The sequence below is a fragment of the Lytechinus pictus genome, chromosome 6, assembly GCF_037042905.1.
Source record: "Lytechinus pictus isolate F3 Inbred chromosome 6, Lp3.0, whole genome shotgun sequence".
Classification (NCBI taxonomy): Eukaryota; Metazoa; Echinodermata; class Echinoidea; order Temnopleuroida; family Toxopneustidae; genus Lytechinus; species Lytechinus pictus.
In genome coordinates, this window is record NC_087250.1 from 13,776,611 (window position 1) to 13,897,457 (window position 120,847).

Here is a 120,847-nt window from a genome sequence, read left to right on the forward strand (position 1 = left end):
TAATTTAATATACAGTGCGTACAAAAACCGGGACAGTTTTGAAAAGTCTATAAAAAATGTTTCAAATTATGATATCTTTATTTTGACGTTAATAGATGCTCTAAAATATTATCTTTGAAATGCCATTTAAGAAAATAAATTTTGTTCATGCTTGAGTGAACACGGGACGTTTTTGTCGGGGGTTCAAAAAGAGGCTTGCGCCAAAATGGCAGAAATTATAAATTTGACGATCAGACTTCTTCCTAATCAGCAGACTTCATTTTAACCTTTTCATTTTCTTTGCCATGATTTTCGAATTATGCTGTCAAATTTCATGTACAAATTTATTTATTTACTTGAATTTTTTTTTTCAATTTAAACTTCTTTTACCTTTTAATTTTCCTTCATAAGTTTAAGAAAAGAAGACTATTTGTCAACCCAGTTAGATTTGCATTATTAATTGGGAGAACTTGAAATTATTCAAATCCTTTTATTATGTAAAAGGAATTATGTTATGGTACCTTTAAAAACATGAATCCTATTTTGAAGGGGGTATTGTTTCCTTGACCAACACAGTAAAAAAATTATACAACGCTGTTTACTATAAATATAAACCTTACAGTAATTGTTTAAACAGTTTAAACAAGTGTTTAAATCTTAAGCAACAGATCAAACAGGAAAGGATTCATGTCTTTCAATGGCAATGGTGTACTGGGTCAATATTGAAGGAGCTAGATATGGCAGATCAGATAAAATGTATTAAAAAGTTGTGAGCGAGCGAAGCGAGCAAGCAAAAATTTCAAAATTTTGATTTAAATATCAATTTTGTCATAGATTTTGACATAATATTCAGAAAATAAATCATATTTCACTTTCTATCTTTCCTTTTAATTCCTTTCCACTTTTTCCTTTCTACTTTTTTTCTCGCCCATCTGTATATGCCACTGTTCAAGGCAGTAACTTTTGTAGCACACAATGAAAGGATCGGTTGAAATTATTTTGTTTTTGCTCAAAGAAGGAATATTCAAAAAGAGAATAAAAAGAAACAACAGAACAATTCAAGAAAATAAACAGATTTGAAAAATGAATTATTTTGACCGCATAATTCGAAAATTATGGCAAAGATGATGATGTAAAGTCCGATTATCATCATTCTATGCCATTTTGGTGCAAGCCTCCTTTTTAACCCCTGACAAAAACATTTAATTCGTGTTCGCTCAAGCATGAACGAAACTGAAAATTTTTAATGGCATTTGAAAGATAAAACTTCAGAGCATCTATATTAACACCAAAATATAGACATCATAATTTGAAACAAAAATTGTATAGACTTTAAATCTGTCTCTTTTTTATAGGGGAAGGCGGGGTAAGTTGAGCCATTTTTGTTTCATGTTAGAACTTATATGATTCGTAATCTTGTAGAAATAAGTACCTTGTCTTAAAATTTAATTCTTGGGAAACATTTTTACCTATATATATATATATATATATATATATATATATATATATATATATATATATATATATACCATTCTACCCCCATACTGAAATTCATTGTCATCTTTGAAAAAAATATGTCAGATATATATGGATCAACTTGCCCCACACATGGGGTAAGTTGAGTCACCTTCTAGGATAATTGAGCCACCGTACAAAATGTATGGGACAAGAACAAGCATGACAATTTTCCCGGGGGGTCACTCTCCACATAGCTTCTACACCCGTGTCCGACAACCTCAGTGCACCCTAAACGGCGTAACTACATTAACTAAATTTGCAACCCTAAATGGCGTAACCCATGAGAAAAGCCACCCATAGTGCGTTATAACTGGGAAAAGCCCCTAATTCGATACCCTAAGTGGCGAAAACATATCGAAATCAAATTGATACCATATACTGATTACTGATGTTAAATTTATGTTACATATAAATTCCCGGCATTTTTTTTTATCATTGCAAGTATATAAGGCCAGCATAATTTAATCTCAATGACACCTCTCTTAGCCACTTTGTATAGCCATCTTTTAGCCTAAATTAATGAATGAAAGTGAAAAATGTTGCTTGCCTTGACTGACTGATGCTTCACTTACCATTCGTTCTACCAATCTCATCAAAACTTGAAGAAAAAAAATGGAATCCATACCATTAATGTGTTGAAAAATACATACATTATAATTAAACCTCTATATATTTTCTTTTTTGTTGTTTTAATAATAATTAAAAAACAAATCATAGGAATCCCCGGTATGAATCAAACAAAATGGTATATAGACTAATTAGCCTAAAACCTAGGCGTGCTGCCTATATAGTATAGAGCCGGGGGTAAGACTAGAGACTATACTGTATACGGGCCGGGGTATTTCTCTCATGAGTGGCCGGCGTGTGCGAGGATTATTTTGTATATCCCTGAAACCACTCCCTTCATGGTGTTTGCTAATTAGGTCTGCTCTCGAATCTTCTCAAATTTGCAACCCTAAACGGCGTAGATCTATACATATCTTAATTATTGTGTTGTTGTTTGGGGCAATTGCAGTCGAACGAAATTTAGAAAAATTATTTCAATTGCAGAAAAAAGCCCTAATTCGCATATGAATGTATGGGATGTCATTATCAAGCCCATTCTGCCCCACTGTTTCGAAAAATAAAGTCTCTTAATATTTATGATTTGTATTATTTTTCTATTGCATTAATTGGTTTCTTTTATTTCCAGAATAAACTACGTACCTCTTAATATCCATAAAATGTTTACCCTTAATCACCGGATACATAATCACAATACTCGTTTTAAAGATTCACCTATGGCCAGTTAAAACTAATGACGTAATGAAATGTGTAAGACATAATTTCCCTGTAATTTGGAACTCCACCCTTGGAGATGTAATTGAAAGCAAGTCTGTTATAGGTCATTCAAAAAAAGATTGAAGCAGTTCCTTTATCTTAAATATATGTATAGTTATTTTTTTTCTTGTAGATCGATTGACACCTTTTTCTGTTGTTTTTTCTTGTTTATAATCATGTTTAATTCTTTATCTTATTGTTTCTCTATACCATGTCATGTTATTAATGTTTTGGGAACTGCGCTTCCACAAGCTAGGCCACTTAATTGGCTTTATTTATGCAGTTCCCGGCCCATTTCATTTTCATTTTTACTCTTACTTGTAAATATATTGTTTTTCATACCTTGCTTTATAATTGTTTTTATCGAGAATGAAATAAATGCAAATTGAATTGAATTGAATATTTGCATCCCTCAATGGCGTCATCTTCATAACCAAATTAGCAACCCTAAATGGCGTGTAGAGAGAGAGAGAAAAGGCTACCCTAAACGGCGATTTACCAGCTAGCGTATGGTGCTGAAATGCAACACTCTTTGCCAAAGACGCCCGGGGGGGCCACTTACATTGATGAGTGGATACCATGCGCGACCAAAAAAACACGTAAAAAGGATGTCTTTTTCAAGATAGGGCACGTTACGTACGTAACGTAATAAGGGTGTCAAAAACACTAAAATAATGAAAAAAGGGTATCTATTTCGCTAGGAAAGCTACGTGTTTAGGGTCGAATTTGCGAGGGTATAAAAATCAAGACTAAAATATTTATAAAGGATGTACTTTTTGCTCCAAGAGTCAACACTACGTGTTTAGAGTATGATTGGCGCGAGTTGGGCTGTTAAACCCATGTAATGATGTAGGTAAAGGTAAAACCGACGACCGACGTCCGTGACATACCGCTGTACTTGTTTAGGGGTTCAATTCAGGGAATACTTGCAATTAGTATCGTTTTGTTTCCAATACTTGTTAAGGGTAGGGTTTCACACGCCAATACGTATTAAGGGGTGCAATTTTAGAATATGGAAAATACGTGTTTAGGGTGCTTTTTGAGATCTCATGGTCGCGCATGGTATCCACTCGTGAATGGAAGTGGCCCGGCCCTTACAAAAAATTCCTGCAGTACTTTAGTGGTACTCTGTTGTACCTGTGTGATACTTCTGTCATACACGACGGTACCTCAGAATTACCACAGGACTTCTGTGGTATCACTCTGTGATAGTTCTGTCATACTTCTGTGGTACAGGAAAATATGAAAATTTCCTGCAATACCTTAATGGTACTCTGTCGTACCTGTGTGATACTTCTGTTGTACAAAACTGTATATAGAATTACAACAGGACTTCTGTGGTATCACTCTGTGATAGTTCTGTCATACTTCTGTGGTACAGGAAAATATGAAAATTTCATGCAATACCTTAATGGTACTCTGTCGTACCTGTGTGATACTGCTGTTGTACAAAACTGTATATAGAATTACAACAGGACTTCTGTGGTATCACTCTGTGATAATTCTGTCATACTTCTGTGGTACATAAAAATATGAAAATTTCATGCAATACCTTAATGGTACTCTGTCGTACCTGTGTGATACTTCTGTTGTACAAAACTGTATAAGGAATTACTACAGGACTCCTGTGGTATCACTCTGTGATAGTTCTACTTCTGTGGTACATACAAATATGAAAATTTCATGCAATACCTTAATGGTACTCTGTCGTACCTGTGTAATACTTCTGTTGTACATAACTGTATACAATATCACTCTGTGATAGTTATGTCGTACTTCTGTTGTACATGAAAATTCTAAAATATCCTGCAGTACTTCTATGACAACCCTGCGATACTTCTGTTGTATATGAAAATTTTTTTAATTTCCTGCAGTACTCCTATTACTAAGCACTTCTATGGAAACCCCCATACTTCTGTGGTACATGAACATTTTGAAATTTCCTGCAGTACTCGATCCTATTGAAGACACTTCTATGAAAACCCTGTGATACTTCTGTGGTAAATGAAAATTTTGAAATTTCCTGCAGGACTCAATATAGGCACTTCTAAAATTCTATGGCAACCCCAGTGCTATACTTTCAAAATTTCCTGCGGTACTTCTCATGCAGCCACCCCAGAAATATGACTGAAACTGTATCACAGACGCTACTGGTGTATTTTCTGTGGTACAGTACATGAAAAAATTAGTTTCCTTCAGTACTTGTATGGAAGCCCTGTTTGTACCACAGACTATTTTTTTTATTTCCAGTGAGGGATTTATCTTTTTTTTCAGTTTCGGGAGCGGTCAGTAGCGTATTGAGTCTTATATTTTTAGAAGGCCATATGGCTTAAAAGGGCACCATTCATTTTAAAAAGTACAATTTTTTATATGAAAATTTAATTTTGTGATAGCTAGATTGTGACATATAGGCCCTATTTCAAAATTATATTTCACCCTGTCCCATTGTGTAGGTCTATATCAGCGAGGGGGGGGGGTTATGCCTACTGAGACTCAGAGGTTTTAAGTTTGATAGCTTCTATTTCTACGAGAAAGGGTACTATACGTACTAGATCAAAACTAGGAGCAAAGCGCGAACTGAAAAATGCGAAAAATTATCGACCCCAAAATGGGCAACTTATATTTTGAGGACTATTGTTCGTTTTCAGGTTTATTTCTTTTTCATGCGCTCTTTTAAATTTCAATTATCATTTTTGTTTTGTTTGTTCGCCACTTATTTTTCATAAAAAACAGGATGAATAATAAAAAAATGACTATATTTAAAAGGGTACGTGTTGAAATATACAGGACACACCTAACACTCTTAGAGCTTAATGGTTGTGAGGAAGCCGGGTTGAATTTCAAAGAGATATTGTAATGAATAAAAATATAAGCATGAACGTATTATTCTACTTCATCCATCTCTTTCTAACAATACAAGAAAATAATTGAAGGGGAGGTCAACGCTAGAGATAATCAATAAATAGAGTAAAATTCACAAAACAAAATGCTTAAAATTTATTCAAAATCGGATGACAAATAACGAAGTTAAGTTGAATTTTAAGGATTTGCAATATTCCCATGAAACAGTTTTATTTAGGCATGTCTCATGAATATTCATTAGGTGGGCTGATGATGTCATATCCCATGTTCTTTTGTACAATATATGAAATTAGATTTATTCAACATATTTCTACCAAGAACTTAAACAATTGGAATGACGACTAATTAACCGCGTTAGTTATTTAATGCAGCAACTTTACAATGGGGACACATTATTTACACATGTATTGAAAAAATAGATAATCATAATTTCATATCTAACATTAAAAAAGAAAAATGGGAATGTCACATCATCAGCCCACCAAATGAATATTCATGACGATGTGCACACTATCTGTTTTCACAAAATATTGATAAACAATTAACATAAGAAAGTTCAGCGTTGAATGTTGATTAAAAAATAAATCTCAGTTAAAATGCTATCTAAGATTTTGTTTTACACGTTTCATAACCAAGTTTTAATGCGATTCTGGCCCCTTAAAGTTTTTATTGCGAGAAAATACATTTTTCCAAGTTTCCCATCTATTTTTTTATTTATTTTTTTTTAGTAAAAAGGACCTATTTTCTTACAAATATATTATTATAAATAAAATTACTTCAATATTTGTTCTCCTATTCACAATATTTTTTACAGGTGGAATAGGATAAACTAAAAATAGGATATTTAATTTCCATTTTAAGGCCTATTTTTTGCTTTATATCCCCGGTTTATATCTTTGCCACCTTGCAATATGTTAGCCAGGCTGGTTTATATCTATTTCTTTTTAAATCAAATAAATTTGGATATTTTCAATCTTTTTTTATGATGCGAAGCTATATATAGTTTGTAAATATGTTTTTTAATTGCAAGAACAATCTTGTATCTCTGTTCACATATGATGGCAGTTTATTTTGCTTCTTTTTTTCTTATTTGTATGAAGTTTGTATCTATATATTTTCAAACTATTTTCCATCCTTAAAGTGTCACAACCGATATCATATTATTTTTTACCTCGTTGGCAAAGTTATTATCTTTTCTTATGTTTCGCTTCAAAATGGTATCTTTATATTTGCTTGTCTTGCTCCTCCACCCCTTATCAAAATACCCTGCCGGCACTTGATCTAAGATTATTTTCTTTTACTACTTGAACCTTATAAAGGGATCTTTCCTTCGATCGCAAGAAAGGATAAAATGTGTGTTTTTGAAAAGAAATAAAATTAAAAATACATAGGATTGGAGCTGTGATTTTCCTCATTGCTTTCTTTGTCATCCTACTTGCATACTAGTAGGCCTATATAACATATTTTCAGTAAAATTGTGAGACATGTTTTTAAATCCTATCCTTATATTAAAAAAAAGAATAAAGAGAAAGAAAAAAATTAAAAGACATAGAAAAGAAAAAGAAAGGAAGAAGAAATAAATATTTGAATTTTACTTTATTCAATTCCTTTACGTTAATAATATGATATATAAATGATGGCGAAAATAGTCAAATTGTCTGGTTGCCAAGTAAAAAGTAAGACCCCCCCCCCCCCCCCTCCGAGCTCCCCGTACAAACGCACGGACTGCATGTACCGTATACGTGTTTCCGGTTCCGCCATTTGAAAAAAAACGTTCGTAACTGCTCAGCTGAACCCGAAGCTTGATGAAGAAGGCCGTCAATATTTCAACAAAAACTAACAGAATATGGATCAGATTCGGACAACGACTTCTTAAGACATTCACACAACAGGCTAAACAGTAAGTTAGATCAATTTTTCGTAGTTTGGCGCGGCATGCACTTAAATTTCTTCGACTTTTTAATCATTACCGTACGGCCACTGCACTGCCGTTGTTCCCGATCGCTTATCGGGTGGGGGCTGATCTGCGGTGTGCGCGGCCGGGGACGGCCAACGGCTGGCTAAGTTAGTAGTATATTGATGGCGGCGGTGAGGATGTTTGTATTGTCATGATTGTAGCCAGGTCAGGGGTGGGCGCTAATGCAGTTTCGCACCGGCCGATTAATACCAGCATACCTCATCACCAATATTTGTTCCCAAATGTCATGACAAGTCTCTCAGTCACATTTGAAGTCAATATATCCACCACTTTTCAAAATATCGTGATCGGGAATGGCTGTAGGCCTAGCCAGGCGGCTTCTAGAGAGTGAAAATCATTTACTAACGTAACTTCGTAAGGTCACTCTCATATGAAGCCAGGGATCCTTTCTCATATACCCACACAGAGGAAGCCAAAACTTGAAACTTTCACCCCCGGCCCCGAGATTTCTACTTTCCTTCTAAAAGATCTAGCCTAACGTTAGACCTAAATCATGTACATGGGATAAAACTTAATTTCCAACATTTCTACGCTCTCGTCGTTATTTTTGAAGAAGAAATTCATTCCAAAAAATGCGAAAAATATCATGATTAGACGGAAGAGACTTGCCCGATGTTTACGCCGCCATCTTGTTTTCTATTGTTCTTCGCCAACGTTACAGACGCGAACTTCGAGACCATGAACTCGATCTGATATTCTGAGTGACAGAGGTGGGATTTTATGGGGGTGGGGAATATAAAATTCATGCAACATCTTGATTTTTAAAAAGAATTAAAACTAATATTCTTACTTTACACAAAGTTTCATTTAGTTCCATGCTTTTATCAGTCTCAAAATTGGTGATTTAGAGCCAACATGAAGTTCCTCACACATATTTATAATTCGCTGCCGATTTCAAAACATTGCATGCGGATGCAATATTCGCGAGATACCGGGCCTGGTCTGACCCGACCGACCTCACACGCATGCGATGTATTGAATATTGATACGTGTGAGAAACTTCATGTTGGCTCTAAATCATCAATTTTGAGACGGATAGAGGCATGGAGAAGAACTGAAACTTTGTGTGCAGGAAGAATATTAGTTTTAATTTTTTTAAAGAGCGTGATGTTGCATGAATTTGATATCCCCCCCCCCATAAGATCCCACTTTTTGTCACTCGGAATATCAGATCGGCAGATCCAGTTCACGGTCTCAAAGTTTGGGTAGGTGGAGCGTAGTGTAGCAATAGTGAAGTGGAGTGGAGCCTGCACAAACTTCACTCGAGGTAGGCAATCCCACAAATTTAAAAGAGGTTTCTATAAAATCAAGTCCGGCCTTCTATGAACATGACAAACTTACGAAAAGATGTGAAGTCAATTCACCCTAAATATCATCAATATCCCTCAAATAGCTTCATTTAAGCACTAATTTCTCTTCCGGTTGATAAAATATGGATCCGTCTTTAATTTCCAAAATTGTTCGTCTAACTAGCTAAAGGACGCATGTTTTATCTACATATTAAAGACACTACATAGAAAAGACTAGGCACAAAGACTATTATACATGTAAATCGATGCAAAGCATTACGCGATGTCGGCAAAGTGCCCAATCTTCTTATTGTAAAGACTTTAGCGACAATAACAGACTGTGAGTAAGGTTAAAATGCTCCTCTACTTTTAATGTTTTCATTAGTGCTGTTGTCGGGAACAAAAATCCATGTCGACATGTCGCTTAAAAATTAATCCCGACATCGACAATGTCGACATGAAAAAGGGACCGTAATTTAGCCTGGGCTCCCTAACATAAAAAAAACGCATTCGATCGTGGAACAACACTCTCAATCAAATATATTCACCTTGACACGAGTGATATCCCCACACTAGATCTATATAATACAGGCTCACTTCGGGAATTGAGCTTCCAAAATCACCGATTTAATCCACATTTTTTTTCTGGAGAATCAAGTTTTTGTACCAGGATCCGGTTTCGAAAGCATTGCTCAATAACACTCGTAGCCAATTTGAGAATCACCAATTACAACAGTGATCATTGCTGCAAACGCAAGCTCCTCAATTTGACAATGAAAAGTAATGAAAATCGACCGATAATTTCAGTATCACTTCCGCGGCGATCCGTGCAACGATCTCCAAACGAATGAAGGGAAGTTTTCTGTGACTTCGTGATATGAAGTAAGCGCTCAATTGCGGCAGTCACAACTTTGACAAAAACACGTGTTCGCTGCTGCTCACGTTTATGTGAAAAGTAATGCATTGAGGAGCAACGTATTATCAAGCACGGTGAATAGCGCGCGATGGGTACATATTTCCGTGGATGGGTACGGTGAATGCTACTCTCGCTATAACGGGATATCGAGGGCGGCTCGATCGGGCAGGCCGGCCCTGCACTGACGTATTTCTACTGCCGCACAGCTCGCAGATATTCTTTTTTCATTTAATGCGCTGCTAAGCTGAATAAACCTTTTAATCGCGCCAATTACTGTGTATAAATGCTTCTAACTTTTCAGCTAATCTTTACACTCGTGATTGTAGGCTAGACCCCTTTTTATTTTATGTTTACATGTCGATGTGGGTGCGTGCATGTCGACATGTCGGAATTTTGAAAATCCTTCGTATGTCGACATCAATGTCGATATGAGGCCTATCGACAACAGCACTAGTTTTCATTGATTTTATGTTGAATATTATTAAAGAATATGACTCTTTGCACCTGAATTGTAACACTGAAATATGGAAATGAAGAAGTTTTATCATGTACTTTTATTACATCATGTATTTGTATTAACCTGCAAATAAAATTTTACTATGTCACTCAAATTCATTTCATTTCATTAAAGATTCAAAGAGGGATCTCTGGATGATCGAGCAGCAAGTCCAGCATTATGTGGGAAAGATACTACAGGTGTACACAGAAAAGGCCATGTTCTTGTACAAGACACGGTTGGAGTTCATAAAAGGTGATTATATAGGCATTCACTTCAGTAGATATTATAATTACAAAATTAAGCAGATTGTATTCATGCAGTGGCATACAGTGTAATCCTTGTTAGAAGATGTAGATTTATTCTTCATTGTTTTATTAAAGAGTTTCAATATGTGCTTATGACAATTTGTTTGCATTATAAATTGTTTGTCACTCTTCGGCTTAGTTTGCTTTTATAAGCAAGAATATGCTAAGAGAGATAGCCGCAAGGACCTCATTATCCGATAGATATGTACTTGTGAAAAGAGATCTAGATGGGGGCAAAACACCTTATTTCTTGTATTTTTATGTTGTTCATGTTATCGTAATGGTATGTGTTTTTTTTTCTACAGATTAAGCTGCCTCGTGCTATACAGACTTGGATAAAAACAAGCTGTCCAATGAATGGTGACTACTCAAGAGGAGCCAGAAAGTCAACTAAAGCCAGGGTATTTTGGGAGTTGATATGGCCGGGGAAGGGGGGAGGGGGGGTTTCCAGGGCCCCCCCCCTTCCTTGAGATCTTGACCGCACAATCGCGTCTAACATTGGCACATGGGTTGTCTAGGGCATAATTTACAAAATTAAATTGTAAATTATTTCACGCAAATTGTTAGTAAGTGATAATACTAATTTATGCGTAATTAGAATACAAAATCATACTTTTTCCTCTATTGCATTGACTTTGTACACAAAATCACGTTTTTGAGCAATTTTTGGTATGACATGTACTTACATAATGTCACGTTATTACAGAACCACGTACCGGGTGACACAAGATTGGTCTCAAAAGATGCACAAGACTAGAAAGAGGCATGTTTTAAAAAAATTGTGCGACAGCATGGTCGCAAAATTTTTGGAAGGGGGGGGGGTCAAATTGGTCCAATTTAACTAAGGGTTAATAACTGGGAGGCTGTTAGCTGCCTTTTTACTTTCAAGTCTTGCACATCTTTTGAGACCAAATTTGTGATGCCTGGGTACGCTGTTCCGAAATTTCGCAACATTTTTATGTATTAATCCAACACAAATACTGTTTCTTGCTAAAAATTCACAATTAGTATACCAGTAATATACATTTATCAAGTCAAATTATTTAATTACATTTATAATCATAAAAGCTTTGATAAAGTATAAAAAAAAACAAAGAGTTGTATGTAGGCCTGGGACTTTCGGGTTTTTTCTCTTCGGGTACCCGTGGTAATTTTCGGGTGGGTACCTGAAAATCATGTCACTTGAAATATGACTGGTGGAAACACCCCATAGGTGACGTCATCAAGCCAATGCGATGCAAGCCAATTTATGAATGAAAATATAGTAAGCATGCGCATTGCAAGCCTCCCGTGCCCCACGCAGTATTCCATCGAAACAAGTTTCAATACTCTGTCACCTCGTACCAAAATCGACCTAGAATTCCACTTTCCTATATATCATATGAATTATAAAAGGTTTTCTCACCGATACTGCACAGGTAAGCAAATTTTTATTCTTGCTTTTCCGTCAAAATCTTACGAAGTAGCATCGATATTACATCGTGTTCGTGAGTTTGTATCGCTACGTGAACAAAGTCAATTGATTTCCGGGTTTCGGAGCGTCAAATGCGCCAGCCAATCACGATCGTGTTCCCATTTTCGGTTTATGATGAACTAAAAATGGTAACAAGAACGTGATTGGCTGGTGCTTCGTAGGTCGATTTTGGTATGAGGTGACAGAGTATTGCAGACTTGTTTTGACGTAATACTGCGTGGGGCTGAGGCTTGCAATGCGCATGCTTACTATATTTTCATTCATAAATTGGTTTGCGTCGCAGTGGCTGGATGACGTCACTGCGCTGCAAAAGAAACATGGCGATGATTGAACGATCTCGGTCACATCATCATCACTTGAAAACTTGTATATTTATGGATATTTAGAGGGTAATTGGTGAAATTCAAAATGAGGCTTGTGTACTTTTGTAATGAGTTACAATCATGTCTTACACTACGCAATACAAATCAAATACATGTACATTATACTGGTGAGCAATTTTCGGGTATCGGGTATTGATTTTTCTACTCGGGTACCCGGGTTTTAGTCCCAGCCCTAGTTGTATGAAAATTTTCAAAAATAATGAAAGGTAAAAGAAAACAAGATTACAATGTCCATTGCAAGGGGGCTAGTCTAGCTATTCAGGATAATTGGGATTTTATTCAGTTTTTAATTGACATAACATTATGACAAGATCCCTCCAGTTAGTGTATAAACAGCACATGGCCATGATTGAAATTCATATAACATTAAAGTATGCAAACCAGGCAGCTACATGTACATGTAGGACTCACTGCTTGTCAATTCTATTGTCTGCCAGGGTCAAGTGACATACAGTGCACATGTATAACATGTGTGAAAGTACATAAGAAAATCAGCTTTTTATTTTTGTACTGTAACATTGGGTGAACTGGTGATCACTTTGGATATGATGCTCTTCATATTGGTTTATTTTATGTATATGAATTTTTGGATAATCATTAAGAATTAAAGCCATTTACTTAATATATGGAAGCATAAGCCCATCAAAGAACAGAATTATGTCATGTACAGCTAATTCATTTTGCGTGATATTACAATTGTAATTGTTTACTTGAGCAAGTAATTTGAATTGCTGCATGACCTAAACAATGACATGTTCCAATTCGAATAGTAACATGACCTAAAGAAGAGTTACTCCACCTCGATTGAGAGTGCTTATGTTAAATAATTGATGTTGCTACTTCAAATAATTGAGGTCAATCAAATTGGTCATAATTATTCAAGTCAATTTTGAGCTATATGTCATAATTAATTAGGTCATATACTAATTGAAATTACTAAATGACTCGAGTAGGTATGAATTCACATTGCCACATGACCTTAATTATTTTATGTAGCAACATCAAGTATTGAACGTCATTTAGTTATCAATTATGACATGTAGCAAATCAAATTACATCCCGCAATTTCGTGTTTATGATGGGCTCATGCTTACATTCATATATAACCCTTCAATACGTAGTTGGAGCAATTCTTAGACAAGAAGACTGTGTAAAATGATATGCCTATTCAATGTCAAAAAGGTTAATGTCTCAATAGATTTGATCTACGTTTTGGCAAAGTAATCTTATGTAAATATTTTTTCTAACCTATGGTGAACGTTCTAAATCATGTGAAATTCATTCAAAAATATCTTTCAGTATTTATGGACTTAAGTGAATTCTGAGCAAAATGAAGTGATTATGATTACGTTCATGTACTTTAAGTTTATACTGGTGATCAACACATCATAATTTCATCCCTTACTGTATGTGCACCATGCATTATCTGTACATGCAGAAGTGGTTATCCATTGTTTCATAACATGGTTGAGTAAAGGATGTTCTGCTTTTAGTATTAAGCCAATCGGGTGTTGACAAGAAGGGGAAAATGCAATTGCTCAGCTATTACAGTTTTTTTTGCAACCATAATACTGGTTAAGCCTTGGTTACATTCGCCGGCTCGTGGCCTTACGTCGAGTCAAAATTAACAGTCTTAATCATCCTTGTACCAGCTACTACCAGCTACACGTGGGTGGTTTGTACAGGAATACCTAAAACTGCTGATTTTGTCTCGCCGTAAGGCAACCGGTCAAGGAATGTGACCAAGGTATTAATAATAATCGCTTATTGTTGTGTTAGAGGGAAGGATTCTGGGTCGAATCTAGCTTTCTTTATGTGATCTCAAAATGGCAGCAATGTATGAATAGTGAAAGTAGTTCATGTGGCATCTCAATGTTCATGGATATAAATCTTTGTACATGTCTTATCCTAAAGATGAAATGTTACTGCATTATTCTAGCAGTCATTTATGATATCAAAGATGTTCTATACTGTGCATAGTACAGCTCATACATAATAAAGGTATGTGAATATGCTTTTAACGTCTTTGCAAATTTGTGGGTTTTTTCACGCCTCTTTTCATTAGTCAAGATGTCAAAGTTGTTGTGCTGGATCACAGGAAATTCTTACAAACTACTACGCCTAACAAACCAGTGCAGGACGGTGTCGTGAGAAAATCGCACAGACTACTACAGGACAATACCATAGGATTGTCACAGGAAATCAACAAGAATACCCCTGCAGGATTACCACAGTAAAGTATCACAAGAAGGCTGCAGGATGAGACCAATAATGCCACAGAAGATATCAAAGATCAGTATCACAGGAATACCACAGGACAGTACTGCAGGAATTGTCCTGCGGTAAGGTCTCTTGGTATTCCTGCAGTACTGTCCTGTAGTACTGTTCTGTAGTACTTTCCTGTGATACTGGTCTGCGGAATTCCTAAAGTACTGTCCTGTCATACTGTCCTGTGATACTATTTATCACCACAGGATAGTATCACAGGACAGTACTACAGGAATACCAGACCAGTATCACAGGACAGTACTACAGGAATACCAGACCAGTATCACAGGACAGTACTACAGGAATACCAGACCAGTATCACAGGACAGTACTACAGGAATACCAGACCAGTATCACAGGACAGTACTACAGGAATACCAGACCAGTATCACAGGACAGTACTACAGGACACAGTACCAGAAGCCTGCGGTACTCCTGTAGTACTGTCCTGCGATACTGTTCTGTAGTACTTCCCTGTGATACTGGTCTGCGGTATTCCTGTAGTACTGTCCTGTCATACTGTCCTGTCATACTATCCTGTCATACTGTCCTGTCATACTATCATGTGATACTATCCTGTGATACTATCCTGTGATACTGTCCTGTAGTACTAATAGTAGTGTGGTAGTGGTTGTAGCGGTTGTAGCGGTTGTGGTGATCGTGTCCTGTCATACTTCCTGCCATACTTATGCGGTTATTACCACAGGAAGTATCACAGGACACGGACCTGTTGTACTCCTGTTGTACATTTCTGTAGTACCGTCCCAAATTACGTGCACGTAATTCCTGCAGTACTTTCCTGCGATACTTCCTGCAGTACATATCACAGAGTACTACAGGAATTTTTTGTAAGGGGCCCCCCGGGCAAAGACGTCGACGACGCCAGAGTGCCTGAAACGGGACCCTTTTCGACGCTTTTCTGGACGCGGGAGCGTAGCAGACCATGTGGGTGACCCCCCGGGACAATTTTCGTTTAAAAGTCTTTTTCACTTGCTAATTCTCTATAAATCATCTAAAAGTATAAAGCAACTGTCTTCTGAATATGGTCCTCCCTGCCTGCATAGCAATGGCCTTTCAAGTATAATCACTAGCGTACCTACGGGGGGGGGGGCAGGGGGGGCACTCTGCCCCCCCTGACGAGCCACAACCCATACAAAAGTCATATACCTGCCCCCCCTGACGAGCTTTTTATTGAAGACCTTTTTTTTTTTTTTTTTTTTTTTTTGCTTGTCAATTTTTTTGGCGACCGATTTTGCCCCCCCCTGTGGAAAATCCTAGGTACGCCACTGAGTATATTATATATATATATATATATATATATAATAAACACAAGTTCACACTGGTTGACTGGAGGTTCATCAAATTTAATTATATATATATATATAGTATATATAAAGATATATGTTAGGAGCTAACTTAACAAAATACATGAAAATAGTAAAATTATATTTCATGCATCAAAATTTGCCCAGATGGTTTGAACTCACAACATGTACAAATAGTTGAATGCATATTCATGTAAAGTAGCCCAGTAAAACTAACCAATTTTAAATGACCCGGTACTGGATTTAGCTCCTTTTGAAATTAAACTCAAATTTGCAATCAATTTTTACAAATCTTCCCAATTCAAATGCGATATGGTGCATTTGATATTCGGAATGTCTAAAATACATATATTTGTATCAAAAATTCAATTTTTGTCAAAACTGGATTTAGTCCCCTTTTGAATCTTCACATTGATAGTGGTCTAATTTTTAAACAGAATCCGATTATTTCAAACTGATGCGAATTGCATTTCCCCTTTTGTACCCCGGCGCGGCCCTCGCGCCTCTGCATGCTCTTATCTATAGCTAGCTCTCTGCAATTTAATCCCTCTACGTTTTCTTCCCGTCAATTGTATTGTGGAGACCGTATACCTAGCGTTGGCCCAAGCCTGCCAAAATGGTAGGCACTTATGAACCAAGTTTGAAAGGAGACTCGTAAAATTACGTCACTCTCGCCGATGAATATTCATTAGATCGTGGTCGTGCGTGTTCAATACACACTGCGTGCAGGCATGCAGATAGTTATATGCGAGGAACTTTGGCTCCAGAGACAAGTTGTCAAATTACGTGGGTGTGTGTGCGTGATGTGTGTACCATCGGCTGGTAGTATTCCATGCTGTCTTAGGCTTCAAACGCGTCGGAGAGAGTGCATGGCAATTCGGTAAAACGAAGTTTCCTATATAAAGAGATAATAAAATAACGCTATGTACAGTACGTTATAAAGAGATAATAAAATAACACTATATGTACAGTACGTTGAGAGGCAAATGTCAGATCAGGGGAGGCAGGAGTACAATCAGGTTTTTTTTTTAAGGGAAGAATAGTGTAGAATAAAAGGTATTATATATATATAGCCAAATGATCTAGGTGAGGGAAGTGAACAATGATGTTTTAAAAAAAAGAATGAATATACCGGCCTTACCTGAATATTATGGTGAAGCCAATTTAAAAGGAGGTGAGGCAAGTTTTAATGGAGGTTTTTAAAAAGAATAAACTGTATTATGGTGAAGCCAATTTAAAAGGAGGCGACGCAAGTTTCAATAGAGGTTTTTAAAAAGAATAAACTGTACTACAAATTATGGTGAAGCCAATTTAAAAGGAGGTGAGGCAAGTTTCAATGGAGGTTTTTAAAAAGAATAAACTGTACTACAAATTATGGTGAAGCCAATTTAAAAGGAGGTGAGGCAAGTTTTAATGGAGGTTTTTAAAAAGAATAAACTGTATTATGGTGAAGCCAAATTAAAAGGAGGTGAGGCAAGTTTCAATGGAGGTTTTTAAAAAGAATAAACTGTACTACAAATTATGGTGAAGCCAATTTAAAAGGAGGTGAGGCAAGTTTCAATGGAGGTTTTTAAAAAGAATAAACTGTATTATGGTGAAGCCAATTTAAAAGGAGGTGAGGCAAGTTTCAATGGAGGTTTTTAAAAAGAATAAACTGTATATGGTGAAGCCAATTTAAAAGGAGGTGAGGCAAGTTTCAATGGAGGTTTATAAAAAGAATAAACTGTACTACAAATTATGGTGAAGCCAATTTAAAAGGAGGTGAGGCAAGCCTCGATCAATGGAGGTTTTTAAAAAGAATAAACTGTATTATGGTGAAGCCAATTTAAAAGGAGGCGAGGCAAGTTTCAATGGAGGTTTTTAAAAAGAATAAACTGTACTACAAATTATGAAGCCAATTTAAAAGGAGGTGAGACAAGTTTCAATGGAGGTTTTTAAAAAGAACTATTTTATGCAAGATTATATGACCTTTGTGTTTTATTCAGTATTTTTAGACTGTCTCATATCATTTTGAACATAATTTGCGACCATTTTTGCTGCCCACTCAACATTCTTTGTAGATGTTTGTGCAAAAACTTGATTAGAATGCATGCCGTTATCACACAGTACTTGCTAACTTTTATTATCTTTTATCATGATCCTAGGCCTGCCAGTACTGAAAATAAACGTATTTTAAACTGTATTATAGCGTATATTTTTATTTACTCAAGCTGCAGTTGCTTTCCATGATCATGAATTGGTTTTATAATACTTGCTGTTAACTAATGTAATTGTCACTTGTTTTTTCTAACAGCGAGAATATATTGCTATATGTGTCCAGCCACCCCAATACCAACAATAAATACATTGATTTAAAGATTCTCATTGATCTTGAGCGATCACATCCTAAGCTGTAAAATGATTTATCTTGTTAATATTGATCAATAATGTCCCTCGCTAGTACTTCATTGAATGCAGAAGAAGTTTGGTGAGGGCTTCAACAAATAAGAGAACAAGATTTGGGGTTCACTTAAGCATGCGATGTGTAATATGTAGTTCAACTACTTAGCAGTGAGCAAAACACGGATATCAAAGTTTTGTATTTTGTCTTGAACTTTTACAACCTCACATTTTGACAGTATGAAGAATTTTTTTTTTTTTCGGATAAACCAATATTCTAAATATGCGTTTGGAAAACTGAATTACTATTTTGGTTATTTTCTACGAACCTTCCCTGGCAACTTATTGTTGATATTTGGGTGGCTGGCCACATTTGTTTTGAGAAAAAATATCAAAGAGTATATGAAAAAAATATTTATGTAAAAAAGCTTGCCTATATAGCTGTTGGTATTTTCTTCTATTGTACTTTGTCATGTAACTCTGGTAGATTTCATTTCGTTACACAAAATGGGGTTCAGTATTCAGAAAAACCATTAACCTTGCCTCAACCACAACAGTACTTGCCAAACTGGATAAATCAACATTATATCAAGCTGTGTAGAAGAACTTAATGATCATGTAGATACCATTAAGTGCATACATATGTAATGTCTTTCAAGCTGTATGACAAAAATATTCTTTTCCATCCAACATCAGCTTCTACTATTTTTTAAGGTTAGTTTTTATTGTCATGTTGGCAAATTGTGAAATAGTTCATGTTGAAATATGTTGTATTACCTGTCATGCATTTGTAATGTTATTTTTTTTAAATATATTCTGTCATCATTTTCAGTACATAAAAGTTTATTCAATGTATGACTTTACCAAAGTTGGCTATAAGCACAGTGGGTACCAACTATCACTGAAGACAACACAACAATTACTCAAAATATATGCATAGCCTTATGAATGTACAAGTCAATAAAATCTACTATGACTACATAGCTTTTTTTTGTGCAACACAGTCATATTTCATTTGGATCAATTCAAAATTGAGTGGTGTTTTGGGGGTAATGCTATGGTAACTGCAGTTCTGTTGTCCTCTGACAGTTGGTGTTGTAAGGATGTGATTGGCAGTGTGTGGACGTCATGTTATAAGAGAAAAAAGAAAGTTAAAGTGAGAGTGTTGGCTTTGAAATGGACTCAACCTATGAAAGTTAAAGTTTGTGCTGCAGAAACTGGTGTGGTAGTGGGATGATAATGATGATGAGGAACAGGGCCGGTATTCAATGCTACTCTTAAAGCCACAATTTCAAGTATATTTTACTCAGTATTTTGCAAAAGTAAAATACTTATCCATCTTTGGTATTCAATTGCATTTTTTTTTTGGCTAAATATTTTGCTTAAATGTAAGTCAGCCATCTACTAGACTTAAGTCTACATATACAAAAATGATACGCACAGAAATACATTCACACATTTGGCACTATTTGGCTCAAAATTTATAACATCACAATGGGTATTAGTATTTAGTTCAATTTGGATAAGGTAAATTCTGAGATCTGATCTGCATACAAGTTTAAGCATTTTGATAAGCCAGCCAAATTGCTAAGTAAAATACTTACAAAATCAAAACTTAGAATTTAATAGGCGGCCGAGGTATTATTTTCTTCCAGAGGACATGTACAGATTTCTTGTTGACGAAGGATGACATTCTGATGATTATTTTGCAAAACATGGCTTATTAAAAAATATATTATGTATATTCCATTTCAGTGACAATTGCATTTTTGGGGAGGGGATATTACGTATTTGGGAATGGAAAAGTTCAAAATTAATGCAAACTTAACCTATTTACGCAGGGGGGGGGGGGCTCTGAGCTCTGCGATTTAAATAAAAAAGTCTTTTGCATGTTTTGAGACCAGTTTTGCGAAGCCCGGGTACTGGGTTCTGAAAATTACCAAACAATTTGTAAGTGCATATCAGACAAAAATGGCTCAAAATTGTGATATTTGTGTACCACGTCAATGGAATATGCGTTTTCAACCAAAATTCATGAATGCCTAATTGTTTTTAGTTTTGTTGAACTAAACTGATTTATTTTATGCTGTTACGAGAGTCCGAGCATCGTTGAAAAAAAACAATGCAATACAAAGGTAAAAACACAAGAAATACATTATCGAAGAACACCACAAAGAGTTTCTAAACCAAAAATTAGAACATTTGGAGCTTTATTTAGGGAGTTAGAGGAATAGGTATAGTATATTAATTATGCACAAATGAGCATAATCAATTAATAGCAATTTGCATGAAATAAATAACTACACAATTTTGTGGATTATTAAAAGCAATTGCGATCTTTTTCTTCACTATTCATTGTTTTTAGAAACCTCATTGTAGACTTGCCTCATGCACCTCTCAAGATGGCTTCATCATTTGAATTATATTCTTTTAAACTGGCTTCACCATAATACAGTTTATTCTTTTTTAAAACCTCCATTGAAACTTGCCTCACCTCCTTTTAAATTGGCTTCACCATAATTTGTGGTACAGTTTATTATTTTAAAAACCTCCATTGAAACTTGCCTCGCCTCCTTTTAAATTGCCTTCACCATAACTTGTAATACAGTTTATTCTTTTCAAAAACCTCCATTGAAACTTGCCTCACCTCCTTTTAAATTGGCTTCACCATTTGTAGTACAGGTTATTCTATTTATAAACCTCCATTGAAACTTGCCTCACCTCCTTTTAAATTTGTAGTACAGTTTTTTTTTTAAAACCTCCATTGAAACTTGCCTCACCTCCTTTTGAATTGGCTTCACCAAAACAGTTTATTCTTTTCAAAAACCTCCATTGAGGCTTGCCTCACCTCCTTTTAAATTGGCTTCACCATAACTTGTAATACAGTTTATTCTTTTTAAAAACCTCCATTGAAACTTGCCTCACCTCCTTTCAAATTTGTAGTACAGTTTATTCTTTTTAAAAACCTCTATTGAAACTTGCGTCGCCTCCTTTTAAATTGGCTTCACCATAATACAGTTTATTATTTTTAAAAACCTCCATTAAAACTTGCCTCACCTCCTTTTAAATTGGCTTCACCATAATTTGTAGTACAGTTTATTCTTTTTAAAAACCTCCATTGAAACTTGCCTCACCTCCTTTTAAATTGGCTTCACCATAATTCTTATTCTTTTTAAAAACCTCCATTGAAACTTGATCACCTCCTTTTAAATTGGCTTCACCATAATACAGTTTATTCTTTTTTAAAACCTCCATTGAAACTTGCCTCACCTCCTTTTAAATTGGCTATTTGTGGTACAGTTTATTCTTTTAAAAACCTCCATTGAAACTTGCCTCGCCTCCTTTTAAATTGCCTTCACCATAACTTGTAATACAGTTTATTCTTTTCAAAAACCTCCATTGAAACTTGCCTCACCTCCTTTTAAATTGGCTTCACCAATTGTAGTACTAGTACAGGTTATTCTATTTATAAACCTCCATTGAAACTTGCCTCACCTCCTTTTAAATTTGTAGTACAGTTTTTTTTTTTAAAACCTCCATTGAAACTTGCCTCACCTCCTTTTGAATTGGCTTCACCAAAACAGTTTATTCTTTTCAAAAACCTCCATTGAGGCTTGCCTCACCTCCTTTTAAATTGGCTTCACCATAACTTGTAATACAGTTTATTCTTTTTAAAAACCTCCATTGAAACTTGCCTCACCTCCTTTCAAATTTGTAGTACAGTTTATTCTTTTTAAAAACCTCCATTGAAACTTGCCTCACCTCCTTTTAAATTGGCTTCACCATAATACAGTTTATTCTTTTTAAAAACCTCCATTAAAACTTGCCTCACCTCCTTTTAAATTGGCTTCACCATAATACAGTTTATTCTTTTTTAAAACCTCCATTGAAACTTGTCTCACGTCCTCCTAATTAAATTGGCTTCACCATAATATTCAGGTAAGGTATTCATTCTTTTTTAAAAAAACATCATTATATTGTTCACTTCCCTCACCTAGATCATGGCTATATATAATACCGTTTATTCTACACTATTCTTCCCTTTAAAAAAACCTGATTGTACTCCTGCCTCCCCTGATCTGACATTTGCCTCTCAACGTACTGTACATAGTGTTATTTTATTATCTCTTTATATCGGAAACTTCGTTTTACCGAATTGCCATGCACTCTCTCCGACGCGTTTGAAGTCTTAGACAGCATGGAATACTACCAGCCGATGGTACACACACGCACACACACACACGTTATTTGACAACTTGTCTCTGGAGCCAAAGTTCCTCGCATATAACTATCTGCATGCCTGCACGCAGTGTGTATTGAACACGCACGACCACGATCTAATGAATATTCATCGGCGAGAGTGACGTCATTTTACGAGTCTCCTTTCAAACTTGGATCATAAGTGCCTACCTGCCAAAATAGACGACAGCCTTGTCCTTGATAATATTCAGAATTTCACCTTGGGCTTGGTTGAGAATCGTAAAAGTGAGTTGCAGAATCATTCAAACCCCCTTTCACAACTGTGTTACTTTTGACCCTTTTTTTACGATACCGGTAAAATTACTTCAGTAGAGATCGGCCTTACAACAAGTTACACTTACTCAAGTTACTGACTTAGCCTGGAGTAACCCAGAGAGCTCCCGCCCGCCCGCGCAGCGGGCGGGAGCTCTCTGGGTTAAGCCTGGAGCAGTGGAGGCTTCTGCCAGTTCTGGGGAGCACTTTGCCCCGGGGACCAGTCCGCGACACGACGTCTTTAGACAGTGTTCGGGCTGCCGCAGTAAGGGAGCACTCATCCTACGAACGAGGAGTAAAGTCATCTACTCTACGTAGGCTTACTCCCCATGAAGCCTGGGACACTAAGGCCCTTACTTAGGGCCAAGGCATAACTTGTAATGTTACTAAAAGTCTAAATACTAGTCATGCACGTACGGCCACAAAACCTGAAACTTTCGGCTTTCGCCCCCGAGATTTCTACTTTCCCTCTAAAAAAGATCTAAGTTAGGCCTAGCCCTAATTTCCTAAATCATGTATCATGTACGGTACATGGCCATGGGGTTCAACTTCATTTCCGAAATTTCTGCGATATCGATTTCATTTTTAAAGAAGAATTCATTAAATAATAAAAAAACGATAAAAATGTTATGAAAAGATGGGAAGAGCTTACGTTACGGCTGTGTTTACGTCACCATCTTGATTTCTTTGTCTTCCGCTTGGCGACAGCACGCAAACCGCGCCGTTTGCATGCAAAATATGTTTTTTCGATTTAGAATTTTAATTAGATGCGCCACTTTTTTCCCCAAAAAGTAATAAGATGTTAGGTGGTCCATGTCCCACCTATGACTAAATCTCAGAAGTTTTGTTATTATTTTCTATGAGTTTGTAATTGCCCCATTTTACCAATTATGCAAATTAGGTGCCCCAAATTAGCATAAATATGCATATCATTTAAGTATAAAGTTAAAGAAAGTCTATAATTAGCCCTCTGCCACATGAATAAAAAGGGCCTTTTATTTACTTTCATAAAGATCTAAATCAAGACAGTTGAACTTAGTCACCTCTACTCTAGCTCTCTAAGTCTCTTATCGTATGTGTTGGTGTGTGTGCACTCATTGTGAACAATTATAATGGGAGTTGATGAAATAAACGGCAGTGAATGGACTGGTGACTTAACCAGGATAATGCGACATAAAAAGTATGAGAATCAGAATGCCCATAAGTTTTTGCTGTGAAAACTGAAAGACAGGAAAAAAAACAGAATCCATTCCAGTCACCAGTCTGCATTCGTTAAATCTAACATTAGATCTTTAAGTATAACGTTATTCAAACGTGATTAATGTTAGACTTTAGAGTCGAGAACTTGTGTTTCCCGTTAGATAATTTGTGTCTTTTTAAAAAATTCTTTTCCTCATCCTCAGGAGCCTGAAAATAGTAGAGTCACCATGAGTCTGCCAAAGGCAAAGGTGGATAGTTATTCAGATATCCAGGTTCATTTCACAGCCAAGGATTGGGCAAAGATCAGCAATTATGAAAGAATTTGTATCAAGAACATCAAAGAAAACTATGAGATGATGAGAGAAGTTGGTAAGTACATTTATCCAGGGCCCCATAACACACAAAGATTAGCATTTAATCGCTAAATGAAATGGTCTATCAGGACCATAGTTCCATGTGCCTTTTGCTCGGTAGACTGACTTGGCACCAATCGGAATTGTTCTTAGCAATTAATCGCTAACTTTTGTGTTACGGGGCATAGACTGTTTATGCTCTTAATGTACATGATGGGGTGACCATAATTTGCGCACATTTTAAAAATTATCATGAAGTTGACTTTCAATAAAAAATTCTCACAGCTCACACAAAATTAATCAAAATCATGAATACCAAACGGAAGGCAAGATCCCGAAGTCAAATTCGCTTGATGGAATTATAAAGTAGGTCAAGGCTTTTGCTGGTATCGCCATCTCAAAATTCCATGGCAATCGACTAGTGCGCACTCGGCTGAAAAAGTGTGACCTTAATTTGTGCACGATCGTTTTGCAAGGCTTTAGAAAAGAAATCAAGCAAAATAAGATAATTATATCAGATGGAGGTTAAAATGCCATAAATTCGGTTGGTACCATATTTTACTTAACGGTACATATTTGGAGACCTCTGCTTGCCAACTGGCGATTTCTTAATGCTGGTCAAGAAGATTAGATTTTCTCGGAGCTGACGCAAAAGGTAACAAAATTTGCAGATGTTTCGCCAAGAGACCTTACCTTAAAAAATAATTACCATGCTGAGTAATTTTAAGTCACTCTTTCTGTTTTTCAAGATATTGAGATATTTGACCGTGCACAAAATTAGTTAACACGCGAATTAAGGTTACACTACCATACCTGTTATCCAATCCATGAAGTTAAAAGGCATTGATTGCCTAAAACAGTCCTTCACGTTTATAATTTCGTGGAGCTCAATAAATCGCTCTCTTTATTTAAACTCGGTAAATATTGTAGTCCCATATGTAGATTTTCATGGCAACACCATGGAAGTCTACATGTGGGACTATAATATTTACCGAGTGTAAGTTCAAATCAGAGTTGGGAAAGAGGTGAATATTCTTCATTTTTGTGATAGTTTTCAACTAAATCAAAATAATTTCAAGGAATTATGGAAAAAAGATGGCCATTTCATGGATTTAAAGATTAAAAAAATTATTTTTAGGAGCGCGGTAGGAGCGCCGGCGCGATCGCGCTCCTCAAAAATGAAGGCCTGCTAAAATCAAATTTTTCAAGTTCATTGCTCCAGAAAAGTACTGATCTGAAATGGGTTTGAACAGAATCTGATAACGTGAGTGTTCGTATGTAAAAAAAATATGTAGAAAATGTGTAATTGCTGACAAATGTACAAAACAGGGATAGCATTCCAGCCAGGTATCGGATGATTGTCGAAGCAATAAAAATACACTTTAATAATAATAATAACGGTTATTTATATGCGCTATACACAAAAAGTATCACAGCGCTTACAATTGTCAGAAGTAAAAAATAAATATAAATCTTAAGTAAAAAAAAAGTATAGAATTGTATACATTAAATTGCATCAACTATTGGTGTTCTAAACTGCGCCAGATGAGGCCTTGTGGCACTTTCCCACTTGTTCCTATCTGTGTTGGTAATCCTAAGTGTATTCATTTAAGCTTGGATATATTTCATTATTTGTAACATTCGAATCAGATCTCTATCTATGATTGTTTGATGATAACCTTGATTTTAAACATGCTGGAGAAATAAGCTCACATATTGTTATTTATAAAAAATCCTTCATCTTGTTTTTGTTTGAATTTTGGGACTTCATTTAGTGACAGATGAACTTAAGGGTTGTTGACTATCAGAGTACCAAATAGGTGTTTCATATGGGCTCCAATTTTGTTCATTTATTGAAGGAAACTTGAGGAGATTTTACCCAGGCATGAGGACCATTTCATAAAACTTGTTATAATAACAAATTTGCAGTTAAAAGCTGCTGAAATCCTTCATTCTGATTGGTTGATAGTAAATTTGTTATAGAAATTCAAAATTAAATAGTATAACAGGTCTGTATGAAACGGGACCCAAAGCACAACAATCTAGTGCCCATTGACAGCGTTCAACAGATTCGGCAATTTGGATTGTGAGACTGCTGATTGGTTCATCGCGCAGACAACCTCATTGTCATGTGATCACCAAAATAAACTGTTTGAAAGGTAAACAAATCTATCGATATCGACAACGGTACCTGGCCAACTTTTTTACTACGAAATGGTCTTGGCTCGTGATCAGATTGACCAAGTATCATCGAAAATTATCAGATTCTGCAATTTCATGCATATGAATGTGTCGCTCCAAAATTCCATTCTGAATTGACTGTGTACATGTTGCGATAGATTCAAACAATACTAATCAAGACAGTGGGACATTGGCGCTATTTTATGTGATTTTGACAGAAAAGCAAGAAGTAACTAGATTTTAATTCGTCATGCGGACGAATTAGGTGGTCTGTCATGATTTTTCATTCATTGTCGGCTAATGTTGTATAAAATGAATCCCGGGAATGAATCATTCAGATATGATTGATAATCTTGATCATAGACATCAAAGGAATAAATTTTGACCATTGCTAAATGTGATTATAAATGTAGTGATGACAATCGTGATGATAATGCAATATGTTAAATACGAAATAAAGTTAGGAGCACGTAAAATGCCGGCTTAAAAACTCTCCAAAAATCTCAGACGATTTTACCGAAATTGGCTTTCCAAAATTGCGCAATGAAAGGCGCCTTAATTTTCACAGCAGCTAATTTTTAATCGACAGTTTGATGTTTTTTATGCAAATTCTTGTTAAAAATTCTTTGTACTTTGAGCATTTTTTTTTTAATTTCACCCACTGACATTTCACAATGTCAGTGGGTATTAATTTCACAGAATACTTGAAAATTCATAGGTGATACTTTTTAAAAGCTAAAATATCTTAAATATTTTTGTTCAAATTTTCTGCTACATTTCAATAGATTTTAATGAGAAGTTTCATAATGCTATAATTTCACAGCATTCACCTCAAAACTCATGAGTGATGTATTTGATAAAAGAACCAGATTTTTTTGTAAATGTTTGCCAAATTTCTGAAAATTTTTAAACATTTCAAATAATATTTTCCGTCAAAAATTTTCAATATCCATTTATTAATTGTGTATGACTTTGACATTTACTTGAAAATTCTTTCTTGATGATTTTTACTGAAAAAAAGTCAGGTAAAAGATTCAAATACTGGCAATTTTCCCGCAAAATTTCGGGAACATGTGTAATTAACTAAATTGCACAATTTTTTCATTTCACAGAAGGTACCTGAAAATTTGTTATATGTTATATTAAGTAAAAATGAACAAACAGAAAAAAATCCAGGAATTTCCGCAAAATGTCCGGAATGAAAATTTTCAACCCAATAGCGTTTAAATATTGCAGCGTTTACTAAAAAATACATAAATGATGTTTTACAATGTTAAAATTGCCCCTTAAAAAGTTCCGGCAAAATTACAAAAATTGTCCTACATAAAAAAATGCAAGGCAAGTGGGCTTGAAATTTTCAGGAAGACTGTACAATTGGTTAATAAAACATTTCTCTAAAGAATTTCTCAAAAATTACGTCCAGAAAAAATTTGCAAAAATTTAAACACATCATAACACATTGATGCTGTGGTCAAAAGTCAAAATTATTCCACGTTATTTGTAGAGAATTGTCTTCACTATACGATATCAAAATTTGGAAGAAAACTGACCAGTAAAAACGAAGATACGGTCAAGTCATTGACGTTTGTTGCGGAAATATGTAATTTTCACTAATAACTTAAAATTGACGTAATTACAAAATCTCCAAATGAAATATTGAATATATAAAAGAGTGAGAAAAAATTTGGGGTCAACGGACTCCCTGAAGAGCTACAGTGAATTTTATATAGGCATATTTTAGCCCATTTACGCGCGCGTAATGCAAATTTGAATGGACGCGCATTCCCGTATTATTGGTCGTAAGAGGCTGAATGAGGTATCAAATTAATCAGAAGATAATGAACAATGGAAAGACATGAAAGAAATGATGACTCGAAGATGCATAACGATGGTAGGTGCAAGAACGCGCACGCATACCTGTGCGCGCGCAAATTCTTGACATGCTCAAAATGACCAGAAACGTACCCAAACTTGACCACGGTCGATTTGGGGAAATTTAAAATTTTGACGCGCGCGTACGTGCGCGTCGTGACCTTTGCATGACCTCTGATGATATGTCCTGATGACCTGTCACCTGAACTTGATATGATGCAAATATGGATGATTTTTGATGATTAGTTGCGATGATATGATCAATCATTTAATTTTACAAAATGGCGCCTAGATGACGTCATCATGATTTGATAACCTTGAAAAGTTTCCATTCCCATGTCCATAATGATGCCCATACATGACATGAAAATCAAGGAAATTGACATGCCCGATTTTGAGATAGAGGTGGACAAAGATTTGGCAATAAAAATAAAGAAAATTCTGACGAATATAATAGGTGATCTGTCATCTTAATGACAGACCACCTAAAAAGGACCAAAAAAAAAAAAAAAAAAAAGGGGGGTCCAGCGAGGTTTGAACCACCGAACCCTGGTATACCAGTCAGGTGTGTTATCCAGTCGGCCACAGTGTGTTCGACAAGCACAGAGAGCAAAATAGGAAACATATTGTCAACTTGACATTGAATGTACATTCTTGCAATTCCAAATTGGCATGATGACAAAACTCTACAAATTCTAGTTTTGAGAATAGTACAAGCTTTAAAATGAAACAGTGGAGATATTGTCTAAAGGATACATTCTAAGCTAAAACATATTGAAAATTTGGCGAGAACAGACCAAGATTTACGGAATTAAAATCAATTTAAATGACTGTGGTGACATCATGAAACAGAAAACACTTGTTCTTAGTTCCGACGCCATTTTGATGACGTCACGATGTAATTAAGAGTCAAATGTGGCATGAAATCATATCTCCTATTCATACTCTATTCGAATATGAAAAGAAAAATTGGGGTCAACGGACTCCCTGAAGAGCTACAGTGAATTTTATGTAGGCATATTTTAGCCCATTTACGCGCGCGTAATGCAAATTTGAATGGACGCGCATTCCCGTATTATTGGTCGTAAGAGGCTGAATGAGGTATCAAATTAATCAGAAGATAATGAACAATGGAAAGACATGAAAGAAATGATGACTCGAAGATGCATAACGATGGTAGGTGCAAGAACGCGCACGCATACCTGTGCGCGCGCAAATTCTTGACATGCTCAAAATGACCAGAAACGTACCCAAACTTGACCACGGTCGATTTGGGGAAATTTAAAATTTTGACGCGCGCGTACGTGCGCGTCGTGACCTTTGCATGACCTCTGATGATATGTCCTGATGACCTGTCACCTGAACTTGATATGATGCAAATATGGATGATTTTTGATGATTAGTTGCGATGATATGATCAATCATTTAATTTTACAAAATGGCGCCTAGATGACGTCATCATGATTTGATAACCTTGAAAAGTTTCCATTCCCATGTCCATAATGATGCCCATACATGACATGAAAATCAAGGAAATTGACATGCCCGATTTTGAGATAGAGGTGGACAAAGATTTGGCAATAAAAATAAAGAAAATTCTGACGAATATAATAGGTGATCTGTCATCTTAATGACAGACCACCTAAAAAGGACCAAAAAAAAAAAAAAAAAAAAAAAGGGGGTCCAGCGAGGTTTGAACCATCGAACCCTGGTATACCAGTCAGGTGTGTTATCCAGTCGGCCACAGTGTGTTCGACAAGCACAGAGAGCAAAATAGGAAACATATTGTCAACTTGACATTGAATGTACATTCTTGCAATTCCAAATTGGCATGATGACAAAACTCTACAAATTCTAGTTTTGAGAATAGTACAAGCTTTAAAATGAAACAGTGGAGATATTGTCTAAAGGATACATTCTAAGCTAAAACATATTGAAAATTTGGCGAGAACAGACCAAGATTTACGGAATTAAAATCAATTTAAATGACTGTGGTGACATCATGAAACAGAAAACACTTGTTCTTAGTTCCGACGCCATTTTGATGACGTCACGATGTAATTAAGAGTCAAATGTGGCATGAAATCATATCTCCTATTCATACTCTATTCGAATATGAAAAGAAAAATTGGGGTCAACGGACTCCCTGAAGAGCTACAGTGAATTTTATATAGGCATATTTTAGCCCATTTACGCGCGCGTAATGCAAATTTGAATGGACGCGCATTCCCGTATTATTGGTCGTAAGAGGCTGAATGAGGTATCAAATTAATCAGAAGATAATGAACAATGGAAAGACATGAAAGAAATGATGACTCGAAGATGCATAACGATGGTAGGTGCAAGAACGCGCACGCATACCTGTGCGCGCGCAAATTCTTGACATGCTCAAAATGACCAGAAACGTACCCAAACTTGACCACGGTCGATTTGGGGAAATTTAAAATTTTGACGCGCGCGTACGTGCGCGTCGTGACCTTTGCATGACCTCTGATGATATGTCCTGATGACCTGTCACCTGAACTTGATATGATGCAAATATGGATGATTTTTGATGATTAGTTGCGATGATATTAGGAGTGGGCTATAAATGGGTGATTTTTGGTTTTACTGTGGGAACAGTTTTTTTGTGTTCCTTTTACCTTATCTCAACATGAATTAACAATATTTTTTGTCTCGGGTCCGAGAAAAAAGTGTGCCGGGCCAAAATCCAAAATGGCCGCCAAAACCCCCCAAAATCACAGTTTTGGCCACAACTTTTTTATTTGGTGGTCAATTTCTCTGGTTTTGGTGTCTATTCATATGTTTTGGGGGGCAGGCAATTTGTTTTTCCTATAATTAGTACTTTTAAACCATTATTTGTAAAGTTAAAAGGTAATGATACCTAAATTTTCCCATTTTTGTAGCCTTTTTTCAGCCAAAAGGTAGGTTTTATCAGCCTGGGGTTCTGGGATATTAGATGGTACGAGGTCAACAATAGCAAGCAGCTTCATATAGCTATATTGCTTTTATTCCTCTACTTTGGGTTTTACGGATATTTGTGAAATATATCTTATCAAATAAAAGAAAATGTCATTTATCCATAGGGGCTATACGGTGTACAATGCACTGTACATACTACACTGCATATATCCATGCATTGACCACCATGGCATATGACAAGGCCTGTACATGTATATAAACTATAGTGTCATAGAAATGAGCTTCAAAGGTTTAGAATTAGATTGTGAATTTGATTCCTTGTCAGCTGATGTACATGACGAAACCAGCAATGTAAATTGCACTTAAATATCACATACATCACATTTTTAGCCATATCTTCTTCATTTGGAGGCTTTTTTTAACCTGGTTCTGGTGTCTAACTGGCCTATGTTTATGTGGTCAGGTAATTACTAGTATCATGGTTACGCTGATCAACAGCCAATCAGAATCAAGGATTGCATGCAAGTTACCATTAAGTTAAGTTAACATAATAGTAAATCTTTATGCAACGGGGCCCAGAATAGCTACAGTGTAAATTACCTCTCTCCGCCCCCTGAATTAGCATATTTGACAAAACATGTCCTCAATTTCTGAGACAAAACATATCTTCAATTTCTGAGGCATCTAATTCTAAACCTGAGAGCTCATTTCTATGACACTATAGTTTATACAAGCCTTGTTATCTGTCATAGTGGCCAATGCATTTATGCAGTGCAGTATGTATGTACAGTACATTGTATACTGTATAGCCCCAATGGATAACTGACATTTTTTTATTTAATAAGATATATTTCACAAATATCCGTAAAACCCAAAGTGGAGGAATAAAAGCAATATAGCTATATGAAGCTGCTTGCTATTGTTGACCTCGTACCATCTAATATCCCAGAACCCCAAAATGATAAAACCTACTTTTTGGCTGAAAAAAGGCTATAAAAATTGAAAAATTTAGGTATAATTTACCTTTAACTCTACAAATAATGGTTTAAAAGTACTAATTATAGGAAAAACAAATTGCCTGCCCCCCAAAACATATGAATAGACACCAAAACCAGAGAAATTGACCACCAAATAAAAAAGTTGTGGCCAAAACTGTGATTTTTGGGGGTTTTGGCGGCCATTTTGGATTTTGGCCCGGCACACTTTTTTCTCGGACCCGAGACAAAAAATATTGTCATTTCATATTGAGATACATTACAAGGAATAAAAAAAAACTGTTGTCATATTGAAATTACAAAAAAAGTATTTTTGACCCATGTATAGCCCACTCCTAATGATATGATCAATCATTTAATTTTACAAAATGGCGCCTAGATGACGTCATCATGATTTGATAACCTTGAAAAGTTTCCATTCCCATGTCCATAATGATGCCCATACATGACATGAAAATCAAGGAAATTGACATGCCCGATTTTGAGATAGAGGTGGACAAAGATTTGGCAATAAAAATAAAGAAAATTCTGACGAATATAATAGGTGATCTGTCATCTTAATGACAGACCACCTAAAAAGGACCAAAAAAAAAAAAAAAAAAAAAAAAAGGGGGTCCAGCGAGGTTTGAACCACCGAACCCTGGTATACCAGTCAGGTGTGTTATCCAGTCGGCCACAGTGTGTTCGACAAGCACAGAGAGCAAAATAGGAAACATATTGTCAACTTGACATTGAATGTACATTCTTGCAATTCCAAATTGGCATGATGACAAAACTCTACAAATTCTAGTTTTGAGAATAGTACAAGCTTTAAAATGAAACAGTGGAGATATTGTCTAAAGGATACATTCTAAGCTAAAACATATTGAAAATTTGGCGAGAACAGACCAAGATTTACGGAATTAAAATCAATTTAAATGACTGTGGTGACATCATGAAACAGAAAACACTTGTTCTTAGTTCCGACGCCATTTTGATGACGTCACGATGTAATTAAGAGTCAAATGTGGCATGAAATCATATCTCCTATTCATACTCTATTCGAATATGAAAAGAAAAATTGGGGTCAACGGACTCCCTGAAGAGCTACAGTGAATTTTATATAGGCATATTTTAGCCCATTTACGCGCGCGTAATGCAAATTTGAATGGACGCGCATTCCCGTATTATTGGTCGTAAGAGGCTGAATGAGGTATCAAATTAATCAGAAGATAATGAACAATGGAAAGACATGAAAGAAATGATGACTCGAAGATGCATAACGATGGTAGGTGCAAGAACGCGCACGCATACCTGTGCGCGCGCAAATTCTTGACATGCTCAAAATGACCAGAAACGTACCCAAACTTGACCACGGTCGATTTGGGGAAATTTAAAATTTTGACGCGCGCGTACGTGCGCGTCGTGACCTTTGCATGACCTCTGATGATATGTCCTGATGACCTGTCACCTGAACTTGATATGATGCAAATATGGATGATTTTTGATGATTAGTTGCGATGATATGATCAATCATTTAATTTTACAAAATGGCGCCTAGATGACGTCATCATGATTTGATAACCTTGAAAAGTTTCCATTCCCATGTCCATAATGATGCCCATACATGACATGAAAATCAAGGAAATTGACATGCCCGATTTTGAGATAGAGGTGGACAAAGATTTGGCAATAAAAATAAAGAAAATTCTGACGAATATAATAGGTGATCTGTCATCTTAATGACAGACCACCTAATAAAAACATGCTTACCTGTGTGGTATCAGTTGGAAAATTGATCATCTAAAAACTGCCGATTCGTCTATTATCTATTACCACATGGTCTACATTCATTTAGTCTAATGCCATGCCGTCCATCAACATTTCATCTGACAACCATTTGGTCCAATAATCACTTTGTCTAATCACCAGTTCGTCTTTGACCATTTTTTCTAATTACCAGTTGGTCAAATACCCATTTTCTTTTCATTCATTTCGCCCAATTAACACTTTTCCAAATAGACCAAATGGTTTTTGGACTAAATGGCTATTGGACCAACTGGTTATGAGACGAAATGGTGAGTGGACGAAATGGCACTTAGACTATGTGGATAGTGGATGAATTGATGATAGACCAAATGATAGTAGATGAGTTGGTAATTAGACGAATTGGCATTAGACCAATTGGAAATAAACCTGTGTTGGTCACAGGGAGGCTTGCGCTGCTCTTGCTGACTTGGCTTGTGATCGTAGCTGGATGACATCACGTGATAAGCAGGGTGTTTGTCAACCACTGTATGTCCCTTTTCGTCACTTGCACATGTGTTTTTATGCCATAGCAAGCGACGACGAGCCACGATGACTTGAAAACCAAAATGTTCGACCTGTTGCCCCCCCCCCCCCAAAAGTTGGTTATGAGAACAAATATTTGATCGTTGTGCTAGGTATCTTGTTTCTTTCATGACAATTCTCATGTAGGATTAAATCGTTAAAACTATAATTGCATTCTTTTCTTCTATACAAAGGATTACAGGTCAGTCCACCAATGTTCATGCGACATGGCGATGGAAAAGCGACACAGGTGGTAGAAGAAAGCGATGAGATGACTACAAGAGGTTTGTTGAATTTCGGAATTCTAACACTTCTTAATTTACTTCAATCCAATGATACACTGATCAGTGGAAATATATACAAAAACAATCCACGATATCAGTTTCAAGAAGTTGCGCGTGGCACATAAGTCCTTCACAATATTGCATCAAAGCATTGGATTACAAATGTCGTAAACAAAAGTACATGTAGCATCCCTCTGAGATTATCAAATCAGTTCTTAATAAAATGATTTATCATCTATGGTGCTGAGACCCACGAGGGGGGGGGGGGCAGTCAAATGTATTGCTATACACATGTGTTACCAAATTGTTTCCAAATACCCCCTAATCGAGTTTATTCTCTGTGTGCAAAAGAACCCCCTAAAGAAGTTTTCGCGGGCCTTATTTACACAAATTGGTCCCTAAACAAGTTCTCGCCAGAATATGACCTCGGGAGAAAAAGCTGGGGGGAAAAAAACATACCCTTAACACGTTTGGCTAGTCTGTAAAAAAAAAAAGCTTTGGAAAAAAAAAACATACCCTAACTATGTTTTACCCCGCAATTGACCATTGACCAGTCTTTCAAAACCACCCTTTTTCTTGAAAATCTGTGTTTTTGATACTCTTAAACGAGTGCACGCGCTGCCCGCGTCCGAAACTGAAAAAACACCCCTTTAAACGCATGTTTTTTGTCACGCATGTGTACAGCAATATATTTGACTGGCCAGTCTCAATAAATAGAGTTAAATTCACAGATCAAAATGCTGAAATAACAGTTATTGAATTTTAATGATTTGAATTATTTCGGTAAAACAGTTCTAGGCATGTCTTTATGAATATATGAATATTCATTAGGTGGGCTGATGTCATATCCCACTTGTTCTTTTGTATTTTACTTTATGAAATAAGGTTTATTCAAAAAATGTCAACCAAGAACTAAAACAATTGGATTGACAACTGATGAAGTGCATTGGTTATTTATTGCCACAACTTATTTCATCATAATGGAGACATCATTTACACATGTATGAAAAAATGAAACATTCATGATTTCATGTAGTAACATAGGTATAAGGAAAGTGGGGATGTGACATCATCAGCCCACCTAATGAATATTCATGACGATGTGCATATTACTGTTTTCACAACATTTGATGAACTTAAATATTCTATAACTTCGTTATTTCTTATCCAATTTTGATGAAGTTTTCAGCATTTTGCTCTGTGAATTTTACTCTATTTATTTAGATATATATATTCTCAGCTCAGACCATCCCTTTAATAAGTAAGTCTTCAGTTCTTGACCAAGTGATCTGTACAACAAAACTTTACTCTGACTTTAAATGAGTGGGCCATAATAGTTGGAAGGAGGGATGGTTTTGAATAAGAAACCCATAAAAGTATGGTACATGAATGAGTAATACTTTCTAACAGGAGCTGGACATGGCAAATCTAAAACTTCTTGTTATACTCCCTGCAGAGGTATTATGTATTGATGTATTACTGAAAATGTCCAATGGATCTTTCCATCACACAATTACCAATTATTGCAGATTTTGTTCGGATTTGACTGAAACATCAATGCACTGAATTCAGGGTTGAACCCGGTTCATGGAAAGTCTGGGAATTTGGAAAATTTGTGAAAAGTCATGGAAAGGGGAATTTTGGTCATGGAAAAATCATGAAATTGCATTTACCTCTTGGCTATGGCAGCTCTCATACTCTGTGATCATACCCTGCTATTATAATTGGTGTTCATGAGGGGAGGTGGAGGCCACCATAACGTGTCTGATTTTGGAAATCGTGCCAGAAAGGAATTCATGGAAAGTAGCAATTTTAGTCAATTTCTGTGGGAACCCTGTAAAAAAATTGTTTAAATTCTATTTTTTTTCCCTTTTTAAAATAGACTCTGGAGTCTATAGATGCACGGACTGTGGATCTCCATATGCTATTCCTCTCATCTTAGCAAGGCATCTCAAGTACAAACATGGCTTCAACGGGGTCATCTTGCCTGCAGATGGACCAAAGGGAGACATTCTCCAGATCGTCTATGGTAAAATTAAACCCAACGATCCTCCACTACGTGAAAAGCGATTCATACTCCAGGGGAGCAGCAGAGTAATATTTCAGGATGAATCGTGTGGGGAATTATCCTATCTCGCGATTAAAAATCACGATGGAATGGAGTCCCTTGCACCTGATAGAAGGTGTAAGGCATTTGACGATGATCATCGGCCACAGGCAGAAGAAATGACCCATTCCGGCGAAAATGCTTTGACTCAAGAAACTCATCTTGCAGCACATAAACCACTAGAAAGTGATGACCGTCGTGAACGAGAGTATTACGAGGCATTTACTCAAACACATAAACCGATTGAAAGTGATGACCGTTGTGGACGAGAGCATTGCGAGGCATTTACTCACGAATCTAATAATGTAGCACATAAACCAATTGAAAGTTATGAACGAGAGCATTCTGAGGCACTTGCTCAAGAATCAAATGATGTATCACAAAGAACAATTGAAAATGATGACCTTCGTGTACGAGAGCATTGTGAGGCATTTACTCAAGAATCTAATGATGCAGCACATAAACCAATTGAAAGTGATGACCATTCTGAACGAGAGGATTGCGAGGCATTTACTCAAGATTCTAATGATGTAGCACATAAACCAATTGAAAGTGATGAACGAGAGCATTCTGAGGCATTTACTCAAGAATCTAATGATGTATCACAAAAAACAATTGAAAATGACAACCTACATGAACGAGAGCATTGCGAGGCATTTACTCAAGAATCTAATGATGCAGCACATAAACCAATTGAAAGTGAAGGCCATTGTGGTCATGAGCAATGTTGGAAGACCGACAGTGATACAGGTCCGTCCAGTAGACGTGCGCAAATCCGTAAGAAGCCGTGTTTTTGTGATCTGTGTGGTAAGGGCTTCTATGACGGAGCAAATTTGAAGAGGCATAAACGAATCCATACAGGTGAAAAACCGTATGAATGTAAACAGTGCGGGAAGAAATTTAGGGATAATAGTTCTCTTAATAGACATACACGAATCCATACGGGTGAGAAGCCCCATGTTTGCGATCAATGTGGTAAGGCATTTATTGAAAAATATACTCTTACACTACATACGCGTATCCATACAGGTGAGAAGCCCTATGTATGTGATCAGTGTGGTAATTTGTTTACTAGTGTACGAGATCTAACAACACATGAACGAGTCCATACAGGTCAGAGGCCCCATGTATGTGATCAGTGTGGTAAGGAATTTTCTCAGCAATATGATCTCTCACAGCACAAACAAATCCATTTAGGTGAAAAGCCGTTTGTATGTCGCCAATGTGGTAAGGCATACACGAGTAAAATTAATCTGGAATCACATAAGAAAATACATAAGAATCTGAAATCACATAAGAAAATGCATAAGAATCTGAAATCACATAAGAAAATGCATAAGAGTGAAAAGAAGTCACATGCAGGTCAATGTGGTAAGTCCATCATTACAAAATTTAATTTTAGATTAAATAAAATTACCCATACAGATGAGAAACCCCATGTATGTGACCAATGTGGCAATTCATATACTAATGTACAAGATCTCACAACACATAAACGAATCCATACAGTTGAGAAACCCGATGCATCTGATCAACATGGTAAAGCATTTAATCAAGCGCATCATCTAGAAAAACCTAAGAAAGTCCACACAGGTGAGAAGCTCTATGTGTGTGATCAGTGTGGTAAGCAATTTAAAAACGCGAGTGCTCTATCAATACATGAAAAAATCCATACAGGTGAGAAATCATTTGCATGTGATCATTGCGGTAAAGTATTCAATCGACTGCATTTCCTCACAAGACATAAACAAATCCATACAGGTGTGAAGCCCTATGTATGTGATCAATGTGGTAAAGCATTTAATGATAACACCAATTTGGGGAGGCATAAACAAATCCATACAGGTGTGAAGCCCTATGTATGTGATCAATGTGGAAGGGCATTTAACGATTCTAGTAACCTCAAGAAACATAGAAAAACTCATAGACCTAAGCAGCTTCATCAAACACATCGTCCAAACGTACATAAGCAAGTCCATACAGGTGAGAAGCCCTATGTATGTGATCAGTGTGGTAAGGCATTTAGTCAAGCACATTACCTAACAAACCATAAGAAAATCCACACAGGTGAGAAGCTCCATGTATGTGATCAGTGTGGCAAGGCATTTAATCAACCTTACTATCTCAAAAGACATAAACGAAGGCATACAGGTCAAAGGCCCCATTTGTGTGATCAATGTGGTAAGGCATTTAGTGATACACGTTACCTCCGTCTACACAAACAAATGCATACAGGTGAGAAGCCTTTTGTATGTGATGAGTGTGGTAAGGCATTTTATCGGGAATATAGTCTAATAAGGCATAAACTAATTCATTCGGGTCAGAGTCCACATGTATGTGATGACTGTGGTAAAGCATTTACTCATGCAAGAATTCTAAAGGCGCATAAACGAACCCATACAGGTGAGAAGCCTTTTGTATGTGATCATTGTGGTAAGGCGTTTGGTCAAGTATCCCATCTCACAACGCATAAACGAATCCATACAGGTGAGAAACCCTATGTGTGTGAGGAATGCGGTGAGGCATTTACTTACACTATCAGTCTCAAAACTCATAAACAAATCCACACAGGAGAGACACCCTATGTATGCGATCAATGTGGTAATGCATATCGTCACAAAAGTACTCTCACAATTCATAAAAGAACTCATACAGGTGAGAAACGCTATGTATGTGATCAATGTGGTAAGACATTTACTCAATCTGCCCATCTCAAAAGACATTTACTCATCCATACAGGTGAGAAGCCTTATGTATGTGACCAATGTGGTAAGGAATTTAATAAATCTGGCAATCTCAAATCACATAAAAGAATACATACAGGTGAGAAGCCATATGTATGTGATCAATGTGGTAAGGCATTTAGTCAATCCTGTAATCTAACAAAACATAAACAGACCCATGCGGGAGGCAAACCCTATGTAAATTTGTTGTTATCATTGTGAGAAATTAAGCTAATTTCACAGGAAATATGAACAGTATATTGCAAGTTGAAATCTGTTAAGCTCAGTAATTGTTTCCTGAATACTCCCTAAGTGGAAAATCAAATGTATAAAATACTTTTCACTATCATGAATGCTATTGGCTCTATGAAGTGGACCCCTGATGAAAATGATACAATTTTTTTCCAGTTCAATGATTACATGCTGTGGAATGACAATAAAATCTCTTCCTTCTGTGGATTTGGGATTGGTATCTGAGGAACAAAGGTGTTGATATAGCAATTACTTTGTTCAAGCTCCCTTTAATAAATAATATAGATTTTTATTCCCTGTAGCTATTTGGCTTTTTAAACTGAGCAAATAGGTGTTATGTTTTGACAATAAAATTGAGATGCAATATCTATTTATATTAAGTGTTTTGAACAATGTCCTGCTTTGGGCATAGTGCAAATGCATAGAACAGATTCTAACGGCCTACTTTTGGAGAGAGAGAAAGGCGAAGAAAGAAAAGATTTTGATTTAGATTTGTTTGTGTTTGCCTACCCTCACAGCATTACAAGTAAAAAACAATTTATTAAATGTATCCCAATTCAATATACTCTTGGGTATTTCTGTTGAAAGCTTTTTAAGCTATGACATATTGCTTTCTTTGCAGTCTAGGAGGGACCATAACTTCCTAATAAGTATAATGTAGACCTGTTCTATAGTGAGAGGAGAACCAACTCCTTAAAGGTAAAGTAAAATGTTGATTTGAATAAATAGAGAAAATCCAACTAGCATAATGCTGAAAACTTCATCAAAATTGGATGTAAAATGGGAAAGTTATGACATTTTAAAGTTTCGCTTATTTTTTACAAAACAGTGATATGCACAACTCAGTGACATGCAAATGAGACAGGGGATGACATCCCTCACTATTTATTTTGTTTTATATTGTTTGAATTATACAATCTTTCAATTTTTACAGATATGGCAATAAGGACCAACTTGACTGAACCATATAATATTAAACTATGCTAATTCCATGTGTTCAGGGAGGAATTAATCGTTTCACTTGACAATGAGAAAATTAGAATATTTCACATTTTATATAATAAAATACAAAATAAATAGTGAGTGGATGACGTCATCAGTCTCCTCATTTGCATACCGACCAGGATGTGCATATAACTGTCTTATTTCACATCCAATTTTGATGAAATTTTCAGTGTTATGCTTGTTGGATTTTTTTCTCTTTTTATTCAAATCAACTTTTTGTTTGGGTGGACTTGTCCTTTAAAAAAAAAAGGGATTTTACTTCCAGCACATACATAGACAATAAACCCCTATTCCCAATATGATATGTGCTGTTAAAGGGGAATCCAACCCAAATAAACACTTGTTTTTATAAGGAAAAGAAAAATCAGACAAGTTGATAGGTGAAAGTTTGAACAATATTGGACAAACAACAAGAAAGTTATGAATTTTTAAAAGTTGTAAATATTGGTAATCACTATACCCATGGAGACTTCAAATTGGTCGCATATGGGATGTCATAGTGATGTAAGGCAAGGACTACCCTACTCTTCCATGTACTCCAATACATATTATGGCTAAAATGTCATTTTTTCCAAAGGTTTTATTTCAAGTTATATTTTTCTTTCATGAGGACATAAAACAATATACTACCTGGATTATATTTAGATTACTGCCCCAGGGGAATGGGTACTTAGGAGAAAACCACAAATCCCTGATAAGGTACATGGCCTATGGGAAAGTTGTCCTTGCCCCTTGTCATAATTTACTTACCCAGTTGCTAATTTGAAATCTACATACTATTAGTGATCTCAATTGTAAACCAGCTATAACTTTCTTATTGCCTGTCCGATTCCTTTACAACTTTCACCATTCTGTTTAAATTATTTTTCTCCTTCCCAACACAACATTTTATGGCCAAGGCTGGATTCCCCTTTAATGACCAAATTCCCCACTAGGTTTTCATGTTTTATTTGCTTGCGATGAATGTATTATATTGTTTACGTGTAGATGTATGTATGGACTTAAGTGCTTTGATGCGCTGTTTATACAATGTCTATTTTGGAGTGGAATAAATCAATATTTAACCTCGAAATCTTGTCATTGGTATTGAGTGAGGTCCGTAACAGAGAGAACAAATGTTAACATTTTTCTGAATGCAAGAGGGAAAGAGAGAGAGAGAGGGGGCCGGGAGTAGGGCCCTGGGTAGGCTAGGGGGATGGGAGAGATTGGTCTTTGTAGAGACAGGCTGGAGAGGGGGAGGGGGAGGGAGTGGAAAAAAGGTAGAGTTGGAGGAATGGGGAAGAGGGAGATTTACAGATCATGGGTGAACCCCGAGGTATAGGCCAGCTACATATGTATATGGAGACGAGGTGGGGAAAGAGGGAGATAGAGTTAATATAGAGGAAATATAAAGTAGGGTTTGAGAATGGGAGAGAAATCGATGCATAAAGAGATAACAAGAGAGAGTTGCTGATGTGGTAAGTAGACAGATAAAGAAGATGTTGAAAAAAAAATGTTCATCTTCCATAATACACAGTGAGAAATGACTTTACCTCACTTTAGAAAGAAAAAAGACGTGTTTCAGCTACATATGCTGAAAAGTACGTTTCCCGCTTGCTTTGCTCCTTTTCATGGCTTATATATTTGCATGGTCAATGGAATTTGTAATTATATAGCCATTTTGAAAAAAATCATGAATATGAGTTCTAACGAAAGAAAACTGTTTTATGTACGGGTGGTACGTAGTATGCACAGACAGCATTTCATGTGGGGGTGAGGGGGGAATTTTCAGTTCAATTTATTACTAGATAACCCCCCCCCCCTGCACACACACCCACACATCAGGGTTTGGATCATACATTCCTATTAAATTACATTCCAGAGATGATCCAGCTACTATATAGTTATACCAACTTATTACTTCTAATTAAAATTACAATAACCTGCTTAAGCTCGATCCCCCTCGATCATGCACGACCAATGAAAAATTTTCAAGTTGATTATGCTGGTAAGTATAGCTGGATCATCTCTGGAATGTAATTAGGAATGTATTTGGAATATGTAATTGAGCCCAATTACCCTGCCACACATCCACCCACACCCGTACCGTCTCACACACACACACACGCACCCTCACTCTTTCTTCGCACACACACACGTACACGCGCTACGCTAACCCACGTCATCAGCTTGAATAAACATAAACACACGCGTACTGCTGTCTCTCCACCGTACCCACTTACGTAATGAAGCTCTCATTGTATTACATCAATACATGTGTATACCGTATACCCCCAAGGCTAGATGTTGCCCTAAATTGCCAGATTGTGAATCATTAGTCATCAAATATGACTTCTGGTAAGTTGCAATTGAATTTGACTTGAAGCTAGTCTCTACATTAACTTTAGATACCGTATTCCCCTTCTTTTAATTGCCTTTAATATACGCAGCGGTACCGGTACGGTACTTCCGGTATACTCATCATTTTCATCGGAGCCCGAGCGGCCGCCTGGCGGGCAGCAAGTCCGTAGGAGGTACACTACTATTTAAGCCGCGCCGCTGGGCCGTTTTTTCTTCGCTATTTTGGAAAATGGAATGGAAATCGATTTTGTTAAGACAATTTGAATCTTAAAGAAAAAAAAGCAAGGACAAAATGTTCACGAAACAAAACTTAGATTGGTTGCAAACTTGGTAATTTGTTTGTTGATGCATGATCCATTTTTCGCTTACGGCAGTTTGTTGTCATGGTTGTAGGCCTATATATTTTTTTTTCCTTTTGCCCTTCAAGTTTTGGACAAGCATAGCTTTTTAAGGATATTGGTTTTCAATACTTGTGAAAAAAAAGGAATATATGTTTAAAAATGAAAAAATAAAAATAAAAAATATAGAAAAATGTGATATTTTATTTAAATTCACAAATATCGCAAGAAATGAATTACGTTGGGAAAAAAAATGAGGAAAACTAATTGTATATTCGAAAATACTCATGCAACAACAATATGCTGATACATATTGATTATTGTATTGATATACATGTTTACTGCGGCAGCCCGAACACGTACTTGTCTAAAGACGTCGTGTCGAGGTCCCCGGGGCAATATACATGTATACTATTTGTGCTTTTGCAACTAACAGTCAGATGGCCACTGGTAATAGTTAATACTGATTTGAATAATTCTTATTTCTCTTCGAAAGAAATATCGAAGTCGAAATATACATTTTTTTTTCATTCTTTGAAATCGTCTGTTAATTAGGGACGACCGCTATAAAAGAAAGTATTAATTACTTAATACATGTAGATTGGGTTTGGACATTATTTGGCAGTTCTGCTGATTGTTGCAAAAGTAATGACTTATCGATATTACTGTGAAGAGTTGAAATTTAAGGTTCCTTCATTATTTTTTTTTTTCCTCTTGAATTTTTGGCCTGTTAAAAAAAAATCATGCTAGAAAGAAAACATGAATTTAAACTTGAAAACTTGGAGTGTATATTGAAAAAATGAGGACATTTTTAAATGAAGAGGGAATCTTATGTAACAGTAAATTTTGCTGGGTTTATTTATTTAATCTGTACTCTTACATTTGGCTTTCCATACTTTATTGTTTACATTCAACTTATTTCCATTCCAACTCGTCTCATCCTTCTTTCCATCCTCACAATCCACATACATTGTCATGATCTCATCTTTCATTCCATCTCCACAATACTCACATAGCAGCACAGGTTCATTGCATTTCATTCTTTCATTCAGTTTCCCCTCAGTCATGCTTCCTGGTTTTCCATTAGCTTTCCACTCCACATGGTCTTATTGTTTAATTCTCATTAGGATTCAGTTTAACTCATGATCACCCTTCTCTATTCTCTGATTAGTTCTTATTTTTAAATAGGGTTAGTTCATTTTATAGTTCATACCATTTTCCTTGTATTTGATTGGTTGATTTCTATGATTATCCAATGTGGGTACATTGGCAGAACTTCCCAGAAGATTGCATTAGAAAGTAAAGTCAGTGCTGATCTGGACTTCATCGTGTTAAGTTCTAATTTATTCTGTGTTCACCCTATCTTCAGTTTAATAATTTTAGTTTAATTAAAGTAAGGAGAGCTTTGGAGATTGAATTTACAGGAGAGCATAGGAGACTGAAGTGCAAGAGTTTATGATTTTGGAGTGTACAAATGGTCATGTTACAGTATTCTGAAAATTGTCTTAACTTTTCTTGTAAGTCAGCAAAATAACAGCTCACTAAAATTCTCTTAAATTGGTATTCTGAAAATTGTCTAAAAAAATCTAAGTAAGGATTTCCCCATTTTTATCTCTGACACGCCCAATATTTCATCATCAACCAATCAAGCTTGTTTTTAGTTATATGCTTAGGTCTACCAATAGAAGCATCTCTTCTGAAAAATAATGAAGCGTAATTTCCTTGCGCCCCGACGCTTATGCTTGTGCGCTTCTGTGCTAAAAATACACGTGCCGTGGCTCTTCTCAAAGATTTTATTTTCTCTGAAAAGATTCATCGTCTCGAAAACAAATTTTTAATTGCTGAAAAGTCTACCAATCCGTCGTTATAATGTCTTTGGAATGTCTCCTTTTGTAAAACATGATGTTCTTGCGGGATGCAGCAAGAAACAATTATTGCAGACGGACAAATATCGCATCCAACAATAAGTTACAATAGCCCCCTACCTCTTGTAAATTTTCTTGTATTTTGCAAAGAAGTTAACAACGCAAAGATAAGAGAATTTTCAGAATACCTTTTATCTCGATATGCAAAGGGATATTTATGGTGTAATCTTTTCCAATCAGGGTCCCGTAACACGAAGGTTAGCAATTAATCTTTAATAAGTCTTGATCAATCATGATTGATTGTACATTGTAGTCAATGGAATCAATCGCAGAAAAATGTTCTACAATCATTGCTAAGTTTTGTGTTACGGGCCCCAGATATTATATTACCTTATGATGCAAAGAAGAAGGTCAAAGAAGGTCCGTTATTGTGGATTTGGAGAGATTTTGTTGGAGCAATAAAATCCTTCTAGCATGGGTGTCGATCGCTGTTCTTGGTTGGGGGGGATGATTGACACAAAAGTTCTTGTGGATGGGGATCTTTCAACATTACCTCCACTAAAATCACAAGTTAGGACATTTGGGAGTGATTGATATGCATGGTGTTCTTGGAAATTCCTTCATTGTTGTAGTGTACTTATATTTCTTTTTTGGAAATTCAATTTGTGTTACAAGTAAGCCTATTCTAAACTCATACGAAAGAAAAAATGACAAATTGTCTGGACCATGTTCATAGTTTATTGAGCATGATGTATACACAGGGGCGTCGATCCATTTTTCAGATTGGGGAGGGGGGGGGGCAAAATCATGAATCAACGTTCCAAAGGCGCTCGATCATACAAAACGAACAAACTCATCCACACACCCCTACACCCCACACACATAGGCCTATATTTTATATATATATATGCATATATATATATATATATATATATATATATATATATAACTCATGAGAAAGAGACACATATCTCACCCTCACCAACAATGCGAGCGCGAGCTAAAATTTTTTAGTATGACATGAAAACAGGAAAAATGTACCTGTTTAGGTTTGTTTGTAGTTACTCATGAAAAGCATAGATACATGTATCTCACCAGAGAGCGAGCTAAAATTTCTTTATATTCTGACGTGAAAGCTTGATATTCTAAGCATTTTTGGTACCAATGATTAAGATGGGTATCTAGAAGAACAATAGATGCGAGCGCAAAGCGCCAGCTGAAAATGTTGATATTTCGATCTGGAAAAAAAGACAGTTTAATGGACGCTTTTAATAAAGAACAAGATATATATCCAACAAAAGATTATTGCAAATCGAAGCGGGAGTTCTTTTGAGGTATAGAACTGAAAACGGGACATTCTATTCACCTATTTAATCATGAAAAGTATGGGGTTTTGGTACAGAAATGATGCGAGCGCGAAGCGCGAGCTGAAATTTTTTATATTCCAATCTGAAAAGCAGACATTTTGAGCACGATTTTAAATCAAAATCGAGTTGGTATCTCAATCTCGCTTGCTGGTTTCAGTGTAGCATTACAATCTTATTTTATTTTTTAGTTGCACATGCGGAATTATGGGAGGGGGGGGGCAAAACGATATGTTCCCCCAAATATTTTCATTGGCGGGGCGATCGCCCCCTGCCCCCCCCCCCCCCCGGATCGACACCTATGTGTATACAACTTCTCTCTTAAATCTAACCCGACTGGCAATATCTTTTTTCTTAATGCATGATGATAACATGCAGATTCGGACCAATTAAGACTAGCACAAATTACAAACTGTGTGGCTTCTCGTGCGCCATCGGGCTTACCGTCATTCCATAGAGCTATTACTGTAATAGCTATATGGTAAATCCTTAGACGATTTATCTTGCCACCCTTTTACTCCCGTTTATTTTTCCACCCTTTTGAATTAATTGATTTATTAAAATTAATTTTTTCACCATTGGTGGGATGGAACACCAAAAGTATTTTTTCGTTGGGGTCCCTTTATGTTATGTGTTAAAAAATATCATATACATAAACATTTCATTCTTTTTCATCTTGAACCTCCACCCATCTGTTTAATAGTCCTGAAAAAGAATGTTTTTATTTAATAACAATATACACAAATTGCGAGGGAAACAAACTGATTGATGGCATACTATAATCATCACTATAATCATCATGATCAAACGTTTCATTTTTTCATCATCATTATTATAATGTTTCTACCCTAAATTATTGGGGGGATGATAATACAGGCCATCCCCCCACTTGAAATATTGGGGGGGGGGGGATATATCCCCCCCATCCCCCCCCCGTGATCGACACCCATGCCTTCTAGGCTTCTACATTATCTTCGAAGCGCCCTCGATAAAATTCAGTGATCAAACAGTGATAGAAAATAACCGTTTTGTCTTGATTATGGTTGAATTGTGACACTTCATGATTTGACAGAATATGGTTCGAGAAGAGTTACCTTTCATAGACCCACGTTTGTTAAAGACCTAATTTCACATACATGTATTCTTTGGCATATCCAGGGATGCCAATCGTTACAGAATATTTTGAGATAAGAAATTGCAATGAGAATAACCAAACGGCTGAACCAAATGTTGTCCTACGAGACAAAACATGTTCAAATTTTTTCGCTCAGTCGGGAAGTAAACACTGAATTTACATTACAACACATCTCATTAATATTCCATAAGGGTTGACAACTCTGCATAACACATACATGTAGAATCTTGCATGGGTCCTTATGATTTTTTTAATAGATTTTTTAGAAAAATCTGCCGCAGTCCTTGATGCATCGTTCCTGTAGTCTTTATTCTTATGCTTGATTAAAACTCTAAATTTGCAACACAATTATTTTTGATACAGGGTCAAACATCAATCCACCAATGTTCACGCAACATCTGCAAGGAATAAAGATAGAGATCAAAGAGGAAAGTGATGATGAGGATGATTACGAGTCAAGAGGTTTGTGAATTTTAAAGTCATTTGGGTATTAAGCCTTGGAGTAAAACTTGAATAATCAATGCATTTGACTCGTTTACCAACAATAGGCAAGCAAATACTACTTTTTACACTTTAATATTTCATACCCATGTATTTGCCAGATGTTGATTTCTCATTTGAGACATTCAATTATCGGAAGTACATGGGTATGAAATTTGTCAACTAATTACCACAAGATAACAAATGAAAAGATAAGTTTATGTTAATGTACCAGGGGAGCGTTTCATCAACATTTTCATCCGACAAGTTGTCAGATCTGACATCTTTCCTTGATTCTGATTGGCTGAGAGGCAATGTTACTATGGTAACTGTTGGATAAAATGGTACTTGTCAGATAAAACGTCCGACAAGTCCTTTCATGAAACGCTCCCCAGATCTACATATATCTATGATAAAATTGTGGCAACTATCCTTGATTTTAAAGACTTTCTCATGAACTGATTGGTTGCAGGAACTATTTTCTTTTACCTTTAAAACTCCAAACTTTCAACACAATTATTTTGGATACAGGATTGGAGGTCGGTCCACCGATGTTCATGCAACATCTGCAAGAAATAAAGATAAAGATCAAAGAGGAAAGTGATGATGAGGATGAGTACAACAAGTCAAGAGGTTTGTGAATTTTAAGTCATGTGAGCATCTTTTGACCCTAGACTTGTGATAAGCATTGTCAATAAATTTTTTTTTTTTGGGGGGGGAAGCAAACTCAAGCCAGGTACCAGCTAGAAATTATTGGGCCAAACCTGTTTTATCTCAAGCAATTGATGGGCCAGGGAAAGTGAGATATCAACCAAACCATCATAATAATGATAATATGAATTGCAAAAGCACATATTGTTGATGATCTCAATGCACTTTACATATGGATTTATAATTTATTACATTAGAAATCAATTCATATATTTGAGTTTTTGTCTTGCCTGCAGAGCAGAGCGAGACTATAGGCGTCGCTTTTCCAACGGCAGCGTCGTCGTCCGAAATTAAAATCTTAACCAAGGTTAAGTTTTTGAATGTCATCATAACTTAGAAGGTGTATGGACCTTGTTCATGAAACTTGGACATAAGCTTAATCAAGTATTACACTGAACATTCTGCCTGAGTTTCAGGTCACATGACTAATGTCAAAGGTCATTTAGTGTCAATGAACTGAGACCATGTTGGGGGAATCAATATCAAAATCTTAACCAATGTTCAGTTTTTGAAATGTCCTAACTTTAAAAGTATATAGACCTAGTTCATAAAACTTAAATATGAGGGTAATAGTGTATCACTGAAGATCCTGCCTGAGTTTCAGGTCACATGATTAAGGTCAAAGGTCACTTGGGGTCAACAAACTTTGGCCATGTTGGGTTTTTTTGAGGAATTGTCATAACTTTAAAAGTTTATGGATCTAGTTCATGAAACTAGGACATACATGTAAGAGCAGCAATTTATCGCTGAATACCCTGTGCGCATTTCAGGGACATGGCCCAGCTCAAATGTCATTTAAAGGTTAATGACCTCTGGCAGTGTTGGTAGTATGTGTTAAAATTGGCATCATAAAGTTTATGGATCTAGCTCATGAAACATTAACGTAAGGGTATTCAAGTATGAATGATTGTTTTGCACATGTCTTGGGTCACATGATCACGGTCAAAGGTCATTTTGGGTGAATGGACATAATATTTTATTATCATTAGTATTTTGTTCTGTGAATAATTATTCATTAGCTGTTTTCAAAGGCAGCACTGCTGCTATATATCATCGAATTGCGTAATGAAGGCGAGACTGCCAAAGGCGCTCCACTTGTTTTAAATTACAATATTATTCTACTTTATACTAGATAAGTGTAATCTCTTAGGCCCGAATTCACAAAGGTGGTTTTGAAAACCCACGGTTGAATCCATATTTTATGCAGATTTCCTGTATAAATGACGCTTAATTTAGCGCGTATTGTATGTCCAATGCAGATGCATGATTTTGTCACAGTGCGCCAAATTGATGTCTGTTACCATGGTTAGATACACTATTTTATTCATGAGTCCTAGAGCTGTTTTTAAGCGTATCTAACCATGGTAACAGGCGTAAATTTGGCGCACTGTGACAAAAGCGCGCATCAGCACTGGACATTTTTTATACACGCACCCGATATGCGCTAAATTAAGCTTCATTTTTACAGGAAATCTGCATAAACCATGGACTCAACCGTGGGTTTTCAAAACCACTTTTGTGAATTCGGGCCTTATTATCTGAAAACACTTTCTTAATTCCTGTAGAGAACTCATATCTCGGCAAATGAAAGTCGCTAATTTTTTCAAAACTGTCACATCTAGCATTTTCCTGAGCTTTCCTAATTAAAAAAAAAAACTTGTTTCCAATATTACTCTACTTATTACTAACTAGGGTGTAAAGCTCTTATTGTCTGAAAACAGCTCCCTAAATCCTGTAGATAACTCTATCTAGATGAATGAACTTGCTACTTGTGTCAAAACCGTAAAATTAAGCATTTCCCTAAATTCCCTCAATTTCTTCTCTTTAACTTTGAGGTTCAAGGTTTTAACACCCCCTCGATGATATTCTTGTTTGGTAGTGGGGTAGGCATTAGTTTCAATTTTGCATGGTAGGGAATTCATCATGTTTAACAATTTGTTTTGTTTCAGAATCACCCTGTTCAACAATGGATGATCAGCAGGACAGCCATCAAAATGAAAATGAGATACATGAAGAGATTCTAAAACCGGTAAGTAGTGAAATATACTGGATAAAAAAAAATTCTCAATCATTTCTTTCAATTATGTCACCATAAAGTTAATAGGCGGAGGCTGCAGCTTTTGTCTTTGACTGTGATGCTGATGCACAATAGGTCTGATGGGAAAGACTATGAACCGTGGCTCCGCCGATGCACTCTGATCTTGCGTTGATGGACGATATTTTGATAAAAAGAAACTTACTCAAGGTCGGAATGTATAAGTGGTTTCATAGTCGTCAGACATATTGCTGACATTTTGTTTAAGAGCATCAGACTTGTAAAGATCAAAGCCAAGAGCTGCAGCCTCTGCTAACCATGTTGGTCAGGGGGCCGTTTCATAAGGCTGTTAATGCGTTAAGAGCGACTTTAAGAACGGCTGGTGATCGTTTTTAGAGGTAAATGATATTCACCATTAAATGTTCATTGGTGATTATTTACCGGGTAAGGAAGTTTCACCAGTCGCTCTTAAAGTCACTCTTACTAACAGCTTTATGAAACACCCACCTGTAAAGAGGTTTAAATTGTATGCAGATTTCTCTTCATATAATTTCGCTTCCCTTTTATTAGCTATTTTTGCCAAAAGCGGGCTTTTAGTTGGATTTTTACCTAGTATGCGATAATACAAGCGTAATTGTGTACAATTTTGTACCGTAGTACTATTGAAATTTGATTTAGGATTACAGGCCATAGAGGGATTGTCCAGGTGGAGGGATGGATATTTAGCCGGAAAGGTAACCTCTTTTCATATACTTCGGCATATAATTGCTTCCTACTTGCATAACAAATGGGCAGTCTGGCATGTTCTACATGTAGTTCTACCTGGGCCCCGTTACACAAAGCTTAGCGATGAATAGCAATTATGAATGAACACTTCTGATTGGTTCCTGGTCAGTATTTTGCGCCATATGCTCGAGTAAACTTGATTATAATTGGTCATTTCATATAGTGATTGTTATGAGTTGAATTCATAGCATACATCGCAGTGAGTGCCATGCTCTCTAGAAAAATATTCTTAAAATACACTCTTGTGCATTTCAAGCAATCAATTCCATTCACTGTTCATATGCTGAAAATTATGTCACATTTCTGAATCCCTAAATGTAAGTTCATATATGGATATTGAAAATGAATACACATTCTTAATAATACTGAAGAGGAATTTAACACATGAAGCCCGATATAAAGGTAAATAAAACTTCACATTAATCTATTTCCTTTTTTCAATGCCACTTTGATGGGTTACAATGTACATGTATAATACTTAATTTGCCAGTGTAGCATGTACATGTACAGTTGAGGTCAGAAGTTTACAACACCCAGGAAATTCAAAGTTGACACTTGCCAAAAATAAAATTTTACTTTATATCATAAAATATTTGAGCTATCATGACAAATTTGATATCAAATAATTATGTCATGCCCCTTTATCACATCGCTTTGTCATCAGGAGCTGAAAAACATTTAGGTGTAATTTTTCCCCAAAAAAATCATATTTTAGACAAATTAGAAGTTAAAACTTGGACAAAAACATTTTTTATTACACTTTTTAGTTCAGTGGTGACATATGATAGAAAATATAATGTAAATCATAGATTTGAATAAAATATATTTCTGTGAAACAATGTTTGAAAATATAACAAGCAATAGAATACATTTGGCACAAATATTACTTTTTTTTCAAAGGAAATTCCACATGAAATATACTTTAATTCCAACGTCATCCCTATCATAGCTTAATGTGCTCTTTCATTTGATACCAAATTCGTCATGGTAGTATGTATGCTTCTGAAGATTAAGTAAATTTTACGATGTTTGGCAAGCGAAGAAATTTCACTAGATTCCATGGGTGCATGTAAATTTTTGGCCTCAACTATATATATATTCTCAAATTACTCATTTCATGATTGGTAGGGGGATAAGTTTTCCATGGAATGGCCCATCTTTATTTTGTTACGTCTTGTAATCTCAAATTTTTTTCATCAGTATACTATCAAATTTGAGACTGACTCTGATGATGATGGCAATACAATAGATGATGCGTACCATATGCGAATGAATGATCTCCTTGGATTGAAAGGCTTTGAAAGAGACATCCAAACACTAACTAATCCAACAACATCAGGTCATCAGGGGACTCAGTCAGGTGATCCCAACACTCAATCATGTGACCAGAAGGCAGAACACACGTTGACAGAGTTAGCTTCGGAAGGTGACAAGAATACCGAGCAATCGGGTGATCAGAAGACAGAACAAAGTTTGACAGAAGGAGCTTCGGGACTTGACCATACTGCCAACCAATTGGGTGATCTCAACACTCAGTCATGTGATCTAAAGATAGAACACACTTTGACAGAAGTAGCTTCAGGGGTCGATCAGACCACCAAGCAATCAGACGATCTCAACACTCAATTAGGTGATCAGAAGACAGAATACACTTTGACAGAAGTAGCTCCAGGAAGCAACCAGAATCAACTGCGAGTTGGAGGAGCTGATGGAAATATTAAATCTCTCCCAGGTAAGTAACAAGTGTTCAGAAGTTATGTTCCAGTGTAGGAAAAAGGAAAGGGTGACAGGTGCTCTCAATATCTCAATGTGCCCCAGAAATTCCCTGAATTTGATGCTTAGGGGTGTTCAAAACTGTCAATCACAATGTAGTAGGATTTTTAAAGGGAAAGTGCCTGTGAATAGGATTTTGCCCTAGAAATACATTTTTTTCAAAACTTGTCATAATTAATTATTTCACTATTTTTTTTTTTAATTTTAACAAAAATATAGGCTTTAAAATAGGATAAAAAGAAATAGATTTTTTTTACAAATAATGATGCCAGATATTAGTGTTCATCTTTTCCAGACTAGCACCTAAGACTTTCGGCAATCATCCCAATATGGAAGAAAGAAATAGCCCCTAAAAATGAAAAAAATGTATATATTTCATACCCTGTTACAATGTATGTTATATTTTTATCTTATTCTTATTTCAAATGTTCTCTTTATTTGAAAACTTCATGTCATTTGTAGCAACTTTTGCTCCATGTATACCAGGGACACATACAATCATTGTCTCACTTCATCATAAATATTTTACCATGGTACAGCGGTACTTTTTGTAAGGATTGGGAGGGGGGGCACTGGGATAGCGTGTCATCATGTATCTATGCATTGGACACATCAAACCTTTGATAAGGTATGTTATGAAACCCATTTACATTGAACTCAGAACATGAGAAAACCTGAATCTGATACTAAATAGGTCAGCCTTGACGCAGGCTCACCGCCAAATTCAATCTACAAAATACAATGGATTTGCCTCAGTTTTATGAAATCTGGAGTACCACAAGGACTTACTTTAGACCCCCTTTTATTTTATTTTTATTCCATTTCAAGTAGATGTATACATTTATTTTGAAAATCCTTGTCAAACACTAAGCTAAATAATAGAATGAAAGTACATACATGTAGAAACATGTGACATCTAATATTGGCTGTTACCAGGAACGGATCAAGCCAGATTATACACAATAGTTTTTAGAAGCAGATTTTGTACAAAAACAATATGGTCTCTGAAATGGTAGACAGCAGGGTCCAAGATCAGGAATGATAACCTTGTAAAATGCTACTCCTAAAGCCCCCATCACACTTATTCCAAATCAAGCAGAATTGGCCTGAATGAAAGGATTGTTTGACCACCAGTTGGTCATTTAAATCTACTTCGAACACCGTTCGAAAATATCCCTCGAATGTTTTGAACATGACCAAAACCTTCGGGACGGCCAAAAGAAATGACAAAAATATTTTGAATGCACTCAGAATGCAGTCAGGATATTTAGAATGCTCCTAGAATGTCCAAGAACATAGCACGAATTATCAATCTGACTCCATTGCGGTTCATTTTGACTAGTGTATGATGATACACATGGTCAATTTACTGAATTTCAACTCCAGTTTGGTGAATTCATAAGTTCCTCCCAAAAATTTCTAGATTTTTGAATATTTTTTTCTTTCCAGCTTCTGCTTGATTCCTGCTGATTCCAAATAAGTGTGATGGGGGCTTTATATTGAAATCAGTCTTCTGAGGCTTTCTTAAGTTTCTGTAATATACCCAACATCTATTGGAAATGGAATGAAAAATGTTTGAACGCCTCAAATTCATTTGATATGAATGATCCATTTTGTGGGTCTCCTTTAATATGCTATTCCTCTCATCTATTAAAGCAAAGAATCAATTTACTGTTATATATTTTCTGGAGTATATATGTGAGTACAGTGGAGTATTTTGTGTTGGACAATCCCTACTTAGCTTGTACGTGAGCAAATGGAAGGATGAATATCAAACATTATTCCTGATGCACACACACCTTTTATAATGTACCATTGCACAATGAGAAACAAAGTGATGTTGCAATAAAAATTAGGATTTTATGCTTTGCGATTTCAATGCAGGTGCAATACCTGTAGGGCTTACTGGCTAAATGGGCATTGCAACAGATGCCCATTTTAGGGATTTTGCTTGTCACTTTCAATAATTCTTTATTATTTTCATGCATTAACAAAGGAAAAATTTATTATATTTTCGCTAGTTTGCGAGGCGTTGTTCAACACAAATACTATTCGTGCAATTTGCAACATTTCGCATTCAGTGAAAGAGACTCTGAGGAATAGCCGAGTTGAATGGAGCATCTTTTTTTACCTCATGCGAAATCTCGCACCATCGCACTCATGCCTATTCGTTATCTGTGTACTATTCCTTGCATCTTAGCAAATTATCTAAAGTACAAACATTACATGACCTTTATCTTACCTAAATTAATCTAATGATTATAATAACAATATAAATAATCTCTTGTTTGTTAGCTTCTGGTATCTATAAATGCGAGTACTGTGAATCACCATATATCATTCCTCTTATCTTAGCCAGTCATCTCAAGCAGAATCATGGCCTTTATGTTACCTTAATTAATCAAATGATCGTAACAGTATAATTTTTTGTCTCGCCTGCATAGCAGAGCGAGACTAAAGGCGCCGCTTTTCCGACGGCGGCGGAGTCAACATTTTAATCTTGACCAATGTCAAGTTTTTGAAATGTCATAATAACTTAGTATTTGGACCTAGTTCATGAAACTTGGGCATAAGGGTAATCAAGTATTACTGAATATCCTGCCTGAGGTTCAGGTCACATGACGAAGGTCAAAGGTCATTTAGGGTCAATGAACAATGAACCATGTTGGGGAATCAATATCGAAATCTTAAGGTTAAGTTTTTGAAATACCATTGCTTTTAAAGTATATAGACCTGGTTCATGAAACTTAGACATAAAGGTGATAGTGTATCACTGAAGATCCTTCCTGAGTTTCAGGTCTCATGACCGAGGTCAAAGGTCACTTAAGGTCAACGAACTTTGACCATGATGGGGGTATATGTGGAATTGTCAGCATAACTGTCATTTTATGGATCTAGTTCATGAAACTTAGACATAAGAGAAATCAAAGTATCCCTGAACATCCTGTGCGAGTTTCAGGTCACATGACCCAGGTCAAAGGTCGTTCAGGGTCAACAAACTTTGATAATGTTGGGGGTATTTGTGGAATTGTCATCATCATAACTTTAAAGTTTATAGATCTAGTTCATGAAATTTGGGACACAAGAGTGACCATGTATCCCTGAATATCTTGTGCTTGTTTCTGGTCACATGACCAAAATCAAAGTTCATTTAGGGTCATTGAACTTTGGCCTTGTTGGGGGTATTTGTTGAATTGGTATCATAACTTAGAAAGTTTTTGGATCTACAAATGTTTTCATGATAAATAGACATAAGGGTAATCAAGTATGAATGATTGTTTTGCACATGTCTTAGGTCACATGATCATGGTCAAAGATCATGTTAGATCAATGGACATGTATTTTATTATCATATATGAGTGTTTTATTGTTTTAATAATTAATTAATAGCTTATTTCAAAGTCAGCACTGCTACTATATCGAATTGCGTAATGCAGGCGAGACTGCCAGAGGCGTTCCACTTGTTTTATTTCTTGATAGATTCTGGAATCTATAGCAGCAAATACCGTGGATCACCATATGCTATTCCTCTCATCTTAGCAAGGCATCTCGACTACCAACATGGAATAAGCAGTATATACATGCCTGCAGATGCATCAGAAGAACATATTTTGACATTCCCTAATGAAGGAATACAAGAACCTTTGAGCAATGATGAAGTTGAGGAGCCATATGCCTGTGATCAGGGTGATAAAGAACTCAATCAAGTTGGTGATCATGTTGGAGATGCGCCGAATAGCAAAGCAAGTGATAAAGACCATGTATGCCATCAATGTGGTAAGGCATTTAATCAATCTGGTGAACTCACAAGACATAAACTAATCCATACTGGTGAGAAACCCTATGTATGTGACCAGTGTGGTCAAGCATTTAGTCGTAATTATCTCAAAATAATACATAAACGTATCCACACAGGTGAGAAGCCCTATGTATGTGATCAATGTCATAAGGCATTTAGCAATCGTTATGCTCTCTCCATACATATAGGAATCCATACAGGTGAGAAACCTTATGTATGTGATCAATGTGGTAAGACATTTAGTCAATCACGTCACCTCATTACACATAAAAATATCCATACACCTAAACATATCCATACACCTGAGAAGCTCTATACGTGTGATCAATGTGGCAAGGCCTTTAATAAAAAATGCAATCTCACAGCACATAAGCGTATCCATACAGGTGAGAAACCTTATGTATGTGATCAATGTGGTAAGGCATTTAGTCAATCAACACACCTCAGTAGACATAAACATATCCATACACCTAAACATATCCATACACCTGACAAGCTCTATACGTGTGATCAATGTGGCAAGGCATTTAATCAGAAAGGCAATCTCACAGCACATAAGCATATCCATACAGGTGAAAAACCTTATGTATGTAATCAATGTGGTGAGGCATTTCATCAGAAAGGCAATCTCAAAGTACATAAGCGTATCCATACAGGTGAGAAACCTTATGTATGTGATCAATGTGGTAAGACATTTAGTCAATCACGTCACCTCATTACACATAAAAATATCCATACACCTAAACATATCCATACACATGAGAAGCTCTATACATGTGATCAATGTGGTAAGGCCTTTAATCAAAAATGCAATCTCACAGCACATAAGCTTATCCATACAGGTGAGAAACCTTATGTATGTGATCAATGTGGTAAGGCATTTAGTCAATCAACACACCTCAGTAGACATAAACATGTCCATACACATAAACATATCCATACACCTGACAAGCTCTATACGTGTGATCAATGTGGCAAGGCATTTAATCAGAAAGGCAATCTCACAGCACATAAGCGTGTCCATACAGGTGAAAAACCTTATGTATGTAATCAATGTGGTGAGGCATTTCATCAGAAAGGCAATCTCAAAGTACATAAGCGTATCCATACAGGTGAGAAACCTTATGTATGTGATCAATGTGGTAAGACATTTAGTCAATCACGTCACCTCATTACACATAAAAATATCCATACACCTAAACATATCCATACACATGAGAAGCTCTATACATGTGATCAATGTGGTAAGGCCTTTAATCAAAAATGCAATCTCACAGCACATAAGCTTATCCATACAGGTGAGAAACCTTATGTATGTGATCAATGTGGTAAGGCATTTAGTCAATCAACACACCTCAGTAGACATAAACATGTCCATACACATAAACATATCCATACACCTGACAAGCTCTATACGTGTGATCAATGTGGCAAGGCATTTAATCAGAAAGGCAATCTCACAGCACATAAGCGTGTCCATACAGGTGAAAAACCTTATGTATGTAATCAATGTGGTGAGGCATTTCATCAGAAAGGCAATCTCAAAGTACATAAGCGTATCCATACAGGTGAGAAACCTTATGTATGTGATCAATGTGGTAAGACATTTAGTCAATCACGTCACCTCATTACACATAAAAATATCCATACACCTAAACATATCCATACACATGAGAAGCTCTATACATGTGATCAATGTGGTAAGGCGTTTAATAAGAAAAGCATTCTCAAAGGACATAAGCGTATTCATACAGGTGAGAAGCCGTTTGTATGTGGTCAGTGTGGTCAAGCGTTTAATCGGGAATGTAATCTAAAAGTGCATAAACAACTCCATACAGGTGAGAAGCCCTATGTATGTGATCAGTGTGGTCAAGCGTTTAATCGTAATGATCATCTCAAAATACATAGACGTAAGCATACAGGTGAGAAGCCCTATGTATGTGATCAATGTGGAAAGGCATATTATGAATCCAGTGGTCTGAGAAAACATAAACATATCCATGATGAGAAGCCCTATGTATGTAATCAATGTGGTGAGGCATTCAATACATCTAGTGATCTCAAAATACATAGACGTATCCACACAACTGAGAAACCCTTTGTATGTGATCAGTGTGGTAAAGGGTTTAGTTTTGAAAAACGTCTCACGAGGCATAAACAGATCCATACACGTGAGAGGCAAGACAAGCAATATGAATGTGATCAATGTGGCAAGGCGTTTAATCTGAAAGGCAATCTCAAAGTACATAAGCGTATCCATACAGGTGAGAAACCTTATGTATGTGATCAATGTGGTAAGGCATTTAATCAATCAACAGCCCTCAGTGCACATAAACATATCCATAAACCCAAACATATCCATACACCTAAACATATCCATACACATGAGAAGCTATATACATGTGATCAATGTGGTAAGGCGTTTGATAAGAAAAGCATTCTCAAAGCACATAAGCGTATTCATACAGGTGAGAAGCCGTTTGTATGTGATCAGTGTGGTCAAGCATTTAATCAGGAATGTAATCTAAAAGTGCATAAACGACTCCATACAGGTGAGAAGCCCTATGAATGTGATCAATGTGGCAAGGCGTTTAATCTGAAAGGCAATCTCAAAGTACATAAGCGTATCCATACAGGTGAGAAACCTTATGTATGTGATCAATGTGGTAAGGCATTTAATCAATCAACAGCCCTCAGTACACATAAACATATCCATACACCTAAACATATCCATACACCCAAACATATCCATACACCTAAACATATCCATACACCCAAACATATCCATACACCCAAACATATCCATACACCTAAACATATCCATACACATGAGAAGCTCTATACATGTGATCAATGTGGTGAGGCGTTTAATAGGAAAAGCAATCTCAAAGCACATAATCGTATCCATACAGGTGAGAAGCCGTTTGTATGTGATCAGTGTGGTCAAGCATTTAATCGTAATTATCATCTCAAAATACATAGACGTAAGCATACAGGTAAGAAGCCCTATGTATGTGATCAATGTGGAAAGGCATATCATGAATCCAGTGGTTTAAAAAAACATAAACATATCCATGGTGAGAAGCCCTATGTATGTAATCAATGTGGCAAGGCCTTTAATCAGAAAGGCAATCTCACAGTACATAAGCGTATCCATACAGGTGAGAAACCTTATGTGTGTGATCAATGTGGTAAGGCATTTAATCAATCTGGTTCCCTCAGTATACATAAACATATCCATAAACCTAAACATATCCATACAGGTTAGAAGCCGTTTGTGTGTGATCAGTGTGGTAAAGGCCTGGTCACACCGCCCGAGCGTTGTTGGAGCGGTAGGGAGAGAGGGTCGAATTTCGACAACGCTTGTCACCGCTCACAAAATTGGGGAAAAAATCGAAAACATGGGCGTTGCCTAAGCGGTGCACCGCTGAAGCCAGCGTAGCTTTAGCATTGGTTTAACGGTGGCGAGCGGTTGAGAGCGTTGGTTAAGCGGTGATTTGAGCGTTGGTAGAGCGGATTTCTGCGCATGCGGGCGTCGGCTCGACGGGGTTTAACACTATGATCATGATGACAAAGAGAGTGTACTATTTATGCAGCTACTCATTGTACTCACCACAATTACTCTGGTAGACAAAAGTACATCCCTTCATTGCTATTATTTAACAATGAATGGATGAATGCACCGTTCCAGCATCCCATGTCCGCCTGGAAAACGCTTACAACCGCTCCACCAAAGTTTGTAAACCGTTTAATCACCGGCCGGCAATGCTGGCGAAGCAGCGGTTGTCCAGCGTTCAAGATTTCTGCGTTGGCCTAGTGGACCCAAGCGTTCACAAACTTTCGTCTAGCGGTGCCAAATTTTGACTGGGTGTCGTTAGAGCGGTAGTCAACTTTGCTGGAGCGAAAAATTGCCCGCTCCTCACCGCTCACAATATTTTGAGCAGCTCAAAACTTTCGGAGCGGTAGGAGGGACCATCAGCGGTGGCCGAGCGTATTCGGCGTTGCCTTAACGGAGGCCAACTTTGGTTAAACGCTGGTGAATGGTAGCGAGCGGTGATGATTTTTTCTCTCCGCTCCACGACCGCTCCAACAACGCTCGGGCGGTGTGACCAGGCCTTAAAGCATATAACTACGCTAGTGCCCTCAAAAGACATAAACAAGTCCATTCAGGTGAGAAGCCTATTGTGTGTGATCAATGTGGTAAGGCATTTAGACATTCTAGTTCCCTTGTAAAACATAAACTGATCCATACACGTGAGAAGCAAGAGAAGCAATATGAATGTGATCTTTGTAGTAAGGCATTTAGTAGAAAATTAAGTCTCGCAGTACGCAAATGTATCCATACAAGGTGACAAACCCTATGTATGAGATCAGTGTTGTAAGGCATTAACTCAACGTTATAGTCTCAAAATCAGTTAACAAATCTGGGGCAGCGATCCGGGGGGGGGGGGGGGCAGGGGGCACAATGCCCCCTCCCCCATTTTTTGAAGCACTGAAAAAGTTTCCTTTTTACGCAAGAAAAATTCCCCCCTAATGAACGTTTACTGTGCCCCTTTCACTTTATAATAGGACCCGTTGTACGTGTTACCAAGTGCCTTTCTCATATATGTTCTAAGTTTTACCAAAGAATGCCCCCTCTCGAACGTGTTCTTTGCCCCTTTCACTTGAGGAGGACCCGTTTTAGGTGTTACCAAGTGCCCTTGTATAAGTGCAATTTTTTTACCAAGAAAAGTGCCTCGCTTGAATGTGTTCTGTGCCCCTTTCACCTCAGAAGCACCCGTTTTAATATGTGTTAACGAGTACCCCTTTGAAACCAAACAATATTCTCAATTTTATGTGTTGCTACTTATGAAGGAAAGAAATTTGAATATAATCCTACATCCCTAAACTCAATTTTTTCCTGGGCTATTTCAGACCATGATATACTGGACCCCCCTCAGATCACAGCCGCTGATTGTGCGATTGCAGCGAAAATGTGCATGCACATATAGTCAGATGTAAACTACAAGACTGTATAGTAAAATTTTCAAAAAATTAATTATTTATTAATTATGCAAATAAGCATATGAAATTTGCTCTAAACTCTTTTTTTTTTGTTATTTTGTTATTGCCTTTAACTCAATTTATATAGTTAATAGAATGCTAATTTTTGGTGAGGGTATCAATCTTTACAAATCTAAGAAATATCTACAAAAAAGCAAAATTGAATTAATTTCTAATGTATTTTTATTGTTTTTTAAATTATGTATTTCCTTGTTTTTTCAAACCTTTGTTTTTCATTGTTTTTTCCGATGAACTTTGTTGAGTACCTTTTTGCGATCATAAATAGCATTAAATAAATAATTTAAACCAACAAAAGTAAAAATAACATATATTTATGATTTTTGGTTGAAAAACATAATTTGCATTGACTTTGTATACAGAATACCATTTTTGTCTCACCTGCATTGCAGAGTGAGACCATAGGCGCCGCTTTTCCGACGGCGGCGGCGTCAACACCAAATCTTAACCTAGGTCCTAAGGTTAAGTTTTTGAAAATGACAGCATAACTTAGATAGTATATGGACCTAGTTCATGAAACTTGGCCATAAGGTTAATTACTGAATATCCTGCTTGAGTTTCACGTCACATGACCAAGTTCAAAGGTCATTTAGGCTCAATGAACTTTGGCCAAATTGGGGGTATCTGTTGAATTACCATCATAACTTTGAAATTTTATGGATCTGATTCATGAAACTTGGACATAATAGTAATCAAGTACCACTGAACATCTTGTGCAAGTTTCCAGGTCACATGATTAAGGTCAAAGGTCATTTAGGGTCAATGAACTTTGGCCATATTGGGGGTTTTCGTTGAATTACCATCATATCTCTGTAAGTGTATTGGTCTAGTTCATAAAACATGGACATAAGAGTAACCAAGTATCACTGAACATCTTGTGCAAGTTTCAGGTCACATGACCAAAGTCGAAAGTCATTTAATGTCATTGAACTTTGGCCATTTTAGAGGTAATTATTAGATTGCTGTCATAACTTTCAAAGTTTATAGATATAGTGTATAAAATGTGGATATAGGAGTAATCAAGTATCAGTGACAAGTTTTAGGTCGCATGATCAAGGTCAAATGTCAATGAACGTTGTATTGTATCATTATATAAATGGTATTTTTTGTGAATAATTATTTTATAGTAGTTTTCAAAGTCAGCATTGCTGCTATATTGAATCGCGTGATGCAGGTGAGACAGCCAGAGTCATTCCACTTGTTGAGCAATTTTGGGTCCTGACACGCGCTTACAAAATGTTGCGTGATTTCTGAATCGCGTCCCTGGGCGTCATAAATTTGGTCTCAAAAGATGCGCAAGACTTGAAAGTAAAAAGTCAGTGAGTGGAACGATCAAAAAATTTTGTGGGCCGGCTTAGTGATGAAATTTGTCAACATAGATATTTTAACCAAAGGTTAAGTTTTTGAAATGTCATCATAAAGAAATTATATGGATCTAGTTCATGAAACTTGGACATAAGGGTAATCAAGTATTACTGGACATCCTTCCTGAGTTTCAGGTCACACGACGAAGGTTAAAGATTATTTAGGGTCAATTAACTTAGACCATGTTGGGGGAATTAACATCGAAATCTTAACTAAAGGTTAAGTTTTTGAAATGTCATCATAAAGAAAGTATATGGACCTAGTTCATGAAACTTGGACATAAGGGTAATCGAGTATTACTGGACATCCTTCCTGAGTTTCAGGTCACATGACTAAGGTCAAAGATCATTTAGGGTCAATGAACTTAGACCATGTTGGGGGAATTAACATCAAAATCTTAACTAAAGGTTAAGTTTTTGAAATGTCATCATAAAGAAGGTATATGGACCTAGTTCATGAAACTTGGACATTCTATCTGAGTTTAAGGTCAAAGGTCATTTAAGGTCAATTTGACCTTAACTGGTCAATAATTTTTGGCCAAATTGGGGGTATTTTTTGAATTGCCATCATACCTTTTGAGAGATTATGGATCAAATTACAAGCTCTGCTTTTTAAATAGTTTGCCCTTCATATTCTCATCTTATTGATATATCTGTCTCCAATCCAAACGTTCAATTGTATAACATTTGTCTGATTTATTACGAATTATGGTGATGTATTGTATTATGTTATTATCAATGATTTACTGTCTTTCGATGGACGTTACATTGTACAATGTATTTGATATTTTATGAGATATGAAAATAAACCAAACTGAACTGAACTGAAAAAAAATACAGTATTTTTCCTGCAACTTGCTCTCATTTCTTTATTTCTGCATCAATTTTAATCACACTTGGTTTAAATGATCCTTTGGTAATACCACATGGATTTCTTGAGGATGATGGGATCAAAGATCATCTAGGGGTGAAAATGTCATATGAGCTCATGTCTCTCATTTTGTGTTTACACTTGGCAGTCCAACATTTATCACATACATGGCATATTAAATAATATATTTCGTCAACAGTTATGTTTATAGTCAGTATTCCACTCGTTTATCGTAATTATTTGCATTTTAGTGCTCACTCTTGTGAATTTTTGACCCCCATTGCCATTGTACATAATACTGTTTGGGCTAGTGGCGGCTATTTTAAATATCAAAATACAACAATTTTCCCATACATGACATAATAAATGATATATCTCGTTAATATTGATGATTTGCATACAGTACTTCGTTCATATATCATGATTTCTTGCAGTTGAGTGCTCGTTTTTGTGAAAATTAGTTTTCCCTATTCATATTGTACATTAAAGAGTATACAGGGGCCTATGGCGGTCATTTTTAATATCCAGAAAATAAATATTTTGTCGAAAAATATTTTTGCAGAGTATTACACTCCTGCCACACAATTTCATGCATTTTATAGCCAATGTGCGGACAATTTTATGATTTTCATGGGTAATTTGCATATTTTGGCGGCTTTATTGGATTTTGCCAATTTGCGGAAAATGCTCAAGGTTGCACGAGTGGCATCATTCAGATTCGTAATCAGCACCCTCGAATTGACATGAAACCATAAAAAATATTGTATATATGAAAAAACAAGGTTATGCCTCTTCTATCCTGGACTATTACAAATAATCATAATACCACACATGTATTCATGAAGATCATAAGGTCAAAGTTCAAAAGATCATATTGCATATTTTATTGATTGCGAAATCAGGCAAAACTTGTTTGTTTTTGTGAACCACCTTGTTATACTTTGCATACAAAGTCTATGGGAGACGAAATTGACAAATGAGTGATTTTGTTTCTTTCTAATTTGTCTGCTTAATTAATGTAGGGTTTAAAATAGTGTTTGATTGGTCTTCAGTAATATCCGTTGAAAAAATAATGAAAAACCAACAATGAAAAAACAAAGAAATATACAAGAAATTCTAAAAACCAAGAAAAGTTTGGTTTTCGCAATTTTTCTTGGTGAAAACCATCTGGAAAAAAAATGAAAATCTTAAATAAAATTGCATATTAAATATTTATCATGAATAAATTAGCATAATTTATTCATACTACATACAAAAATCATTATTTCAGACTTTTCTATACTGGTTTTTCATAAATTTGCATAATCTTCTTATAACATAAAGAATAATTATTTTAGAATTTGTTAAAATTCTGGTTTGTAGTGTAGTTTATGTGGTAGAGAATGTGCGTGCCAAATTTTGGTGCAAACGTCGGCCAAGACCATAAACCCTATCTGAACTGGGATATTATACTGGGGGGGGGGGTCAATTTGACCCCCCCCCCCCTCAGATCTCGGGCATAAGTATGCATGTAGAACCAGATGTAAACTACAAGACTTATAGTAATATTTTCAAAAATTAATTGCTAATATTTTTTATTAATCATGCAAATAGGCATATGAGATTTGCCCTAATTTTGTTTTTTGTGTGTATGTTTTTGCCTTTAACTCAATTTATAAAGCTAGTAGAATGTTAATTTTTGGTGTACATATATATAGATTTTTACATTTTTGTAGCGGCAAAATATGTCAAAGGGGGTCAAATTGACCCACTCCCCAGTTTAATAAGGGTTTATACCTCAAAAAGCCCAGTACATTTAGGGTTAACCAAGGTTAAGTTTTAGATCATCATAACTTTGAAAGTGTATTGGTCTACTAGTTGTTCAGGAAAATTGGACATAAAGGTATTCAAGTATCATTTATTGTCCTGTAAATGTTAAATAGCCCAGTGTATTTAGGGTTAACCAAGGTTCAAAGTTTTATAGATCATCATAACTTTGAAAGTATATGGGTCTACTAGTAGTTCATGAAAATTGGACCTAAAGGTATTCAATCATTTATTATCATGTACATGTTAAATAGCCTATTGTATTTAGGGTTAACAAAGGTTAAAAGTTTTATAGATCATCATAACTTTGAAAGTACACTGTTGGTCATAAAGGTGGAATATTTGTTTTTCACCAAATTTTCACAGCGTAATTATTACAACATGATTTGAATATGGCATTTATGGTGCATGATAACCACTTTACTTTATTATTCTGCCTTTTACACACGTTTGACAGTGATATTTTACAAGTTTATGTCTTAAGCAATGGATGTCATGAGCATAGAACAACAATGACGACAATATACAGTAAATTAAAGGATCATGATATATTTATTTTCAATCTCTCTCAGTTTTCCATATGAGTTTTTGTGTGATTTCATGGACAAATTTGCATCAAACTTGAGTCATTGTTCTTACTCAGTCACTAGTATCGGGTATGTCCACCCCTGGCATGAACCAGCGCATGCAGACGTCGTGGCATGCTGTCCACTAGCTTGTTGATGACGTCAACAGGCATAGCGTCCCATTCTTCCCTCAGAGCATCTGCCAACTCCTGCAGATTTTGAGGAATGACCTCTCTGTCGTTGATGGCTCGGCCTAGGGCATCCCATGCATGCTCTATGGGGTTCATATCTGGCGAACAAGCTGGCCATGGCAACTGTACGACGCCCTCTGCCTCCAGGAATTCCCTTACTGCAGCGGCCCTGTGCGGTCTAGCGTTGTCATCCTGCAGTCGGAAATTGTGCCCATACACTCGTCTTGCAAATGGAAGACAGTGGAACTCCAAGATATCCCTGTAGGCGGCGGCGTTGAGGTTTCCGTCCGGAACCACCAGTGGCGTTTTCCCTCCATAATGGATGCCGGCCCATATCATCACTGAGCCGCCTCCGCCTTGAGTCGTCTCGTGGATACATTCATCGTGAAGGTTTTCCCCGGCTAATCGACGAACTCGTTGTCTCCCATCCTTTCGGTCAAGTATGAACCAGCTCTCGTCCATGAAGACCACATGTTGCCAATGTCCTGGATGAAGCCTTCTGTGCTCCCTAGCCCAAAGAAGACGAGCTACTCTGTGGCGAACAGACAGGCGTGGACATTTGTTCAACCGTCGTGCTCGGTAACCATGTTGGAGCAATCTGCGATTAACGGTTGACCGGGAAACCTTGATCCCATGATGTCTCCTCCACAAGCAACGAAGACGGCTCGTGGGCAATTTCCGGTTTCTGCGGCTGAAATTCAACAGTTGGCGATCATCTCTTCTTGTGGTCAATCTGGGACGTCCTGGAGATTTCCGTGGCCGCACATTCCATGCCTCACGTTGACGTTTCAGGATCTTAGAGACTGCATCCTGTGATATCTCTAGGACTTCTGCGATATCAGTCTGCTTGTAGCCCTCCTATCGCAGTGCTACCACTCTCTCGCGTGTTGCTGTTGCCGTTGGACCAGGCATAGTCCAGGGAACGTCTCTACCGATTTTTATTTCAAACGGTACAAAAAACTCGAAAAAATGCAACCTTCTTATACACAGTGCTAAATCAGGGGAAGGGACAGAATATCATATGCATAGGTTTTTATAGTCTTCAACAAAAGAATTTATTACAAAATCCAAATTTCTTATGTTATAATGTCACCTGTGTAACGGGGAAACATTATGTAATCACTCAATTACCATTTTGTCTACGCGTAGCCTTTCAAATACCAACATTACTGTCGATTTTTGTTCAAAAATATTTTATTCCACCTTTATGACCAACAGTGTATATGGGTCTTGTAGTAGTTCAGGAAAATTGGACCTAGTGGTATTCAAGTATCATTTATTATCATGTTCATCTTAAATAGCCTAGTGTATTTATGGTTAACCAAGGTTAAAAATGTATAGATCATCACAACTTTGAAAGTATATGGGTCTATTAGTAGTTCAGGAAAATTGGACCTAAAGGTATTCAATCATTTATTATCATGTACATGTTAAATAGCCTATTGTATTTAGGGTTAACAAAGGTTAAGTTTTAGATCATCATAGCTTTGAAAGTATATGGAAAAAATTGGACCTAAAGGTATTCAAGTATCATTTATTATCATGTACATGTTAAATAGCCCAGTGTATGTAGGGTGAACCAATGTTTAGTTTCAGATCATCATAACTTTGAAAGTATATTGGTCTACTTGTCTAGTAATTCAAGAAAATTGGACCTAAAGGTATTCAAGTATCAGTTATTATCATGTACATGTTTTATGTCACCTGATTCAGGTCAAAGGTCATTTAGGGTCAGTGAACTTTGACCATGTTGTGATATTATTAAATAATGTGAAGGTGCTTTCACCTGGTGCAGAAAGTAAGTAGGATGGGGGATCGGGTGTCCGGACACTTTATATTTTTGAAGCCTTCTTTTTTGTCTTAAGATTACACTAAAAATATGAATTCAATAGTTGTAATCATCTTCTATTTTGTTCTCTATAATATAGGAGAGATTAACTTGTAAGAACTCATTCTGGTAGAGTGTTAAAGCAGTCAGAAAGGCTAGGTTTGGAAAAAGTTTTGTACTACTACTACATATATTTATTCTATTTCAAATAATGTTATTTTGTTATACTCTCATACCTCGAGTAGGGGTAAATAGAATTAATATATTATTATTTATTAATTAATAATATATTATTTTATTTTGGAAAAAAAAATAGGGTGAGTGTTCAGTGTGTTCACATCGTTGACTATGCAAGTTAAACTGTTAAAACAGTCATATTCAAAAGTGTGAATGTGATTTCACACTGGACTCCTTTACAGTTTGAGTGGTACATTATGCTCACATAGTGGACTATGTGGAAAAGTTAAAGCTGTTAAGGTATCGTTTCACTGTATGAGCAGCTGATTTAGAAAAATTCTCAAACTATAAGATGAAACTTATGTATGAGTGCTTGAATTTGTCCTTAAAAAAAACCCTGAAACAGACCACAATTTAGGATGAAAAACTCAAATTTAGACACAAGTAGCAATTTATTAGCTTGACTTTGATGACTGTCTCTAGACGCATTTAGGTTATGCCCAGTTTTCTCAAAATTTCAAAAGCCTGTTGGCTGTGTTGAATGCTATCTGCTGTGTGTATTTCCTATGCACACGTTATTAGCTCCACTGTACAATCAGTGTACCTTACACACAGTGTGTGTTGTAGTGAACAGATTTGCTCTCTACACATAGTCATTGAAACCAACCCCCCCCCCTGATTATTTTCAAACTTTGGTTTACATCTCTTAAAATAGTTCCTGTAGACATGATGCTTTGAAACTTTTTGGCAGGTATTTTTACAATATAAGCCTAATGTTTAGCCCATTTCCAAGAACCAAAATTTTTAAATAAAAACAAAGTGAAATTATCACTTTAAACGATTTCTGCACTGTTGAAACGATCATTCATTAAGAGTGTGAACGTTATTTCACACTGTGGACTCCTTTGCAATACGAGTGGCACATTATGTGGGACATTATGGGTCACGTTATGGTCACATAGTGGAAAGTCAAAACTGTGTTAACGATCACTGCGCTGTTAAAATGGCCATATTTAATAGTGTGCATGTGATTTCACACTGTGGACACTTTGATAGTGTGAGTGTTCCAAGTGTGTTCACATTGCTAGTGGACCATGATTTTAAATGTGATGTACACAGTTAAAACAATCATATTTAACAGTATGAATGTGATTTTAGACTGTGGGACACTTTCCATTGTGTGTGTTCACATAGTGGACGATGTGATTCGCACCATTAAATGAATCAAATCTAACCGTATGACAGTGATTTCACATTGTGTTCCACACTGTGAAGACACTGTGGGACACTATGCTTTTTCAACATGGTTGTGTTGATGTTGAGAATTTATGTCTCCTGAAATCACTGATCCCTATTGGAAATAACACAGCGTCCCACAGTCTGTGCCACAGTGTGTTCACAGTGTAGAACAATGTAAAATCACCTTCACACTTACATTTGACCATTTGAACAGTGTGGATCACATATTCACATAGGCAACCATGATTCCCATTGGAAATGCGACCAAGACCTGCCATATCAAACACATATAACCTTTTCATTAATTTTCTTTTTTATCTCTAGCTCCTCAAAATCAGGTGTTCTTTTTAAAGGGATGGTCCGGGCTGAAAATATTTATATCTTAATACATAAAGTAGAATTCACTGAGCAAAATGCCGAAAATTTCATCAAAATCAGATTACAAATAATAAAGTTATTGAAGATGTTGTTTGAAGGTTTGCATGGTGGTATGTACAATCGCTGATGTGGTTTACGGTACACCATGTGAAGTGTTGTAGAAACAGTGGATAGGAGAAGAGAAGAAATGGATAGGTGAGAAAGTGGAGATTTGAGAGTAGAGTATTCTTTCTTGAAAGTAGTCCTGAAAAGGACTGTAAACCAGGAAAGATTGATGAGTTGAGAACAGCTTGAGTAGTAGAGCTAGTGAGGAGATGCTGGCTTGAGTCGGCGAGTAGAGATGATGAGTAGTAGAGAGACTCGACGTTTCGGGCAGGTTGACTGTCCGTCTTCAGGAGAGTTATTGAAGTTTAAAGTTTAGCAATATTTTGTAAAAACAGTCGTCATGAATATTCATTTGGTGGGCTGATGATGTCACATCTCCACTTTCTGTTTTCTTATGTTATTACATAAAATCATATTTTTTTCATTATTTCATACTTGTGTGAATAATATGTCTCCCTTATAATGAAATAAGTTGCAGCAACAAATATCTAATGCACTAAATCAGTTGTCGATCCAATTTTTTCTAGTTCTTGGAGGTAAAAAATTGAATAAACCTAATGTCATATAATAAAATACAAAAGACCAAGTGGAGATATGACATCATCAACCCACGTAATGAATATTCATGAGGCCTGTTTACACAAAATATTGCTAAACTTTAAAGTTCAATAACTTTGTTATTTGTTATCCGATTTTGATGAAATTTTCGGCATTTTGCTCGGTGAATTCTACTCTATTCATTGAAGCTATAAATACTTTCAGCCCGGACCATCCCTTTAACAACATTACACTCAAGTTTTTATTTTTTTTCTTTCTTCAAACTCTTTCTCCCACTGATCCCTACTCATCAATTTAAATTAAAAAACATCAATATACGACTCTCCTCCTACAATGCTCATTTTGCATAAAATGATTTATAATATAGTATAATATTGGAATAATTATAAATTCAATATTATAAAATATATCATGATGTCATTATGGGTAAAAGATGAAGTAGATGGGTTTTAGTTTGGCTGCTCTCCCTTCACATATTGTTGTTTTGTTTTTGTGTGTGTTTTATGTATAAAATCTTTATTCAGATTGTTGTACACTATGTCTTTCTAAGTATACATGTAGAGACTTAATTTTTTTGCATTGTCTAACAAAATATTGAGATAAAAAACATATGGGATACCCTATTCACATCTTTATTTAACAAATTATTTTATATATCACTTTTCTTATCTGCTGAGAGCTTTCAAATTCTTTATGTTTGGATTTTTTTCATCATACAATACTGCATTATTATACAGTAAATACAAGTGAAATTAACTGTTTTTTGTTTGTATTATGAGTTATAATCTTTGTTCAAAAAATGTATATCACAATGTATATTTCATTTGTTATATTGCTGTATACATGTACTTCACTTTATTTTGTATATTTTATTTATTAACCTGTTTGAATGAAAAATGTGATATTATCTGAATAAAGGGTAAAAAGCATTAAAACAAATAACATCGATGAATTATTGTTTATCATATCATTAGAATGAGCAGAGAGTGATGTTTTGGGTGTATTTTCAGTGTCCTAAAGGTGAAACATGTACTTGTGTGACATCGCAGATCTTGTTCACATATGGGACCTTTCACATTTAGTACGGGGAAACTCTCTACAACGCATCGATTCCTTTGAAAATGATGCAATTAAAATCACAATGGAGAGCTGAGAGGCTTCTGTTGGTGGACTTGGACATCCGAAGATTTGCACCGGACGAACAATATTGCAAATATGTCATCGTCCTGAGTCGAGAGATTCCGATGCTGTCCCGGTCCACGAACTTTCGACAAAAGCCTCTCAGCTCCCCCATTGTGATTTAACTTGCATTTTTTAAGGAATTGGTGCGCCGTAGAGAGTTTCCCCGTAGTAAATGCGAAAAGTCCGATGTAAAAAATTGGAGAATACCGATAGCACCCATGATCTTAGCATTCAGGTGTCCAATTTTACTCAAACTTTCGTGTATCTTACTCTTTCATATTTCAGCTTTCACACAAACTAACCTGTGGAATATAGGTTTCATTCTCGTTTAAGTTTTCTTATGTCATAGATGAAGGTCGAGGGAGACAGAGAGAGAAGGAGATGATACAGCGTGTCTTACCAAAAATGCTTGTGGTAAAAATATCTATTCAAAACTGGTATAAATTTTATAGGATATCGTCCATTAAAACACAGAGATATAACTAGTATAAATGTTATGCGATATGGTCAATTGAACACAGAGGTATGAGTCCTCTTTTAGCACTCGTCAGAAAACCTCTCGATCCTAGTTTTGTGTTAAGTATTACGTGTAAAGTCGCGTTCAACTAACACTTATCTATTCAAGTGGTGAAAATATCTATTCAACACTGGTATAAATTTTATGCGATATGGTCCATTGAAACACAGAGATATGAGTCTTATTTCAGCACTTGTCAGAAAAACTCTCGATCCAAATTTTGTGTTAAGTATTACGTGTAAAGTCACGTTCAGCTAACACTTGTCTATTCAAGTGGTGAAAATATCTATTCAAAACTGGTATAAATTTTATGCGATATGGTCCATTGAAACAGAGATATGAGTCTTATTTCAGCACTTATCAGAAAACCTCTCGATCCAAGTTTTGTGTTAAGTATTACGTGTAAAGTCGCGTTCAGCTAACACTTATCTATTCAAGTGGTGAAGATATCTATTCAACACTGGTATAAATTTAATGCGATATGGTCCATTGAAACAGAGATATGAGTCTTATTTCAGCACTTATCAGAAGAATATCTATTCATTGGATGAGAAGAAATGGATAGGTCATCCACGAACCGTGAACAAAAGAAAATCCACCCCAGAAAATGTTGCTTTGAATAAATAGAGAAAAATCAAAGTAGCATAACGCTGAAAATTTCATGAAAATCGGATGTAAAATAAGAAAGTTACATTTTAAAGTTTCGCTTCTTTTTCACAAAACAATGTGATGCACAATGAGACAGTCAATGATGCCCCTCACTCACTATTTCTTTTGTTTTTTATTGTGTGAATTATACAATATTTTTTTTTACAGATTTGACTATAAGGACCAACTTGTCTGAACCATATATAGTATCAAACAATGTTCATTCCACATGTTCAGGGAGGAATTAATCGTTGTTTCACTTGACAATGAGAAGAAAATTAGAATATTTCATACAATAAAATAACAAAAGAAATAATGAATGGATGACGTCATCAGTCTCCTCATTTGCATACAGACCACGAAGTGCATATACATGTAAATATTTTGTGAAATTAAGCGAAACTTTAAAATGTCATAAGTAAACTTTCTTATTTTACATCCGATTTTGATGAAATTTTGATCAAAATTAGACAACAAATTACAAAGTTGTGGTATTTTAAAGATTTGCATTATTCCGTTGAAACAGTTCTAGGCATGTCTTCATGAATATTCAATGAGCAAATTGATAATGTCATATCCCCACTTTTTTTTTTTTTTGGGGGGGGGTATTTTATTATGTGAATTTTTTTCTACCAAGAACCGAAAAAAATGGATTGACAACTGATTAAGTGCATTAGATATTCATTGCTGCAATTTATTTTATTATAGAGTAGAGACATTATTGTGAAGTCATCGGCCCACCTATAATGAGTATTCATGATGACCTGCATATACCTATTTTTACAAAATTCAATAAATTCGTTATTTGTAATCTGACTTTGATAAAATTTTCAGCATTTTGTTCGGTTGATTCTTCTCTATTTATTTAGATATAGAATTTTTCAGCCCGGGGTACCCCTTTAAGATACATTTTATTGACAATAGCATGGACTGGATTCGTTTTGCTTTGTTATCAAGTTAAGCCAATACTTAAAGGAAAATGAAACCATTGAAACAGGATAGCTTGTGTAAAAACACACAGAAAATCAAAGAAACAGAAAAACAAAAGTTTGAGAAAAATCGAATGAATGATAAGAAAGTTATGAGCTTTTGCAATTTAGATTATTGTAATGTAGATCTTCCCACTGGCAATGCGACAAAGATGTGTGATGTCACGTGTGAATAAATTTTCCATTACTTTTCTATAATATATTTCACTTAAAATGCCTCTTTTATCACATTAAGTAGATCATGTCTTCTCTCTACAGTGCGTATTAACAAAAAATGGGACACTTTTGAAAAGTCTATCAAAATTTTGTTTCAAATTAATGATGTCTATATTTTGTTGTTAATAGATGATCTGAAGTCCTATCTTTCAAATGCCATTAAAATATATTAGTTTCGTTCATGCTTGAGCGAACACGGAACACATTTGTGAGGGGTTAAAAAAAAGGCTTGCGCCAAATGGCAGGAAATGAGAAAATACTGATCATTAGACTTCTTGCTAATCAGCAAACTTCCTTTAAATCTTTTCATTATCTCTGCCATAATTTTCGAATTATGCTGTCAAAATCCATTTACAAATCTATTCATTTACTTAAATTGTTTTGTTGGTGTTTTTTAATATGGCATCTTAGCATTGAATGTACTCTCATAAGTAAAAACAAAAAATTGTCAACCCAAGTAAGGCGATTCGTATTATTAATGGGATAGCTTTAATTTGATCAAATCCTTTTATTGTGGGCTTCAAAGGTTTTGGTGCCTTTGAAAGACATGAAACCTTCTGTAAGAATTTATATTATCCTGTCAACATGGTCAAGCACACAATTTGACCTGTTCAAGGAATCAATGTCCCCTTTACAATAGGATGCATGTCTTTCAATGCACCATAACCTTTATTGCACATAAAAAAAGGATATGAATAAATTACGAGCTCTCTCATTAATAAGGGATATCTCCTTACTAAGGTTGACAATTTTTGTTCTAACTTATGAAAGAATATTCAATGCTAAAAGATAACATTTTTATATGAAACAAGATGGTTTGCGAAACATATAAATCTCTCCTGATTTTGCGATAATTCAAATAGGCAATATAATCTTTTGACCCCAAGACGACCTTTGACCCCATCATCCTCATGGATACACATGTAGTATTACCCAAGGTTCATTATGTGCCAAGTATGAACATGATTGATGCAGAAATAAAGAAATCAGAGCAAGTTGAACAAAAACTTCAGAAAAGGATGGACATGACCACATATCATTTGACCTTTTGACCCGGGCCCCTAGACGACCTTCGACCTCATCATCCTCATGGACAGAAATGTTAAATTATCCAATGATAATATTTACCAATTATGAACGTAATTGATGCAAAAATAAAGAAATGACAGCAAATTGAATAAAACTAACAAGAAGTCTAATTATCAATATTTTCTAATTTTCTGTCATTTGGCGCAAGCCCTTTTTGAACCCCTCGCAAAAACGGCTTGTGTTCGCTCAAGCATGAACGAAACTCACTTAAAAAAAAAGCATCTATTGACATCAAAATAAAGACATCATAATTTGAAACAAAATTTCGATAGACTTCTGAACTTTCCCGTTTTTGTCTCACCTGCATAGCAGAGTGAGACTATAGGCGCCGCTTTTCCGACGGCGGCAGCGGCGGCGTCAACACCAAATCTTAACCTAAGGTTAAGTTTTTGAAATGTCATCATAACTTAAAAAATATATGGACGTAGTTCATGAAACTTGGACTTAAGGTTAATCAAGTATTATTGAACATCCTGCTTGAGTTTCACGTCACATGACCAAGGTCAAAGGTCATTTAGGGTCAATGAACTTTGGCCAAATTGGGGGTATCTGTTGAATTACCATCATAACTTTGAAAGTTTATGGATCTGATTCATGAAACTTTTACATAATAATAATCAAGTATCACTGAACATCCTGTGCAAGTTTAAGGTCACATGATTGAGGTCAAAGGTCATTTAGGGTCAATGAACTTTGGCCAAATTGGGGGTATTTGTTGAATTACCATCATAACTTTGAAAATGTATTGGTCTAGTTCATAAAACTTGGACATAAGAGTAATCAAGTATCACTGAACATCCTGTGCGAATTTCAGGTCACATGACCAACGTCAAAGGTCAATGAACTTTGAACTTTGAATTCCATGGAAGCCTGCATGCAACTTCAATGGAGAGAAAGCTTCGTGGTTTCCACCCTCTACCTTTGATGAAACCCAAGGCACTTCTGTTCCTGAGTGTGCTACTTCTAGCTAAATCGGGAGATATTGAGGTCAATCCTGGTCCTTGCGCACCAAAGCACCCATGCCAGATCTGCGATCGAGCTGTCACATGGAAACATAGAGCAGTTTCCTGTGATGATTGCTTACAGTGGTACCATGTGGATTGCATGCACCTGTCCAGTGCTGTCTACAATGTTTTTGGAAATTCTAATGTTTCTTGGCACTGTGTGAAATGTGGATTACCTCAATTTTCTTCGAGCCTGTTTAACAGTGCAACTCACGTGACATCAAGTAATGCATTTGACGCCCTATCATCTTTGTCGTCCTCTAACTCTTCTCTCTCTAGTGAGCACCTATCTGAACCTGGGTCTCCCCGCGCCACATCATCTCCTGCCAGAAAGAAATGCAGAAGTCGCAAAGAAAGGGAGAAAACTGTCTTTTCAACATTAACAATCAACTTCCAAAGCATTCAGAACAAGAAAGAGGAAGTTGGAGCACTGATAGATTCTGCCAATCCGGACATCATAATTGGAACGGAGACATGGTTAAAACCAGAAGTGCACAGTTCTGAAATATTTCCAGTGGGATACAATGTCATCAGAAGGGACCGTCAAGACAGGCCTGGTGGTGGTGTTCTCATTGCGATAAAGGACAGCCTTTCATTTCAACAACTTTCTAGTGATGTCCAATGTGAGAATGTCTTCATTAAAGTATCACTGAGTGGACGCAAATCTCTTGTGATTGGTGCCCTGTATCGACCTCCTTCCAGTGATACTTCGTACTTAGAAGCAGTTTGCTCTCTCGTTGAGCGTATTTGTGAGCAAAATAAGAACTCTATCATTTGGATCGGTGGAGATCTTAACTTACCAGGAATTGACTGGGAAACCCTAACTTCAGACAGTCAACGGACCCCTGCACAGCTGAGTGGACGCTTCATTGAAATGATTCATAGTTGTAACCTCCAACAGATGGTTGATTTTACAACAAGGAATGAGAATATACTCGATCTCTTCATGACTAATCGGCCTTCCTTGGTATCTGAATGCAAACCACTCCCTGGTCTAGGTGACCATGATATTGTAATGGTCTATTCCCGCATCACACCTCAACGGACTAAACCTGTTAAGCGAAAGATTTACCTCTGGAAACGAGCAGAAGTCCGTCAGATGAAAGAGAAATGCATATCCTTCAGCAAGTCCTTTACATCCAGATTTAACTCTGACAGCTCTATCTCTGATATGTGGTTATCCATAAAATCTAATCTTCTTGATATCCAAGATCAACATGTGCCATCAAAAATGTCATCTGTGCGCTACAACCAGCCTTGGATAAATACTAAAGTGAAGCGCTTGTCATGAAGAAAGAAGCGCCAGTATACAAGGGCAAGGAGCCAAACAGGTACCGAGGAAGATTTCGAGAAATACAGAGCCCTAAAGAAAGAGTCAAGATCTGCATGTAAACAGGCATATAATGACTACATCAGGAATATCATATCTCCTGACTCGAAGAGCAACCCAAAGCGATTCTGGTCATTTATCAAGAGTAAGAAGTGTGATACAACTGGTGTTGCTCCGTTGAAGTCATCAAATGGAATCATCCAATCTGATCGACTGCACCTCGAAGTCAAACACTCTGAATCAACAGTTTGCATCAGTCTTTACGAAGGATGAGTGTCTCACCAACATCCCTGATAAAGGTGATAGTCCTCATCCATCCATGTGTGAAATTGACATTTCTCCAACTGGTGTCAATAAGCTGTTATCCGGACTTGATCCTCATAAAGCAACAGGCCCAGATGGAATTTCTGCCAGGTTACTGAAAACACTGGCTAATGAGATTACCCCAGCGCTTACGATACTCTTCAAAGCATCTATCCATCAAGGCATTATCCCAGATGACTGGAGAAAGGCAAACGTTACTCCCGTGTTCAAGAAAGGAGATAGGAGTAATCCAGAGAACTACAGACCCATATCTCTGACATCTATCTCGTGCAAAGTCCTAGAACATGTTCTCTGCAGCTCTATTATGGATCACCTGGATAGTAATAACCAGTGGCGTAACAGGCGGGGGGGGGCAGGGGGGGCAAGTTGCCCCCCCTGGCGGATTTCACCGGGAAAATAAAAGAAAAACGGGAAAAAGAAAAAAAAAGAGGGAGAAAGAAAGGGAAAGGGGAAGGAAAGGGGAAAAGGAAAGGAGGAAAAGGAAAGGGAAAAGTGAAAAGAAAACGAAGAAAAACACTTTTTTTAAATGGAAAAGGAAGGAAAGCGGAAAAATGTACGAAAGAAAAACATATGAGAAAGAGCAAATCATTCCGAAATAGGCCTATGTAATGCAATAGCAGAGTGGGAAACAAATTAAAAGATGACAAAATGGCAAACAATTGCGGGAAACGAAGGTAGAATGTAATTAGTCAAAAGCTAATGGACTGCATACAACATTGTGCTTTAAGCTTGCTAAATGTTATGCAATTAAGCTACCGGGGCTTTGCCCCAGACCCCACGCAGTAGGGGCTCTTCATTTATAACATTCATCTATAACGCCCCCCGTTCAATCACTGGCAGACAGGCGGGGGGGTCTTGGATCCACACCCAAAAGGAAATAAAATAAATTATAGGAGACAACGTATAATGAAATGAATGGAAACAATAAAAGGTGTTATTTGCTGAATATAATGGAAAAATCTATCACATAATTAGAATTTAATTACAATGGGCATTTTTTTTCCAGCTCGCTTTGCACGCTGGCGACTTTTTACAAATTTTTCCCACATTGCAATGTTTTGCTCCCTCAAAATATTTGGTTCATTACGCAACTGGGTTGAATAAATGTGTTGTGTAAAATAAAGCTACATTCTGTATATGCCCGCGATTTGATTAAAATAGCGGCAATCTGCGAGCTTTAAATGGCTTTGATATCAAGAAGTTCCGGGGGCTCCGCCCCGGACCCCAACCGCACAGCACAGCGTATGGAAGGGTTGGGCCATGGCTTCAAAAAGTTCTACAAACAAGAACAACAAAAAAAGGAGGAAAGAAAAGCAAAGGAAAAGTGTAGGATATGATTTTATTAACTGAATAAAAAATAACTCAAAGTTAGATTCTCAGGAAAAGGTGATTTTTTCTCGCTCGCTTCGCTCGCTCGGGACTTATATAAAGCAGCTTTTTAGCACATGTGCTATACTGCGCCCTTCGTTTTTTTTTTTTTTACTCTTCACGCTACTGCCGCAAAGAATCCTGTTCACAGTGGCGTACAGACCACAAAAAAGGAATCTAAAGAGAGAAGAGTGAAATATATTATTCTCTGGATAGCATGTCAAAATCTATCACAAAATTGGATTTTTGTATTAAAAAGGTCAAAATTTTTGCTCGCTCGCAATTTTTTTTAAAAGATAAATTCTGCCTGATACGCAATATCTGGCCTTCTCGAAATAGTCGCCTCACTACACCTGTTCATACCATGATATGACCGGGAAATTTTTGGCTCTTGCCCCCCCCCCCCCCTGGCCACCGACCCCTGTTACGCCGCTGGTAATAACATTATAACAGATGCTCAATATGGATTCCGTAAGCGACGTTCTTGTATCACCCAACTCATTTTCACCTGTGATGACCTTGCCAAAGGACTTGACAAAGGCGAACAGCACGACATGATCCTTTTAGATTTTTCGAAGGCTTTTGATAAAGTCCCTCACCATCGACTTCTATACAAACTGAAGTTCTACGGCATTCGTCTTACTACCCTGCGCTGGATTCAAGACTTCCTCCACAACAGAACTCAAAGAGTAGTCATCAATGGATGTACCTCAAATACTATCCCAGTCTCGTCAGGCGTGCCGCAAGGCAGTGTCCTCGGCCCTCTCCTGTTTCTACTCTACATCAATGATCTGCCTGATTGCATTTCATCTCAGACAACAACCAAACTGTTTGCAGATGACTGCCTACTCTACCGCAAGATCCAATCTCAGGATGATGCCAACAAACTTCAAGAGGATCTTGACTCCTTGCAGAAGTGGGAGTCAGACTGGCTTATGAAATTCAATCCTCAGAAGTGTCAAACTATCTCAGTAACCAACAAGCGGAATCCACTAAACATGACATACTCCATTCATGATCAACCTTTACAAAAGGTCAGCTCTGTAAAATACCTTGGTGTTCATATTCATCAGAACATGACGTGGAACCACCATATTAGCATGGTCACCAAGAAGGCCAACTCTACACGTGCCTTCTTGCAACGTAACCTGCACTCATGCCCAAGAAGCGTCAAGGTTCTATGTTACAAATCTCTCCTCAGACCTGTCCTGGAATATGGATGTGAAGTGTAGGACCCCTTCACCAAGGACAACACCCGGAAGCTGGAGATGGTGCAGCGACGATATGCTAGATTCACCATGGGAGACCATCGTCGCACTAGTAGTGTCACCGATATGCTACGATAGCTACAGTGGCCCACCCTTGAAGAGAGAAGAGCCCAGTTCAAGGTGGTGATGGTTTATCGCTTGGTAAACACAATTGTTGATGTACCAAAGGTACAGTACTTCAACCAGGCTGCTACTTCCACTTCGCTTCGTGGTCATCAGATGAGGTTACACGTCCCACATGCTCGCACTGTTGCTTATCAGAAAACTTTTATTCCTGATGCCATTAGACTGTGGAATATTCTCCCTGCCATTACAGTTAACTGCACTTCAGTAGCCAGCTTCAAGGCTGAGGTGCAGAAAATCCAATTGCGCTAAGACTGCGCATTTTTTTTTTCTACAAGTACGATGATACACCAACCTGGTGGACTGTACTTAAACGGATGATGATGATGAATTACCATCATAGTTCATAGTCTAGTTCATAAAACATGGACATAAGAGTAACCAAGTATCACCGAACATCTTGTGCGAGATTCAGGTCACATGACCTGAAGGTCAAATGTCATTTAAGGTCATTGAACTTTGGCCATTTTAGAGGTAGTTATTGGATTGCTGTCATAACTTTCAAAGTTTATAGATATAGTGTATAAACTGTGGATATAGGGGTAATCAAGTATCACTGACAAGTTTTAGGTTGCATGATCAAGGTCAAATGTCAATGAACGTAGTATTGTATCATTATATGAATAGTGTTTTTTGTGAATAATTATATATAGTTTTCAAAGTCAGCACTGCTGGTATATTGAATCGCGTGATTTGATTTGATTTGATTTGAATTTATTTTTCCACTTTCGTTTACAATAACAAATCATATATGACAATAATACATATCAATCAAGAAATAGTTACACAAAATCGAAAAATTAACAATAATTTGTGATGCAGGTGAGACAGCCAGAGGCATTCCACTTGTTTTTTTTATATGCACTGTATAGGCGGGCTTGTTATAAAGATTTTCACAGATCAAATGGATAGAGTTTGTATCACCCTAGGGAGCAAAAATATACATTTTCGGGGTATTTTATAGTCTATCAAAAAAAAAGTTGTCCACATGTGACATCACAAATATTTGTCGCATTGCCAATGGGAGGATCTCCATAGCATTAGTGATTGCAATAATCAAATGCTCATAACTATCTCATTATTTGTCCGATTTTCCTCAAACTTGCTTTGATTTTATTCTTTGATTTGTCTGTTTCCACAAAAGCCAACTTGTTTCTCAGGTTTCATTCCCCTTTAAAACACACACCCACCCCGCCACACACACACCCACCCTCTCTCTCTCACACACACACACACACACACATATGTATATATATATATATATATATATGTATATTCTATTCGTAAAGTTATATATACAAAATTATCCATATTATAACTATATAAGTGAAATAAATTAGTTATATATGAAATAATGAAATATGTTTTCCATCAATGAAAGAAGATAGTAATTGAAGAAAAGTCAAAGAAAATGTCCCTTTACATTATAGTTTCGATATTTTTCAAAGAGAATATATTATATTTTATAGGCCTACTGGTATATAAACGAAATCGAAAGAATAGAGTTTGATAAGAAATGGAAATGAATTTTATTGGCGTAGATATGTAATCAGTGATAGGCCTACTTGGGGGGGGGGGGGGGCTCTTATTTCAGTTACATGAATGGCCAGGGGAAAAAATGAAAGGTAGATTTTTCTTTAAAAATGTATATCAGTGGCGCAATAATTACAGAACGCAGAATGAAAGATACATATATCAACCGGATGGAGGGAAACATTATTAAAAAATAAATCATAAACCAAAGTGATGAGAGAAATTCACTTCGAGTTTTAGCAACACGATGCAAATATTTGTCAACTTAAATTTATTTATTTCCAAAACTAAAAAAACAGTTCATAAAATCGTAATTTTATATCAAAGTTTCAAATAATCTGTGAATGTAATTAAGCTATAGAAATGTACTTATACAGTGTGCTATTAACCCAATAATGTGCTCTACAAAATAAACCGAAACTGAACTGAATTGAACTGAAATCCGAGTATTTGAATAGTCAATAAATTGGAAGAGATAGCGGAAATGTGACTTTAAACTTAAAGCAAATTTGCAAAAATAGTCCAATATGACTGATTGCCGATACCATACACAGAAAAAAAAAGACGAACCCGTTTACGCAGTGTGGAAGACGAAGAAGAACCAAGGCTACTCAAGAATGGAATTAACAAGGGAAATGGCGGTCTTTGTGTGACATTGTTAGCACTGTTGGTTATTTTGAAACCTCGAGATCATGTATTTTAACTGTCGTGGCGTTAGGAAACAGGATAGACCCCTATCTTGAACTTTCCAACCAAGGGTCCAAGCCAAGGCCAGTGCAGTTGCAGTGCAGCGCAGGTCAACGACTGCACGCAAGTGCTATTGACGGTATTGTATTCGCTTTACCATTGACTGGACCTGTGACTGTGTGGAGGAAATTAATGAGATTGAGAGGAAAGATCGCCCCGCGCCTCGCCTATCCTACCGCCCGAGGCATTCTGTTGGTCTAACTTTGGGTCTAGACTATAATTACTAGATCTAGCCCTGACGTTAGACTAATTCTGCTTCATTGTCACAAATTGTAGTGGACTCATTCTTAGGCATATGAATGGTAATAAAATGGCTGAAAATGGATCAGAAACCTCAGACATCAGTCAGACTTCAGATCAAATTAAGGAAGATCAAGATGAGGAAAAACAAGATCAAGAAGAAGAAGAAGAAGAAGATGAAGTCCTCCCTGAAAAGGTGACGTCACCAGCAGGAGGGGAATCAGATAATTCTATCCTGCCTCGACGGTCCAGTCTTATCAAGGATTCAGCTAAGAAAAAGCCACGTAAAAAGACGGTTTCATTCTCGAGTTTTCCTGAAGAAAGGCCAATTTCAAAAGGTAAATGAAAATTTAAATTACCGGTAGGCCTAGATCTAGATTATATTAAGTCTTAACGTGTCGTTAGGCCTAGATCTAGGCTAATTTTATTTTGTCACCATCATTATCCATAAACGAAGACTGTTGAAAAGCGATTAACATTAGTTGCGCTTGCCAATTACAATGGCATACCAGATTTCTTTGGCAGAACTTGCATGCAACGGGCCGGGATGGCGGGTGAATTTTTGGATTGTTAAATGTTTTTTTTAGAAAGATCTATTATTGTTGGAAGTTTGTTTTGTCAGTTCAGTTTTGAATTGTTTCTGCACTATTTACATTCTGCAGTGGCCAGTGTACATGTAACTGTAAGAAACGTTTAACATACCAGGTACCGTTAGTGTGTTATCATTAAAATGGGCCTACCGGTACATGTATATTACAAGACTACACTGCACAGAATGTTGCATTATGGGTTAGGAACATGGTCTGCAGGGCCCGTTGCAGAAAGAGTTGCAATCAATCGCAACTCTAAAAATCTTGCGCAACTTGATTTTCAACCAATCAACAGCGCGCATTTGGGACTTGCGATTGATTTTTTGAATTGCGTTTAAATGCAACTCTTTCTGCAACAAACCCCAGATATGTGGTTGACGACATGAGAAGAGAAGCAATCTTTAATATTGGAAAGAGTAAAATGAGAGGAAAAATTTAAAACTGTTTCATCAAAATCTGTTATGAATATGAAATAAGCAAATTTGAAAACTCTTGTTGTAGTTTCTATGGGGATCCTCAAATTGGCAAACATGCTTCAAAATGGCTGATTTTGTGGACAACTCTCCATTTGTTTTGTACACAAATTTTCAGATTTTCCTCATCTTTCAAATTGCATCTTGCCTCCTGCTGAGCACATCATTTGTCATTGGAAAATATGATTCACACCACATATGTCAAGGTCAGGGGAAGAGAATGTGAAATGTGTAAAATAAAGGGGAAAATCTGAAAATTTGTGTACAAAACAAATGGAGAGCTGTCCGCAATATCAGCCATTTTGAAGCACGTTTGCCAATTTGAAGATCCCCGTAAAAAGTACAACAAATGAACAAGACTTTTTAAACGTTCATAACTTGCTTATTTCAATTTTCTTAACCGATTTTGATGAAACTTTTTTTTAATTCTCGCTACCCCAAATAGGAACAAAAATCTCATAATGCGCGAGACGAGATAATTTTCACTCCGTCGGGTCGTCATCACCACTTCCGGTTCAGAGTCATGCTCGCGCGAGGTTCGCGATACTGAGTTTTCCACCACGCTGAAATCGATGCCAATTAGCGTAATATGTACAGATTATAATACTTTTTGTCTCACCTGCATAGCAGAGTGAGACTATAGGCGCCGCTTTTCCGACGGCGACGGCGGCGGCGGCGGCGGCGGCGACGGCGGCGTCAACACCAAATCTTAACCTGAGGTTAAGTTTTTGAAATGACAGCATAACTTAGAAAGTATATGGACCTAGTTCATGAAACTTGGCCATAAGGTTAATCAAGTATTACTGAACATCCTGGCTGAGTTTCATGTCACATGACCAAGGTCAAAGGTCATTTAGGGTCAATGAACTTAGACCATGTTGGGGGAATCAACATCAAAATCTTAACCTAAGGTTAAGTTTTTGAAATGTCATCATAACTTAGAAAATATATGGACCTAGTTCATGAAACTTATACATAAGGTTAATCAAGTATCACTGAACATCCTGCATGAGTTTCACATCACATGACCAAGGTCAAAGGTCATTTAGGGTCAATGAACTTTGGCCGAATTGGGGGTATCTGTTGAATTACCATCATAACTTTGAAAGTTTATGGATCTGATTCATGAAACTTGGACATAATAGTAATCAAGTACTACTGAACATCCTGTGCAAGTTTCAGGTCACATGATCAAGGTCAAAGGTCATTTAGGGTCAATGAACTTTGGCCAAATTGGGGTATTTGTTGAATTACAGCCATAAATTTGAAAGTGTGTTGGTCTAGTTCATAAAACTTGGACATAATAGTAATCAAGTATCACTGAACATCCTGTGCGAGTTTCAGGTCACATGATCAAGGTCAAAGGTCATGTAAGGTCAAAGAACTTTGGCCACGTTGGGGGTATTTGTTGAATTGCCATCATATCTCTATAAGTGTATTGGTCTAGTTCATAAAACGTGGAAATAAGAGTAACCAAGTATCACTGAACATCTTGTGCGAGTTATAGTAGTTTTCAAAATCAGCACTGCTGCTATATTGAATCGCGTGATGCAGGTGAGACGGCCAGAGGCATTCCACTTGTTATTAAATTTGGTCAGTTTTGATTCCATTTGAATTATAAATTAAAAAAAATATTTTACGTGAAAATAATTTTTATTCATGTTTTTATTTGGTTATAAAAGAAGTAAACAAAAAAATGAATATCTTTAAATTTTGCATTTAGCGACCGGCCTGACATCACGATCGGACTAGACTAGACGCTAAATATATACAGCATTCACTCCGTTCAATTTTTCGTCGACCACAAAATGGATTAAAAAATCAGTTTCGGAACTTTAAAAAATCTTAACTGACAGAGAAATACCGTGCGATGGAAAGGGTCGGGCAGAATTAGTGACTTTAGCAGAAAAGACCGTTAAACTGTATTGTGAAAGAGAGGGTTGTGATCAAGATTTTTCCGAGCGAAAGAGACGTTGTGTTGTTGTGCATGACGGCACTGTTGATCTGAATTGCAAAACAGTGCATTGGACATCCGAACAGGAAGTTGTAATACCGAAAAGCTATCCCATAATGCAATGCGCGTTACAGGGATTTTCCCGGATCTCGGCGAAATCGCTATTTGGGGTAGCGAGAATTGTTCCTCTCATTTTACTCTTTCCAATAAGATTGGCTTCTCTTCTTGGGTTTGGTTTCCTTTAAGGCTACTGGATCATTTGTACAGGTGTATGCCCAAAACACTGAAAGTTGATTAATAACAATTACTTTCAGAAATTTTAAACATGTTTTATAATTATTTTGAAAAAAAGGCAAGACTTCCATATGTCCCCTCCACTGAAATTGAAAAAAAAAATGGAGAAGGTTTGTCAAGAATTATCTAACATATATCTAAGAGATTTAAGAAGGAAAAGTTGGATACATACCAAAATATGGCTTTATTCCGTCAAAAGTTGTGTGTGTGTGTAATTCCCTATGGCATCGGTTTATTTAGTCAGAAAAAATAAATGCCCAATACTTTTGGAGAGTAGACTAGTCGTAATATCGACTTACTCAGAGAGTAAGGCGACAGACTGGAGATTCATCGTTCTGCAACGAGAGGTTCGAATCCAAGTTCCAACCGGAAGTATTAAAGAAGAAGAAAAAGAGAGGGAAAGAAGGGGGTTTTGGAGAAGTATTTTTTTATTTAGTGGAGGGGACATAAGGAAGTCTTTCCGAAAAAAAAAAAATCATTTTTTTTGCTGTCCCATGCATAAACTGTCATCAAACTTGAGACCAATATTCTTTTGAAAGTCATCATACTATGGATAACACAGCAAAGTCTAAATGCTTGTTAATCATTTCTCAGAGGTTGAAAATCTGTGAATGCCCTAGGAAGGGCAATATCTTGGACTTGCTTTCTAATACCATTCAAAACCAAGGTTCCCCTGTACTGAGAAAAGACATTCCTCTACATTAGGCAGGAAAATACCTGTGTTTTATGATCAGTATACAGAAAATTTTTTAGTGGATCACACCGCAGTCATCCTCTTGAACCACATTATTTATTTAGTAGAGTATTGATGAGTAATTTATGATGTAACCACACCAGGTAACAATCAATTTTAAATGTTGAAGAGGAGGGGGGGGGGGGGGATGACCAATACTGTTTGTAGTCTTTCATTGACTGTGTGTTATAAATAGCTAGTCTTATTCAAGCAGCCATCTCCATGCCTACCCAAATCTGACCAGGGCCCCGTCTTACAAAGAGTTACAATTGATCCAATCAATCGTAACCCATGGAAATCCATCAGTGTCATAATTTTGTATAAAGGAAATTTGCAAAATGTCCTTTGTAAACAAAGGAGAACACACCAAATTGTCAAGTAATCAATGAATTTATGGATATACATTCATATGTAGAAAATTATTTGAGCAAACATGTATTTCATATGTTGACTTTGCTGGCTTTCCATAGTTGCAATTGATCGGATCAATCGTAACTCTTTGTAAGACAGGGCCCAGGTAACAGACAATTTAAAATGTTGAAGAGGAGGGGGGGGGGGGGGATGACCAATACTGTTTACAAGTAGTCTTTCATTGACTGTGTGTTATAAATACATGTAGCTAGTCTTATTCAAGCAGCCATCTTTAAGTCCATGACTACCCAAATCAGACCAGGGCCCCGTCTTACATAGAGTTACGATTAATCCAATCAATCGTAACTCTATGGAAATCCATCAGTGTCATAATTTTTTCTATAGAAAATTTGCACAATATTCTTTGTAAACAAGGAGAAACAGTGAATTTTCAAGAAAACAATGAATGCATGAATAGTTAGAAAATATTTTGAACAACCATGAATAATACATGTTGACGTTGTTGCCCGTCCATAGTTGCGATTGATCGGATCAATCGTAACTCTTTGTATTAAAGACGGGGCCCGTGTTGCTAAACCCATACATCCTGAGCAGTGTATTTAGGTCCAAATTCACTGTTCAATACATTTATACCACAATGTTACCAAGTACATATATACAAGTACTTTTCCTCTCAATACAATTAAGTTTCTCTATAAAATTGTAGGATAATTTATCATGTAATTTGTATTGATATATTGTACATGTATAATGTACACTGTATTTCAAGACTACACTGTAGCTATTCATAGCACACAGTGAATGAGAGGCAACAGACAGTTCCATCGGTCCCTAAAACAGAGAATTAGCCTATAACTTTATTCGTACAAATGCTGTTTAAGATATGAGTACTTGTTAAACTCACTGTGCAACTGGATTACACTCAACAGTGTTGTGTCATCCTTTCTGGGATCATTTACCAAAAAGGCTGTTTTAGCATTGTTATAACGAAATTAAAATTTCATTCAGTATTGAAAATTATTCGTACAAACTACAAAATGTCAAAAGTATTTTCATTTTCTTGATTTCTATATTATTACTATGATTTGGTTATTTGTTTTACAGTTTGCATCTAGTTAAATAGCACCGACAATATAATATAATATCATTATAATTATTATTTTTTTTTTTTTTATTTTTTTTTTTTTGGGGGGGTGATGTTACAATGTATGTAAATCAAATCATCAAATTTCATATTTGTTTTGTTTTGTTTAATTTACGATTTTGTTAATTGTTATGAAAAGAAATGTTCTTTTACAATGTATTTCTTTGATTATTTTTTTTTTAATGTTAATTTTTCTTTGATTGTAATCATTTATGTTTGGATTTGAAAATCAATAGAATATTTATTTTACAACTTACAAGATTTGAATAATTAAAAAATTATAGTGTAAATTCATTGTACAAAATGCAAAAAAACATAGAATGGCAAGGCATACATGTAGCATATAAAATATCAATAAACATTGATTAAAAAAAATGAGGCAGTAAGAGAAATTAGGCATAGCTTGCCAGCTGTATTTGCTTTGAGATTGTGTGTACAATGTAGCATTTTTTTCTTGACATAGCAATTTACATGTAGTCCATAACAGCAGAACAAAAACATTTTCCCTCTTTTATCGTATGGAAGCAGCTTAGAAAATACATTATATGGGGACAGCAGACGGTTTGCCCCCAAATCACCCCTATGATTCCCAAAATGGCTTGCTTTGGGGGTCCATCTTGTTTTAGAGTCACCCCAAGATATGCCAAAAAACAATATTAAAGAACAAAGTTTAGAAAATCATTGATATTACAGGTATATGGCAGTAACCAGTAATGATTATATTTTTATTAACCCCATACTGTAATGTAATTAACCGTCTATAAGTTTGAGCATGAACTCACAATTGTTTTTTATCGGCTAATGATCTAAAAAAAATAAATGAGCTCCTTTTTTAAATGATTTTATATTCCCTTTACCACTTAAACATTACATTTTGATTTTCTTATTTCAGGCCTACATTTCGGTAATAAATTTTTGATTTATTACACAATTTCCTTGATTGATATACTGATCTACTTTCTATTGCTGTATAATTTATTTCTACATTGCTGTATTATTGTTGGTCTTCCTTGATCTGTGTATAATGTGAAAACAGGGCATGTACATCCCTGTAAATATTTTGCTTGATCTATTAGCTGCAATGATGCTGTGATATACATTTACTGTACATGTACATGTAGCTGCCAAATATTCCTATATTTGGAGCATTCCAATGTACAGCTATGGGAAAAGAAGATTATTATTCTATCCTGTTCCTATATTTTGTGAAAATGATATTTTGTACTTTTGTATTGAATAGGAAATTCAAAAATGATCCTATTTCATGGATTTTTGTAGTATTTAGTTCCCATTACTTGGCTGTTAGGGTTGGCAGTATATACATGTATATGCTGTTACATACAATAAACAGATGCATGTTTTCCATGCGTTGTTAGTAAACCTATATTGCTGTCATTAATTTCAATATTCCACATGTACTAAGAATCTTGCTATACAGTAGGATTGATCAGAAGTAAAGTCACATGATAAAGGGTAGTTTCCCCCATCAAACATCACTCGCATTGATGGATCTGGGGCCCGTTGCAGAAAAAGTTGCAATCAAACGCAACTCTAAAAATCATGTGCAACTTGATTTTCATCCAATCAACAGCGCGCATTTGGGACTTGCGATTGATTTTTTGACTTTCGTTTAAACGCAACTCTTTCTGCAACGGACCCCTGTTGTATTTTGCTGATCTTTTCAGCTTGTAACACATTGTGAATTAGTTTGAGTATGATCAAAATTATTAAAAGAGGTCATTGCCCCTCAATGTTTGTCCATCACCTCACCAACAGTGATTACTTGCTTTATCCCGTTTTCCTTCATCTATTGGCAATTTAATTCATTGATACACATTTGTTTTTATATTCCCGGTAATGAATTAATAGTCAGAAAACTGAGCACTTGCATGTATAAACATCTGTTTTATTAAGGACGTTCCACAGTTAAAATGAAATCCATGTCATTTTCACCAAACTTTGCACATAGATACTTTAGAAACTGAATATTCGAAATATGCAAAAATTAACATAGGTCCATGTGCTTGATTTTTTGCTATAGAGCTTCAAAGTTCACCCAACTGGATGTTCTTACGAATTGCGCATTCTAAAGAATTTGGCATTTTTAAACCTCGCAAGGTCACTACAATGAGTTTAAACCTCTATTACTCAGTCAAAAATACATGAAAAAGTAATCAAATTTCGCAAGAGAGTTAATAATTGTATCGTTAGAATGGAGAATCTATTTATAGTGCTATTCGTTTGCAATTTTAAGTCTAACAGCACTGTCAGTTCTTAAAAATGGCGTAAAACATAACAAAAACCCATTCTGAAACATGTGAAATTTCAATAACAAACTACAAAAGTACAATAAATGCTGCACTTTATTCAAAATCCATGTCATTTTCACCAAAATTTGCATAGTTGTAGAGGAAGGTATACCTAAGAGGTGCAAACGGTAAAAAATAGGGCTTCATGTGCTTGTTTTCAAACTATCAGCATTTTCATTAGAGCAAATGTGCTTTTTAAAACACCAGAAATGCGCCAAATGCTTTGTATCTATGTGAAGAAAAAAATTAAAACCACTCTACCATTTATTCAAACTCGGGGTCATATTCGTGATTTTTGGCAGCACTGCAGAGGAAAGTATTTTGAAATTGTAGAGATGTTTTTTAAAATGGTCCATGGAATAATTAAATTTCTTTAGCTTCATAAAAAGAATGCATCGGATCTGCAGTTAGAGTGCAGATGATGAGAAAAATCTGTTCATACCCACAGCTAATTAATCACCTGTTCATCCATTGTGACGTCAGCGCGCAGAGTGTAAAATATGCGCAGATCATAATGCGCACAAACATAACTGTGGAACGTCCTTAAATGCTTTATAGATCTATATTATTAGTTAATATTCATATTTATAATTATTATATTTCCCACATTTAATTCATGTTTGTACATTTGTATCTTACAGCATCTGATTGTCTGTCAATAATGGAAGCTGGAAGTGAATTAGTGAAAGTAAGATCTCCCTCGAGACAATACAATCGTTTCTTTGCTCTAAGTGAAGACAGGTCCGAGCTTCGATGGCATTCATCTTCAAAGAAACCAGAAAAAGCAAGAAGTAAGTCATGTCTTCTGTATTAAAAACATACGGTTTTGATGAGACTCCATTATTTTTCAAAAGGTCCCCACCATCAAAAAATGGCAGCTTTCGAATTTGTAATGTTTTCGTGTATTTATTTATTTATTTATTTCTTTATGTATTTATTTACTTATTTATTCATTCATTTATTTATTTGTTTGTTTGTTTATTAATTAATTAATTAATTAATTAATTTATTTATTTTATTAATTATTTATTTATTTTTTTTTTTTTTTGGGGGGGGGACCAAAACAGTTTTTATTAAAAATAAACTACTCTCCCCAAGTCTAATTATAATTACTAATATTAAAATTGATAGGTTTATTAAGCACTTTTTGCCTGAGGATACCAAGCGTTGCTATTATTACCCTGGCTTTAGCTGTGCTCTTATTTATGCATTAAAGCATACAAGGAATTTCTTCCCACCGGGTACCCATTCACCTCACCTGGGTTGAGTGCAGCACAATGTAGGTAAGTTTCTTGCTGAAAGAAAACACGCTCTGGCTGGGATATGAACCCACGTCCCTCAGATTGAAAGACGAGAGTCATAAGCCACCTGACCACGACGCCCTCATATTATCAGTATTATCATTTTGATTTTCATTATTATTACGATTATTTTCATATTTATTATCATCATCACTATTAAAATCAAATTAATCTAATGAATTTATTTTATTCTGTCTTCATTTCAGTTTCTGTTGAGAGTATAAAGGAAGTACGACTGGGGAAGACGACCGAGATGTTCAGGTCTCAAAACATGGCCATGGATTTCCCTGAAGATTGCGCGTTTTCTGTGATATTTGGTGAATCTTACGAGACTCTGGATCTGGTAGCTGCCACACCAGACGAAGCCAATATATGGGTGACTGGTTTGTCTTATCTTATAGGAGGAAACACAAGTAAGTATCTGCTATTGAGTCACTATCATAAAATGGTGATTTGGATCCTTATCAAATGATATATGCTGAACCAGCCATTTATTTTAGCTACATGTATAAACAGTATACAAATAGGGAATAGGCATGAGTTTGATGGTACAAGGTTGAATAGAGTGTCTCTTTCTTTCACCGAATGCGAAAGGTTGCACCATTGCACAATAAGAATACATTCGCTATATGTTTTGTACAATGTCTTGGAAAATCAAACAATAGTTGATTTTTTTTTCCAAGTTTTGTCTATGAAAATGAGAAAAAATTATTCAAAGCAAAATGCAAAATCCCACATATATGTACGCGCATCTGGGGCCCGTCTTACAAAGAGTTGCAATTGATCCGATCAATCGCAACTATGGACGGCCAGGAACATCAACATCTATTAAGCAATGTTTGTTCAAAAAATTACTATGATTTCTATTCATGCATTCATTGTTTTCTTGAAAACTCACTGTGCCTCTCTGTGTTTACCAAGGACATTGTGCAAATTTCCTGTAGAAAAAATTATGACACTGATGGATTTCCATAGAGTTAAGATTGATTGGATCAATCGTAACTCTTTGTAAAGGCGACCGCACACCTTACGACTGGTCTGCGACCCGATTTTGGAACAAATCGCATTTTGCTCATTTTTTGAAGATGTGAATGGAACATATCATTTTATTTGAGGTTAAGATTAATTGAAATAATAATATTATAACCATTTTGAAAGATTGCAAGCCCTTATTTTGGAGTAAAGTCCAAATTAGTTTCAAATCGTAGCCAATCGTACGACTGCTATGACGTCATTACGACTAGATATCAAATTTGCTTTTATTCTAAGAAGGATGATAGCATAGTCACAAATTTGATCATAGGTATTCGTACGATGATTTAGAACATTACACAGTAAGATATTCCAAGTCTTAATATTAGCATCAAATACTACTACATTTTATTCTGAAATCGGGTCGCAGACCAGTCGTAAGGTGTGCGGTCGCCTTAAGATGGGGCCCAGGGGCCCGTCTTACAAAGAGTTGCGATTGATCCGATCAATAGCAACTATGGACGGCCAGCAAAGTAAATGCATGCTTGTTAAAAAAAAATTCTAGATATGAATGTATATCCATAAATCAATTGATTTCTTGACAATTTGTTGTGTTCTCCTTTGTTTACAAAGGACATTTTTCAAATTTTATTTAGAAAAAATTATGACATTGATGGATTTCCATAGAGTAACTCTTTGTAAGATGGGGCCCAGATCTGCAACAATTTTAATACCAAGCATGGTTTAGTATACATTATGACGTCAGGACGGTGCAACGGTACAATCTTTATGGTACATGTACCTGTGCAACGGTGTGAATGTCTGATGCTCAGCCTCTCATTGGCTTGTGTATGTTCAACAAGCTTGGTACAGGCATTTATAAAAAAAATTTACCAATGACTGACCTGTAATTATTGACCAGTCATTGGGTTTGAGGTTAGGGCGGGGTGTCAAATAACACTGATCCACTGATACACATAATTTTTCTTTGGCAATAATTTTTACTCTTTACCTTTGAAAATGTCCAAACGTTTGGTGGTGTTAAAAGTGTGCCAAAAGTACCTTGTGCATGTAATTCTCACTAATGATTTACACTATTGTTAATTGATCAGTTGTGTGTTCTTTCCAAACCTATTTTGAAATACATGTAGAATCCTTACATTGTGATTTGGAAGCACTGCTGGTAGCTAGTTGTCCAAGTTCTTAATACTGACTTTCCATATTTCCAACTGATTGAAATTAAGTATTGCATTTTTAAATAAATTTCCTCCTTATTTCACTTTCATTCATTTCAGCACCAGAAGCTATAGAAAGGAATCAAGAATTACGAGATTCATATCCTTTTCATTTTCATCATTGTTTCATGTAGGTGTATTTGTATCACATATTATTGACATACAGTGTTTATTTATATTCAGTCCAGATTTTCTGCCTTTAGGGACGGAGGGGGCGGGGGCGGGGGCGGGGGAGGGGTGGGAGCTTGTGGTTCCATTTGTGGTGCTGCTCTTGAATAGATGATTGATTTGATTATCAGAGTGATGATTAAGATGTGAAAAATGACATTAATTTTCTTGACTGTATGCAGATTCTTTCATAATGGTGAGAGATACATCAGGGGCCTGTTTCATTAGGAGTTACAACTTGTAACTTTGCCATTATGGCAACTACCATGGCAACAGGTCTCAGCAGCCAATCATAATCACAGTTACCATGTTAGTTGCCATAATGAATGGCAAATTTACAACAGTTGCAACTCATTGTGAAACAGGCCCCAGGGCTCCGTAACACAAAGGTTTACGATGGATTGCAAATATGAAAGAACCGTACTCATTGGCTCCCAGTCAGTATTTTAAACATAGTGCGCATGCAATGATGATCTTGATTGGTCATTGGTATTTAGCGATTAATTGCAAACCTTTGTGTTACGGAGCCCAGGTGTGTTTTTGAAGCGCCCCCTGCCCTAGTCTGGTGTGTGAACCCTTCGCTCCAGTTAGGAGTCTGAATGTGCAGCCTACTCATGCCTTGTGTACTGATGGCTCTCTCGCTCAATTGAAACAGCAATTTTCAAATGTGCTAGTCTTTGTGTGGAAACCCACTTGTTGATCAAATTTTTAATCAGGGTCTGTGCCTGCCCCACCTTATAGGACACTCGCTCATTGCTGGCAATGGTGTTGACACCAACACCATCACTATTTATAGCAACACCGTGCTGCTATAAACTATTATTTATTACTTTATAGCAGCACAGTGTTGCTATAAAGTATTAAATAGTGATGGTGTTGGGTGTTTGTGGTGGTGTTTCTGTTAATAGAGAGGGCTATCATTGGTGTTTCTGTTAATAGTGTTAATAGTGATGGTGTTGGTGTCAGTGTTTGTGTTTAAAAGACATGATCACAGTTTGACAGCCGAATGACCAAGTTTGGCATTAATAATGATTGTGATTATTTTCTTGCATGATTGACATCTATGTGTTTGATGATGCACCCTTGATGAGAAGGTCAATTAATCTCACATGTTGGGAAATATGTTTTTTAAGCCCTCTGTACCCCATATTTTGCTGCCTAATTGGATTATTAATATGGTGATAATGTTGTTGTGAATAATGATAATCATGCCTTTAATTTGGTATCTCACATTGATCCCCACCTTTCATTACATGTACACATGAATGTACATACATGTAGATTATCATTATGACATACCATGCCTGGCAACTGTCAATGTTTAAATAGGGACAGTCCCAAATTTTTGTAGAAAGAGAGAGAGAGAGTCACTTAAACCACAGTGTACGTGTCCTGGTGAAAAATCTGTAGACCTGAACTATATCAATAGGAACCCCCGGCAAAAGTCCTGATTTTCAGCCATTGTCTTCCCGTATGCCCCATTTTCTCAAGTTTCAGGGTTGGCAGGTACATGTATGTTATGGTGATAATGATATTGATTTCCTTTATGATTTCATTATTTAATCATGGTTGATGTTAGATAAATCAGTGGGTAATGTATGGTGATGAAGATGATGATTCTTTAATCAATTACATGTACATGTATCTCACTTGGTTGGAATGTATATGCATGTTTAATACAGGTACAGGTGATCATGGTCATGATGTTGATTTCCTTGACTCGATTAAAGGGGAAGTTCACCCTGACAAAAACTTTGTAAAAATAACAGAAAAAATAATGAAAAATATTGGTAAAGGTTTGAGGAAAATGCATAAATGATGAAAGAGAGATATTAGAATTTCAAGTTTTTTATTTGTGATGTCATAAACAACCAGAGCTCTGCCCCATATGTTACATGTACAGTACGTAATATAAAATGCATAAATTTCATTTTTTTAATGGTTCGTAATGACTTATTTTTTATTTTCTTTTAAGGAGCGGGTGGGAAATTATTTTTCTATTGATATACTGAATGTACAATTCAAACCATTTTCAATTTTCAGAGAAAATGGCATTTCATTGATTTTTTACCATTCGATATGTAAGCTGCTCGCATATGACGTCACAAATTGAATAATTAAAATGTTAATAACTTTTTTATTCTTTGATGGATTTTCCTCAAACCTCGCCAATATTTTTAAATTATTTTTTCTGCTATTTTTGAAATAAACTTTCTCAGTCAGGGTGAACTTCCTCTTTAAACTCACATGGTTGAGAAATGTTTAATAATGCACCCTTGATGAGATGATGATAATGATGATGATATTAATTTCCTTGACTTTAGTTACCAATCTCACATGGTTGAGATATGTTTAATAATGCACCCTTGATAAGATGATGATGATAGTGATGTTGATATTGGTGGTGGTGGTGATGATGTTATTGTTGTTGATGATGATGGTATTAGTTTACTTGACTTTTTTAATAGTTAAAGTGATCATTTCACTTTGTTCTGATTTAAAAAATTCTCCTTTTGGTTCCTGAAAATGGGCTAAACATTAGGCTTATAGTGTAAAAATACCATCCCAAAAGTTTCAAAGTATTATATTTACAGGATCAATTTAAAAACCTAGGAGATGTAAACCAAAGTTTGAAATAATTGGGAGTTGGTTTCAATGACTATATGTATACAGGGATTCTGTGCACCACAACACATTAATTCTAGATGAAAACAGCATTACCTACATACAGTGTGTACAAGGTATACACTGAATATACAGTGCAGCTAATAGTGTGTGTATAGGAGATACACACAACAGAATGCAGTCAAAATAGCCAACGGACTTTTTGAATTGGAGAAAACTGGTCATAAGCTGAACCCGTCTACTAGACGGTTCTCAAAATCAGGCTAATAAATTGCTACTTGTATCTAAATTAGAGTTTTTCATCCTATATTGTGGTCTGTTTCAGGGTTTTTGAGGACAAATACAGGCACTCATACGCACGTTTCAACTCAGTTTGAGAAATTTTTAAATCAGCTGCTCACAAAGTTAAACGATCCCTTTAAATCTCACATGGTTGGGAGATATGTTTAACAAAGCAGCTGGTGATTTGATGATATTGATATGAATGTGATGATGATGATAATGTTGGTGATATTGATTTCTTTGACTTCAGGAGTTAAATCTCACATGGTTGAGAGATACATGTATGTTCAACAAAGCAGCGGGTGATTTGATGATATTGATATGAATGTGATGATGATTATGTTGATGATGATGATAATGATGATTATATTAATTTCCTTGACTCAATTAAATCTCACATGGTTGAGAGATATGTTTAACAAAGCAGCTGGTGATTCATTAGGTCAGTTGGATGAATGTGAAGTTATGCAGCTCATGAAGAAACTTAACAATGGTGTCGCCTCAACTCGGATTAGACACAAGTTTAGGGTAAGTCCTTATCTTATCAATGATATAATATTGCCAAGTAGTACTGATTTTCAGTTATCAGTACTGAAATTGAAACAAAATATTGCTTGTTTCATTAAAAATAATGATTTCTGAAGTTTTTTAATTCATGTGTTTTGTGGTATTTATTTGAAAATACTGATTTCCTCACCAAAATACTGATATTCAGCTTTTGAAATACTGAAATGTTCTTGTGCAGTTTGGCATCTCTGCAATATCCCCTATTCACAGTTGTTACTGCACATGAGCAGTAAAAGGTCATTCAAGGTAAACAAAATGGTCTTCAAATTCACTGATGCATCCATGATTGGATGATTATTCATGTAGGCCTATACTATGCTTTTCACACTGTAGTACAGAACGTTCATGAGGTAAAGCTTAGCCCACTTTGGTTTCACACTAGGTTTTTAAAGTGGACTAGCAATATATTGGTACGGTACTATCTGTCTTGCCCTGCTAAAAAGCAGGGTTAGCCGGCTTATTGCGGTGCTAAGAACCGCAGTGTGAAACCAAACCGGGCTTAGGAAAAGTGGGGCTAAGCATTAGCCAATTACAGAAGTGGAAATTGCATGTTAATCATGCTCTGTGTTGCAAAATCATCAATATTCATGAGCTGTGCGACAGTCAGGGGTTAAGTGCTCGGATGTGTGATACAGGTATATTTTTAGCCCGGAGCATCCCTTTATTAAAAAGTGATCATACAGATATCATACAATGTCCCTGCACTGATACGGTATGCTCTATCATGGGATCAAATTGAATTCCAGTCTAGTGTAGAAAGCCTGGTAAAATAGAACTTATACATGTAGTTTTGGGGGCCATGAGGCCGTTCTCATTATGCTTTCTAAAACTAGTTTACTGGAATCCGATTCAAAAAACCAATTTGGAAGATCGCTTTGCTAGCGTTCCCACTTGATCATACGAAAGTGGTTTTCAAAATCATTTCACGATCTTGTTGCTTGTTGCTAACTCCCAATGCACCGCATGTACCATGTACAGATATACTTGAAATATCAGTGGTTAGTGAAATCTTGTGTCATACAGTCAGACCAGTATTCAACGTTAGTACCAGTATATTTCAGCATGGGTTTGCATTGGAAATTTTATACCTCTTGAAATTAAAGGGAAACATATCCCCAAGCTCAATCTCGTAATTGGTCTAGGCTTTATAACAGATTCCAGGTCAAGGTCTCTGTCTATATCTTGGGCACATTTCAATATGCACAAATGATGAACAAATAAAAAGGGACATCTTTAATACGTACATTCAAGATGCGGATGGAAAATATGCAGGGGCGTGGGTTGACCTGGGTCAAGTGCAGCACAATTTAAGTAAATTCCTTGCTGGAGGAAAATACGCCATGGCTGGGATGCGAACCCACGTCCCTTGATTGAAAGACAAGAGTCATAACCACTAGACCACAACGCCCCCACACAACATTGACTGAAGTGATTTCATCCCATAGATTTGAACAAAACAACAGACTCGCAGTAGTAGATGAGAATTTGACATACATAGGATTTTAAATTCAATGTACATGTACATTGTATGCAGCAGGCTTCACTACTCAGCATCCCACAATGTACTTTGAAGTCCCCATTTCATGTAGGCCCATAATATGTAGGAATGGGCAATTAAAAGCCAGTATAATGTACCTGCTCATATATTTTGCATACTATGCCAATTATTTCTATCGCAGAATTTACATGTATGTTTCAGGGGCAAATAAAAGTATGATTTCATTTGTTTTTAGGGAAGCGGCTTTTATTCAATGAACATAATTGGACACAGGTACATGTACGGCTTTTATACAGATTGGCCCAAAATTTAGTTTGTGCCACACAAATAGCGGATTAGGGTCCTGGGGTCAGAAAATTGCAATTTTGGGGTATTTTCAATTTGTAAGCTGTTCTGTTGATTTTGTGTGATTGTTTACATTTTCAATAGGGTCACGGCAAGGTAGAATATGTATTAGGACGACAGGCGATTTTGCCCTCATGAATGCCAAAATCACCCCTAAAATTAAAAAGAAAGAATGTTTTTGGGGACCATCTTTTCTAGGAGGAATTAATCATTGTATCACTTGACAATGAGGAGAAAATAAGAATATTTCATGTTTCATATAATAAAATACAAGAGAAATAGTGAGTGGATGACGTCATCAGCTTCCTCATTTGCATACCGATCAGGATGTGCATACATGTATATAACTGTTTTGTGAAATTAAGCGAAATTTTAAAATGTCATAACTTTTTTATTTTACATCTGATTTCGACGAAATTTTCAGTGTTATGCTTGTTGGATTTTTCTCTTTTTTATTCAAATCAACTTTCTGTTGAGGTGGACTTGTCCTTTAAGGTAGATTCCATATTTCTATATATTTGAGGAAACTCTCCAAACGGGTTGAATACTAGTGCCCTTACGGTATTTTTATTAAACTGTCTTGAACTTGAATATGAAGCAAACAACTGTACTATGTACGGGGAAAATGCTATCCACAATGTTTGTGTATTGGTAAATTGAATGGAGTTCAACCTTGCCTTTAATCATGAATGTAATAGTCTGCAGGCACAGACCTTTGGTTTTCATGCAATATGCATAGTGCATAATTTAGAGTCTGAAGTAGTGAGACTAGATTCACTATGTACTGTGGCTGGCTCTGCAGATACACTACAGACAAAGCCATTGGCGTCTAGTCTTCACTCTAGACCTATTATTGGTTTAAAGAGTCAAATATGAGTCTGTGCCTGTAGACTAGACCCTACTAGGATCCACGCATTAATATCCTAGCCTGAAGGTATAAGACCTATTGAAACCAATTAATTCAATGTCCTTTATCTCCTGGCCGCCAATTTATTCCCAATGAGATGCTATTGGTTGGAGGTCTTAACAAGTCGTACGCGATACATGTATGTCTCGTGTTCAGGAAATTCAAAGCTTAACAGTTGTAGGCTGTAGCAAATGATGATTTGATGAAAAAGTCTTTAAAATTGTCACCGATTCAAAAGTCATCATGTCGAAGTTCAATTAATTTTGTTGTCTTTCCATTTTTAATGCACAACATGTACATGTACATGTACACCTGTTATCAAATTGGTCTTTTGGAATGTACAAGACATTTTTATGCCATGTAATATTAGTCCATTGATTCTTGCCATTACAAGTTTGTTTGTTGGAACTTTGAAGAGCTTATTATTTTTAATAAGCTGTTATTTTTAAACTTTATCCATATCTACATGCATATTTGTTGTCATTAAGCAAAATTTGTTGTTACTCAAAATTTGTATTTCTTCCATGCCCCTGAAGGGACCGTTCTAGAAATAAAATCACTCTACTGTACCATATATAGATCTAGATCCTGTAAATTTGTTTACTGTCTACAAGTATAACCTAACTATGTGAAATCATAAAATCTATTATCTGGAAAACAAACTTTGAAATCATATGACATCTATGAAAGCTTAAAAAAAAGATCACATTGAAGATCGCCAACACATGTTCTTCTTGTCCTTGTCCTTTCAATAGAAACAATATACACTGTATGTCTAATTCACATCCACAATAATACGCTGTACATGTACGTGTACCTTTGAATTCATCCATTGCATCTCTTCCTTTTCTTCGTGATCTTCCAACGTGTGGTATTAGAATAGGGATGATCGTAATTTTGTTTTTTTAAAAAGCCCGACATGTACAAGTACATACAAAGCAAAACATGTTTGAGTGTACAGGTACATGTCTAGCGGTACTCATTATATTTGCAAGATGGAGAATGAAGATGAAAACATAGCTTTTGATGTAGTTTTCCTTCAAATGGCATGTCCCTGACCTTTTAGAATGGTGTGTGTGTGATAGATGTATGTCAGAATACCTAGGTTTATAATGTAAGAAACCTTCAGATGATCAGTAGATTGCAATGGATGAGGAGCCCTTGGCAAACTATGTTTGGTTGCAGTTCTGCAGGTACATTATGGACAACACAGAATGATAATGAATTAAAGATGTAGCTGTCAAAGTTGTAGTACATTGTACATAGTATGCCTTCATCGTGTCTGTTCATCAGTTAAAGGTTGTAAGGAACTCTCGTACGAAGCCCCGGAGCAGAACAAGTTTGTGTGCAGATTCTCTCTCTCAGAATGTTTTACAGAGTGATTATATGATATGTACAGTACAGGACATTGATCTTGATGTTAGTTCCTTTTACAGGTATAGAATGTCCTTGAATAGAGAGTGTAACACAGCACTGGCGGATCCAGGGGGGGGGGGGGGGAGCTGGCCCATGCCCCCCTTTGAGAGGCACAATTAAAATTTGCAATGTAAATATGCAGTTAGAGCAGAAATGTGCCCCCTTATTTTTTTCTTTTTTTTTTGCTTGTCAATTTTTTTTCGTGAACGGAATGTCCTCATTTTGGGTTGAAAACTTTTGTTTTTTGCTTGTTAATTTTTCCTTGGGGAAAATGTGCCCCCCCCCCTTTTTGGAAAATCCTGGATCCGCCCCCGGTACATGTAAACAAAAATTGAATGAATGTTTGACAAGAGAGAACGTTCTAAGGAATACATTGTTTATGTACATGTACAGTATGTATTTCCACAAAATAATAAATGTTATCGAAGAGAAGCCCTTTTTTATAAAGACATGTTTGGTTGCAGGTAGTGTATTATTATTATTATTCATTTGGCCATTAAAAAACATACAAAAATTGTACAATGTAATTACAAAAACACTATTTGATATTAAATAATTAAATATGGATATGTAAAAATGAAAGAAAAGAAGAAAAGAGTAAGAAAATTGTTTTTCCATGGGCCAGGGCTCGCAAAAGTAAAATTCAGTACTATCGCCCAGAGGCATGCGATGCGAGCCCCCATGGAAAAATCATTGAGAGTATTGCACATTCCGGTATATAAGATTACACATTAAAATTCAAATAAAACACATTCAACAGTTATTATTAAGAAGTATAAGAAATATGGAAAAAACATTGAAATTTTTGCACATTCCGGTATATAAAATTACACATTAAAATTCAAATAAAACACATTCAACAGTTATTATTATTAAAGAAGTATGTAACGCCAGGCAAGATAAAAGAAATAAAGAGGGGTATTGGGAAGAATTTGAATACCCATGCCGGGTGTACATGTAAAGAAGGCACAGAAGAATAGTTTGACCATGGACCCTGGTATGATGTACAATACGCAGCTCTCAATAATTTTGTCTATTTGTTTTATCATGTCCTTGGCATGCAAGAATTGTATGAGGGTCTGATCGTATGTTTGTCATAGTGGCTGGCTTCTGGGAATACATCCTTCAAAATAGTATTGTAATTTGAAAAAAAAAGGAGCCCTTATAAAAACATGTCGGGGTGCTGGTACTCGTAACACACAGAATAGTGAGGAGTGAGAAAGCACATTTCGGCATGTTTATAATGTACTGTACTGGAGTAAAACCAATGAACTTCATAGAATACCAGGCTTACATACTGTACATGTATGTACTATTACATGTACATGTACATGATATATACTTTCATTTTATATTCATTTTGTATTGTAATAATTATGTATGCATATTCAATTTGTACATGTACTGTATATACCTACTGTATAGATTAGTCTGCTGTGCAAACCATTCACTTGAGCTATTAAGGGTCTGAATGCAAAGCCTATAATGACTCATGTGCTGAAGGCCTATAAAGGGACGCACCATTAGAATACCCAGGGGGGGGGGGGGCTGGAAGTTTGGGTTGATGCCATTTTTTCCCCTTTCTTCTTTGAGTAAAGTTTTTTTCCTTGTCCATTGAGACGATTTTTGGGGGTCTTTTTTGCACCTTTCAGATTTATCAGTGGACCAAGATTTTTTTTAATACTCTGATGGTGAGTCAAGTTTCTTTCTTTTTTTTGCTCATATACTGTATTAAAGTCAAGTTTGTTTTTTTTGTGTGAAAATCTTCCACCCCCCCTGGATCTCATGGAATATGGTGCATCCATTGCAGGGTTGGGCTCAATTACAAGGTAATTGATCAATTACGTAATTAATTACATTTTTTTTGTAATTGTAATTGTATTTGAAATTTTGAAAGGGAAAGTAATTGTAATTGTAATTGAATAATATAATTGACTTCAATTCCTGTCAATTACTTTTGATTACATTTAATCATTAAATTTACTATAAACTTATTTTAATATTAGATATAATTGAATGACCTTTTTCATGTCAACTGCGTCAGCATCAAAGAGTGTAATAGGCAGAATCCCTGCTCTTTATAAACTCGTATCTTGTCAGTTTCTCTGTATTAAACTTAAATTTATGTTGAAATAGTTGGTGCTTGTACTTGTACAGAATACAAAGCGATTTGATAAATGACTGTTATAGAAAGTATTTTAAATTGTCATTGACAAAAGTAATTGGTAATTGTATTGTCAATTGTAATTGAAAAAATGTAATTTGATTGATAAGTAATTGCAATTGAACATGAATTTCTTCAATTACATAATTGTACTAAATAGGTTCATTATTGCGGATTGAAATAATCGCTAGAGGGTATTCATTTGTCTCGCAATCTACTATGGTCAACAAGGAAATTCGTGATCACTCTCTCAAAAAGTGTTCACTGGCTTTCTAGGAAATTCGTGATCACTCTCGCAAAAAGTGTTCACTAGCTTACAAGTTCACGAGCTTTCGAGTGCCGCTCTAGCGATTACATAATTGTAATTGAAGAAAGTAATTGAGCCCAACCCTGCGAGCAAGTTTGATATCTTCTAGACTTTGTGTGAAGTCCCACTTGTTGATCAAAGTTTTGATCAGGGTCTGTGCCTGCAGACTACAGATTGCCAGTTTCTTGTCGGAATTCAACCACATCTGGAAATTAATGTTTAATAGGTCCACATCATGAATAATTCAAGCGAGCTCATTTTTATTGGTTTCTCAGTCTCACACTGTTTAATAGTTAATTCAGCTTGCCTATAAGCATACATCCATTATCTCTATGGTTTGTGAATGGGTTTATGCATTATTCACCATTGCGCAACAATGCGGACTTGATGTGCAATAAATTTTATAAGTAATCATTTTCAAAGTTCCATCAAATAAGGTTTCAAAACAATTATTGTTGAAACATCATGTATCAAATACATTCCACCCAACACTTCCACCTGCAAATGTGTTCTGTATTCATTCAGAGTCCTTTCCAAGCAGTGAGGTTGCACGACCTTTATTTGTTCCTTCTCGCATTCGTTATGTATTTTCTGGGCATTTCATCGATTTTGCCCTTCCTCTTTCAAGTATTTCTGAATAATTATCTTCAGATCCTTTTCTCTCTCTCCCTCACTTCACCATTCTATGTCCCTTCCTCTTTCGCTCACTTTCTCTCTCCCTTTTCCTCTCCCTTTTCCCTCCCCCTTTCTCTCTCACTCCCACCCCTTTTGCCCTCTTTCCCTCTTTCTCCCTTCCTTTTTTTTCACTCTCTGTCCTCCATTTTTCTCTCCCTCCCCTTGTTCTCTCGGTTAATTGCCAATCTGTCTACTGCCAACTCGACCACTCACCACATAGCCTACTCTCATTAGTCTAATGCCATTCTGTCCATCAACATTTTGTCTAACAACCATTTGGTCCAATCATCACTTCGTCTAATCACCAGTTCGTCTATGACCATTTCGTCTAATAACCAGTTGGTCTAATACCCATTTTCTTTTTGTTTGCACAATTAACTTTTTAGTTTAATTAGACCAAATGGACTATTAATGGTCATTGGACCAACTGGTTATTAGACAGAATAGCATTAGACTATAAAAATGAAAGTAGACCATGTGGTGAGTGGACGAACTGATGGTAGACCAAATGGTATTAGACGAGTTGGCAATTGGACGAATTGGCATTAGACGAATTGGAAATGTACCTTTCTCTCTCCCTTCCTTTATCCCTCTCTTTCTCCCCCTCTCTACCTCATTTTCTCTCTTTCCCTATCTCCCCATACCTCTCCCTATTCTCTCTTTCCTTAATACCCCCCCCTCCCCTTCTCTCTCGCTCCTCCCTCATCTATGGACATACATGCACTAGTCATTATTGAATTATTATTCTCATTACCACTCACAAGTTGTAAGAGGATTCAGGTTGCCATGGCAACCCAGCCAAGAAGGTGCAAATAAAAGACCATTTCCTGAATAAAAGGCAAACCTTCAATAATTTCGCCACCTGACGGAATAAAGGTTGAAGCCGTATTGCACATTGTATTGCATGCTTGATTCTGGTACATTACGCCCAAGACGAATAGATCAATACATGAATGTTTCCACAAGTGTTGTGAGTTATTCTTTAACCCTTCCAATCAGGTGTAAACCATTGCTGATAAAGGTTGCATCATTTATGAGGTAGTTCCACCATATGTTATGTTATAGACTACGTGTATTTTGTGGTAATAAATATAAAAAGATTGTGAGTTTTTGTGATGATTTTGAAATTAATCAGGTTTTCTGCTTTTATCAGAAACCATCTTTTTATTAAAGGTGAACTCTTACTCCCCCTTTAAAGCCTATCTTTAGTTTCATACATTATATGCCTCATGCCTGTGCCCTAGAAACGGTTGTGATGTTTAAAGATGAATACCAGTTGTTGTAATGATCTAAAAATTAATTTGAAGAGAATCCAATAAAATTACCACCCAAGTATAAATGTATTTTGTGCCGAATGGCCCTGTAAAGAAAATGCGTAATTGCTGAGAAATGAGCAATATAACTATAAGTGCGAAATTCCATCTAATGTTAGGTACTTTCCCAAGCAATATTAATACACTGTTCCACATATGCGCTTCTGTGTAAATGATCATCAGAATGATCATTTTTGAGCTATAAAGATTTAATGATTTCACAAAGATAAGTTTAAATTACCAACCTTGAATTTCAAAGACTTTCTCCTGAAAAAAATGTTTGCTGTGCGGTGAATTGCCAATTTGTCTACTGCCAGCTCGTCCACTCACCACATGGTCTACCGTCATTTAATTTAATGCCATTCCATCCATCAACATTTCGTCTAACAACCATTTGGTCCAATAACCATTTGGTCCAATCATCACTTCGTCTAATCACCATTTTGTCTATTACCATTATGTCTAATAGCCAGTTGGTCTAATACCCATTTTCTTTTCATTCATTTTGCACAATTAACACTTAAGTTTAATTAGACCAAATTATGGTATATGGACTAAATGGCTATTGGACCAACTGGTTATTAGACGGAATGGCATTAGACTAAATAAAAGTAGACCATGTAGTGAGTAGATGAACTGATGTTAGACCAAATGGTAGTAGAATAGTTGGCAATTGAACGAATTGGCATTAGATGAATTTCAACCTGCTGTGCAACTACTTTCTTTTTGATACCTGAAATGTGTTTTATTTGATTGGCTGCCTGATAAAATACAAAACACCTTCTCAAGTATGGATTGGGCTAAAAACTTCAGGATTAACTATTGATGCTCAAACAGGAGTTTAAAATGAAATGAAAAATGTTACCAAGAAAGGGTTCTTTATTTAAATTGAAATACATGTACTAAGGGCTGGACAATTTTAAAATTCTAGGTAAAAAAATGCATTCAATGACTTCTACGCTTTTGTATTGTCCGTTGATACTTAAGTATATTAGTTCACACTACTGATCGTTTACCAAAGTTTTAGACAGGCTTTTGATATTTTGATTAAAGTATGAAGGAGAGAGCACATAATATGAGCAGTGCTTGTATGCTCACACAATGCTCTCTATGGTCCCTATGCAACAAAAAGTGCAGGAAATAAAGGTCAATACATGTACATGCTATGCATGCTACTCTACATGTACAGTATGCTGATCACATTGCAAATAGTCTATTGAGGTTCTGTTCAAGCCAGACCCCATGCTTCATTGAAACATATATTGATTATGATGACGATGATGATGGTGATGATGGTGATGATGATGGTGATGATGATGATGATGATGATGGTGATGATGATGGTGATGATGGTGATGATGATGGTGGTGATGATGGTGATGCTGATGATGCTGATGATGAGTCTGTTGATAATGTTGATGGTAATGATGATGATGATGATGACGATGGTAATGATGATGATATTGATGATGATGGTGATGATAATGATAATGATGGTGATGATGATGATGGTGATGATGATGGTGATGATGATGATGCTGATGATGCTGATGATGATGATGCTGATGATGAGTCTGTTGATAATGTTGATGGTAATGATGATGATGACGATGCTAATAATGATGATGATATTGATGATGATGGTGAATGATGATGACAGTGATGTTGATGATGCTGATCATATTGATGATGATGATGATGATAACGATGATGGTGATATTGGGTACTACATGTAAGTTTGAAGATTAATGTGCCTTTTCTTGTACTTTATAGTTTATACATTTACCTAGTGTTTTTGCTGTTTTCCATTAAACACCTTGAGCAAAATCAAAAATGGAAAAGATGCTATATAAATCCTACATTTTATTATTATTATTATTATCATTATTATTATATTATTATGTGCATTATTTATACACAAGTGGTGCCATATTCACTGTAACCATCCAAATAAAAAAAAATTGGGGGGCTACTTTTCACAACTTACTGTTGTTTCAGGGAATAAGTTTCCTGGTATCACATTGCAATTTGCTCCACATTTTTTAAAGACTGCTACACAAGGCCCGTATTCTGAAGTCAGGTTTAACTTAGACCATGGTCTAACTCTGTGCTAAAATTATGGGAAGCCAAAAGTGTCAAAATTTTTATTAAGTTGTATGTTTCTTATGTTTGCTGTGCTCTTTCCTGATTAATTGATGGTGAAGACAATCATCTTTTTATACTTCCTAGATAATTATGAATGATTTGAGAGCCAAATGAGCTAAAATATGATCTCTGTACTGTTAGTGATTTATGTAACAATTGGCTATCCATACTTTAAACCACAACTTTAAACCTGAGTTTAAGTTAAACCTGACTTCAGAATACGGGCCAAAGTCTTTTGTATTGCATATTTTTACATAGGACTGTACATTACTAATAGTTAAGAGCTGTTCTCTTATGACCAAAATGCTATTCATATATTATAAAGCAAAATTATTCCCTGCTTTTAATCTGCAACATTTGATAAGCTTTAAAACTGAGATGGATGGGGATTTCCAGAGCTCCTTTTGTAAGTTACCAGGGGCCCGTTTCATAAAGCTGTTCGTAAGTTTAATAAGAGCGACTTTAAGAACGACTGGTGATCCTTTCTCGTGGTAAATGACGTTCACCATTATTTGTTGGTGATTATTTAGCGCGTAAGAAAGGATCACCAGTCGTTCTTAAAGTCGCTCTTAACTTACGAACAGCTTTATGAAACACCCAACTGACATCTTTCAAGCATTATGGGGGCTGAATCGCCCCAAGCCACCGTTTTGCCTGACAGGGTTGGGCTCTATTGCAAGGTACATGTAATTGATCAATTACGTAATTACATTTTTTGAGTAATTGTAATTGAATTTTTTTTTATTGACTTCAAAATACTGTCAATTTTACACTGTACAATAAACTTTAATACTGATATGATTGAATTTCATGACCTTTTACATGTCAACTGCTGCAGCATCAAAGAGTGCAATAGGCAGAACCGTGCTCTTTAACATGAACCTTTATCTTGTTAGTTTCTCTGTAACTTAGAATTACATGTATGTTGAAATAGGTGGTACTAACGTTTTTAATACCGTAGCACATTAATAAAGAATACAAATTGATTTCATTTATGACTTTTATAGAAAGTAATTGAAATTTTAATTGCAATTTACAAAAGTAATTGGTAATTGTAATTGAAAAATATGTAATTTAATTGAAAAGTAATTGTAATTGAAGAAAGTAATTGAGCCCAACCCTGTTGCCTCATTGTAAATAATTACCCAGCATGGCTACCCAGATTCGGTGCTTGAGCATTCCCAGACCTGCCAACCAGTACGTTTTAGCCGTATTTAGTACGTTTTTGTAACCAAAATACGGTAGTAGTACGTTTTTTCTTTAAAAAATATGTTTTTTGTAAAAAGAAAATAAATAAAAAATATATATATATTTTTTTTACAAAATCGTAATTGATTGAGAAAAATCATCTCTATATGTCTCTATTTCATAAAACGTACACAAATATGGTTATTAGATCAATGTAATTTCAGGTAACTTTTTTTGTTGTAAAAACCAGGGTGAGATATACACAAGTTTCAATGGTTTTTTTTTTTCATCTGCAAGAGCAGTGCGCATTTTAGCTTGCATGCAGCTTGAGCGCCGTGATGGGCGAGTGCGCCAAGCATTTTATTATGAAATACACTTTTTTGGGGAAAAATACAAAATATTTATCTCACACGGTAAAAATACTGATTTTTTGTGTGAAAATACTGATTTTGGGTGATAAGAATACTGAAAATGCAAAATACAACTTGGCAGCTCTGCATTCCAATGAATTTCAAGGAAGTACTGCACATGGGTGGAGAGTGGCAAATGTAGACATGTGCCTCTCCAATGGACACAAGTGCTGAGATTTTAACCATGGATCTAGTGGTTCAAATTCCAGAGACTTATCCTCTGAGCCGTAACACTTTTAAACACTAGAGTGTGAATACTATATATACTGTATTAACCATACAAATATTTGATTTGATCTGATTTATTAATTTTCACATTTCAATAACAAAAGTATATACAAGGGTAATCATTTTTTTTTCTTAGCATAACATAACAATAAGCAAATGACGTAATTAATAACAAATGCATATATGCAATTTAATTGAAATATATTTATACCTGATAAATTTCTTTTTTTTAATTATATAAACAAATAGCAGAATTTTTTTTTATATATATACATATATCGAAATAATACATTTTAAGCTTAGAGCTTGAAATGGATAAAGGCCTCAAAGGGAAAGGGGAATGAAAATCAGACAAACAGTGCAATAAAAGAGACTTATCTTTTTTTGCACAAAATAGGAATATTACCAAAAAAGTAGATAGAGAAAGAAAAATTAAAGGTATTGTTTAACTCTGTGAGCAGCCGATTTAAAAAATTCTCAAACCAAGATGAAACATGTGTACAAGTGCATGTATTAGAACTAATAAACCCTGAAAACAACCATTATTGAGAATGAAAAGCTAAAACTACAAGGCAAACCCCGATTTTGTAAATAGGCGTCTTATAGACGCCTAAATAGTACACATAAGTGTATGGGATGAAATTAAGATGGTGTTTTCGGTCACTTTATATTTCAATTTTTGAAGCACTAAATAATTATTTACGAACGCAATTTTTTCTGGGCTTCATTTTTGTAACATATCACACACACAGGTGACAAGTGTGACCTTCTAGCTCAGATTTTTAAAAGTCAAATCAATGTTTAATAACCAATCACTTTAAAATGAGGAAGTTATAATCATGTTGATAAAAGTGAAAGTGCATATATGAAAGTGCATAAAAGTGAAAGTGAATATGAGCTCCCACAGAAGTTGTTTTAAAACATTTTTCTGCCTGAATTGTGATTGTCAGAACTGCTTTAAACATTCCCTTCTGATTTGTTAAACCATGTAACGATGTCACACGGCACCCGACATGTATGTGTCGTACGAATTTTCTGTGCGCGTGAAATCGCCCCGCGCTTGACTGCTTACTGAATGAGTCATTGCCTCATGAAAGAAATATTGATTTTTACTATAACAAATTTGCTCTGAGCCAATCAGATGCGAGGATTTCCGTAGCTTACAACAATAGTCAGTGAGAACACAACTGCTGAATGAATCATTGCCTCATTATGTACTTCAGGTTTATTAGTGTTAAAGAAAACAAATATTGATTTTCACTAACAGATTTGCTCTGAGCCAATCGGATGCGAGGATTTCCGTAGCTTATAACAAATAGTCAGTGAAAACAACTGCTGAATGAATCACTGCCTCATTATGTACTTCAGGTTTAGTGTGTTATGAATTAAATAGTGATTTTCACTAACAAATTTGCTCTGAGCCAATCAGATGCGAGGATTTCCGTAGCTTACAACAATAGTCAGTGAGAACACAACTGCTGAATGAATCATTGCCTCATTATGTACTTCAGGTTTAAGTGTTTTAAGAAAACAAATTTTGATTTTCACTAACAGATTTGCTCTGAGCCAATCAGATGCGAGGATTTCAGTAGCTTATAACAACAGTGAAAATCACTGACCATTGCTTCATGAAAGCTCCTGTGCTGCTCTTGAAATCAGTATGAACACAGCCATACTGGTTGGGAAGTACGTAATGATAGTAGGAGAAGCAATAAATTTCTATGCCAACTTTGATTAGAGCTCATGTGTATATATTGACTTTATGCTCCAGTCATCAAATCCACCATCTCGTTTGCTGTGCGAAACCCTTCACTCATGGAAAGTGGTCTGAATATTCTATATGCAGCCTTATAAGTATTATGTATGTGTCAATGACTTGTTAACACCACAGGTGGTAGAAGGTAGTCTGCAGGCATAGACCTTTGTGTTTCGCAATTCACGTAGTGCATGATGCAGAGTCTGAATTAGTGAGACTACATGTAGATTTACTGTGGCTGCTCTTATTGGCTCTGGACAGCGACAATTGTTCCTGCTTTATTTCATCTGAAGTATAGGGTTAGGATTACGGTTGAAATAAGGTTTATATCAGGTTTAGGACAGGGTATAGTGTTAAAATCCAGGGTTGAAGTTGGTCATTCCAGTGTGTTGGATTTACTGCGGAGCAATTGTTATGGAACCAGTCTTGAGTCTAGTCTTCACTCCAGGCATGGTATAATTGGTCAGAGTGTCAAATATGAGTATGTGTTTTCAGACCAGGTTGAAGCCTTGAAGGTCCCTCCTGAAATTGTAACATCAAGTAGTATTCGTGCTTCATGTAGTTCTGTGTCAAGCTCAAGACCCACTTGTTGATCAAAATTTGAATTTCAATCAAGGTCTGTGCCTGTAGACTACATGCAGATTGGCGATGTCTCTGTCACATTAGTCTGCAGGCACAGACCCTGCTTGAAACTTTGATCAGCAAGTGTGTCTCCACGCAAAAACTAGCACTATACAAAACTTGTGCGAGAGGGCCTTCAGTACACAAGGCATGAGTAGGCTGCACAGTCAGAATAAGCCAGTTAGAAGTTCCACTCTACGCATGATCAGAAGATTCTGCGCATGATCAGAGGAAGGTCATTTGTACTAAAGTGACATGGTGGTTTTAATTCTAATGAGATAAGCACCAACTTTGATGTCTTGATTATTTATATATTCTTTTGAATTGTGGTTTTCATTTACATCCACAAAAAACAACAATGCGTCCACGAACAGAACGGCTGGTATCACAGTTTGCCAAGTACATTGTACAACATCATCTAATATGCATTCAAAGTAGAAATGCAACAAATACCTTCATAGAGTGTTCATTGATGTGCTGTTCTAGTCACCTGGTCTATTCAATTTCTTCATCCTGCCATGTAAGGCAAGCTTACGTAATATCTTGCTTTGAAATCTGCCTATCATAATGAAAGAAATGAAAGGTCATTTGACCAAAATTGTCCATGAAGTAACTACGACCTGGGGAGTGTTTCATCAACATTTTTGTCCGACAATCTGTCAGATCTGACAACTTTCCTTGATTTTGATTGGCTGAGAAGCACTGTTGCTAGAGTAACTGTCGGATAAAACAGGACTTGTCGGACAAATCACTTTCATGAAACGCTCCCCTGGTCTATTGGCTCTGAACAGCGACAATCGTTCCTGCTTTATTTCATCTGAATTATAGGGTTACGATTACGGTTGGAATAGGGTTTATACTAGGTTTAGGTTTACATTAGGTTGAGGACAGGGTATAGTGTTAAAATCCAGGGTTGAAGTTGGTCATTCCAGTGTGTTGAATTTACTGCTGAGCAATTGTTATGGAACCAGTCTTGAGTCTAGTCTTCACTCCAGGCATGGTATAATTGGTCAGAGTGTCAAATATGAGTATGTGTTTTCAGACCAGGTTGAAGCCTTGAAGGTCCCTCCTGAAATTGTAACATCAAGTGGTATTCGTGCTACATGTAGTTCTATGTCAAGCTCAAGACTCACTTGTTGATCAAAATTTGAATTTCAATCAAGGTCTGTGCCTGTAGACTACATGCAGATTGGCTATGCCTCTGACACACTAGTCTGCAGGCACAGGCCCTGGTTGAAACTTTGATCAGCAACTGTGTCTCCACGCAAAGGCTAGCACGTATACAAAACTTGTGAGAGAGGGCCTTCAGTACACAAGGCATGAGTAGGCTGCACAGTCAGAATAAGCCAGTTCGTAGTTCCACTCTACGCATGATCAGAAGATTCTGCGCATGATCAGAGGAAGGTCATTTGTACTATAGTGACATGGTGGTTTAAATTCTAATGAGATAAACACCAACTTTGATGTCTTGATTATTCATATATTCTTTTGAATTGTGCTTTCATGTCCATCCACTAAAAACAACAATGCGTCCATGAACGACTGGTATTTCACAGTTTACCAAGTACATTATACAACCTGCTATAATATGCATTCAAGGTAGAAATGCAACAAATACCTTCATAAAGTGTTCATTGGTGTGCTATTCTAGTCACCTGGTCTATTCAATTTCTTCATCCTGCTATGTAGGGCAAGCTTACGTAATATCTTGCTTTGAAATCTGCCTATCATAATGAAAGAAATGAAAGGTCATTTGACTAAAATTGTCCATGAGTAACTACGAACTGGTATATTGTCCAATGTCAAGCAAACCTACATCTGGGCCCTGTCTTACAAAGAGTTGCGATTGATCCAATCATTCGCAATTTTTGAAACTTGGAAAGCCAGCAAAGTCAACATATGAAATGCATGTTTGTTCAAAAAAATTTATAGATATGAATGCAAAACTATATTAAAGTTCATTGATTTCTGGACAATTTGGGGTGTTCTCCTTTGTTTTAATACAAAGGACATTTTGCAAATTTCCTGGAGAAAAAAATTATGACACTGATGGATTTCCATAGAGTTACGATGGATTGGATCAATCACATGTCTTTGTAGGATGGGGCCCAAATACATGTAGCAGAATTATGTGTTTAAAAGATAACAACATTTTCTACTGCATGTGTTACAGGGTTATCTTTCCCCTTTAAAAATGCAATCTGCGAAAACAGAAATTGCCACCTTTAACAAACTATCAAATGAAGATTTGTACATTTTTGTTCTAAATGCTTATCCATCCGGAATTCTTATTCAGGTTTATCATTTATTCTTCTAACTTCACAATATTTGTAGTGAATGAAAACAATGTACCAATGATGGTAAAAGTTAAGTGTTGTATTATAAACATTTGGCCATATTCATTAATCATGCAGAGTTGGAGACTTATCTATAAACCAAAAAATACAAATTTATTCACCTTCATTGATGAAAAGTCTGAGAAAGGCTTAAACTGAATGTAAAACTTGAAAGGGCAACAATTATAGCTACATTTTGTATATCCGGTCTGTCTGTGTTAATGGTAAAAGTATCTAGTTGCAGCAAACAATTATTTCACAAGAAAGTCTGAAATCAAGGTTAATTGTCATTCTATTATCATAGTTCTAGATCTGGTAGAACATAAACTTATCTTTGTGAAATCATGAAAGCTTAGCTGAAAACTGACAACACTTATAAAATGCAGAAAAGCATATGTGGGACAGTGTATTAATATTGCTTGGAAAAATACCCAACATTTGATGGAATTTATTTTGCTCATTTCTCAGCAATTGCACATTTTCTTCCAGAGCCATTTGGCACATTTTTTTATATTTACATAGACATAGTATACACTTGGGCGGTCAATGGTCATTTCATTGGATTCTGATCGAACTCATTTTGAGATCGTTTCACCACGACTCGTAAATTTCTCTTTAATGGCACTAATGACCACTTCAAAAGGGTCATTCAAGTCATTAATGGATCAAAGTCTTTGTTTTTACCCCTTAGGCACACAGTAAAATAATACTGTACTATAGACTGTGAAATTTCTATTTATATCACAAGTTAATGTTTTTACTCAAGTCACACCATCGTTACTCACGTTACAAGTTTGGGGCCTCATTTATTGTAATACCATGACATGTATACTGCTCCTACTTTTTTTCTTATCAGGTACAAAGACTATGAAGAGAATTTCCATTAATAACAGATTTTGAATGGAATATAAAAAAAATCAAACTTTTTCAGTTTTTTTTTGTTACTTGCCCCATGACACCCATCTCATGGAATTGCCCCGGAACATGTACATGTAGGGATGATTGGGGTAATTGATGCCATGGGGTAAATGATACCCCTTTCATAAACCCAATTATGCGGATAATATCCGCATAATTTGGTTGTAAAATCGGAGCGGGACCAGAGTTATCCGCATTATTTCGATGCTGCAATTATCCGCATAATAGCGGCATCGGAACCAGATTTTGACTTTATGAACGCATTTCCAAAGTAATGTGGATAATTGCCATGGATGCGGTCACAAAGGTCACCCTTTTCCAACACAACCCCATCGGAGGGGGCGTGTGCAGTTGCCATGATAATTATCCGCCTTTTTCAGGTTGGGCGCTCATAAAAAAATAGTGCGGATTATTTTTGGAGTTTGTGAATGCAATTTCTATTGAATTATCCGCATTACTCTTAGGCGGATAATTGGAGGATGGGTTTGTGAAAGGGGTATAAGGCCCCCAGTTTATAGTTTTTACGACTTGCCGTAGGGCCGCCATAGAGAAAATGTGACCGAGGTATAACTGTATGGTTGCATCTCTTAAAAGTAAAATGTATGGACATCTCCACACTTGCTTACATGTATGTATGTACACTGAAAGTGTCTATTTCCATTAGAACACATAGAAACATATAACTGTAACAGTTGAAAACACAATCCGACAATCATTTTTTTTTCATTTCATTTATTGGTTTTTGCAACATTTTTCATAACAAAATCGTGGACAAGAAAATACATATCTGAAATTTGACATCAAGATAATGAACAATAGTTTTGTATATCATCAAATATATCATACATAAATGAAAATCATTAAGTGGTATTTTCTGTTACACAATAAATAGGATGGTTGCAAGGGTTGTCACAAAAGCGAAGCTTGAAAAAACGTAACAGCCCGGGAAAATAGCCAAAATAATTACAATCATGATATTGTATATGATTAAATAAATCCTCAAAAAGGGGCCTTTGAGAAAATAGTTGAATATAAATCTTGTGATTGTTACCAGTAATGTTCAGTGATTGTATCACACCAATGGAACTATTATTACTTTGAATATAGCTACACAAAATAGTTTTTAATCAAGGGGCCTCATTTGACCCACTTTAATGGGGCAAATAAGGCCACCTTGCAACAATATTCTATACTCATTAATATGCAAATGACAGTGATTAGATCTCATATTTCTATTGGATAATATAGGTATACTGTAGACCTTGTATTAGACATCTATCTTATGTTTCTACTGCTATGTATTAAAAAGATATGATTAGAATTATTGTCCCCATGGCAACTCTTTGCCTGGTGTTTAAAATGACTGATGATTCACATGGAAAATGTCTGTGGTTTGCAGCGCAATTTGCTCCACAAGTTTTAATGACTGCGAGTCTGCAACATAACATTTCTTTTGTATATGCATTTTTACATAGCACTATATAGCGTATACATGTACGTGTAGTTGAATGTCTATTTTCTCATTTATGATACCAGTTGTGGTATCGATCTCAAAGTGAGTTTGAACAGAATTTAATGAAATTACCACCCAAGTGTTTGTGTTTATGAATAAATATGCGCCAAATGGCTCTGGAAGAGAATGCGTAATTGCTGAGAAATGAGCAAAATAAGCACGGCATTCTATCAAGTGTCAGCTATTTTTCGAACCAATATTAATACACTGTCCCACATATGCATTTTTGTGTGAGTGATCATCAGAATGATTGATTTTGAGCTAAGATTTCACGATCTTACAAAGATAAGTTTACATTAACCAGATCTAGATGTACATGAATGGTAAGAAACCTTGATTTAAAAGACTCTCATGAAATAATTGTTTGCTGCAACTAGGCCTACATGAATGTCCTGTCTTTTACCTTCAACCAGAAATGCTTTCCTTTAATATTCATCATAGGAAAAGGGAGCTTTCCTGGCAACTAAATACACCTAGGGCATTCTGACTTATATGCATGGAATATTCATCAGATATCATCTGTCTTTGTCTGCTTGGAATCCCACTAGTGTTTCATCAAATTGAACACATAGGGAAATCCCCTGTCATGTAGTTATCTATGGAATGCCATAATGGGGCTGGGATGATCACCCTTCATCTTTTGAATGATTGTTTAATATATCAAACATGTTTGTATTTCATTGCTGCATATCTTCATATCATTACATTCGTTCTGAGATTGGCTCATGATGAATTTTTTTGAAGTTTCTGCATACCCTCTTAAAATAATGATACTTATTTATAACATGACATTTATGAAAGAGTTCTTGTATAGTAAACACTTAATACATACATGTAGTATTAGGAGTGGGTTATGTATGGGCAATTTTTCACTTTGCTTTAAATAGGGAACAGTTTTTATTTGCATGTATTCTGTTGACTTGAAATCCCACTAGTATTTCAATTGTCAACAAATGAACACATTTATAGGGAAATTCCCTATCATGTAGAACTACTCTACATGTATCTAGGGGTTGGGATGATAACCTCTCACGTTTGGTTTGATTGATTTCTCAAACATGTCTGTATCTTATTGATGAATTTCTACACTTGAAGTATACACTCGTTCTGAGTTACATGTAGCTGAAAACGTTCTGGTTTTTAAAATATTTATTAAGAAGGCACATTTCCAATTTTAACCACTGATGAAAATCATGGGACTACATGTATAAACTATGCATTGTTCTCAAACATGTTCATGTATTGATGAAGTTCTTCACTCAGTTCAAAATTGATGTTGACCCCAAAAATTGACTGATATGACAGTTCGGATGATTGCTGAAGAAATGTCTTCATATCTTCATTAGAAAGTTGATCTAAAGTACATTATGAAATGTTCAGCAGCTAATCTAGTATTATTGATACTGAGTATTATATATTTGGATGATTGCTGAAGAAATGTCTTCATATCTTCATTAGACAGTTGATCTAAAAGTATATTATGAAACAGCAGCTAATCTAGTATCATTAATACTGAGTATTACAAAAAT

General features: G+C 36.1%; 4 protein-coding genes and 1 long non-coding RNA gene across 5 annotated transcripts; all 5 read left to right on the forward strand.

Moving 5' to 3' along the window:
* Positions 1-7,429: 7,429 nt before the first annotated feature.
* On the forward strand, positions 7,430-14,544 carry LOC129280691 (uncharacterized). Its single transcript, XR_010293893.1, has 3 exons — positions 7,430-7,579; positions 10,494-10,613; positions 10,972-14,544. It is a non-coding gene; the product is annotated as an uncharacterized LOC129280691 (long non-coding RNA).
* A 9,890-nt stretch (positions 14,545-24,434) lies between these two features.
* On the forward strand, positions 24,435-42,283 carry LOC129263777 (zinc finger protein 493-like). Its single transcript, XM_064100772.1, has 3 exons — positions 24,435-24,576; positions 35,035-35,124; positions 37,007-42,283. Exons 1-3 carry the CDS (start codon positions 24,435-24,437, stop codon positions 40,174-40,176), a joined length of 3,402 nt encoding a protein of 1,133 aa, XP_063956842.1. The 3' UTR covers positions 40,177-42,283.
* A 1,109-nt stretch (positions 42,284-43,392) lies between these two features.
* On the forward strand, positions 43,393-61,224 carry LOC135154533 (zinc finger protein 721-like). Its single transcript, XM_064100961.1, has 6 exons — positions 43,393-43,548; positions 48,617-48,715; positions 49,265-49,366; positions 51,394-51,473; positions 53,466-53,997; positions 57,519-61,224. The coding sequence occupies exons 1-6, from the start codon at positions 43,539-43,541 to the stop codon at positions 61,103-61,105; spliced, it is 4,410 nt and encodes a 1,469-aa protein (XP_063957031.1). The 5' UTR covers positions 43,393-43,538; the 3' UTR covers positions 61,106-61,224.
* Positions 61,225-77,507: 16,283 nt separating this feature from the next.
* On the forward strand, positions 77,508-78,917 carry LOC129269612 (uncharacterized). Its single transcript, XM_054907122.2, has one exon. It carries the CDS (start codon positions 77,508-77,510, stop codon positions 78,915-78,917), a length of 1,410 nt encoding a protein of 469 aa, XP_054763097.2.
* A 5,198-nt stretch (positions 78,918-84,115) lies between these two features.
* On the forward strand, positions 84,116-101,559 carry LOC129263316 (inactive phospholipase C-like protein 2). Its single transcript, XM_064100774.1, has 6 exons — positions 84,116-84,897; positions 93,070-93,219; positions 93,936-94,142; positions 95,997-96,035; positions 99,409-99,539; positions 101,506-101,559. The coding sequence occupies exons 1-6, from the start codon at positions 84,615-84,617 to the stop codon at positions 101,557-101,559; spliced, it is 864 nt and encodes a 287-aa protein (XP_063956844.1). The 5' UTR covers positions 84,116-84,614.
* Positions 101,560-120,847: the final 19,288 nt, after the last annotated feature.

Excerpts from the sequence above, each read along its gene's own strand:
- LOC129263777 (XM_064100772.1), top strand. The coding sequence starts at position 24,435 with ATGAGTCTGCCAAAGGCAAAGGTGGATAGTTATTCAGATATCCAGGTT. Across the intron at positions 24,577-35,034 it reads TGAGATGATGAGAGAAGTTG|GATTACAGGTCAGTCCACCA; the intron begins GTAAGTACATTT and ends TTCTATACAAAG. Across the intron at positions 35,125-37,006 it reads CGATGAGATGACTACAAGAG|ACTCTGGAGTCTATAGATGC; the intron begins GTTTGTTGAATT and ends TTTTTAAAATAG.
- LOC129263316 (XM_064100774.1), top strand. The coding sequence starts at position 84,615 with ATGAATGGTAATAAAATGGCTGAAAATGGATCAGAAACCTCAGACATC. Across the intron at positions 84,898-93,069 it reads AGAAAGGCCAATTTCAAAAG|CATCTGATTGTCTGTCAATA; the intron begins GTAAATGAAAAT and ends TGTATCTTACAG. Across the intron at positions 94,143-95,996 it reads TCTTATAGGAGGAAACACAA|CACCAGAAGCTATAGAAAGG; the intron begins GTAAGTATCTGC and ends CATTCATTTCAG.
- LOC129269612 (XM_054907122.2), top strand. The coding sequence starts at position 77,508 with ATGGAGAGAAAGCTTCGTGGTTTCCACCCTCTACCTTTGATGAAACCC.
- LOC135154533 (XM_064100961.1), top strand. Across the intron at positions 51,474-53,465 it reads ATGAAGAGATTCTAAAACCG|TATACTATCAAATTTGAGAC; the intron begins GTAAGTAGTGAA and ends TTTTTTCATCAG. Across the intron at positions 53,998-57,518 it reads AAATATTAAATCTCTCCCAG|ATTCTGGAATCTATAGCAGC; the intron begins GTAAGTAACAAG and ends ATTTCTTGATAG.